The sequence below is a fragment of the Amblyomma maculatum genome, chromosome 1 (assembly GCF_055883805.1).
Source record: "Amblyomma maculatum isolate TAMU_Amacu chromosome 1, ASM5588380v1, whole genome shotgun sequence".
Classification (NCBI taxonomy): domain Eukaryota; kingdom Metazoa; phylum Arthropoda; class Arachnida; order Ixodida; family Ixodidae; genus Amblyomma; species Amblyomma maculatum.
In genome coordinates this window covers 117,597,957-117,719,852 of record NC_139344.1, presented here as the reverse complement: position 1 = coordinate 117,719,852, position 121,896 = coordinate 117,597,957, and the positions used below count along the sequence as shown (strand labels likewise).

Below are 121,896 nucleotides of genomic sequence, written 5' to 3'. Positions count from 1 at the left end.
CCGCAACTTACTGGAGACAAGTGTTTCCTGGAGTGATGCTCGAAGGTTTCAAAGCCACACAGGCGAAATCCCGCTTAGAATGCGGGTTGTAAATCTTCCACTCAAAACAAGACCGTTGTAAAGAAGTATGAATTTACACCGGCATGACTTAGATATTTGGCTAATAAATAAGAATTCTGTGTAAAAGTAGAAGTCGTAGTAAGAGCAGAAAGCATGCATCGGATCTTGAACGGGTTCGCAAACGCGGCCGATTAACCATGCGGCGAGCAGACGACACCCTATGACACGCAGTGAGTGGACGTGTAAGTACGTGTAAGTAAAACCCCTTGATACTTTGAAAGTTACGCCAACGATTGAACTTTGCCGCCGCCGCGCTACCTCCTCGCCTCCCCCTCGCCCCTTGCGCGCCCCTTCGCTGAAGGCCGGCTCTCCGCCCGATTTCCTGAGCGACGATTGGTCTTCCTGCTGTTGCCCTTGGAAACCGACGCGCGTCCGGCGTTTTCCTTGTGTTTTCTTTTTCCTTCGCGCCATTTTTCTCCTAGTCTCGGCGAGCGAATATTGCGCGCTGTGCTTTTATTGCAGCGTGCAAGCTCTATGCCGTGCTGTTGCGCGTACAACTGCAGCAAGCGGCCTGAAGATGGTTATGCGGTATTCATGATATCTCAAGGCAAGCGTGACGGCTTGCGCACGAGTCAATGGATTCACAAGATTAGTCGAAAGACGTTTATTCTTAGAAAGAACAGAGTTGTCTGCGACGTCGGGTGCCTTTCTCACTCCCCGTAAAACGAGTCACCTGACGCTGCGTTTTTTATTCCTGCTTGTTCCTCAATATTTTTGCGGCGGCAGCACGTTCATTGTATAAAAATAAGGTTGTCCTCTGCAGCTTGCTTAATACTCTGCGAGGCTCCAAGGCTCCATCATTTAACACGCTTCAACTTCTGTACAGTCAGAAACAGATTGCTATAATCTGCTTTTTGCAGTCAGAGATAACTGGAAAATTACAGTCTCTCGATTGCATTTGTCGCGATTATGCCAGGATCCCTCGCCTCCTTCACTAAAAATCAAAATTCGGGCTTGTAGAGGAGGTAACTTTTCCAGCTTGTAGTGTGCGTCGGTTACTCGAGAGCAATTAATGCTGGCCCTGAAAAACTCTTTGGCAAGTAAACCCGAGGTATTGCGGGTAATCTGCACTAGTTAGGTCGTACGGCATTTTTTTTTTCAATGCTTGAGTGTGTTGCCATGCTTCGACGCACGCGTGGGTTAAAAAATCTGCGTTCGTTTTATCAGGGATACGGCCAATGTGCAGGAGGTGTTCATATGATCACACACGCTTCACTTTGACCATGACTACTAGGCGTTGGCAGATTACCTTCGCTTTGAAAGCTGGAGCTCTAAAACCGCGATTCCGCGTATTCATTTATTGCGAAAACAGTTATCCCATCGATGTCAAATCAGCCGGAATCATTGCATCAATTTTCTGTATTTACGAAACTTAAACAATCAATAATGATTATAGTTATGATGTAAAAATAGGGGAACATTTTGCGAGCAAGAATCCTTAACACTGTAACATATTACTCATTTCAATTGTATGCAAGATTTTTTTTTCACCTAGCCTTAGTGATTAACTTATCGCTCTATGTTCTAGCTACATTTCACTGAAGACCAGTTTGAGCCGCCAATATTACACGAACTCGAAAAAAAACCAGGCCAAACGCAGTTCCATCAATTTTCTATCACCGACCTGTCCTGAAGTAAAGGAAGCCTCCTCGACAGAGACATGAACCTCGCTCTGATAGTAGTCAGTTATTTCTGTGGCTTGCTCTTTTTCCATCCTCCATTTATGAGAAAATAAGAAAGTATAAGAATTAAAAATCAATGTATAGTTGTCTCGTCAGATATTATGAGATAATAGAGATATGACTGACAACGTAAGTCAATGAAAATTGAAGTATATCAATGGGTCATGGGGCGGCATCAGATTAAATAGTGATGGTTATGAATAGTGATAGGTAATGATGGTGACTGTTACGGATAATAATAGTAAATGATAGTAATAGGCCTGGATAGTGAGGTGATAGTGTTCGTTGCGGATAGTGACAGTTACGATAGGTCACTGGCATTAGTAGATATAGTGATAGATAGGATAGCGATAGTTAATGAATTGGCAGTTATATGCTTTCTCATTTCCGCACGTTGAAGACCTATGTGCACCTTGTAATTTTTTTTTGATCGTTGCGTTCAATGAAATCAAGCTCTTTTACATAGCGCATGAGACCACAGCATGCTTGCCCCAGAACTTCAGTGTGTCGGCAAAAGGGCCTACCACTTCTCCCAGTGTACCCTGCTGTCTTTTAACCACACGCGAAGTCAGTGAGGGGCCGCGTACTCATAAAATTATTTAATTCCTCCATCAGCATCATATCAAGGCTGCCGTGGCAAACCTGTTCCTTGCCTCGAAGCAGCAAGGAACAGCTCAAAATTTGGTTTTATACAAAATTAACTAATTTTGTATAAAACCCCATCGATGTCAAAGGGCCTACCACTTCTCCCAGTGTACCCTGCTGTCTTTTAACCACACGCGAAGTCAGTGAGGGGCCGCGTACTCATAAAATTATTTAATTCCTCCATCAGCTTCATATCAAGACTGCCGTGGCAAACCTGTTCCTTGCCTCGAAGCAGCAAGGAACAGCTCAAAATTTGGTTTTATACAAAATTAACTAATTAACGCAGATTATCGCGGAGTGCCATTACACTTGGCCTGAGCTTTTCAACGGTATACGGTTCGATGTTGCAGCTAAAATTTAGATTTTAATTGCAATTTACTAAATATCAATTAATTTGGCTCAGTAATTGATCGAAATACATGTACAATTAACCAATAATCCAATCTCATGGTTGATCACGTGACATATACTATGCTTAGAGAGATAGCTTGACAGCTTCCACCGATCACCGAAGAGGTACCGTGGTATAAAGGAGCTGCTGAAGGTAGGTCAGACGCTACCTTAGCGAACGCTCCCTTTCCGAGGCCGAAAGGCCGGCTAAAGGTGTAGTTTAAAGGGACGGCTGGTTTCTGAAACGCGATAAGGAGCCGTAAAGGTGAGAGCCTCAAAAGGGAAGGCAAAGGTTGGTTCGTGAATACGGGGGTAAGTCCTGCTTTGACCTTCTCTGATCTTGAAGTTCAAAGCACCAGCCTGGATTGTTTTCCGAAGTTTTACCGCGGTGACAGATTTCACGCTCTAAAAAAACAAACACAAAGTCAGAGGCAGTACTAGATTAAGTGCACAAAGTAAAACCTTATCATGAGACTTAAAAAGTGTCTGTAGCACAGAACTCGCCTGAAAGCTTTGTTTATCAGTATTCCCCATTCAAACAGTTCTAAGAAGAAACCAATCAATTCATGAACTTTCGGCATTCTCAATGCTTTTCTCGCAATTTTTCAAAAATTTTGTGCACTCCTGAAGCGCTGACCTGGCCCAAAAGCTCGCGCTTCCCTCACTGTTGCCGCCGGTCGGCGGGCGTCAAGGAGAAAAAGCGTGTCGTGCGCAGCGCTCGCCGCCGCCGCGCGAGGAGAATCGAGGAGGAAAGCGCGGCGCGGAGGAGAGTGTCGCTACTTTCAAATTATCAAGGGATTTTACGTGTAAGCGGGCGTCAGCGCCCCCTGGATCTCTCTCTCTAGAGCATCGCGGAAGGGCATAAGAGCCGGCAGCGCGGTCCACTTCCCCTATTCTGTATCCATGTTAAAGTGCTCTAGAATATTCTAGAGCACTTTATCCATGCCCGCAAAAGGCGGATTGCGGCCAGTGTTGCCAATTTAACTACTTCGTCGCTAGATTTAGCCACTTTCGGACTCAACTAGCTACCAAGAAAGTTAGTTTAGCCACGAGTAGCTGTTTTAACTCCTTTCTTCAAAATCTAGCTACAAATCTAGCTATTTTGGTGAAATTTAGCTTAAATCTGGCTACATTTCAGAAAATTACTATTCTGGCGTGAAACATCTTCCCACAGACGCTACACATGATGAAACTGACGTCAGGCACATAGTGCCATCTGGTAGTTTTTAAACAAGACGCAAATTAGACAAAGATACCTTGTGAGAAAGAAGGAAACACTTAAAAGAAGAGAGGAGGAGGATGCAATACAATGCGCCATCTAGTGGGTGTTGGTATGCCTCCGCCATGGAGGAGTACGTTTTTCCTTCCTCCATGGCCTTCGCCCACGGCCTTCGCCGCCTCTGCCTCCCTGGAGCTTCTTCCATGGCTGCCTCAGCGGGAAAAAGAAAAAAATAGTCACAAAGTGAAGCGAGGCGATGCGGCTGATGTGGCTGCGCAACTTCTGACGGGTGTCGCCTATCGCGCAGCTTGGGTGGCTTGGGGGCTCTGATGAGCATCGAAGTCGTGCGGTACACTATTGTGCATGTGTGTACACATTCCTATTACTTAAACTCTTAACGTTCCCTGCGAGGCGACCATAAGGCGCCTGAAATCGACTGTCTGATTCGACTCTCTTTGCGGATCTCTCGCGGTCAGCGCCGAGCGGATGAAAGAGGCCGAGAGGCCCACCGGTCTGAGTTACGCCGAGTCGCGAACAGAAGATTAAACCTTTCATAACTCTTCATTCATAGGCTTCCGTATACGCGCAAAAAGTACAATAAAAGTTCATTCTTTACATGTTTAAAGAGCAGTGATGCATTCACAGATTGTTCTTCTACCATGGCTAATCTTTTCTTAGCGTGCAATTAACGCTTGGCGAAAACTTCGTCTGCCTAAATTATCGGAATCGAAACCTGAGCACATTTATCATTCGTTATTCGTTAGTTAGCACTTGTCATGCGCAGCCATAGAGTTTCTTACTCTTACCTAGAGGGAAAGCTGTGCTGCCGTCTATGGGCGTTTACACGGAGTTTCCAGACGGCCAGTTCAGCCACCATGGGCGCTCAAAGCATCATGGGCCGGTGAGCTACCGAGTGCAGAACTACAACTTTTGGCCAAAACTAATGAAAAGATAAACGTTGTTCTACCGTAAATAATGTCCTAAGATTGAATATTGTGACTATAAATTACAAAAAGAGAGAGAAACAGAATGCCAGTGTGAGATTTATCCAATATAAGCGATGGCCCTTTCTCCTATTGGCTTAGTTTTGAGCAGCACAAATACCAATATTTCGCACTTAATAGGCAAACTTTGAAATAAAAAAATGGTATGAAAATATTTTTCGTTGTACCATCACTTAAGAAAGTTTTTAGTGGCATTTCGGGAAACAGAAACCATTTAGTGGCGACGTGTGCTTTTGCGCCTTCGCTACTATGGCTTTCGCAGTCTATGTACGCGCCTTCAAATGATGATGATGACGAAAAAGAAACATCGCAGTAACGCCACTCCACGTACCCGAGAAAAACCGACTGTCCCGCAACAAGTAGCACACCGGCCCATGATTCTTAGCGCGCCCATGGTGGCTGAAGTGCAGCGCCCTCAGCTTTCCCTCTAGTTAGTGTAAGGAACTCTATGTGCGCAGCCGCCTGCCGGAAACCATGTCTTGATAGCTGCTTTTATTTTTACAATAATAGAGCTGTCAAATGCATTATATATCCAAAATATAGAATAAAATTTTTAGGAAAAAATCTAGCAACTTTTAGCTCCTTGCTAAATTTTTTAGCTACTTTTCCGCTTTTACGTTGCCATCTAGCTACTTTTGCTCACCGACATTTGGCAACAATGATTGCGCCTCGTGACAGAGCAATATTTCTAGGGACCCTAACAGAGCACAGAGCGTGCAAAGACTGCAGCGTCGGCGGACGTCAGCTCGTCCAGGTGCTCGTCCAGGAAGTAAGTGCGGTTTCTTGATGAGCAGCGTTTTTACTGGCCCTTTCCTTTCAGCTTTTAGGTAGATCGGGAGTGAGCTTCCGCAGGATATTATTCGGAAGGCTGGCTCCTCAGCCTGCTTAGTGCAACCGATTTGGTGCAAGGGCAGTTGGTAGAAGACTGTAATGGCGGTTGATTAGTTAGCAAATGCTAGTTGACCGAAAATAATTTACGCACTACTTTACGCCGTTGTGAGCGCGGAATCCCGATGTGTCGGAGGCGTGTTTTCGTTGATGATATGGCGGGTACGGGTCATCTGACTGCACAAACTCCGCGGGTCGACTCCTTACTAGCGGAGTCAACAGTATAGCTAGCAGCTGTTGAGGTATAGACCTGCCTGCGGCATGCTTACACATTTTAGTCGAACGACACTGCAGAGGAAAAAAGGCCTCGTGTCTCGTCCTATAAAACTTAAGGCTAAACCACTGGTCTGCTTCAAACCAATATGCCGTCTCATTTCTCTGCTGCAAAAATTGTTGGAGCTTCGGCCTCTAGCACCACAATCTGCGCTTGTTTTCTGCAATTAGAAGATCTGGTACCGAATATCGAAGAATACGGGCCCGTGCCTCGTTGGAGCGCGTGCCTTCTGAGCGCCTAAAAATTCCACGTATCTGGCTTCTGATTCACAGGCGCTCTTGTATCGGGTCTTGAATATTTGGGGGCTGGGCTTTAAAAAAATCCTATGCAAAATCTACAACCCCATTCGAGCTGAAATTACGTTCACAAAGTAGCAAAATATGGTCTAAGTTATCTGATAAGTGATTGAACATCGGTACTTGCCTAGATTTTCCGGAATCGACGGGATATTGCTCTCGGCGGCGTGCACAAATTTCGCAGAAGCGAGTCGAGAAGCTGCGGTGACATGGTGCGCCATCTGTCGAGCGGCGAGGTAACCGCCATCTCCGGCAAGGCCATTGGTGCCGTTGGCGCGCTTGCTTCGAAGGTGCAGATCGTCTGCTCGTTTAAAGTAATACCACAAGGAAGAGTCACCGCTTCTCTTACTAAAAACAGTAGTGGAAATGCTACATCAGCAGCATTAGAAACAAAAATAAATATTAACTCGTCGCTTGCTCTTCCGCTACGATTCCGGTGCCGTCTGCTTTTGACTGTTGGTCTGTTCTGACGACTCTTGCTCTGTTCTGATCCCGAGGAAAGATCGAAATTTTTTGTGTGTTCGCCCTATAATGCATTGTGTGCTGCAGTGATATGCGTTCATTTTCAGCGATAGAAAAGGCGGCAGCTGTGTCATGGCTTGTTGAATCCGGGTCAGTTCACTGCGTACGCACGAAATTCAAGGTAAAATTTCGCCGTCGTCCTCCTTGTGAAAGGTCACTGCTAAGATGGAAGAAAATGTTCGAAGAAAGAGGCTGTCTTAAAAAGAAAGAAAGAAGGGATAAAGGGGGAACACATCGCAGTATTGCTGATGCCCTTGAGGGTGCATTTTCGTCGGACCCTCAGATGTCCTGTACGCGCGCTGCGCTGTTGTTCGGAATGAGCCCGTCAACGGTAAGTCGCGCGATGAAACGCAAGGGCTTCTATCCGTACAAGATGCAAACTGTACAAGCGCTTTCAGAAGACGACAGAGACCGTCGGCTTCAATTCTGCCACTCGGAACAACGAAGGATAACTCAAGACCGGGGACATCTGAACTTTTTATTATTCACTGATGAATCCATTTTTCACCTGGATGGAAAAATCAACAAGCAGAACACTCGGTTTTGGGCAAAAGACAATCCTCGTTTTTATTCCACAAACGACAAGACCCCACATATCATGGTTTGGTGTGGATTGTGGCGCGAGGGGCTCGTTGGGCCTTTTTATTTTGAGGACAACGTGACTGCCGAATCATATTTGGAAATGCTGCAGCAGAAGATTCTGCCAGAGTTGGAAGCAACACATATGCAGAAAGAAATCTGCATATTTCAGCAGGACGGAGCTCCTGCTCATTACGCCAGAAGTGTCCGCAACTGGCTGGATGCAACATTTCCAAACATGTGGATGGGTCGAGGCTCGTCCAACATGCCATGGCCGCCCCGTTCACCTGACCTAACTCCATGCGATTTTTTTTTATGGGGCTATCTAAAAAGCCGCGTGTACCGCCGAGGCCGACTTCACAGTTGTTCAGAGCTGAAGCAGCAAATTGAGGCTGCTTGTGCAGACATCACGGAGCGCATGAGGGCATCTGTCTTCAAAGAATATGAAGAAAGATTGCAAAGATGTATTGACGCCGCCGGAGGACATTTTGATGTATAAATCACAGCAAGCACTTCGACGTGAACGCCTGAGTACTGTTCGATGTAAGTGCGTGTTACAGTCTCGGGTGTTTTCACTACGATCTCTTTCATATCCCATGAGCAGCTTGCGGACGTTGAACCACAGAAAATGATCAGCCAGATTGGACCAGATATTGACGGCACCGGAATCGTAGCGGAAGAGCAAGCGACGAGTTAATATTTATTTTTGTTTCTAATGCTGCTGATGTAGCATTTCCACTACTGTTTTTAGTAAGAGAAGCGGTGACTCTTCCTTGTGGTATTACTTTAAACGAGCAGACGATCTGCACCTTCGAAGCAAGCGCGCCAACGGCACCAATGGCCTTGCCGGAGATGGCGGTTACCTCGCCGCTCGACAGATGGCGCACCATGTCACCGCAGCTTCTCGACTCGCTTCTGCGAAATTTGTGCACGCCGCCGAGAGCAATATTCCGTCGATTCCGGAAAATCTAGGCAAGTACCGATGTTCAATCACTTATCAGATAACTTAGACCATATTTTGCTACTTTGTGAACGTAATTTCAGCTCGAATGGGGTTGTAGATTTTGCATAGGATTTTTTTAAAACCCAGCCCCCAAATATTCAAAACCCGATAGATGCGCGTCAGAATATCGGTCAGCACGAGCCCATGCCCCTGTGTTGCGCGTGCCTTCTGCGCGGCGCGCCCCAGTGTTCCACGTGCCTTGCTCTCGATTCATAGGCGTTCGCGTGTAGATGCGGGTCAGCTTTTTGTTGCGGAAGCAACACTATGCTAGTCGTCAAGCCATTTCGCGGAGTCGCGGGTGAGCCAAGCTGTGGATGCTCGAGTGATGTCACAGCCTCCTCGGAGCCACCGGCTACTCCGCTGCGCGGGTGAATCAGAGGCTGGTGCGCATGCACCAGGAGGGAGTGACATCACATGGTGCACAGCAGGCGCTCTGGGCCGTCGCCCGCTCTTCCGTGGCACGGTGACTCATTGATGCCGCCGCCGCGTTCACTGCAGATATTGCTTGCGCAGTTCTACTCTAGACGGGCATTGGTCAAACCGCAGCCAATTTTAAGGCGAAAGACTTTAATACCTCAAACTGTAGCCAGCAAATGTGTGCGCGTTTCGGGTGCATGCCTTATATAGGCTTATGCCAATCACCATTGAATTCGATAATAGCAATCGGATGATGTCAAGACATGATTTAAGACATTTTCAAGATAATTTCATGATAATTTACGACTAATAATAAAATAGTTCAACATATGCCCATAGGAACCCATGAATTTGGAGGTCATCGTAACTATCATTAACCATCACTTATAGTAAGGGGTGTTTAACTATAACACTAACCAGACATTAACTAGTACTCAGAAAGTGCAAGCCATGGTTAGCTATCACTAACCGATAGTAATGGTTAGATGTTGACGTCATGACCAGATGTAACGTAATCATGACATAACATCTCGTCATGTCTAATAACCGTAAGTGATAATGACATCACATCCAGTCATGAATTCATGACTAGACCTCGCCGGGCGTTTGATCCAGGCATCCGTGTGGTGCCTTTTATTTGCCGCTTCCTCGAACTCGGACCACAGAGCATATATAGAAATAGACGCAGTGCAGTATAAGCATCAGCGTTTGGAACTGATCGACAGCAAAGAAAAGTGCAGTATCTGTGACAATTCTAGTCAATCACAAACGGTCTCGCAGCTAAGCAGCGTGGTAGGGAAGGCTTCCACCTTGAAGCACCCGCTCCGCTTGTGTGCGGTCGCACCGAGATGGCCGTTCCAGAGGGGCTATAGTAGCGCTCACCCGCATCTGTTGTTCTCTGAAAGGTTGCCTCAGACTTTTCGCCCCACAAGTGCTGACCCCAGGGCGACCACTAGGTGACATCTCCGGCTACTCCTCCTCACGATAGGTCTCGAGGGAAGTGCGCTCTTTCTTGAGACCGGCCATGTCCTCCTTTACTCCTCCTCGATCATGCCAGGGAAACATGGCCGCCAGCGATGTGAAGTGACAAGCGATGCTTAGATGGTGGTTGTTCCTTTGCCGCAAAAACCAATACTGAATACTTAGCGCGCATGGCTAATAGTAGTGTTCCTATCGACTGTGAACATTTTCCCCTCAAGCCTAGAAGCATGTGTGTTGATCTAAAGAGAGTGATCTTCCAACCTACGAAATGTACGTGGCACCGGTGTCACGATGTGTTTGTGATTATTGCTTGTTTTTAATACCCGCGAGGATCTTCACGGTCGACGGCCAGTAACAGTAGTTCACGGTGATATTCGTGCGCACGAATCGGCTCCACAGTGCATCGAAAAGTGTCTGTGTATGTGTTGAGAAAGTGTTTACGATTCGAGTGACTGCCTCCTATCTAGAGAACTGTCCATGCTTGCAAAGTTTGTCACACTGTTTTCTTAATGCTAAAATGAACTTGGTGACAGCTATTCGGGCACCCGTTCCGCTGGTCGCAGTGACCGTGACAGAAACGAGCCCGGGACGTTGTTTCCGTGACTTGTCAATCACCCGTGTTGATCGCGGTTCGTGTGTGTTGTGCTTGAAAAATGCCGTGCGTGCGCACAGCCACAGTGCGGCGAGCCCTTCAAAAACGACATTGTACGCAAAACGATGTTAGCTGCACTGCTGTCGAGCTACTTGCCACTACTCTGTGGTTTGCGCTTTGTGCATATATGGGTGCTCGACGGTACTGTATAAACAGTGAAAATATCTGTACTTTTACGGCAGGTGTCGCTTCGAGAATACTTTCCTGTTTATTTATTTTTATTTCCTGCTGGCTATGTGCTCCTATGTATGCAATAAGTATCTGTGGGATGAATCGGTCGACTGAACACAACTTCTGTATGTGATAAGCTAAACACTTCACCACATGAGGTTTTTAAGAAATATATATGTATATTCATTTGACGCACTGCCAACAAAAAAGAAGTAGTACAGTATAGCGGGAGGTTAGGCTCATGAAAAAAGGCTCACCATAAGCAATGGTGCCTCATCATATGGACACTTTGGTCTATCTAAGCCATGTTGAGCATAAAAACATCTGGTTAAAAAGAAAGAAAAAAATTTAGGAAATTCTTGTGATTAAAATCTGCTTTCTTGTTTTATAACTTGGATGAGTTAAGTTCATTGGACAACTTATTTCAAATAATGTGATGTAGACTTTATACTGACATGATGCTGTTTTGACAACACAGGAAGAAGTGTGTATGTGCACTTGTAATGCACACTTTAGTTGCCCACCTCATATACATTGGCCTCAGAGTGCTGCTTATTCTCGTCATAATCCCAAAAGCATGCACCCCCTTCCATTGTAAAGCAGCTGATAAAGGACTACAGGACTATTTGAGCATTGCATATGACACAGACGTTATTTATACCGACTCTACCTATGTACTTAGTCTCAGTGCATTACCACCTATATAACGAATGCACTACACTGGCAATCAAGAATGGCACTTCATTAATTATTGAGCACAATGCATGTTGTGCAGTAGATTTTTAGAGATAAAATTACAACTGGCATAGCTCTTGAATCTATGTAAAAGCAGTGACAAATGCAGCATGCACTCTTCACGTCCCTGAAGAGGCATATTCAACAGAATTCTGAATAGTAACATTGATGAAGCCAATTTTTTAGGCCTCTTTTTAGAGCGCAAGCAGATGCGGGAAGCAAAGGATCTGCCATTGTAGATAAAAAGGTTGCAGAATTTCTGCTAGTTTGTTCAAGAGATCATTGTTGCATGTTGTATGTTTTTTCAATGTGCAATGTGACCTAAGTGGAGATCTGTTTTCCTTGCATAGCAACCTTAAATCTACACCTCAAGTAACTATGACCTGGCAAAGCATGACATGGTCCATATCATGCAGGACATGTTAATATAATGTGTGCCAAGTAATCAATTCTTTGCATATCACGGTCAGCTTCAGGGTTTGGTTCTAGGGAGCAAAAGGGCTTCCCTTTAACCAAAAAAAAGAATACAAACGATTTCTTGCTTACTTTGTATTTATCAAACTATACCGTGCACTTATTGTTGAACAATAAATGACAAAGTAAATGTTTAACGCATGCTTTGCATACAACAGTTCTGTGAGCAATATTCATGTATAATCATTTTTATATTCAGCTTACAATATATGCCCTGTATACATGGACTCGACAGTCGGGTAGAGTAAGCCTGTCGAGTAAAAAAACAGTTGTTTGGTTCATTCAAATCCATATCACCTTCGGCATATGGAAATAAGAGCACCAAAAGCAAGAACGAATTACGGGTTTGAAACGATTAGATATCAAATGACTGCCCTTTTAAATGAAAACAGAAATATCCATGACCTCTTGTACCAATGTAAAAGTAAAAAAATTTACAAGAGAAAAGTGATTGCACTGCTGACTGCATGACGTTTTGGTACATCCTGTGATATACTTTGTAATCATATCAGTGAACATGATTCTTTTCCTTTCTTTCCCTTCATAACATCCTGTATTTCATCATTGCTTCTTTTCAAGAAATCTTAATTTACTGTAACATGCTCTGTAGAGCTTTTCGTTCTTGTATGTTCATCGTAGATCGCTGTGCCAGCAGTCGTGGCGTGTGATGGTTTCATGTTGTTGTTTTTTTTTCTTATTTATTCAGAACACCTTAGGTTCAGGTATTGTTATTTTTGAAATGGATTTTGTTTCATGTGCTTGTGGAAACTGATGTCATGATGACCGCTACACATATTGTATTTGCTTGTTTTGTATACGTGTGTCAAATGCAATTTGCTTCCCCCAGGGAGGAAGGCCCATGTCAGGCATCATGCCTTTTGGCCTCCTTCCTGAAGTGTAAAAAATGAAATGCACTTCAAATAAATAAATGTATCAAATGTATGTGCAGTCGGGTCGAGTAAAATAGGCACGTAGCGGGTCGCGTTAACTCGCTTGCAAAAGGTAGGTTAACTCACTTGACCCACTTGTCTAAAAGCATGAAGACGCTGTCGAGTCGGGGAGTCGAGTTAAGGCGAACTTTGGAACCAAAAAGCCACCGGAGCGGCAAGGAGCATCAGCAAAGTTGAATGCTTTTTAGCCCTCATCAACGATTAAAAATAATAGAAGCTCTCGATAGTAAAAGGCAACAAAAGCAAATACGAGTAAATAACTTGCACAATAACTTCAAATCTCGATGCTATGCACTACTGTTATATTTACTCGCTAAAAAGTGAGTTCATGTAGACACCAAGCGTGTCGAGTAATGGTGACCTCGCTTACTCGACCCAGTGCTGTCCAGTCCATGTATACATGGCTATATAGCTTTAATAATAGGGTTCTGCTTCCAAGGTCTTTATATCTTGATTTGAAAAATGACCACAGGAATATTTTACTTGCTAGAAGGCTTCTGAGAGGGGAGAAGAGGGGGGCAGCACATCAGCTTCCACCATATCAGTTAAGACCACAGCTGCGTCTCGATCGTTTTACTTGAAGGTGGCCACAAGAGGAAAGGTTACCCATCTTTATTTCGGGAAACCATGCATACTAAGTATCCCGGGTAAATTTAATCAAACATTAAATTAGGTAGAGTGGTCTAGGCTAGTGAAACCAACCAAGAACTATTTTGAGTTGATTGCCCTAGTCTCCCGTGGTTTTCTATTTGCCTTGGTTTTTCTGCGGTTAGTAAAAACTAATTAATGACTTCTTTATTTATTGGCCCCAGGAGCAAAGCATCAGTTCTGAAGTTGTAGGTAGTGTTGAAAAACAGCTACCCGCATTGTTTGCATCAAGATATGATTTCCATATCTTTATTCACTGGCTTCCAAATCAAGCTACCATATGACTATAGCTGCTCTCACATCTCTCACATCATGCAAAGCCACACCATGGAGAGCACTTCTGACAAAAGCAGATTTTGGGATCTGAGCCACATTTCGGGACATTGAATGGAATTGCTGTCATGCAGATGCTTTCTTTATTGTGCGTGTTACCAGTTAAGATCATGAAAAAAATATTCTGCAAAATAGAAATCAAATTGGTGTAAACATTTCTGTCAGCTGTTTTGGAAGACGGTTTACTGCTTCCTTATTGATAGTAATTGTTCTTGAAGCCACTATATAGTCTTAATCATAAGGCTCTACAATAAAACACCACTCTAGGCCAGGCAACTCTCAACAGTCCACAGCTGGATTAATTCACTGGGCTAGGGCACATCGACTTTTTGAAAGCTTGTGTTCCCGGTAAGTGCCTTTGGCCTATTGTTGGAGACGAAGTCGGGCTTGCGAGCAGTCCTCTTCACTGAGGGGAATTGTAGTCGAAGTCTTCACGTTGACCCACTGTAGAGCTTGGGCTATGCGTGCTGCTACCGAGCCGCGTCGCATCGAGACGAGGCTTAGCGCGGCGGCGGCGGCGTGGCAGCTCGAACAAACATAATATTGATAAACTTAGACCTACCTGGGCGAACTAAGCGTTAACAATGCCTCTGGATATTAGAATCCGATGGGTCCAACATCGATGGTGTCCATATTATTACACTAGAGATTTCAGCAGAAATCCACAGGGCAGGTGCATCATGCACCCATGCGCAGGTGGCCAAGAATGACTAAAATGACAACTAATGTCTTGTAATTACCACTGTACTTAACGAGAAATTGTAACGACTACAATTGATTTGTAATGAGTAGTAATGACTACAACGGAGAACTCATCACTTGTAATGACCAATAAGTCCAACGACGACGTGTAACTGCTACAATTGTTTAGAAATGGCAAAGTACGCTTGGTCACTAAATGAGCGCACTTTCGACAGGACACAGGGAATAACACAACAGTTTGCACTTCACTAACAACTGAAGAGAATTTATTGCATGCTTTCAATAAATAGGAATAAGGCCCTGAAAACGAAGCCATAAAACCGTGCTCTTGTCACTCCTTATCGTCGTTGTTGGTCCAGATAGCTGATTTCCTTTTTTGATAGCATAAAATGATGGGTTGCTTACACAAGCAACCCATCAACACAACTGCCTGTGTTCTGTAGAATTGCGCTCTTTTTTAGCGATCATGTACCAACTGGCTCGGCTAAACTCCTTGATATGCTTAGCAATAAGTTTGAAGGCTCCGCCTTCTAGAATACGGGTCCGCGAGCGATGGTCTCGCCCGACGAGTGAAAAACCTAGTCTTTCCTAAAAACACCGGTTTATTCCGGATCAACAGAAAAGTGTAAAATAAAAAAAGAAACGGCATTGGTCAAAGCTGTGCTGAAAACGTGCCGTTGAAGTGCGCGACAATGGACTATGCAGAATAAAACGGAACATGGGTCAGGGCTTCACCGCGGCAATACAAAACACACTGCGGTACGGATAGGGCGAGTAATAGGGCCAAAGCGTTTACGACGCTACAAAAGCATTGCTTCTCGCATGGCAGCACTCAAGCTAATACTCCTTAAGCATTCTTGTAGGCACCGCTTCCGTCTTCGTCTGGCAGGACCCCGCTCCGTCGTCCGTATACATCCTGCCGGCCTGGGACGCAGCCTCGCCACCCTTTGCTGGCCGGCCGCCCGGCGAAAAAGCCCCGAGCCATGCTTCCAACGCACTTATCTACCCTCGGTCTCGCGCCAATAGCATGCCGATAACATGCCGCCCCCGCTCCAGGCAACTCGCTCATGCATACTCGCGCTGCCCGGTAGGACACCAACACAAACAGAAAAAAGCGCCCGCAGTTTGAAACACTAAAAGGGGCTGTGGGGCCCCACAAGTTGTAATGACAAAAATGACTGCTAATGACTTGTAATGACAAATGTGTATAACGACAACTTGTAATGACTATAATTCAGTAGAAGTAACGACGTTGTAATAACAAAGTGACTGCTATTGACTTGTAATGAGTAAATGACGACTTGTAACGACTACAATTCATTAGAAATGACTAAAATGCGAAGTAAAGAGTAGTAATGACAAAAAGAATAATGGTGACTTCTTACCCTAATCCGCCTGCCTAACTTTCTGCCGCCTCCTGCTATGCTTTTCTTCTCTTGAAATCCAGTTTGTTAACCTAAGCGACCATCGGTTATCCTCTCTCCGGTTCCTCTTTTCGGTTTTCCTATCTTGTGCTTCGCCTCCACCGAAACACGGCTGCCAAAAACGGAATCAAACCTTGGTCTCTCGGCTTACTAGTCGAGTGCCCAACTGTGGCGCCACTGAGGCGATGACTTGTGATGAGATATGTCTAAGCAGGAATTGTAGACATAATTATGCGAAATCTTAGTGCAGGAAGGTAGCTATTCAAATGCACGACAACGGAGGCCTGACATATGAAAGCTGGCAGAAGACATGCTGGTCAGTGATTGGTCGGTGGACCTTGCGACGTTGCGAGACCTCTTGACAAAGCCTACCTGTCAGGCGCTGCCAAGACGGTGAGAGCGAAATCGCGCCCGGAATGGTTGAATCCCGTGTCAGACAAGTGGTATAGTCGCAGATACAATATTTGATGATTATGATAATAGTATAGTCACCGATAGCGGTGATGATTAAGGTGATGGCGATGTATTAACGACAGAGGTAGTTTAGAGGTCGCTAGAGGACTTTCCACCTCGGGTCTGGACGACAGCGCCCTCTATGTGTTCATTGGATCTGATTGTATTGACATGTGATTAAACATTAATTTTCCGTCACTCGTGCCAGTGGGTCGTCTCTGTCGCTCCTCACCGTCACCTCACAAGGCCTAAACGTCACTTCACATGGTGTCAGAAGTGGGATCGGTGTAACGGCGTCGTGGAGCTGCGTAGCTCCAGCCACTAGCGGCAACTTGCACAATGAACAGCAAGGGAGACTCCGACAGTACGGACGAGGTATCTACAGAATCGAATGACCAGGCTTCGTAGCGCGGCGTTGCTCTGCGCCAGCCTGAGGTCTTCGACTTCTCAGACACGGAATTGTGGCCCTCTTGCCTAGCCCAGTATGAAAACTACGCCTTCGCTTCTGGCATTTCAGCGGTGCCTGAAGAAGATACACCTGCTGCTTTACTGGATGGGTCACGAGGCGCGGTGCCTTTTGCATTCATTCTCTTCGGACACATCCTATTCTGATATCGTAGGTTGCTTTGAGGACCACTTTGTACACCCAGCGAGCGAAGTTTACGAGTGTACCAAGTTTCATCGTTGTGTGCAGCAGCCAGGAGAGAGCGTCGACACATTTTATGCTGAGCTCATGCATCTTGTCAAGCGCTCGAAATATGGCACGTACGCGGTCGAGGATCACCTTGTCAGAGATCGCTTGGTTGTAGGCCTGGCAAACACACACCTCTCGGACCAGCTTGCTCGCAACTCGAAGCTTTCGCACAAAGAAGCATGGGTGCAAGTACGGCAAGTGGAAGACGCGGACAAGGAACGCACTTCCATAAGCCAGACATCGGCAGGTGTGAACTTGGATGCTGCCAAGCTCGGTGTCGGATGCAAGCAGCGTGGAACCAAGTCTAGCGTTACACCCATGTTTGCAGCTGCTAAAGAATGAGGCTGGGTAACTTGCAGCCCTACGGGCTAAACTGATACGTGTTCTTTCAGCGGCTGCACTGCTCATCCTCGCGTTGAATGCCCAGCCTGCTAGTACCGCGGCAATTTCTCAGCAAAGAGGGGCACTTTGCGGAGGTTTGTCGATTGCGCAAAAAAGGAAGCTAAATTGGAACCATTGCGTCTGAGTGCAGTCGCCAATACAAGGGCATAACCAGCCGAACCACTTGTCAACTCTACCAGCTCGTCCTTGGGAAGAGATAAGAGCTGACCTGTTTCACGGTAAATTCACTATATATAGTCACTGTGGACTATTATCAGTTTCCTGTGGTTCAGCTAACCATATCTGCAGTGAAGTCTGTCTTCGCCCGGTCCGGCATTCCTCTCGGTGTAAGGACGGATAATGGACCTCAGTTTGAAGTTCGCTCAGTTTGTCCGCGATTGCTGTTTCGAGCACAAAACGAGCAGCCGTAGGTACCCATAGTCCAGTGGTAAGTGGAGCACGCTCTGCGGACTGTGTAGGAGCTTCTTGAGAAGACACAAGACCCATTTCTCGTGCTGCTGAGTTACAGGGATACAGGGATATAGGCAATGGGAGAGCCGGCTCACCAGCTGCGAGCTAGAGGCCCAAAGGGCACTCATAGCACATGCAAGCGAGGTGGCCCGACTCAGTGGAGCCCTGAACTAGGGGCCCACCCGCGGCCAAAACGGACACAGGCTTCACGACCGCCTCTCCTCTACCGCTACTACTTCTTAAAGAACCAATAAAGTTTTCATTCATTCATTCATTCAACAGCGTCTGCTCGCCGAAAGAGCTCATGTTCTGGAAGGCCTTCGACCTCACCGAGAAGATGGAAATAGCGCTGCCCCGCAGCAAGAGCATAAGGTTGAAAGCAGAAAACCTAAAAGCGCACAACACAAGCCAGAGGAAAGAGGCGCAAAGGGAGAACCACATACTGCGCGCAAAGCGCGATTCTACAGATGCCATGGCTCGCACTACCCGGGTGAGTGCAGGTTTGGCAGTGCTGCATGCAATTTTTGCGAGAAAATCGGACAGATCGAAAAAGTTTGCATTGCAAAGAAAAAACAATGCAAAACTGCTACACATCATCTCGATCTTAAGCCTGCATGCCACAGTATACAAGCATGGTACATTCGCCAAAGAGGCCAGCAAGGGACCTGAATACTGTCAAGAGCCTACAAGCATGTCCAAAATTCATGCTACTGCTGCGCGTCAACGGCAAGATGTTGGAGTCCGAGGTTGATTCTGGCGCAGCATTTTCGCTAATCAGTAAGGACACCTACGCGCAGAACTGCCCTACAATACCTTTACTTCTGGTGCAATCAGACTTAAACCTTCACACCTGGTTAAGAGAGTATTTGAGCCTCGTTGGCGCTACTGAAAATTCTGCCTAAGTCAAAGGACGACGTCCTTTCACTGCATGTCATGTTAGGCAGCGGGCGCATTCTTCTAGGCCGCAACTGAAGAGGCACTGGCTACTCTCAGAGGTGTAAAAATGTTTGTTCGGACCGCATGATCTATTTCAACCCCAACAGTAGCTCGTAGTAACTGAAAACACTGCAAAAGTACTGACCAAAAGTACTGAACACCATGAATGGACTGTTACGCATTCAAGACTTCCATTCAGAACTTCAGCAGCACAGCCAATATTCCAGCGAATAATGGAGACAACTCTCGCCGGAATTCTGCACAGCAGCGTATACTTTGATGACATAATTATCTGTGGAAACATCGCAACAGCATAATGAACTAAACCATGTGCTGTCAAGATTGGTGGACAGCATCAGTCTGCACCTTCAGAAAGAGAAATGTCAGTTTGGCGTCTGCTGTCTGGAGTTGCTAGGACACCGCCTTGATGTACAAGGGGTGCACACAACTGGAGCGAAGTTTAAGGCCATCATGGATGCTCCAGGGCCAAAAACGAAAGTTGAGCCCCAAGCATTCTTAGGGTTGCTTGATTTTTACAACCACTCCTCAAGGACAGAGCTATAGTGGCCTTACTACTGTAAAGGCTTTTGCACAAAGAAACAATGAACACACAGGAAGGAGCACCAAAACACATTTGAAAAGCTAAAGAAGCTCATTCGAGACTCCACTGTGCTTGCCCATTACGACGAACGAATGCCGCTTCTCCTATTGTGCGACGCTTCGCTTTACGGAGTCAGCATTGTGTTGTCATAGCCTGATGAGAGCGGAAGAGAAGCGCCCATTGCATTTGCATCCCGAACGCTCGGCAAGGCAGAAAGAAATTATGCACAATGGGATCGAGAAGGACTTGCGGGAATATTCGCTGTTGATCCTTTCCATAAATATATAACTGCAAAACGTGTGATGGCCATTACAGATTACCAGCAATTGGCATTCTAGAATCGAAGAAGCTGCTTCCACAAGTTCTATCACCTCACATGGTGAGATGGTGCCTGAAGCTGTGCGCTTATGACTACGACTTTGTTTACAAACAAGACAGGCGTAACCAACTGAAATGAAGGACCAGGGAAAAGAAATGTTTTCTTTGGTCCTTCGTTGTAGTTGCGTTGTTTCGATTGTTAAATAAGAATGAAATATTTTTAAAATGCCACTCTGCAATTGTTACTTTTGATGAACTGCAATTGACATCGGAAATAAGCTACATTTCAAATGAAGGAATTGTAATGGCAATCGGTGACTTTTTTCTAACGTGTACAGTTGATTACCGCTGCCAGCAAATGAAAGAACTGAACTGAGCCTGCAGCCGTAGCTTACAATCGAGAAATGGGATAATTAGGGCATAGTAGAGAGTTGCGCGCAATCACCTTGTCGTGATGCTACAATACTAATACGAACTGAGTGCTATGACGGTCTGAAGCGCTGTAACTACCCCACTGACAGCGGACATCTGAACAGCGTTGGGACGAAGGTCGTGAGAGGTAAAAGAGTGTTCTCTGCCATGTTCACACCTCCGAGGCAGAGATTCAATCCTTTCTGCTCTAGAGCCGAACGCAAAGCTGTACCTGTAGTCACCACAGAGTGTGTGTCTTCAACTGAGCTTCACATGGGAAGGAAATAAGGTAATCAGAGCGAGATTACGCCAGGTATTTGACTCTCACAAATGAGAATATCCTTCGCGAATTAGCCTCCATGCCTAAAGCAGCAAGAATTCGGGTACAAAACCGTACACAATCACTTTTTCGAGGGCACTAATTCTCTAGGTATTGTTTTAGAGCATACACTTCAGTTGTCTTCCCACATCACTTACCTGAAAGTGAAGTGCGCATTGGTATTCGAGTGCTGATTAAATAGCTTCCTCATTTTCCTCAGCACACATTCCTACTTCTGTACTTTGTTTTTCACTCTTAGTCACATCAATTATAAATTGTTGCTCGAGGTAGCACTTACCAATTCACATATCATCTGTACAACATATCCAGAATATTAGGGGACACTTAACTCTGCTTTTAGGGGCATGGCGCAAGAGTGTAGGCCATCAGTTCACATATAAACCCCTGAAGAGAAGATTACGGACATGGTGGAACGGCTAAAGCTGTGTGTACTTCGGACGCAGCAGAGTAGAACCGTGTACTAGCCGCAGGCCACTGTGTCAGCACGACAGATGGGCGCCGGAGACAAACGATAACGATAGAGGTGGCGTGGCACTGAGTGTTCTTTGTGTTCCTTAAAATATGGCCCCCGCTTGAAGGAGTCACCATCCTGGCAACTCAAGAGGAAGAGATGACAAGAGGGTTGCAATATGGCTTGAGGCGACAAACATGAACAGCCTCACTGCCACGACGACGGTGGTTGGAAAAGGGGTTACTGGCTCGACGATGTAGTTTACCGGGGACGTGTGTTCCAAGACGTGGTAAAGCCCATGGTACTCTGTTTCAAATTTGCTGGTGGCAGAAACCCATAGCCAAACAAACCTATTGGCTGAGTACGTCGGAGCAGGCGGATCGCAATCGTACTGATCTTTGCAATAGCCTTGCGTGTCGGAGGTAAGCATGCGAGCTATAGCTGACTGCATTCCTCGGCCTTCTGAGCAATATCTGGCAAAGCACTGTAGTCAGAGGCATCTAAATGGTATGGCAAAATTGTGTCAAGGATACAAGATGGCGCAGGGTCGTATAAGAGGAAGAAGGGCGAAAACACATTGTTGCTTGGTTAGCAGTTGTATGCGAACGTTGGAGCGGCAAATGTAACATACATAGCTTGTCCCGAAGTGCACGGTTGAACCGCTCCATGAGACCGTTCGTTTGCGGATAGTACGCGGTTGCAGCTGGATGAATGAATATACAAGCTGATGGGAGCTCTTGGACAACTTCGGACAGAAAACACGACCTCTGTCAGTAGCTCTCGGGGGTCGCTGTGTCGGAGAACGAAGCGACGGAGAATGAAATGACTGTACCCCATCGGCTGTCGCCGCTGGAAGTGTGCTGATCTCCGCTTAACGGGTCTGTTGATCTACGGCGGCGGTTCTCATCAGTTACTAGCGGCATTGCATAATCATAAATATCAATTCCCACGCGATTAAAATGATGAGCTGGACACGGCAGAGGGTCAGCCTGGTGGCAAGAGGAAGTGTTTCGTTGGTGATAGGCAGTACAAGAGCGAATCTAGCAGCGCACAGAATTGTACATGCCTCTCTAGTAATATATCAAACGAATCCGATCGCAGGTTTTCAGGACGCAGGCATGAGAGCTTTGCGAGCCAGTATGATGACGGGCACAAATCTTGGAGCGGGGGGGGGGGGGGGGGGGCGTGGAACGACAGGCATTTTCTGCAGTCTGAGTTGTAGTTCCGAAGGTGCAACAGTTCGTCCCGGGTGGTGAAATGAAAGGCATGTCGACGGAGTGCCTTAGTATGTGTAGCCGCTGTAGTAGTGCCAAGTAAAACTAGCAGAGGAGAAATGCAAGAATCCCGTCGTTGCTCAGAAGGAATATCCTCGATAAGGGCTGTAAAGGAAGCCTCAAGCGGAAATGACGGTGCAGGCGAGCACACAGAGGACAGAGAAAGAGCACTGGCGTCAGTTCTTGCGGCTAGAGCTGTACACTACATGGATGTTGTATTCCTGAAGCCTGAAAGCCCAGTGGCCGACTCGGTCAGATGGATCCTTGAGAGACGCGAGCCAACAGAGCGTGGTTATCTGTAATTACCTCGAAGGAGTGCCCGTGAAGTAAGGGTGGAACTTCGTGATAGCTCACACTATTGTTGAGCACTCCTCTTCTGTAAATGAGTAATTGGACTCCGTTTTTGTAAGAGTACGGCTGGCATAGGCGAAAGCACATTCGGAATAACCAGGCTTGTGCTGGGCGAGGACCACTCTGAGGCCGACACCGCTGGCATTGATACGGAGTTCGGTATGGGCAGTGTGGTAATGACGACGAACGATTCTCTGTGACGTCAAAACATGGCGCAGCTTTGTAAATTCATTGTCTTACGCTGGCGTCCAAGAGGAGAGGTTAGTGATGCCTTTTGTGAGTTGAGTAAGAGGGGGCTGTGATGAGTTTAAAGTTGCGGACCAAACAACAGCAGTTTGAGCCTGCGAAGCTTCGCAGTTGCTTCAGACAGGTCGGTTTCGGGAAGTCGGCAGCGGCGCACAGCTTGTTAAGATCAGGTAGAACTCTATCTTTGCACAGCATTGTGAGTGCCAAGTATTGCAAGCAGGCGGGTGCCGAAGTTGCACTTCTTGAGGTTTAGCTGAAAACCGGTGCGGGTGAGGCAGACATGGTGAAGGCGAGTCAGGTGGACGGGGAAACCATTTGAGAAGACGATATCATAGATAGCGCCAACAGATTTTTCATTTGAGGTCGTGCAGTACGGTGTCCATCATTCTTTCGAATGTGGCAGTGGTATATACCGAGTCCGAATGATATAACATGAATTCTTACAGTGTGTACTAGGTAACAAAGGCGGTCTTCGCACGATCAGCCACATCCAAGGATACGTGCAAATACCAGGAGCACAAATCCAGGAAGAAAAAATTTTACGCCTAGCAAGCAGTCTAAAGTATCGTCGATTTGGGGAGGGGGTACACCTCTCGCCGGGTAATTTTGTTAAAGCAACTATAGTCAACACCAAAGCGCATTGACCTCTCCTTCTAAGGCCGCAAGAAACTTCCATGGACTACAGGATTCTTGAATGACATCGTATTGCAGCATGCTGTCTACTCGTTCAGCGATGACGCGGCGCTCCTAGGGGATACATGATACGGCCTCTGGTGGAGAGGTGGGTGAGTGCCAGTATTGATGGGATGAGAAACGGTCGTCGTCAGGCCCAAGAAAGATTGCGGGGGTAGGAACGAGGAGTGGAATTGGTGTAAAATGTTGAGATGTTGCTCGTGGCTGTGCGGCTCTTGAGCATTGTCTCTAGAGAATGGTGAAAAGGTTCCGCTGCAGTGGATTGGAAGCAACCCGAGTTAGAGTCCAAGCATCAACTTGGCAAGCAGAGATTGAGACATCATTCGTCATTCAAGTCTAACAGCAGGTTCATGAGCTCCCCCCATGCAGTCAAAGCACTCCCCTTGAACCAACGTAGCTGGAGACGTGCGAAGATCAGCCACCAGAAATGTGCTAATGCCGTTATGCATGTCAAGAACGGCAAACAGCAAGCGGAACTTCCAAGGAAAAATAAGAGTACTGTAGCGTCAGTGGAAGGAGAGGCAGAGAGGGAAACAACAAACAGTGTTAAAAATGGGTGAGATGTGTTATGATCGACGAGGGGTTTGGGGGCACAATTAGGACATAGCTCGTTGTGCGGGGCATCGAACAGTGCATAACTAGGTCCTGAGAGCTGTACTTGAGGACCAGCGCAGTCAATCACAACATGATGCTGGGACAGGAAATTTTAGCCGAGAATGACGCCATGAGAACTCGTGGGAAAGAGGACGAATTCGACGAGGATCAAGGTGCCAGCAATGACAGCCCGAGCAGTGGAGATAGTTCTCGGCTGTATATTTTGAGCAGATGCGGTACGAAACGATAGTCCGCGAAAGGCGTGCTCACCTTTTGGAGGGAGCAGCAGAGATTGGCCTATGACAGGCGACACGAATGTCGACGAGCAAAAGAGTATAAACACCTTCAACAGTGGCGGCAATAAGATTCGCGGGAGCAAGACAAAGACTGAATTTTCGTCCCGTACGCAGCTCGTGCCTCGAGAACTGCGGCGGTTAATTTTCCAGCTCGGCAGCAGTTCATCGGCGCATGGGTGAAATGGAGCGGCGGCATGGTGAAGGCGAGCGGCGATGGAGGAAGTCCGGACGATCAGAGAACACTGGTGACGAACTTGGTGGGACTGGGAATCGGGGAGCCGAATAAGGTGGCACAGGACGCACAGCAATGGCCATAGATATGCGGCTCCGGCAATAGCGACCAATGTGTCCAGGGATGCCGCATGCATAGCAAATAGGGCTGTTGTCTTACGCGCGCCATGGAGATGTGATCTGCGGCAGAGGATGATCTAAACCTTTTGGTTCCGAACATATGAAAGCGAACCATAAGCATATGTAAGTGCAGGAGCTGAACGTGAAGCGACTTAAGCATATGTGCGACGAAGTACGTTCACTGATGCCGGCACGAATACTGAAGTGTAACGCATCGGCGTAGCAAGAAAAGGGGACGGGATTGTAAAGGCAGTAAACGGCAATGAAGCTGCGACCGGAGATGGTAGAGGACCATAATTAGGGAGGGCATCTGAAACATGTCGCAGAACTGCATGGCAAACTCCAGAGCAAAGCCAGGTGGTGACTAGGTTACAGGCGGTAGCATAGACAGCTGTTCAGCGACGTCTTCACAGATAAAAGCCCTGATTTCTTCTGAGAGGCTAGACGGGGGGGGGTCTCGCTCTGTGGCACGTCCAGCTAGCAAAGCATCAAGCGGGTGGCGAACCAAAACACTCTTCTTGCGCAGCTCATTTAAGCTTTGGTATAGTTTGTAAACTGACTTGACCGTACTGGAACCCTTGGCCAGGAGTATGTTGAAGACGCCGTCATCGATGCCCTTAAGGACATGGCGTATTTTATCGGTCTCTGTCATGGTAGGGTATTTAATACGGCGACACAAGCGAACAACGCCCTCAATATAACTCGTGAACGTTTCACCGGCCATCTGGGCTCGATACTGAAGATGCTGCTCCGCGTGAGTTTGCGAACGGTGGGTGGCCGAAGACTTCAGAAAATGTTGCCTTGAAGGTAAGGAAAGTAGTGTTGTTGGACTCGTGGTTCCTAAACTACAAATTGGCTACGCTGTTAAGTACAAAAATTTGCCGACGATTACGTTACTTCCTAATGCGAAATTTGAGCGCAGCTCATCAGCTGTGTCACCTTTTCGGTAAACTGAGGCAAATATTTCGTACAAGACATGTATGTACAAATACAGACAACTTTAATTTTTCACACATATTCCTCCGAGAAGCACTCCATTAACAGTTCTTGACTGCCATAAAGAAAGCTTCGTGGTCAGAGAAATGAAGAGCTATTACGTTATCGGGAGGTTGTGGGAGGCAGCGCGTGGGCCCAGAGGAACATTGCGCGGCGAAGTGGTAACAGTGACTAACTGATGCCGCTGACGTTTCGGCTTCGGATGTATGCACCGTGATCTGCTGATAGCAAGCCAGCGCTTCGGCAACCGGTGAACACCGTCGCCGCCATGCATGAAGAGGGGAGGGGTACACGCAGCGGCGATGCGTGGCAGCCGAAGCACGCGCAACAATTGGAGAACACGCGCGGTCGCTGCCACGGAGGACGAAGGAAGGTGGGGAGGGAGTGCGAGTGGCCCCGGCTGCGGAGCTGGTTACGAGGGACAACGGCGACGATGACTGTGATGACGAAGCGAAACTTAGGAACGGGCGCCAAAGAGCGGCGCTCTAAAATAACGTTGAGCTTCTAATCATCCCAGTTGTTATGACGGCTCAGTCGTTCATAAGGGACAACCAATCGTCGACATCGTCGTCGCTGCTACTGCTGAAGGTATGGGTGTCCCGTTGACGCAGGGTGCCGGTACAGATGACTGGCGGAGCTGGGTGCAGTTTTGTCGGCTGTTTCATTGGGCTGGGTAGCATTGGGCTGCAAAGTCCCAGTGTGAGGACGGTACTTGGGACCTCGGACGCACCTCAACCAAGTGAAAATAGGATTTATGGACTTAGGCAGCTAACGCTGCCAGTATTGTGGACGCAGCAGGGTAGAACAACCAGCTTCAGGCCACAGCTTCAGCGCGAGAGGCGCCGGAGACAAGTTACTACGATTGAGACACTGCAACACTGTTCTTCGTCTTATTTACACCCCACTCTAACCAAGCCGCATGAACGTGCCTGTGTGGCTTAAGGTGGTAAGGACGGCGACTGTGGGTCGAGCAGGGAAGCAGTCGCCTCAGGCCACGCCGGCCGGAGCCAGGAGCCGTCGAGCTGAAAGCTGTGGAGGACGGCGACAGCGAGACGAGACTTGGAGCAGGAGCACAGACAAGTCGAATAGGCGTGCGGTATTGTTTGACTGGTCGAATAGCTTGGCAAGCTAATGGTCGGGAACGAAAGGGCCTGTTCCAGTAACTCTGCGGCTGCGCGGGTATTCTCCCCTCTCTGGGTAGGTGGGCGTGAGACCAAAGCGACTGTTTCCGCCCATGTTTCTCCCTCTCCGTGCCAATGGCGTGCGTCGGCTTTGACCCAGACTTGGGTCACCGGCATATGCGGAGCGATTGTTGTGCCGCTGTCTTGACCGCTGCGAATATGTTCTCCCCACCCACAAGTCCGAACACATTCGTTGGGCGTGTCATCAGGAGTGAGAGAGTGTGCAAGTGCGCGATATTGAAGTGATCGGGACATTCCCCTGACTACGAACCCGCCCTCCAGCTAGGGAGCCTAGGTCCGGGCATTGGTGTTCTTGATAAGTCATTCTTGATTCTTCGCCTATCTAAAAAAGGGTCCCGGTAGTTTGAAAAACAGGAACCTTACCCTTGAGAATGCGCGAAAAAAATCTGAACTTGACACGCGTGCTTTGAACGACGCATGGGCCCGTTTGTTTGCATGTGTGTCATCGTGTTTGCATGTGTGTTTGTTGACATAAAAACATTGTATGCGTGTCGTTTACTGCACTTTCTGTAGTTTAGCTTATTTCCATTTTCAAAGGAAGCTTATACTTTCATTAATTTTCATTTATTCGCAATTAATGTTGAACACTGTCATAATTTCGATATGGTCTTTTGACGGTGCGAGAAGAAAGAAAATATCAAGAACGAGGAAGTAAAGCCGCGGTATTTGGAGTCGCTCACCTGAAATAGAGGAAACCCAGCAACGAGTGAACGTAACAAACTGCTTTAAACTCTGCCCATCGGCTGATGTAAATTTATCATGCCCCATTATAATCCTCGGAAAAACAGTTTGTTCGCAATAAACTAATATGTGCTTGAAAATTGAAGTGAGTCACTTTCAGTCTTGCATGGCGACGGCAGGAGAGAATGGACGCGAGCTGGGCGGCGCCACCGCCGCGTCATGAAAAATAGGCGGGAGTGAACCACACCAGTCTGCACATCCAATCACCTAGCCACCATACTGAAAGCATTCAAAAATGATTCCGACGCGTCTGCGCCGGTTTAGCATCTTCCTCGCTGTTGCGCTCCGCTCATTTGCCCGTAATTTGAGATGCTTTGTGACGCCGTCCAACCAGAGTTGGGATTTCACCGGTGCCGTGTAATGATTTGCCGTAAGCCATCTCTCCCTCTTTCTTTCACCCTCTCTGGTGTCGTGTTGTGCACACCATGGTTGACAGTGAAGCTGCAATGACGTCATGTGAAGAAGCTTTATAACGCTATTGCGTTAAATTCAGGCCATCCGCATTGCCACTAACAGGTATTCTGACTTCATCGGTGGCGCAGTGCTTAGGCCCATTTCGATGGTGGCGGAAAGCCAGGCGCCCATGTGCTGTGCGATGTCTGTGCACGTTTAAATACCCTGGGTGGACGAAATTTCTGGTGCCCTCCACAACGGCATCTCTCAAGGTCCGATTCATTTAGGGACGTTCAACCCATAAACTATAAACTAAATATACGTATTTGTCCCCAATGTTCTTTCATTACTTAAAAAAATGTCTAATATTACCTGTTGATTACAGCTATCCCAATACACATTACTTGTTATACGCATCAAACAGCTCGACAACCTGAATTCTTACTACTTCATGTGACCAAGTTATTGACACTAACTGCACTTGCTTAGGTAGCCAGAATAGTCTGCTTCCGAAAGTTTACATGAATTATAGCAAAACTAAATCATTATTTGCAGCCATTTCATTTTGGATTTCGATATCGCCCTCTTTAAAATAATTGCATTCGACACTGACCTGAATGATTTTCTAGTTGACCGAGATTGTTGGTAAGTTATTATATTTTTGTGTGTTTGTTTTAGCTTTGTTTGAAGACCATGTGTGGTCTGGTATCTAATACTTGTGTAATTTTTTTGTAAATTCTTGTAATATTCTAACTGCTTTTAACTTCAGGCTTTATATGTAACATTCAACCAAGTTTCCATTCGCAGCCCGTGAATTTGGGACCCTTGTCTGTATACTATCAACCTGTATTTGTTTCTCTGTAACAATGTGCGATTTCATGTTATTTTGGTTTGGTTTGTGGGGTTTAACATTTCAAATTGACTCAGGCTTTGAGAGACGCCGTAGTGGAGGGCTTCGGAAATTTCTATCACCTGGGGTTCTTTAACATCAATTGACATCGCACTGCACGCGGGCGCCTAGCTTCTCGCCTCCATTGAAAAGCGCTTAGGCACAGTAGCCTAGCACCCAAACCACTGCACCACCACGGCGGGGTGTTTCGCGTTATTTCGCTTCAAAAGTTGTAGTAGAGGAGGCTACATTAGCGGGCAGCGGTTTCAGTTTCAGGCGCAGTGCATTGACACTGCCGCGTCATTTGTGCAAGACAAAGCGCTTCGCTGTGCACAGCGCTTCTCTTTATCACCAGTGGGTGGCAGCACACATGGGCACTAATAAACGAGAATTTTGAACCGGGAATCTTCAGTGGTTGCGTGTGAGGTAATAGGTATTATTTTCATTTATACAGATACCTCCTGCACCTCAAGGGAATTATTGCAAGGGTGGGGGGACAATTGGAAGAGAACACGTCTTAATGAATATGTGAAAAAAGCCTGAAACAGGTAAGCACAGTTGGTAAAAGCAAGAAAAAGCAACATAGGTAATACCAACAAATCATCTCGACGGCAAACGGTCGTCAGGGTGCCGCGGTGCAAAATTCATAACCCAGTAAATATAATGGGTACACTAACACGAAGCGCAATTCCACCCAAAAGAAATGAGGTAAACGGTATATGCATCTACGGCACACTGTATGATTATAAAGACAAACTCTGAACACCTTTTCATTCACCAATGCTCTTGGGAAGCCTATTTCAGTGCTCGGAAGCATAAAAAAAAAAAAAAATTTACTGTAGACATCAACTCGACAGTGTATTTCATGAACTTTCAGCTCATGATCACATCGTTTAGAGATGAAGTGGGGAGGGAAAAGGTACAACTTTTTTTTCGTTCCTTTGAGACCAGAGCAAATTCGGAAAAAAGTTCTAGTTTTGCAGGTAATCGGTGGTGTGCTAGTGTTTTCCACCCAAAGTCCTGTTCAAATATTTTAATACTGCTACAGAAGTTATAATTATCATGACGACCCGTGACGAGGAGAAATAAACATACTTTATTTTGTTCGCGGGGGGCCCTCAGTCCAGGGTCGCGTTGGCCGAGGAGACAGTTACTTTGTGACGGGGAGGCATTGCTGGCGCTCTGGGCAGGGGCCTGCAGAGTAGCTTTCCGATCCTCCACGCAGGGGTTGGGGAGTAGAGGAAGAGCAACTTCACGCCCATATGTGGTGGGAGTTATCCGCTTCCCGCAATGAGGGTAGTCAATGGAGTAAATTGAAGGGTACGAAAGTTTAAGGAGATATGGTAGGTGGCAAGCTGCTGCCTTTTGGGTAGACAGGGTGAGAAGGGGCGGTAGTGTAGGCAGAAATAGCACTTCTGTATATGTAAATACAGTATTCCTGTTCTTGTCCTGGCATTTCTTTTGTACATAGTGGAAGAATGCTCAATAAAGATTGTATTTATTGTTGCATTATCTTTTGGAAGAACGCCGGCACAAGCGCGGGAAAATTTTAAAGGAATGAAGTAAACGACGTCCATTATCCACACCATCACATCCCCCATTTTTGAGCCAATGAGAAGGTCGATGAACATAAAAAATCTCGGCACATTTTTTTTTGTACGCCTGTATCACTCATCAGCCACTTCGCACTTCATAATGTTTTACCAGTTTGATAGATGCTCGATAGAACCGTATAAAACACCCGGACGCCCTCAACCTCGTTAGCTGTTCATTAATCACTTTTCCAGCAGTGTGCGAGCATCATTTCTCGAGAACTGATCTCACCATGTTTTACAATTTTCGATTGTGGAGAAGAATGATTCATCTGTGGCTTAAAGCTCCTGGGGGCAAAATGTCAACAAACATGATCGGGAAGGAAACTGCAATTGAGATTTGAGATTGAGGAAATGTCAGTTGAGCTATTTCTTGAGAAAAGTTTTAAAACATGAACGACGCGGTGATTGAAGTTGTCCGCTTGAATAAAAACCAGAAAATCACCAGCATGTCCAAATATACGAAAATGGTCACTGAGCTTTGAGTTGATACATTGTTTAACTCTGCACAGAAAATATCACAAACAGTGGTAGCAACCTTGGATCCGATTTAAACGCCTGAGCTTTGTACATAAAATGCAGTGAACCGTTAAAAAAAAAAGTTCACATCAGGCAAAATGATAATAGTCCAAAAAGTGTTCAACAGACCTACCCTTTCACGGTTAATCCCCAAGTTGTTCGCATACTTCAACGATACAGCGCTTCACACTTTCGAACCAGGCATTACGAGGAAGAGAACCGAAGACATCACCGTGTCGACGTTGAAATCGAGACATCGGCATAGATTTTCATTCTTTATAAACTGCAATACTTCGTCCAGATTCAGCGCAAGAAATCGATCCATCAAATATTCAACAAAGAAAGATGCCGCTGAAGGTACTGGACACGGCGAACTGCCAGGTATCTCGCTCAGGAACAGTGGGGCATGTCAGGTTTGTGTTGCTTCCACACAAAGTCCTTTCGACTTAATAGCAATGGACAGCAGAAGCAGATCCAAAACCTTTATGAGGTCGACAGCACATCGCAGTGAAGAACGCTTGTGTTGTGTCGCCTTTCCTTTTGTCTTTTTCTTTTGTGCTCGCTAACAACGAATCTGTACAACTACCCCAACTTGCGATGTTAAATCACTGCAAGCACGTAACCCCCACTGTCACTCATACGCTGGTCAGGATAGGGCGTCAATGTAAAGTTCACAGAAGGGGATTCTTTTCAAAGTATCCATAAACTTGTAAAATATCATGAAGTGCTAAGCGGCTGATGATAGCGCAGGCTAAAAAGAAAATGTGCTGCGATTCTTTATGTTCATCGGCCTCTCATGGGCTCAAGAAAAAAGGATGACATGATGGCATGGATTAGTGGACGTCGTTTACTTTATTCCTAACAAATTTTCCCGCGCATGTGCCGGCGTTCTTAAGAGCTGATGCAACAACAATACAATACAATATTTAATCAGCATTCGACCGCGATGTATAATTAAATGCCAGGATAAGAACAAAAAGGCTGCATTTACAAAGGCGGGAAATGCGTGGAGTTTAACACGCCGAAGCGGCACGTGGGCTTTGAGGGACGCTGCAGCGGAAGACTGCATGAGAGTTAACTTGGATCACACGGAGCTCTTTAAAACACGCTGATCCTTGCACAGCGCAGGGTGATTATGTTTTCTTTATTTTTTTTTAAATCAAAGTATTGATCCCGCCGAACGGCCAAGCCACTGAGACACCGCGGTGGTTTCCACCGCCTTTAAATTAGCCGGTGCCCCGATCAGCAGATGATTTCATGCAGTTGTGTTTGTAATTTGCTTTGTGAACGGTCAATTCCCTCTCATTTGTGTTGTGTCAACTTTCGACCGGAATCTAATAAGCGAGGTCGGCGCGAAGCATGTCTGAACTCAACTTTCAAGCGAAGTTAATGAAAAATGAAAACTGATTCTTTCACTTGCAGCCCCTGCGATAAGGAACCACTTCGGATGGTCTTTTAACGCAACGTGAAGACAGTTACATGCCAACATGGATCAAGATAGCGATTCCTCACCGGTCACACCCTGCATGGTAGGTAGGGGTGTGTGGGGCTTACCACCCCGATTCGACTCAAGCAATGACGTGCCCCATAGTGAGGGGATCGAAATAATTTCGACCTCCTGAGGAGCTCTGACATGCACTAACATCGAACAGCACACGAGTGTATTTTGTGTTTTGCTTTTATCAAAACGCGGCCATAATTTATGGACGCAGAATATATTTACGGTCACTTTCTTTACAATTAATTTCAAAACATTGCTCCTTACACCCGCTTCAACTGGGCAACTGCAGAGCTTTGATCCACATCAAAAGAAAGATTTAAATTCAAAAGTTGAACCGTTTATAGAAAGCATAGGCTTGACATGTAGGGTGCAATTTAGCTATAGTCATCCACATTCCAATACGTATACGTTCAACTGAGGGTGGGTTGAGGCATTGGTTTGTAAGGAAGTTGATTGCTATATTTTGGGACTGTTTAGAAAGCATTCTTTAGCTTTAATATAAGGGCGTTTGCGACTTCAAAAATGCTTTTTGGTTGGCTTTACTGGTGACGCTGTCCGTGAAAGCGAAAGCTTAATGATGAACAAATATATATCCTTAGGTTTGGCAACCTCTTGGTTGAGAGTTTGTTTAGCCTTCGCAAGACATATTAAAAACATATAAAAACATAAAAAAGTAGCTTCAGCTTGTTTAGCTTCAATATAAGCGCGTTTGCGACTTCAAAATTGCTTTTTAGTTGGCTTTACTGGTGACGCCATCTGTGAAAGTGAAAGCGTAGTGGTGAATAAATCTATATCCTTAGGTTCGGCAACCTCTTGGTAGAGAATTTGTTTAGCCTTCACAAAACATATTAAAAACATATGAAAACATATAAAAAACCGTAGGCAAATGAAAAATCACTGTGGTTTCAAACAATAACTCTTACATGAATAGCCTAAGTCAAAAGAACTTCTTTGAAAATTAAAACATTTATGCCTGGAAGTTTTATAGCAACAATGGAGGATACAAAAAAAGATTATAAACATATTTTTCTTTAATGCGTACAAGTAGTTTCTCAGTTCCTACTTGGATGAAAAAAAAAATGCATGGCTCAGCGTTCTGTACATTTGAGAGAAAATGTAGATAAGTGAAAAATAAATTGCATGTTAAATTTCTAATCTGGGTTTTTACAAAATCGTTTACAAATGTTAGAGCCCCTGGTTTTACTACTGTAGTACTACCACTATCAGCAACTATTTTAAATCCATTCTAATAGTCTCATCACACTTTACGTTCACTAGCTTTCATCATCATCATCATCAGCCTGACTATACCCACTGCAGGGCGGAGGCCTCTCCCATATTTTTCCACTTAACCCGGTTCTGTGGTAGCTGCATCCAATTGACCCCTGTGAACTTCCTAATTTCATCCGCCCACATAACTTTCTGCCGCCCCCTGCTACGCTTTCCTTCGCTTGGAATCCAGTTTGTTACCCTAAGCGACCATCGGTTATCCTCTCTTGGCACTACATGTCCTGCCCATGTCCATTTCTTCTTAATTTTCACTAGAATGTCGGTAACTTGAGTTACTTCCCTGACCCACTGTGCACGCTTCCTATCTCTTAATGTTACCCCTACCATCTTTCGTTCCATAGCCCTCTGAGTTGTCCTCAACTTAAGTAGAGGTTAGTCTCCACGTTCCAGCCCCATAGGTGAGTACAGGTAAGATACAACTGTTGTATACTTTCCTCTTGAGCGATATCAGTAAGCTGCTAGTCACAATCTGCGAGTGCTTACCAGATGCGCTCTATCCCAATCTTATTCTTGTTATTTCCTTTTCATGGTCTGGATCTGCGGTTGCTACCTGTCCTAAGTAGACATATTCGCCTACTACTTCCAGTACTTCGCTACCTAATATAAACTGGTGTTCCTTCCCGAGGCTGTTGAACATTACCTTAGTCTTCTGCATATTGATTTTCAAGCCTACCTTTCTACTTTTCCTGTCTAGGTCATCAGCCATTATTTGCAGTTCATCCCCTGAGTTGCTTAGCAAGACAACGACATCAGCAAATCGCAGATTACTGAGGTATTGTCCATCTACCCTTATCCCTAACTGCTCCCATTCCAAGTCTCTGAATACTTCCTCTAAGCAAGCTGTGAATAGTACTGGGGAGATTGTCTCCTTGCCTAACACCTTTCTTTATGAGAATTTTGCGACTTTCTTTATGCAGAACTGTGGTTGCTGTGCAGCCACTATATATATATCTTCCAGCATTTTCACGTACGGCTCTTCTACCCCCTGATTTCGCAATGCCTGCATCACCGCCGAGGTTTCAACTGAGTCAAATGCTTTTTCGTAATCAATGAATGCTATGTATAAGGGCTGGTTATATTCCGAGCATTTTTCTATCACCTGAATGATGGTATGGATATGATCGATAGTAGAGTACCGTTTCCGAAACCCTGCTTGATCCTTTGCTTGATTGAAGTCTAAGGTTGTCCTGATTCTATTAGCGGATTACCTTAGTAAATACCTTATACGTAACAGACAGTAAGCCGAATGGTCTGTAATTTTTAAGGTCCTTAGATTCCCTTTTCTTATGAATGAGGATAATGTTTGCATTCTTCCATGGTTCCGGTTCCGTCGATGACACCAGGCACTGCGTATACAGGGTGGCCAGTTTTTCTAGCACGATATCTCCCCTGTCCTTCAACAAATCTGTAGTTATCTGATCCTCTCCAGCTGATTTCCACCTTTTCATAGCTTCTAACGCTTTCTTGACCTCGTCCTTCGTCACTAGTGGAACGTCTAGCTGTTTTTTCCTACCGCCAATCTCATTACAGTCCTGACTACTTTTTGCTACTGTAGAGATCTGCATAGAACTTCTCGACTACTTCGGCTTTCTTGTTCATATTCGTGATGATGTTGCCCGCCTTGTCCCTTATCGTATACATCTGGTTTTTGCCTATGCCCAATTTCGTCTTTACCGCTTTAAGGCTTGCCCCGTTCCTTACAGCATTCTCAATTTTCTCCATGTTATACTTCCTTATATCAGCCACTTTGCGCTTATTGATTCTTTGATATCTCGGCCACTTTGATCTGGTCTGTTGGACTGGAAGCTTTCATACTCTGGCGTTTCTTAATCAAATCTTTCGTCTCCTTAGACAGCTTACCGGTATTCTCTCTAACTATCCTACCGCCTACTTCTACCGCGCACTCAGTAATGATATCTCTGAAATTATTGTTCCTTGCTTCTAGGGTAATGTCGCAATCCTCGGTTAGAGCTGAATACCTATTCTGTAGCGATATCCTGAATTCTTCGGCCCTCCCCCTCACCGCTAATTCGTTGATGGGTTTCTTTCTTACTAATCTGTTGCATTTCTTCTTTAGATTTAGGCTAATTCGGGACCTCATCATCCTGTGGTCACTACATCGCACTTTCCCGATGCTTTAGAACGTGTTAAAGATCTGAAGCTGGCACCTTCGCTTGAAGTCTGTAGTGCCTGAAAATTAGCATTAGCATTGACAACTTACCGTGTGTATACACCACCGGACGGCAGTCCTGTTGTTTGAGCGCCAGTCGGCGGTACGTGAAGCAGGCACGTAGTTAAGACATTTTCTAGGGATGGGCTCCGCTGCATCAACAAAAAGCTCAAACCAGAAAGCTAGCGCTTCTCCTTGCCCTCCGCCTCCTCTCTGGCCACGTGCCGATTGGCAAAAATAACCAAGCGGCATGGTTTGCTTCTTAGTGGTGTAGCAAAGCACATATCCCACTCCATATGTTTGAAGTCATTCTCGGACTTAAGAGATGGCAAAGCGCACGATTACTGCATGCCTGCCGCCGCTGCGCGATAGTGGTGCCGCAGTTCTCCCTTTTCTGTTACTTTACCCTTCCATAGGATGACTCGATGTCTGCCCGCCACTAAGGATATAAAATTTGCGAAAAACTTGAAAGCCGAAAAAACAACAAAAAACAAAAAGAAAAGTTTTTTTTTCGAAAATACCAAAATACTTTAAAAAAAATATCATCAAATTATATTAATCAGCTGCACTGAAGCCGCATTCTTTTTTCCGAGCATTTTGATGCTTATCCATAAGTTGCGGCATTTTTACAGCAATGTAAAAGACAGATGCACTCATGATTCTATAGAAGGGTGCTGCCATATTTGTTGCACCTTCCACTGTCGCATGTGAGAAAAAGTGGTTAAAGTTTGGCTGTGTGCTCCCCAAAACCAGGAATAGGCTCAAGAGTGCAAAAGCTGGTGTTCATTTCTTTTCTAACTTACAGAATAAAGTCTCTATTTTGATCAGCAGCGCCGTAAATTCCATCAGCGGCGATTTGAAATATTTCGAGTGAACAAAGTTCTGGCCTTGTTTCCGGGCTTCTTTTTCCCAAGTGCCTTTTATTTTTTCGGCTGATATTTTTTTCAGTTGTGATTAATATTCTCTAGTGAGATGCTATGTGCAGTTCAATCCAGCCTGATTTCCGGACTACAGTCTGCACCCGGGGATTTGTCCACAGGGGCAAAATGTGGCTCAAAATTAATTTTTCTTAGATAGTCCGAATCCGCTTATAGACTACCGCGAAGAATTTTAATTGGAAACAGGCTTTGATTTAGATTGTAAGCAAGCATTGTATTGTCAAAAAAGAAAACCAAGCATTTTATTATATTGACTGCAGTCGTAAACCCGTCAAAAATCACTTTCCTCGAGGCTGAACGCTAACGAGAAGGCTGTCTTTCACAAGTCATCGCAACGCTCAGACCACGGCAGGTCTGGCGTTAAATCTACATTTCTGAGTCCCCTTTTTTATTATTTATTCTTATACATTAAACCATGTGAGTTGAGTTTCCCCTTCAGGAGGCCAGGTGAGGAAACACTTGATGATATTGATGTTCTTGCTAGCTTGAAGATTCAGACTCGCAACTGTCACGTTCCTTGATGGCAAGATAGAAAGATTACTATTTATTTACATATAAATAAAACAAGACGACACAAGCAAGGAGAAAACTATTTTCATGACTGACCCGTTGATCGGACGAAATCAGCCCTGGCTCAACCCAGAGCGCTCACTTTTAAGCCATCTGTCTCTACCCTTGGCTGCGACAGCAACGAATAAGAAATAAGGCAAACTTTCTCACCAATCAAAGACTGGGGAGAGGATATTAACTAAACAAACACTTGGGAAAGGAGAGGTCCCAACCAAACATACGAACGGCATGGACGTCACCACATTCCGAACCTCTGCTTACCCTTGTTTTATTTCGCACATGTGCATGCGGGACCAATGTATGCCACGTGAACAACAGCTGAAGTTCTTTATATATATATATATATAAAAATCAGAAAGCTGTCAGTGAGGGCTCAAATGCTACGTGGAAATTCCAACTTGACCAAGCCCTTCTCTTGAGCACCTGCAGCTCAGTGACCATTGCGTATCATCGCGCACCGGTCAGCCACCGCACACCTGCTACCCCACAAAGGTTGTATGCACATGCGCTGAGGGAAAGATGCTCACGTAGCAATACGAGAATACATACAGAAGAAAACGTCCGCTGGTCCACGATAGGACATTCAGCACTGAACACTGCACAAAGGGAATGAGCGCTCTGCGGCGGCGAGTGCCGTCGGCAACAATATAGCTGCCATAGCGCCTCCATCGTTCGTCCGCGGTTTCACCAAATTTGGAGTTGCCGTGACCGAGGACAGGTGCACATCTCACAGTATCTACCTCGGTTCGTATGCTGTGAACAGGCAACCGAATGGCTCGAAAGTTTATTTGAACTTCACAATGTGCATGTGCCCTCAAATACAAGCATTGATAAGTAGCCACTCCGTGGTACCGCGACGGTATTCTCTTGAATATAGAGATTGGTTTCATATCACAGCTTGTTTCGCTGTTTTATTTAGCATGGTAACATGCCGTAGGCATCCACTCGGGGAACGTTCCCTTCTTTTCTGCACAGCAGTTAGTAGGCTTCTCCAGCTGTGACAAACCAAACAATATGAACAAAAAAAAAATAATGTGTAGTCCGCGCATATAGAAAGTCAGCATGACGAAAAAGTTCATGTCTTAGTCTTGTATAATCTAAGGAATATATTCTGGAATTATGGTATGCCTCAAATTTTCTTTTTCTTTTTTGGGAGTCCCTCATACGGGAAGAAAGCCTGCCTCGTTTGTGTGTTCTCGTTTTCCTGGCCCCTCTATTTTTTTAGTGTAATAAAGTTCAAATGCGCATTTTACGTTCCAATGAGTTCTCTCTGAGTATTCTCATTTTTCCTTGCATCAAACATGCGACCACAGGCCGCATTTCTATGTGTTCCCTTTTTGTTTTTGTCCGTGCTTTGCTTTTGCCTTTTTTTTTTTCGTATGAATTTCAACGTGCACTTCAATGTTTACACATTTCTCTCTAAATCAACCATGAGGAAATAAGTATTTGATCTATTGAAGGATTTTAAAACCCTGTTCTAGTCCTTTGATGTCAATACTTTTTATATTTTGTGAAATCTTCGTAGTTTGACTTGTTTCTGAGCTTATAGCTTCAGCGTTTCAGAGCACAGCTTGTGACAAAAATGTTACAGCCTTTTCGCGTGTTCTTTTTTTAGTTTGTTCGAGTAAAAAGAAAACGTGACCTATAAATTGTGCTCATTTTTCTAGTTTCTTTGTCAGCTTAAAGTTCATTGAATTTTTCATTAAACCAGTGAGATAAGAATTATTGGCTTTTTTTTTGCGTTCGCTTCTTTCTAAATTGTTCTTATCTAACGTTAAGGCTTGGTTTGGTTTATGGGGTTTAACGTTCCAAAGCGACTGAGGGAATGAGAAACGCCATAGGAGAGGGTTCTGGAAATTTCGACCACCTGCATTTCTTTAACATGCACTGATATCGCATAGCACAGCCTAGCTTTTCACCTCTAAAGAGCTGCCGCCACGGCCGGTATTCGATCCCGCAACTTTGGGCATAGCAGTCGCGCGCAGTAACCATTGCATCACCACGACGGGTGTTCATATTCATTTCTTTTTTTCTTCCATTTCATTTTGTATGCACTAAAATTTTGTTATGTCATTCCTTAAAGGGGTTGGACATCAAATTATGAGGCTGTAAAAGCATGTTACGGGCTTCGTCTGTAAGTATAGACCTCCTTCATGTTTGCAAACAAACAAGATGATCGAGGTGGCGCTGCTATCGTCAGCGATCCCACGGTAGGCAAAAAGCACGACCGTAACTGCTTTGAGTCGAGTGATTTGTAGGCGCCTTCTTGGCAGACGAAATGATCATGTGCTAATATTCGTGAGCCTCAGCGGTGAGGACAGAAGCGATACATTGAAAAGCTCTACCTACACGGCGTGCAGCGTACGAACCCGCATGCCGTACCGATGGAGATTCGGTTCAAGGCGCACAAGAGAAGCGTTGCTGCCAGCCAAGAAAAATGAGCGACGTTGGCATCTATTTGCTGTTTTCTCCGAGAAAATTAAGCGCGGAACGCATAGAGAATTACAAAGCTTCGGATGCTTACAACTGCTTTGAGTCGAGTAAGCTGACTGTGATTTTTTTCGCTCATATATAGCGTCGAAAACCGCGTACGATGTAGTCCGCTCAAAGCATCATTGCGTTATCGGATGATTCTTCACACCGAGCGGCAAATGAGTGTTCTTGGTAAGCACGAAGCACCTCGCTAGCGTCGAGCGGCTGTATGGGTAAGGTGATTTAGGTCAGCATGGCAACAGTAGCCTTAACACTGCACGGACTTGCGTATCATTTCGTTATTCATTGAAATCACAACGCTGCACATCTATTATATCTGCTCTGTTCGTGGGCAGCTGTCGTCGTTAATGGTAGCAATTTTATCACGGTTAGTCACGCTGTTAGCTTGCATTACAATTACGAGCTGCAGCGGCCAATGTGGTTACGTGGGTTCCGGTCAAAACGTCCCAGGAAAAAGTGGTCCCGGAATAAATGGCCTCTGATAAAATGTCCCCAAATAGATGCAATTAAACGTTCTACAAAGTCGAGCTTTCGCCTTGGCCGGTGCTTGATTTATCAGCGATAAATTTCGCTCATTGTAATCAACTTTTACTGTTTTTATCTGCCATCTGTGTTTATGGTTTTAGCTTGAACGGTATCTATATTTTGAACCCCGCCGTTTGTTTTTTTGTTTTGTTTTGTTTGGCACGTCCTGTAGTTCTTTTACAAAAGGCCTATACTGAGTTTCCTCGAGTCTAGTCGCAGTATTGTAGGCTACAGTGCTTCTTTCTACCCGTCCGCTTGAAATTTGCAAAACATGGTACCGATGGTGTGCGTTCGCAAAAAAAAAAGAAAAGAAAACCATTATGGCACCGAAATTTGTGCGGTGGAGGACAAGCACGTCTCTCGAATGTGTAATATTAGCCGGGTGATTAGGCCTATATTAAAGAGCGATATTTCCCAGCTTGGAAACTGGAAACTATGCACCGCATAATACTTGCTGGATATTATATAGTGGTGGGGCTTTTTTTTTTTTTTCGATATGCTTTCATGCTAAGTCTTCTCCAGTTTCTGTAAACGCGTAAAGCACCCAGAGGACCCAGTACCCAAACAATGGTTACATCTATTCTAAAAAAAAAAAAAAAAAAGGCGTCATAAGATGTTTAATTTTTTGCGAAGTGAGTTCCGGGCAGATTTCAGTCAATTTCTTCGGTGACATTTTTTCCTAGGGGCCGCTTCCTGGGGGGACCTTTCTGGACGGTTTTTTTTCGGGGCAATAAAGTCCAGGGGCCTTTGTTTCGTGGCTGTATCTTCTGGGGACCTCTTTTCAGGGGCCGTTTTTACCTTCACCCGTGGTTCCGTAGTTAGGGTGGCCCAGTTCGGTCTCGCCACTGTGGCCGCGGTAATGTAGGATAAACCCCACAACTCTCATTCACAATAAGCCGCTGTGAATACAAATAAAAGCGCTCGGCATAAATAAAAAAAATGCAGCTCCGATCCAAATCACTAGCTGTTAACGTGAAGTGAGAGTCTTCATCTGGAAGTAATTAAAATAATTTGACATGAACGTGGTGAAGGTTAGCCATGCAACATATATATCACAGATCGAGGAGTGCAACACAGATCTTTCGAGTAGCAGCTCACTGCGCATACATACAATTACCAAAGTGAAAAAACGGGCTTGAGGAACAGTTCACATAGGCAAACATCTATGCATGCTCCAACAAAGAAACAGGCCTACGCAATACAACATATACGACTGCCTCGTCTATGTGTGTTACCAGCGCACCCGCGTCCGCACACCAAGATCCCATCACGCGTCGTAAAAAGGCCAAACTCGAGTGATTCGCGACCTTTGATCCGGTAGACCGCTCTGGCGTAAAGGTGAATAAGCTCCAGCTTAGCCGTAACAAAGTGTTTGCCGCATATTCGATGAGCAGGCGTCGGTATTCAGCCTTGGCGCTTCACCGCGGCGGCCCACAACTGTTTACGGCGACCATTGTCGGCAAGAAGCCTTTGCAAGCTTACTAAACTTCCTCTTGTGTGCCTTTCAGCACATGTCATAGTGAAGCGATTAGTCGGCATGGTGCTCTGCATTTCCTGGCAGCAGCAAGCCATCGCACGCACAATCACGGGAGGCAAGGCGACTGAAGCGTTGTTTGTTTTGTTTTGCCTACCACTCGAAAGTCACTAGCAACGACAGCGCCACCGCATTTTCGTGACGTAGCCAGAGTGAAGGAGGTCTATAGGTCATACAGCGAAGTACTGGAGAGAACAAACCCTTGAAGTGTATATATTCAGCTCCTACGAGTAGTGGTCTTTCTCTCTATCGAGGCGCAGTCTAGTACCACAATCAGTGACCTACTAGTGGTGCCACAGTGCAACAGCATGACGTACTATCAACAGCGAAGCGATGCATTACATCGGTCAGCCGCTGCATCGGCGGTTTGTGGGCTGATCAGCAGATGTCGCCGATGTCACTGCTGATGTACTGGCCTCCGCGCCCGAGCGAAATACTTTCACCGATGAGAATATGACTTAACTAACTTCTCTTACTACATTATTTGGAATGCAACCCTATGAAAATATTGTGCGAGGCTCTGCGTGGTTATCTGTGCGTGGCTATCGACCCGCACAGCACGAGGATGTGCGATGCAAGGATGTGCGACGCAAGTGTGTTCGATGCGAGGGTGTTCGATGCGAGGGTGTTCGATGCGAGGGTGTGCGATGCGAGGGTGTGCGATGCGAGGACGTGCGATGCGAGGACGTGCGACGTACTCACGGCGCGAAGGCGTGCACACTGTGAGGACTTCTGTACCCGTGTATATGTGCGGCAAAATTTGTGCATAGCTATCAACATTCAGAGTGCATGGATGTGGGCACTCAGTGCAAGGAATGAGTGCACTCTGAAGGTGCAAGACATTAGTCTATCTCAGACGAGAGACATTCGGCATGGGAATGCTACCATGCTATGGTGATACTCTGCATGGTTGCAAGGCTCCTACATCACGCCTCATTTGTGTTGCGCATAATACTAATATGCCAGCTTTAGGCCTTGTGCAAGACCTCAATCACTGTCTGCTACAGTTATGACACAAAATGTTTTGCAGAAATGATGCTCTCTATGGGATGAGTCTGAAGTGCAAAGAATGCAAGCTTCCAAAAGATACATGTTGTCACCTGGATTGGCTTTATTGGCTGATACACCGTGGTCAAAAACATCTGCTTTTGGTTCAGAGCTTGGATACAGGTTTCCTTCTTCAGCTGCTCTTGGCCTGTTGGATTCGAGCTTGGATACAGGTTTTCACTGTGCAACGTCTGCAAAATGCAAAAAAAAAGGCAGGACTTTATTCCAAAATCCGAAAATTCAGCTATGTCTTTACAAAACATTCTGAGAAAGGGGTTATGTAGGTGCTCTATTATTGATAATTCAAAAAGTTTCGATTCTGAACTACAGAAATCTGAGGAACTGACACAAGAATGCAGGCTGTTCAGCATTAGTCCATCACAAAATATAATACCTTAGTTGAACAGATATTTCAAGGGACTTTGAACCATATCTTATCAATCGAAGACATTTGAGCACTGCTTCATGGAAAGCTACAATAACTAAAGTGAACAGAGCAGTGCAAAACTGGAGATTTAAATGGCCTTTGAGAAATAGAAGTGTGCATTCTAGGATATGGCTTAGCACACAGAGCTAAGGAATAAAACCAAACCTGAAATGAGATTGTGCAATCCTCATATGATCATAGAAGAAAAACAAAACTGCACACAGAACAGTGCGGAAAGTATATCATCATTGCAACTTGTACAAAAACAGTTGATAACACATCTCCAAAAGTGCATGAGTATTACTTGAGCCCAGCAGTGAATTATCGATTGCAACAGCGGGGGTACAAGAGCTTACAGTGAGATGATGGAATCTTTCAATTGTGAGCGAGAATGCCATGTAGAAGTGGCACAACTCCCCCCAAGTTTACTAAAGGCTTGGTTTGGATTCATGACAGGCCCTCAGCCTTCCTTCCAATAAGGTCTTGAGAAATAACCTAACCACCCGAGGCAGTGGAAACAGTGTATAGGGATCAGGTTAACTGATATTCACAAACATGCCTTGACTAACACCTTTACTCCAAACGGTCCTCAAGGCCCCTTTTTTTTTTAATGAAGCTCCACTTGAATTGCTCCTCGAGTGCATGAGGAAACGGAGAATCTATAAGTGGCAATGACACTACTACAGGGACAACTAGACTTCCACTTGCAAACATGGGGCACCGCAGCTTTCACACACTGTGCAGACTTCGTTCTACTTCATACCAAGCCTTTCATGAAAGTGGATACAATAAGGATTCACAGACCCACTCTCTGAAGCATTGGCTCTGAGAACCTCAATCTGACTCGGAAAATACTGAAACATCGTTTCAAGTACGACCAAGACAAGCCTCCCAAGTTCCTGCGGCGTACATTGAGCATGGATAACTATCGTCACTTGCAGATTTCAAAGCTGTAGTTGACCATCGCATTACGCTACTGAGGTGTAGGCACGTTTCAAGTCATCACCAGATACCTTAGCAACATTTCAGAGCATGCCGAGTGCCAAGTTGCAGAAAGCATTTGATGGCTAACAGCAAATGAAGCATGTGCAGTGGTTTCTGTGAACCACTGTGGACAGTGGTGCAATTGTGGGGAATGTCATATTGTAAATAGGAAGACAGCGAGGTACCAGAGGTGCAGTTGTGCCATGGAACACCTGTGCTGCACACATCAATAACTTTCTGATTGCCTCAGATATACCTGTATGTCTAGATGCAGTGCTGAAGGGAGGGGGGGGGTCAATTCTGTATTTTTAGCAGTGGAGAGATATTTGCAGTTGGTGAAAGGCATGGCTTTTCAAGTGCGCTTACAATTATAGCTCCAAGCTTGCTTGGAAACAGCAGTGGCATTTGCTTCTGGAAAGCGCTTGGGTGCATGCGCTATAACATGCTTATTTGCACACCTCACATGTGCTCAACGCTCGCCGCTGAGCACTCGGAGGGTAAATTTGCAACTAGGTCACTAGAGTTCATAGCAGTTCGAGCAGTTCTCAATGCTTAAATCCTGTTCTACATAAGCAATATGTCACTGGCAGTGAATGTTGGTAGACGTGAATTGTTTTCAGCCATTTTTCACAGCTGCCTTGTTCATGCAGTCTGCGAAACATGTTTTACTAGGCTGTGACTTTTTTTTTTAACTTCCAAAAGACTCAGGCTATGAGAAATGCTGCAATGGAGGACTTCAGAAATTTCAACCACCTGGAGTTCTTTAACGTGCATTGATGTCGCACCGCACCCTGGCGCCTTACTTTTAGTCTCCATCGAAAAGTAGCCGCCACAGCCTACTAGCCTGTGACTCTTGAGGCAGCTTGTGGATGCTGTTCACAAGGACCTGACATTAGAAAATGAGCATGTTACACGTAGTGGCATGCACTTTCCGGGCCAAATTTTGGCCTTATGGCCCATTCGGTTGGGGGGACGACAGCAGAGGTGCCGAGCAGCACAGAGAAGTGCAGGAGCACGCTGAGCGAGGGTGTAATTGTCCTCCCACGGGAATGCTCTCTGCGTGTCGAGAGCAGTGTGCCACGACCATTGTGACCGCACTTCCCTCCCCAGCATTCTCCGCCTGCCTGCAGTAACAGCAGTTGCAACCCCAGGAGAAGCAAACACTCTGTGTAGAACTGTTTGCTTTGCATGCCTTTGCTCTCACAGCGCGGCGATCTGCCTCCTTTGGCCCTTTCGACACCAGCTGTGACTCAAACCTGAGCAATGCTTTGCAGCCACCATTTAGAGCGTCACTGACTCGAGAAAAAAAAAAAAGATGGTGTGGATATAACGCTTTATGTCATGCGACTTCCTCTACACTCGCTTTAGACGAGGGAGCAGCCGGGGGTGCATTCAGGTGCTCTCAGCGAAGGAAAAGACCTCCTCCTCTACCATTGGAAGCCAGTGATTCTACTCCTGCTCTACCACTGGAGGGCACCCGCTTGTCTGAGTGCTTTCGAAGTGGTCTCGAGGGCGCCTGCTCTCCCACTCGAATTCGCCATTAGTCTTGTCCCCGTATGCCACTTGTGCTGCCTGGAGGGGAGAAATATTTCTAAAGGGTATGTCGGAGGAAATGCTGAAAAGCATTCAAGAATCTGAACTGAACCTTAAGTAGAGAAAAGACTGTTTTCATCACTTTATGGAGCTGAAGTAGTGTCGAGTGGAGACATGTTTTTGAATTCGGCCACAAGGGTAAAATTTGAATTAACCATTCCACACACAAAACACTCATGTCCTAATGTCAAGTCCTCTGAACATTCAGAAGCAAACTCTATATTCACAGGCTAACAGAACATGTTTCCCAGGCTGCATGAAAAGGCAGCTGTGAAAAACAGCTGAAAACGCTTAATGTCAGGCAAAATGTCGCTGCCACTGTGATACTGTTCCTGTAGAACATGATATATGCATTGAAAATGCTGTGAAATTTAGTGACCAAATTTGTTTATTAAAGTTTAGTTTGAAGTTGCTGCTACACTTTATCTTTGACCTTGCAGGGCTCAGGGTCGAGGGAAGAAAATATGCGTGCTTCTTCGTTACATATACACCCAAACCAACAAATTCAACTCGCTGATTTCAGTTTCCAAACAAAGCTGGGAGCCACAATGGTCACTGCACTTGAAAAGCCATGCCTTCTGCCTACCGTGAATCTCTCCACAGAACAAGTGAACCAACCGCTTTGACAGCACCGTGTGTCCGAAGATGTACATAGTACCCTGATGTGACAAGCAAGCCATTGATGCCTGTAGCACAGATGTTGACATTGTTCACAAGGCTCAATCGCACTACTAGTGGCCCCAGCTTGCTTTATACGTACTTGCTAAGACCAAAAAAGAGAAGACTGCAAAAATGGGGGGGGAGGCTGCATTTGTGTACAAAAGGGGGAGGGGGCTGCTACTTCCAGGCAGTGTCTGATGCGTCCTAATCTAAACATCCTAAGCATGCAGCAGCAAGCATGCAATGCATGTCTAAAGGTGTGCGTCTGTCGAGATATCTGCAGGCCGCCACCGAGCGTTCTCACTACGTCTATATAGCCAACGCAAAACTGATCTGCATGCCCACCACCAGTTTTCTCTCAGCACCATCGGAGCGCTGTTTAAGTTTTTTAATACAAAACCATAACTAGCCCTTTTACACATAATTTCGTCCGTGACCGTTGTTGGCTGCGTTGGTTGCGAAAGAAGAGCAACCATGCCATTGTTGAGCATAGAGCAGCTTGGTAACATAAGGCACGCAGCTGAGCTCAATAAGAAGGATCAGATAACATGACATTTGGGCAAAGCCTTTAACCTCAAGTACACTGAGTGGCTGCCCTGAGCTGAGATCGAAAGCGAAGCCAGCAAAGCATCTATATCTACTGTGGCTGCATTAGCTGTGCACCGCTGCCTACAAGAAACTCAGTACACCAACTGTTTTCGCAGCCAGCGACACCTACTCTTGCTCGGCTAAAGTCTGCTTTGATTGATTTCCTGCTTAGCCAATGATGCCGATGGTGCTAGTGTGGCCTCTGATGGAGATGCTCGAAATTATAATGCGGCTGCCGATTCCTTGGTGCCGGTTCCGCAAAAGCCATTCTTTGCAGGCAGAAGCCCCTTATCGGAAGATTTAGGGCAGTGATCGTGCAATCAGAAAGTTTGGTCAAAAATCTGAAGTCTTCTAGAAAATCGGAAGGGTTGGCTGCAGGTATGTACGCAACATGCCTTTCCCACAAGTGTGTCCGTGTCTGTGGAAGCCACCAAGCAGAGCAAACTTGCTATTAGTCCTCAAATGTGTACCGTAGCTCAGCACTAAGTATGTTCTGAAACATTGCTCATATACAGTGACAACTTAAAATGTGCAGCACTACAGAAGTATGTGATGATCATTACAGCACTGGAGTTAGTGATAGACCATGATTATGCATACTTGGTGTCAGAAGCTGGGATGTCAGGAGAGATGCCAAAGCCATACCCAGAAAAAATAATGTGCCAGAAGTTCTAAGTTAACCAGGTTTGACCTGGGCTGTCACTCAGCCAATGCTTCAGAGAACAGATCTATGCATAATCTCTGTATCCACTTTAGTAAAAAGCTTGCAAACCCGCAGAACAAAGCCCACAAAAAGAGCAAATGATAGGATGTCAAGTGTTTACAAGTTGAGTGCCAGTCTATGAGCCCTCAAGGTCACATAACCGCCAATAAATGAAAAGCAGGCATTCAGGGCTGCGTGGAGTTGAAGCGAATGTACTCTTATAAAGTGAAGATTTCCTGTCACTATACTCAATCTCACAAGCTGTCTGCTGCACCTGGCCCATTCGAGATCATATAGATTATAGTAGGTAATTGTGCCCTTAAGTGCCTCTCACCCCTTGAATTGGTCAGGGTGAAAGTAGGAGCACAATGACCTACTTGGACCCTTTGCAAAACTCAATGCGTCACCTATCTTATATAGCAAAATCCTTGTGGGAGAATATTTTTGCACGTCCTGGGTGCACAGTCACGTGACACGTGGGTGACGTAGCCTATATGTCACATACACATATCTCCTAGATTTTGTTTTTACGGAGGCATGCTGCTCAGTCAAAAGACGCGATGCGTGGGAATGTAGTGCACACCGATTCTCTGCGTTCGCAATTTTTTGTTTTCGTTCTGTTCCGATAGTATGGTGGGGCGGCTGGTATGCAATGCGATGCGGCGATTCTGGAGTCGTGAGTCTGCTTTTTCGCAGCATGCCACAGGGATGGTGCGTTTGCTTTCTTCAGTCTAAAAAAAATGTGCAAGAGTACTTGCCGTGTGCGGGGCTGCATATGTATTGAGTACCAGAGTGCGAGTTATTTGCACACACGCATACCCATACACATGCAGTTTTGTAGTGGCATAAAAAAAAAGTAATTCTGTCAAGACAGCATCTTCTAAAGGGCGCGTAAACTTTGACGTTTGGATTAAGCAATGGAATTATACAAGATGTTTCACATAAGGTTTGCCATATGGGGTTTAATGCCCCAAAACGGCTCAGGCTTGTATCACATGAGGGGCTTAACTCAAGGTACAAAACCGGCCCATGTGCAGGCAAACCTTCGGTGCTACAAAAAAAAGCAAGCGTGCATACTGCTCTGCGCTTTGCCGAGGAAGCTCCAAGCCGTCACTCACTTGAAACCGTGCTGCCTGTGTTTGCCAGGCTACCCCCCCCCCCCCCCCCGATTCTTTCATTTTTTCTGCACTGCTAAGTAAAAAAGCCAGCGTGCATACTGCTCTGTGTTTTGCCAAGGCAACTCCAACCCATCACTCTCTCGAAACTGTGCCTGTTGGACAGCTGCCCCCCCCGATTGTTTCATTCTTTCTGCAATGCTAAGTGAAAAAAAAGCAAGCATGCATACAGCTCTGTGTGTGTGTCCCCCCCGATTGTTTCATTCTTTCTGCAATGCTAAGTGAAAAAAAAGCAAGCATGCATACAGCTCTGTGCGCAGCTCCAAGCCATCACTCACTTGAAACTGTGCCCATTGGACAGCCTACCCCCCTGATTCTTTCATCCTTTCCGCACTGCTAAGCGAAAAAAATAAAAGCAAGCATGCATACTGCTCTGTGCTTTGCCGAGGCAGCTCCAAGCCATCACTCACTCGAAACCATGCCCGTTGGCCAGCCTGCCCCCCACCCCTCGATTCTTTTATCCTGTCCGCACTGCTAAGTGAAAATAAAAAGCAAGCGTGCATACTGATCTGTGCTTTGCCGAGGCAGCTCCAAGCCATCACTCACTTGAAACTGTCCTGCCTGCATTGGCCAGTCTGCCCTCCCCCCGATTCGTTCATTTTTTCCGCGCTGCTAAGTAAAAAAAGAAAAGCAAGCATGCACACTGCTCTATGCTTTGCCGAGGCAGCTGCAAGCCATCACTCACTCGAAACCGTGCCCATTGGCCAGCCTGCCCTCTCCCCGATTCGTTCATTTTTTCCACACTGCTAAGTAAAAAAAAGAAAAGCAAGCATGCACACTGCTCTGTGCTTTGCCGAGGCAGCTCCAAGCCATCACTACTTGAAACCGTGCCGCATGCATTGGCCTGCCTGCCCTCCCCCCCCTCCCTTCGATTCTTTCAGCATTCCGCACCACTGCTAAATAAAAAAATAGAGAAAGCATGCATGCTGCTGTGTGCTTAGCTCGCAGGACAGCTAGACTCCCCTCCCACTACCTCCACTCCCCCTTCCCACCCGCAACTCGTTTTAAAGGACGGCCAACTTCCCAGCACCCTTTCGTCCTTCCTGCGCAGACCAGGCAGCCTTTTTCTCACTCCCTCCCAGTAAAATGAAAAAACAAACCATGCAGGACATGCAGGAGTGACATAGTCACGTCACTTTTGTTTCAACGAGGTTTGGGTTGCTTTGGCCTGAGCAGCAGTATAGGGAGCGCTCAAGATTTGATTGCTTCTGTGCGCAGCGTGTTAGAGCACAGGGCTCTATCGGCCACCTTTGTACCTTAAGTTAAACCCGTTGTGTGAAACGATAGTGCCGGAAAATTGTTGGTTCATAAGCTAAGCCACATCTTTTATGAATTTACAGCTTAATTTCAAATACCAACGTTTATGTGCTCTTAGAAGATGCTCTCAGTCTGACAGTTATTTCTTTTCTGCCACTGCAAAACAGCATATGTGTGGCATGCGTGTGTGCAAGTAACTCATACACCAGCCTTGCATGTTTTCATTACAATGAGAAAAACAAATGCGCAATCCCGGCAGTGCACTGTGAAGAAGCAGACTGTTGACTCCGTGTCCTTGCATTGCTCGAATACCAGCAACCCCACTAAACCACCGGAAGAAAAAGAATGAAACTAAGCAAAAGATTGCAAATACACCGAATCGGCGCTCACTCTACATCCCCCTGCATCATGCCTTTTGACTGAGCAGTGCTTCTCTCTCAAGGAAAAAAAAAAGAATAGACTCTACAAGATATGTGTACGTAACATATAGGCTATGTCACTGATGTATCACGTGATTGTGCACTGAAGACATGCGAAAATATCCTCTTAATTCCCTTTGGGGCAGAAGTTGAGTGCACTGCTGAATGTTTCTGTATCAAACCTCATGTTATGCACGAATCTGACGAGAAGCATGCCTTCACTATAGAAAACCAGAAGGGGCGGAAGTGGAGGGGGGGTTATGAATTTTGTTACTGAGTGGAGCAGGTAATGGATGTGGTCATTGTCACAAGAAATGTCTCCTGGCAGCCGCCTATTTCTGCCCCCAAAACAGGTTTGGCCGCCACAGGAAAGGGGTTTGCGCTGAGCAGAGAAGCAGTGCAGAAATATTCTGCCAGAAATACCCCATACTTCATTCATGGTTTATGATTACCTATGGCATAGGATTATCAATAACACTTCCCTCTTTTCTCTTTTCACGGTACATACAAAATGTATTCGCACTCAGTTTAGCTACCAAAAAAGTGCAGGGGGCCCTTTTAGAGAGGAAATTTGTCGGAGCTGATTTATAAGAAAGCAGCCATCAACAGGTCTAGTTGAAGACAGGAAGACCAGAAAAATAACCCTCCAGAAAGGTCTTCAAGGAGTTTCAATTTGAGAAAAATTTATTCACAGCAGTTTTGCATAAATGTTGTGTGAAATTTAGGAAAACGAAGACAGACATGCTGAAAAAAAGAAAAATTAAATAGGGTCATGAGAGGTGGCAACTGCGAAAAAGTGGGCCACCTGTAACCCTGGTCTGGATGCATGCCAGGCTGTCACTTTGGGTTTATATTATATAGGCTCATGCTCTCTTTGATTGTTCCCTCTGAAGTGCACATTTAGTTTTCTTGTAGGCTCACTTTTAGAGAAAAACCATGCAATTTTTTTAGAATTTTAAGAAATAATTTCAGGAGTTCCAAAGCTCCTTGAAATTGTTCCTGAAAACCAAGGGTACTCAATGATATCAAAGGCCTGTGTGAACCGCGCTCCATGATCATCATATTGAAGGGAACGGCTTACCAGCACAGCCTCTGGGGCCTGTGCCCAATAAAGTATGGATGCATCATGTAGAACTTATGAAATCGGCTTGTAATGACATCTGTTTCAAAACTTCTGGCTTTTCCTATCTTAAAGTAAGCTCGCATTTTCAGTAAGTAGCACTTTAGTGGATAGAGTGCAGTAATTTGTAGTAAAAGCCAGCTTCAGCTTGTCCGCAATGTCCTTTTAATACCCTAAAGCTGAACATGAGCTATGAGAGACATCATGAAGGAGGGCTCTTGGGTTAATTTCCAGAGCCCTCTTCCACAAAAGTTCTTCAAGCTATGCGCTGGCACCAAATGTGGGCAAATTTGCATTTTGCCTCTATCAACAGGCCACAGGCATTCCACTTCGCATTCTCAAACTCAACGGCCAAATGTCATAGCCAGTAAGCAACGGCAGCAAGCAAAAAAAAAACACTGAAGAAACCTAAATGTCAAAATAAACATGAGGGGTCATAAATGCAGTAGTGGGTTAGGCAAACAAAAAACTACACATGCTGAAAGATGTCTTCAGTGCTTACATCAATGTCCTGCTTCTTGCCCACCACAACACAGCGCAATTCCAGCAAAGGGTATAGAGCTTGAAGAAACCATTGCTTATGAAGCCACATGGAGCTTGCTGTAAGGTAAAAAATACCATGACCCAACAAATTAGTGAAAACGTAATGTAGTGCAATACGTACAGTACTCACGGATTGAAATAGGACATTCGGAGCGCGTGGCCGTCGCTGAATGCAAGGCAGTGTGGTAAACAGGCCGGCTTATTGGCGACCGGAAGGAGCAGTTCTGCTTCTTAGATGTTCTCCCCCTCGAGCTATACCACAATACAGCACCTTGGTTCCATGAGCATCCCCGGGCGGCGCTGCATGCAGCGACGGCCACGCGCTCCGAGTGTCCTATTTCAATCCGTGAGTACTGTACATGCAGAGGCTTTGTGAGCAAGAAATAAAGGCAGAGTAGGAACACCACAATACTGTTTTTTTTTCTTGAAATGATGCACGACATGCTGGTGCAGGTCACTGCATGAAATTTACCTCTGCCTGTTAAATAATCCTAAATTATTTTTTTTATTCAAAATTTCGCTTTGGGATTCAATTAGTTGAAGGGCGATTGCCTACAATGCCAGAGAAGAAACATGTTGACATCACCCGAGACATACCAACAGTGAAATAAAATAACTCCTTTCACTCCATCTCGTCGCCAGCCTGGCAGAAAAGCAAGTCAGGCATCACAGTGCCCCTAGTTACAAATAAAAAAGCATTTACTTGACTTTAACTACAAGTGCATTTTAACAGCCTATCCATAATCCACCAGTTCCCACTAGGTTCGAGATCAGACAAGCCCTCCTTTTCTTTATGCTTTACATCGAGCGAGCACTTTAATTGGTACTGCAGGGCCTAATACATGCCTGCAACTACAATACTACTTTTCTAAGAGATGTGGAACTTAATTAAAATTCATTTTATGACCGAAGTAGCAAAGATTGTATTTTATCTTGAAAGAAGCAGCAAGAAAAAACAAGGGTATGAAAGGAGACAATACGGGCACTTACAACTGTTTTTTGAAGCACACATGAAATATATAAAGAAGCCAAGCAACAATGCAAACCACTCAATCACTGATAAGCAAAAAGCAAGACATGAATCACTAAAATTTAAGAACAGTTCCCTATCTAGATAACCCAACTCACTGCATGGTAACACGATGGATGGCTCACTAACACATTCATTACCTAGTTGTAAAATGTGTCTAGCTTCAATGATTTCCCAGCTGATTTGCAATGGATGACAGCCAGAATGTGTGCAGCAGAAACTGAAAGCAACCAGTGCATTCTTTACAATGCACAGCCAAGTTGACCTCTACCTATATCTACTCAAATGGAACTGTTCGGAAGTTTTAATGATTCATGTTTTGCTGTCTGCTTAAAGGGGATTGAGTGGTTTGCAGTGTTGCTTGGCATTATATATTTCTTGTTTTCATCAATAAACTTTAGTTGCGAGTTAGCATCTGCTTGCTTCTTTTCACATCCTTGTTTTTTCGTGCTGCTACTTTCAAGATGACACCTTACCAACTCACCTATAAATTGCCATCCTTATGATTGTATTTTAGTCAGTGGAAGTTTACTTCATGTGACACTAATCAACACACACGACCACGTTTCATGAATCTTAAAGCCAATCAATGAGAGCATCATCGTAAAGCATGAAAGTTTGCTAGAAATGCAGCTCTCCATGCCAACACAGCTTGCACAGACATGATAATCTGCGGTAAACAAAACACTGGGCTGCTGCAAGGGTGGTACAGAGCAAGCAGAGGGTGCTCTGAATTGAAGAGGGTGCATTGAATCTTGCTGTACATGGGGACAATGTTTTGGGGCTATGCAGCTGAGTCTAGGTACGAAAGGAAAGGAGAATAGTTTCTGTCCCCTTGCCATGAAGGGTGGTTTGCTCACTATTTGGGCTAGGAGTGTACAGGGTTGAAGTGAAGGGAGGATGTTGGAGAGTTAATGCAAGGTCACTAGGGCTGAAGTAACCCACTCTACATGGCAAGGGGAAAGAGGTATGTTGCCTCCTCCTTCCTGCCTAACTTCAGCTGCATAGCCACAGTTATCCCAGAGTATAGTGATGTGCTACCGTGATCAAGACTTGTAGAATTGAAAACTGAAAATAACACAGGGGTATGGCATGATTAAAATATCTATGGCATCCAAGTGAATAGCGCACTGTTCTCCAGGGTTGCTGACGGCGTATTTACTTATTTTATATTTAAAAAAACTAGTTAGTGAACCATAAATATAATACTTCTGCTATTATGAGGATTCCACAGCTATGTAAACTGCATGAAGAAAGTGAAACTATCAATAGCTTGCACTGACAACTCACCAGGCACCCACTAGTGAATTAAAAGTGGAGCAAAAATTTGTCTAATCTGCGTTCACCACATTCATCATGAACGTATTGCAGACACTAAGCATAGTTCACTATCATAGCACTTCTGATATGATATCCAAGCCATTTATAAAGCTGCCTAGCTTGTCACATGAACATTTCAGCAGATGACTTCTCAAGGGTCATATGACTGACCAAATTCTCATAAAAAAAAACGTTTATGACCAAATCAGCACTTTTCTCAAAGTTCACTGCATGGGAGTGAGTTCGTCAACTGCTAGTGTTTCAGAAAAAGGGGTCATCAAACTGTAAGTAACCTGAGTTGAGTTGCAAACAACACAATTTCGGAGAGTGGTGAGGGGCAGAATGTGTCATTACGAAGGTCAGCTACTAACGCTAACAGTAGGCAGCCTTGATTTGATGATAAGGTTCAACATGCCAAAGAAACTTAGACAATGAAGGTCAGCAATAGTAGGTAGCCCTGGATAATTTTGACTATCTACACTTTAATGTGCACTGACACTGTACAGCACATGGGGACTTAGCGTTCTGCTACCACCGAAATGTAACCACCCCGGCTCGGGCCGAGCCCGCGTCACCCAGCTCATTAGTCAAATTCCCTAAATACTGAAGCCACCACAGTAGGGTGTAGGCAGCCTTAAAGAGGGTTACATTTGCAAGCATGTTTTGTACAAGCCAAGCTTATATAAGCTGGGTATGGCCAAGCTGCGGCTAATGAGTGCACGAAGCTCCCGGTGCCGAGCAATTCTCCACCGGATTAAAAAAAAAATCCGCGTGTCGATGGAATTCCATAAATAGGTTTGGGCGCGACCTGATGCCAGTGAACATCTCCGGCAATGCACTCCCTCACCAGAACAGGAGTTGGCCACCCTGGTGTAGTAATTGGCCGCAACCTCCTATGATAAGCTCCATAAAACCCCGGCCCTCAGTCACCAGCGGCTGCGGAACAACTGACCACGGCGGCGGTCAGACCTGTGACGCAGCAGGGGGGGCTAAGAATACCTGGCTCTGCTGGACAGGCCGCCATTGGAAACTGACCCTGGCAACGTTTAACGCTAGAACCCTAGCTAGTGAAGCTAGTTTAGCAGTGCTGTTAGAGGGGATATCATAGGGCTTAGTGAGGCTAGGAGGCCGAATGAGGCATATACTGTACTGAAGGAGGGTCATGTACTGTGTTATCAAGGTTTACCAGAGAGGCGACAACTAGGAGTAGGTTTCCTTGTCAATAAGTATATAGTGGGTAATATATATGAATTCTATAGTATTAATGAGAGGGTGGTAGGCATCGTTATTCGGCTTAATAACCGATATAAACTTAAGGTTGTACAGGCCTATGCACCTACATGTAGTTATGATGACCAGGCAGTTGAAAGCTTCTACAAAGATGTAGAATCGGCAATGCGAAGAGTAACGATGCAGTACGCTGTGCTAATGGGCGACTTCAATGCCAAGGTAGGGAAAAACAGTCAGGAGACCAGGCAGTAGGTGACTATGGCATTGGTTCTAGGAATAGCAGGGGGGATTTACTAGTTGAGTTTGGAGAGCACAGTAACTTATGAATCATGAATACCTTCTTCAGCAAACGAAAGAACCGGAAATGGACATGGAAAAGTGCTAACGGGGAGACTAAAAACGAAATTGACTTCATAATGTGTTCAACCCCTGCCATTATGCAAGATGTAAAGGTAATCAGGAAAGTGCGATGCAGTGACCACAGGATGGTGAGGTCCCGATTTAGCCTAAATCTGAAGGAGGAACGCAACAAATTAGTAAGAAAGAAACCCATCAACGAATTAGCGGTTAGGGGGAGGGCAGAAGAGTTCAGGATCTCACTACAGAATAGATATTCAGCTCTAAACGAGGATGGCAACATTACCCCAGAAGCAATGAGCAGTAATTTCAGAGCTATCATTACTGAATGTGCGGTAGAAGTAGGCGGTAGGATAGCTAGAGAGGATACCGGTAAGCTGTCTAAGGAGCCGAAAGATTTGATTAAGAAACTCCAGATAAGCGCAAGGTGGCAGATATAAGAAAGTATAACATGGACAAAATTGAGCATGCTGTAAAGAACGGGGAAAGCCTTAAAGCGGGATAGAAGAAATTGGGCATAGGCAAAAACCAGATGTATGCGATAAGGGACAAGGAGGGCAACATCATCACGAATATGGACAAGATAGTCAAAGTAGCTGAGGAGTTCTATACAGGTCTCTACAGTAGCCAAAGTAGTCAGGACCGTAAAGAGATTAGCGGTAGGAAAAAACAGTCGGACGTTCCACCAGTTACGAAAGACGAGGTCAAGAAAGCATTAGAAACTATGAAAAGGGGGAAATCAGCTGGAGCGGATCAGGTAACTATAGATTTGCTGAAAGAAGGGGGTGGGGGATATCATGTTAGAAAAGCTGGCCACCCTGTATACGCAGTGCCTGGTGTCATCGACGGTACCGGAACCATGGAAGAATGCAAACATTATCCTCATTCATAAGGAAGGGGACTCCAAGCACCTTAAAAATTACAGACCAATCAGCTTACTGTCTGTTATGTATAAGGTATTTACTAAGGTAATCGCTAATAGAATCAGGACAACCTTAGACTGCAATCAAGCAAAGGATCAAGCAGGTTTTCGAAAATGGTATTCTACTATCGACCATATCCATACCATCGATCAGGTGATAGAAAAATACTCGGAATATAACCAGCCCTCATACATAGCATTCATTGATTACGAAAAAGCATTTGACTCAGTTGAAACCTCGGTGGTGATGCAGGCATTGCGAAATCGGGGGGTAGACGAGCCGTACGTGAAAGTGCTGGAAGATATATATAGTGGCTGCACAGCAACCATTGTTCTGCATAAAGAAAGTAAGAAAATTCCCATAAAGAAGGGTGTTAGGCAAGGAGACACAATCTCCCCAGTACTATTCACAGCTTGCTTAGAGGAAGTATTCAGAGACTTGGAATGGGAGCAGATAGGGATCAGGGTAGATGGAGAATACCTCAGTAATCTGCGATTTGCTGATGACATTGCCTTGCTAAGCAACTCGGGAGATGAACTGCAAATAATGATTGGTGACCTAGACAGGAGAAGTAGAAAGGTAGGCTTGAAAATCAATGTGCAGAAGACTAAGGTAATGTTCAACAGCCTCGGAAAGGAACAGCAGTTTACATTAGGTAGCGAAATACTGGAAGTAGTAGGCGAATATGTCTACTTAGGACAGGTAGTAACCGCAGATCTGGACCATGAAAAGTAAATAAGAATAAGATTGAGATGGAGCGCATTTGGCAAGCACTCACAGATTATGACTAGCAGCTTACCGGTATCGCTAAAGAGGAAAGTGCTCACCTATGGGGCCGAAACGTGGAGGCTAACCAAGAGAGTTCTACTTAAGTTGAGGTCAACCCAGAGGTCTATGGAATGAAAAATGGTAGGGGTAATATTAAGAGATGGGAAGCGTGTAGAGTGAGTCAGATTAATAACTCAGGTTACCGACATTCTAGTGGAAATTAAGAAGAAGAAATGGGCATGGGCAGGACATGTAGTGCGAAGAGAGGATAACCGATGGTCACTTAGGGTAACAAACTGGATTCCAAGGGAAGGAAAGTGTAGCAGGGGTGGCAGAAAGTTAGGTGGGCGGATGAGGTTAAGAAGTTCGCAGGGGTCAAGTGGATGCAGCTAGCACAGAACCGGGCTAAGTGGAGAAATATGGGAGAGGCCTTCGCTCTGCAGTTGGTATAGTCAGGCTGATGAAGATGATGATAAAAGTCTGCGATTCTGCAGGAACCTCTGATCTCACACCAAGAATTCAGTGCCCATAGCAGGCACAACACGCATCTAGAGGTGCCAGGTAATTAATGTAACTCGTAAGAAATGTTATGCTATCTCTTATTTACCTACTAAGAGAGCAAACAGTATTTCTGTCATCGAACCTTTTTTTAAACACTATTTCACGGCAATGGCAAAAGGCATTTAGAGTCAACTGGAGGTCTAACATAGTACAGTGGCGAAGAACGAGCCCCTGAGCCTGCCATATGCCAAGGCGTAAATGCGCTTCACTGCAATGTACGAGTGAACAAGCAGAAGGCTGAAAGCTTGAACAATCTGTTTCCAGTAAACAGTGACGTTTGGGTGGTTAGGTTGGAATACCAAGCAAGCATTCTGCCCATAGCTTCATCTACTATATTTCCTCTCAAAGGTATAACCAGCAAACAATGTCTGCAACTTAAGCCAGGAGTACAATCACAGCATGTTCTGAAGACTTCAATCATCACATTGACTTTTTAATCATGCCAGTCACCTCAACATCAAATCAAAGCAATGTATGTGGGAGCTTATGGAACCCTCGCACATACAAAACACACCGAGAAGTGCAATCAGTCTAAAGGCAGCCTATCATAAGCATATTGTTCATGGCCTTCACAGTGCCACCAAGTTTGCTCCCTGACCACCCTATGAACATGCAGTGTTTGCACCCCAACTCGGGTTAGACAAAATGTGACTTCTCTTTAAACGAAATAGGAGCAGTGCACCAAGAAAGGCAAAAGTTCATCCCTAGCTCCCATTATGTCAACTGAAGAATGTGCAGATTCGGACCAGAAATATGTATTTCTGAAAATATGTATTCTGTATAGAAATATGAGTGATATCTAGGAAGATAGTGGTACCAGTGCAGTAAGCAGTCTGCCCCTTGTGCATCATGAAGGGCCAATGCTCTCAAACTTCCAAACCTTTTATCATGCCAAAACATGCTCACCTGATCAATTATGAATTGTGAAAGGCTACGCACTCTAAAGTGGGAACACTTCCATGCAAAAAAGTGAAAAGAAGCCAAATGCAGAATGTGATGTGACTGTTCAAACAATGTCTGAAGTGCATGTGGCAACCAAGCAATTCATAAATGTGGTAGCCATTCTTAATCTAGATCCAGACACAACACTAATTCCATGTCAACATCTACAGTTGCTTCTACAAAACTTGCATAAATTTAAACAAAAACAAAACTTCTTGTCTTGCATGCTGATGTTCTAGAAATCAGAATTCGAGCCCAAGGAAAGCTCTTTGCTGCCAGACATTCAACAGTGCTGTACAGTCTTTAGATAACTCCAGATTTTACGACTTTACTGCAGGCAACAAATCTCCATCCTCGCCTTGGTTAATAAAGCATGCATTTTCTTGTGCTTCCTTTTGGTGTGTGTTTTTTAAGCTTATTTAAGAATACGATGGACAGCTAGGTGACTTCTGGTTTCCATTTTCGTATGACGAATGTGTCCAGGCAAAACAAGAATGTTTATATTGACTCTTGCACCAGGTGTTCAAAATATTTGTGTGTTAAAACACGATTGGCAGTACGCGGAAGCCATTCTCATGCTTAGGCTATATGTAAAGGTGGGCACTGTTGAGAACTGTCAATTAGATAATCACATGGTGATGACATTTTCTTGGGCAGGAAAGGAACAGGCAGGCCTCTCACGGAAATGAACGCTGTATTGGGCTAACTCGCAGCAACTAGGATCTAAAAAAATCTGCGGTAATGACAGCAGGACATTTTTCTTCCATCAGATACGTGCGAAAGCGCTACTACATGCTTTGATGGTACGAAAAGTGTACGCCATATTAACAAGCGGCAGTCGTACTCTGAAATTTAAGCCAGATACCTCAAAACGGAAAGAGCTTAAGTACAATAACAGAGAACAGCAAGCACAATGGAATTATGAAAATGCTGAAATCACTAGTATATATGCAAACTTTATATGCTAACATGTACTGAACTTCCTCCAGGTTGGAGGTACGTAACAAATGTTAGGTGGAGAGGAGTTTAGTATGGCAAAGCTAACATAGCAAGTCTGCTGCCTCAGACCAGCGCTGTCGAAATTTCCCTTCACTCTGCCTATAGTGTGTCGGAGAGGTACTGCCACAATAGAAGAGACAGTCAGTTGCTTTGGATATGTAGCCCAGGCAGGTTGCCAACGGGTTTCGCAAGTCGATGCAGTATTCATTGCGCAGAGAAAACAAGTGACAACTATCTATCCGCGCAAATTTTCCGTGTAGTGTTCTGGACCCTGGGCCACCGTGGGCTGAACAGCTTTCACACTAGCTGCCACATGACTAAAGCGACAGTGGATTCAAGGAATGGATGCCGCATGGCTTCCGCGATGCCGCAGCATTGGCGTGCTTCATTAGGCCCTATATGCCACATGGCGAGGCGTTCTCGCATGGGCAATACATGCCATCGCCGGTGTCACTTGAAAGTGCGAAGCTCTGACGGCAGACTGCTCACCGGCCGCTTGTTGCCAAACCATATCCTGTAGGAGCACTCGAGCTGACGATGCTCTGGCACGTGATTACCTCTCCAGGGTTAACTCTTCTTGCGGGAAGAGGTAACCCTGGAAAACTTGCTGTGTAACATTAAAAGCTGGGGCTGATGAATACGAGAAGCAGAAGCAGGGAAGCCCTGAAATCAGGTAGCCGTGGTCTATTCTGTCAAATGCCTTCTATTGACCTAACGAGAGAAAAGTGCAGTCATCTGCCTTGTTCTCATAAGATAACACAGCTTGTGTGAACGGGAGTGACGCGAAGGTGGAACGACATGGCACTAAAATAAATGATTACGGCTGAGGGTAGGGCAGGAAGGAGCCCATGCGTCCGATCAGAAGGGACGTAACCAACTTATAATCAGTGTTTAGTAGCGTAGTGGAGCGCCATCCTTCAGGCTCTGTAACATCTTATTATGGTGTTAGCACTAGCACGATCCCGCCTGGCTGCTGGCTATTTACCATCTTTGATAATACATTAATTTCTCTAGGAATGTCTTGTGCTATTAGCAGAAGAGGTCGATCTTCCTTCTCACAGGGTCGGTGCCCCTGTGAGTCTGGTGCCTGCTGGAGCCTGGTGTCTTCCGTAGCCTGCTGTCTTCCGGATCTGGGTGCCTGCTGCAGTCTGCTGTCTGCTGGAGACTGGTGACATATCATTGCTAGCCTTCAAGCACCTTGTAATGAGGCCTTTCCTCGCCATGAACGGCCTAACTTATTCGTGCTACCCTTGCAACAAGGTGTTAAACGGTCCAGTTCCATACATGAGCCACGTTAAGAGCAAGAAACACTATCTGAGGGTCTCCGGCGCGGAAGAACCTTTCAATGTCTCCTTGAAAGATTTGGGCGCTTACAACGAGTTTGGCTTCCGGACCGCATGCAGCGCTGTTTCGCAAGTCGCAACCATGCTCATTCTGTGAGCTGTGTGACGTTGGCCTCAACTCACGGACCTCCGAGGACATCCACAACAAGGCGGCAGTATCTGCCTCATCAACGGGCCTTGAAACTGAAGGCGCATTGTCCAACTGCACTATGCACTGGAATTCACACGGGAATCCGCCCTCATCCACGTCCCCAAGACGCATTACAAAGCGCTGAGTCTACCTCTTTGCCGGAGTGGGACCGGTCGATGAAGCGGTCTGGGGTGAGGTCTTCACCTCCAGTATTGGAAAACATCGTACCAGAATTTACAGCGAGAGGTCTATGGTACAAGACCGCTGATGGGACCTCCTATGGTAATAGATTTCGATATGACAAATAAAGAATAATATTATTGTAAGAAAATTTATGAAGCAACACTGAAAATAAATAACGAAATACATAGTGCATTGCCGACAGATTTAGATACAAAAACACTAACGAATTCCACGACACAAAAGATAAAGAAATCACAAATTAAGAAAAAAATGTTTTAATTTCAACTTGAACAAAGAAAGTGTATTAGTTTGCTTAATGTAGAAATTCAAAGAATTCCAAAATGATATGGACGAAAACTTAAGGCCTTGTTTCCCATAGTTAGTACTGACCCTAGGTAGTAGAAAATTATTCCATAAAGCGAACCGTGTAATGCTGTTGTTTTTGATCATGCCGGGAGGAAAAATGCTAAACGGGAGCTGATGGTGAGGAATCTTATAGAATACCGATATTATAAAGATAAAGAGCTGAGAGTGTTTTAACATTTAAATGCATGAACAAAATGTGCGACGATGACATTCGGGAGGAGGAGGTTATGATGCGTATGGCTTGCTTTTGCAGTTTCAATAATGGCCAAAGATGAACATGATAGTCGTTACCCCAGGATGAAATGCCGTAGTTTAAGTGGCTGTGGACGAAAGCATAGTAAAGTGATAGTAACATGTGGATTGGGAAAAAGGACCGGGTTTTGATTAGTGCGCGTAACCCAAATGAAATTTTCTAGAAAGTTTCCGCTATATAATAATGAAATTTTAGGTGAGGGTCAATAACACCTAGAAAGGAAATTCGGTCTTGAGACTCGATGGCAGTGGAATTGAAGTATTCGCCGTGCGATCGATCTAGAGGTGGTGCCACCGTCACTCCGGTAGTATGGATCAGCAGCCGGCGGCGCTCGCAGAAACGCATGCTGCGTAGGTCTGCTTCAGTTTACGGCGGGTTGGTTGGCGATTAAAATGCGTCTTCTGTGGTATTTCTGCAATATTGCAGAAAAAAATCCATAGATTTTGCCAATGCAGCAGAAGAAATGCGGATTTTAGGAAAACGAGGCACGCAACCACCAGTATTTTAGATTTACTTTCCGTTTTCTTGCGCTGTACCGCGCTCGCGCGCCTCATAATTGGGCCTGCCTAATGACCGCTTTGTTTTTCTTATCAACTTTTAAGCAGTGTGCGTGGAGTGCGACAGGCGAATTTAGTGTCAAGCCCACGCAGATCAATGCTCGTGCTCTGACCTGCAGTACTTTAGAATGGATCGAGAAAGCCTGGTTAATTATATCATGCTTGAGTTGAGCCTTAAGGAGGGTAAACTGACAGCGTACTGCATCGCGAGTCGCTTTAGACTGAGTGCACATGAACTCTGGCCCAGACAACTACGCACAAGTAGTTCCCAAAAGTGAGATCCCGCCGACACTATACAGGAAACCTCGCCGGAAAGTTGATCACGTGTACAGCGCTGAGCGGATTGAATTTGCCGAGATGCTTTTTGCGGCCACTGTCATAGAATGTGATAGTGTATTAATGCATGTGCCACTAACTGTAAATGATTTCCTGAAACCGAGGAAAGTATAAGGGATTTCTGATGTGTGTGATGTTAATATATACAGTAAATTAGTAGTGTAGTTATTTTGTTTTGCAATGCGAATAAATTTCACCGTGTGAGAGAACTTTTACACACTTGACAGCCCCCCGCTGGGGTGGTGGTTATGGCGCTCGACTACTCTTCCCAAGGATGCAGGATCGAATCCAGGCCTCGGCGGCCGCTTTTCTATGGAGGTGAAAAGCAAGGCGCCCGTATGCTGTGCGATGTCAGTGCACGTTAAAGAACCCCAGATGGTAGAAATTTTCGGAGTCCTCCACTGCGGCGTCTCTCATAGCCTGAGTTGCTTTGGGATGTTAAACCCCACAAACCAAACCACACTTGACAGAATTTACAATAATCAGCGATTAATTTTCAGTAACGTTAAAGTGCAAGCTACGAATTACACGCTGCGAAGACATCGTTATAAACTGCGCATGGGCACTGTCATGTTCTGGGAAGCAATTTTAAAGGCTGAAAATTTCTTTATCACTAATTATTTAGCAGTGACTAAATCTTATGCGAAGTAAAATATTAGGGTTGCTCCCAAAACAGATGCCGGATATAAAACTATTCCCAAAGAAATGGAGGTCATCTTATCATGCAACTATATAAATGCATTTATTCCCGAACTAAACACTGATATTAAATTCCGCATGAAGCTGTTTTATTCCCCTTGTTCGAAATGATGAGTTTTGTCGGAAGACAGCACTTGGACGAAAAGGGATTATAATGATTATAATAGGCTACCAGTAAAGTACATTGATCTAGGTGTATTATGTAATATTTAGGGTAACAATTAGGTGCAGGAAATATGTTTCCTAAACATTCGAGCATTTCTCTAAAGCAAAATCTGCTCACTAAAACTGTTACGGATGCACAGAAGCCTTCGACAACAAAAAAGAAAAGAAATGCATATTGGCCCGGGTTTAACGCATGAAAGCGGCATCGGCTATGATGGATGATTGCAGAGGCTGGTTATGGTGTCTTTTTTTTTTTTCATTCTTAACACCACATTTACCACGTGGGATTGTTTATTGTGCAGTCAAATCCCACGGCAGGGGAACACCTTTCGAAACGGTTGTGATTGAATCCCCCGTTCTCAAAATCAGCAGTCGAGCGCCCTTACCATTGAGACACTGTGACAGAGGTTTAAAAGTGAAAAAAAAAAAGTACTCACACAACTCTATTGTGCATACAGACAGCATAATAGGCAGAGTGTTCTGTTCAAACTGCATTCTGCTATATGAAGCAGTCTGCGGTGGCGTATGTGTTAGTAGCTGCGGTATTCCAAACAGAAACAGGAATATGTGATTTCTGAGCATTTGCATTAACTTTTATTGATGGCATCGACCTGTTTTGCTTTGACACGGCGGTAACAACAGTACCACTTCGTTTGAGACATTGCATGTCAAAGGATCTCAAGCGCAGAAGACCGCGATGGATGATGTCCTTATCCAAGCATGACATGCTCGATACAGACAAGTATATTTTTTTTTAATGAAGCGTGGGGTTATAAACTGTTCATATTTATTTTGCAAGCGGCATATAGGTAAGCAAAAGCTCGCAGCAAAACAAACACTCCTGTACACGCCGCATGCGCGCGCGTAAATCACTGCGAGCTGGCACGCGACGCGAAAACGCATCCACACTGAGTAGGTTTCGCCGCTGAGCCGCAAGGTGGGGACTCTGCTCGATCTCGAGGCCAATAGCAATGGCGAGACGGGCAATTGCTTCTGAGGGGGATGAAAAACCTGAAAGCAAGTCTTAGTAACGTTCACAGTAAGGTGGTTAATATGGCACCAATGCTCAAGAGAATTGTCATTTTGAAGGTTAGATATGAGCTGGTAAATGTCATGGTGTGATGTTATCATAGTAGTCATCTGCGTATAATATACTATTACAATGCCTAAAACAGGATGGTAAATCGTTAATGTAGAGTAGAAGGGCCTAGAATAGAACCCTGTGGAACCCCAATGTTAGTGAGAGCTTTATTAGATGCATGGTTATTAATACAGACTATGTGCTCTCGGTCATGAAGAAAGCTCTTCAAAAGCATTAGTGGAGGTCCTGATATGCCGTATGACAAGTTTCTGAAACAATATGGAGTGATCGATGGAATCAAATGCTTTGCTGAAATCAATGAAAACTGCGCTTGGAAACTTTCCTTTATCGATAGCAAGCCTGATATAATCTATGAGAGAAGCTATAACAGTATCTGTAGATAGTCCGCGTCGAAAACCGTGTTGAGTATCAGTCAACATGTTGTATTTTTCAATATATTCTGACAGCCTTATTTCAAACAATTTTTCTAAAATTTTGTCAAAAAACGGAAGAATGGCAATTGGTCGGTAACTATTTCGCATAGTTTGATCGCATTTTCTGAACACTAGTATTATTTTCGCTATCTTGAGCTGCCGCGGATAACAGACACTTAAAGAATCAAGACTGAAGATGTGGCTGAGAACAGGTGCGAGCATAGATCGGATAATGTTCACGTGTTTTCCATGAAGGTTGTCAATACCAGGACCGGTCATATTTAAGTTATTAATTACGGATAACATGGGCCAGAAAGAGTGCTTTCCGAGTTTTCCGGGCCAGAAAGACTGTGTAGTGGTCGTGCGCATTACTTCTTGGGGCCCATTGCAAACTCAAACCATCATTCATGTTTACAAGGCGTGTCAGATAGCTTACAATGGCGTCAAAAAATGTGCACTAAAACTCAGAAAACAGTCTTTCTGGCCCGTGTTCCAAATACCGGTGCTTGTTTCGCAACACAGCGGAATTTCGTTGCCCGTTGCTGGGACGCACATTACCTTTACCACATCACCAGTCGGATAAGGTCATGTTCCCCAGAACTTTGCAGTCACTCTCTCCAAACCTTCATGCTCGAAAAGGCTATGAGTGACGATCGCCTTGGAGTATCAACGAAACAGCCATTCAATACCTGCCGCCTCCGTGGACGTTGCCCCGTCTTAAATACACTTCTTGGTGCGAGCACGTTGGACATTTCTGTGCCGAAAGTTGCGCACTACGTTGTCGTTCGTATCATGAGCTAGCAGACTGGTCAGCCGCGATGCCGCAGGTTTCCGACCCCCTTTCGAGAATACGAAAGTTGCGGGCGCGAAGGCGTTCCAGATACTTGCGCATCGCGTAAGACAGGTGGTATACGTTGGCAAAGATTCGCATTGCGATGCAGTACGTTGTTAAATGCAGCAGCGTTGCGCTCCCCTTCTTAACAGCCCACACCTAAATGTTGTTCCACCCGAGTTGAAACAGTCCCACACCTCCGGAGTGAAGTCTGCAACAGTCTGGACTGAGTTAGCAAATTCGTCACGGACATCTCAGACGCTGACGAGAGTGTGAAGGAGGGTGACATCCATTCTCAAGGCCCCATAGGACTTCGAACATCCGACGTGCTCGACAACGACACCACAAAACGTCGCTGATGTGACATACACCGAGTCGTCACCTCGCAAGGCACCACAGTTTCAACAAATGCAAGCCAGACACACACGCTAAATGCGACTCTCGTTCCGGCCTCGTGTCCTAGTGGCCCCGAAAGCTTCGCCATGCAGAAAACACGTCGGATAGTCGTAGCTTTCGTACATGTTTGCCCTAATCTTGTGTTTTAACCGGGCGCGCCCTGCTTTGATCCACGAAGGTCGCGTGTTGCAATGGAGATGGATCGATAGGCTCCAGAACTTCCGACGCGACCGAACGAACACAATCGTTGAAGCCCGTACGCGTAACGGGAGCATATTGTCACAGAAGCCAGTTAAACTGGTTCAACAGGTTTACTTAGGACTAAGTAAAAACACCGGCAAGATCAGGCACGGAACCGACTGGCGGGCGAGCACCGAGAGCGAAGAAGACGAGCGCGTGCCAGTCTCCCGAGCTCGCCACATGGCGGCGCCAGTACGATAACACTGCGGCAATATATATTCACGAATCGGACCTTCCGCCCGTCAAGAAAAATGCAAGAGCGGGGGCACGGCCATCAACACCAAAGGTGCAATGCGCACGCACCCGACACCCTGTCGTAAGGATATATCTCCAACGCCACAACAGTGTAAACAAAAACGTCAGCATTAAGGAAGAGTGGAAATCGCATTCTTGTAGAAATAAAATATTGGCGACAAAGCGAAAATTGTGCCATCAGGAAATAAAAAGGAAAACCAACAAAACAAAATGCAGTGTAACAAATGATCAAGAAGGAGCAAAACGAACTCATGGAATCGTCCTGCTGGCAAAGTCCACGGCTGACACCTGAGTCAGGCAGGCTCTTTGAAAGGAAATTGAGCCACCCGCTGGCTTTCAAGGTGTGGGCTTCGGAGGGCTCCAAGGTGAGTGCAGCTTTGAGGGCTGCAGCAAGGTTCGTGCTCTGCAGGCGACTGGATATAAGTAGTCCCGCACGCAGCCATCACGCATACTGCAGAGCGCGCAAGGTCCATCATTCACTTCATGCGTTAACAAAGCTAACAAGCTAAAATCATAACAAAAGCAAGCGGCGAGCCTCGAGAGCCATTCAGGGAGCGGCCGTTCTGCGGTCAGGTACAGGAAAAATGCAGAAGGGTGGTCGCTGAGGCAGGCGACGCTGTAAGAGCCATCGCAGCTACTTGCCATCAGCTGAGACGTCGCTTAATGCGCCGTCGTGGACATTCATCACTCGCTTCTTGGGGTCGTGGTTAATTGGGAATGGTGAGATAGTTTAGCTTCCAGGGGCAGAAATTTTGCGCCCGAGCCGGGCCCAGACTCGATGCTGCAGACCCGAACCCAGAACGGCCCGGCGCTCTGATTTAAGGTCTGGGTCAGGCTCGACCCGTCATTCTGTAATAGCAGGTGAAGACATGAAAAAGAAGGACATAATTGCAAAGTGAAAACTTTAGATCTTGAAATGTCGAGTTCTCATGCTTGAAATGACAGGTATGCTGAATACATGAGGCAAAGCACATACGTATAATTAAGGTATTGTGCAAAAACAACTATACATTAAATTGCATTGGCGGCGCTCCTGCAGGGATAATGAACCCAGTAGCATGTAGCGCTGAAGTTTCTTTCAGTGCTACAACTTGTGGAGTGCCCTAGCTCTGAACTTAAACAAATGGCTGGTTTTGTGGCAATATACTCGTTGAGCTCGCCTAGCTCACTGTGTGCCTTTCACTTAAACCTCAGCGCCAGTGGTACCAAAACGGAGATGAAACTAGTAGCCCACCAGCGGTTTCTCTGCTCGGTCACGGACACCTACCAAAAATTCTTTTGCGGCGAGGCAGTAGGAAGGAAAAGATGGTCGACGCCGGAAAAGAACTCTGAAGCTATCTGGTGGGGAGGACACGGGAAAATAGTTTACATTTAAGACGCTTATCACACTATGACCATATTCGCGCTTTCGCAAAAGTTGCATGTGTTCCGATTAAGGTGTCTGGCCCGGCCCGCCCGAGACTAATACATGTATACCTTAATCCGGGCCTGCCCCAAGCCCTAGGTATAGGGATTGCGAGCGGCCCGAGCCGGGCCGGGTATGGGTTTTCAGGCCGGCTCGGGCCCATAGCCAGTCTAACATGGTGTCCTTGTAAGCCGAGAATTGGCTTTCTTTAGGGAAACACGCCTTTCCTGTGCGACCCAGCAACACCCCCCCCCCCCCCCCCTCCTGGTGCCCGCACCGCACCAGGATGTCCCGTCTCAGCCAGGTGAACGACTGTGCGGCCGGTCAAGGGAGCCGCCCGCAGTGTAGACTCGATCAATCGGTTCACTCGTTTCCAAAGCAAGGATTCTACCCCGAGAATGATTCGAACAGCGGCGATTCGGGGACGACTTGCTGTGCAGAGCTATGTTTCAGCGGAGTTATATGGCTGTCGCAGTCTCTCCCAGCTTGAGCTGTGACTGAAATGTTGCAGCCTACTCTTCCAATTGCGTGATGTGTATGGGTATACTAAGTGTCTGCTGGATCGCTTTCGCCGCCTGTAAACGGCACTACTCTTTACACCTCGTTTTCTTTGGATGCATGTCCTGCTGTCGTGTTAGTCTGCCAGCATCGACAGTAGATGCCATGTTATCGCTTACGCTCTAGTTCTCATGGGCACCATGATGACGTTCATCGGCATGATAGTGCTGACGATCCTTCAACGGGCGCTTGCCATGGCAGTGTAGATTTATAAAGTTTTCCTGACAACATCCAGATGCGAAACGTGTGGTATGAGAGTCAATTGCCGGCCATTAAGGAGCACAGAATGACGCGTGTGTCCTTCGGGACGACTGCAAGCTCCTTTTTTTTTTGGTGCAAGATTACTGCTCAGTTCACTACACGTTGAAGCCTTTCTACAAAGTACAGCTGCTCTCCTTTCCACTTGATTTTACATCGATGATTTCGTCACTGGTGCTTAGAGTTCCAAAGCAGACTTTGAGGTATACGAAGAGGCAAACAGTATCCTCAGTGCTGCTTGCATGATGCCACAAAAGTGGGCTATGAATGATCCCACACATCGATAAATGTACATCATCAGATTCACCTTCTACGTTCATGAAGGGGCTGGGCCTCTTCTGCAACACTGCTTCTGACAGGCTTCATCTAATTGCCGGCGCAGTGCTACAACTGCTAACTCGCAAAGAAAAGAAGTGTTACGGTTCGCAGACTTCAATACGCCTTTTCGATCCGTCGGGGTGATTATCCCCATTCTGTGTCAATATAAAGCGTGTCGTGATGATTAGTGAGCGTGACCAGGGAGCAATTTTTTCGGCTAAATTGGTTCCGTATTTCGAGCAGAACTGTTCGAATAACAGCACGGATATCACGCTACATCACTACCTGTCATTCACCGATCACTCATACCGGTTCCCTTGATGCTCAACATCTGCGAGGGGCCGAGATTGTCTGGTGCAACCAAGTTCGGGATGATGTTCTTGCCATGGTGTTCTTTATCCAGTTAATGAAGGGAAAACATCTTCATCCTTCCTCGAAGATACGAGATCTTCACCCTTTCATCGATGATGCCGTTGTGCTCAGGATCAGGAGCCAGCTTCAGAATGCTGCATCGACGTCCACCGAAGCAACGCCTGTGCTGCTTCTTGGTGAAGACCCATCAACACGTCTTGTGGTTCATACACATCGAAATGTTCATGGCAGTGTGGGCGACAGTTATCGAGCTGTGAGGAAGGAGCAGGAAGACACGAGCTCGTCAATGTGTAAAATGTTTCCTGGCAAAATATGGGTGATGTGCGCGTTTTCGACAGACAGCATGCTGCTCCGACAGCAATTTTTCCATGCGAAAGTTTGCTGAACACTCCATCTTCCGAAATCATAGGTGTTGATTCTCCTGGTGGGTCAAAAGACCATCTAAAAAGAACATGTAAAAGACTACTGTACTAGTGATAGTATAATGTGCAACTTTATCGCAGAGAGAGCTGCCTTGTGGGGAGGGAAAAGGTTTAGTATCGTAAAGATGTGCCAGCAGAAAACGTTTCGAAAATAATCTTTTAATACACAGCAGCTGAGAATATTACTATCTGAAACTGAACTTGTTTTAATCCTAATGAGCCAGGGGTCCGTCGCATTTCTTGTTGGGATATCATCACTTGTCTGCGCCAGAAAGTAGTGACGAATCGCAACAAACATGTTCTAAATCTGTCACTGTGGACAGTGCGCGAAAGCTGTTTGGTGGACTGGTCTTATCATGTAATGTATATTGTGTAAGGTTAGTATAGTGTGCTCGTGACAAATTCGTTTGCAGCAGGGATGGGATGAAGTTAGGCCTGTTTAACAACCTCGGGGCCCGGAGTGTATTTGATTTGTGCCTGAGACTTGAAAAAGACTAAGAGGAGGAAGCGTAAGAAGAGCATGAGGCTCGAGCAAGAGTGAGCGCCATGTTGGGACCTCGGTAAAGATTGGATAGCATCCAGCTGGTGTACCTTCTACAGAGTACACGTTGACCTAGTCTGAAGGCTGTGTCTCGACTCGAGAACACGCAAAGTTAACTGTGACCAGCATGTTCTCGGATGCAGCTGCTACAACAGCATATCACCTTGGCACCACGCTGTCAAATGTCGCATGCTGGTCCAGCACTTGTACCCTCCCTGCAGACGTTTGGGCTGTGACCGAACATAGAGCAGAGGATGAACCAAACACGCCTGCACGCAGAACCAATGTGGCCCTCATACTCGCAACCCGAGTAGATCCGTTTCATGCTCCGGTATTTAAGCGTTATGTGAGGTCTCATGACACAGGAAACGTGTGGTGAACGCTACAATCCAACTTCTCTAGCTATGGGAACTTCTGGACATGCCTTTTCCATTTGAATACCGGCTCAGTTATTACTCGAACTTTTCTACAGGGACTGCGCGCAGCGGCGGGAGAGTCGTCCCCAATGTACTGGGGCAACCAGAAAACAGTCATGAAAGCCACTGGCGCAGCCATTTCCACCAACGGTACTTCGTTTTCTGCGATGAGCACACTGCCAGCTGCAACAGTTTCATCTTGGGCCATCAAACTGACCGCTGCAGTGACCTTCGTTCCAGCGATGTGCTGCTTATTCCAGCCGTTGGAACCGACGACTGTTTCGATGGTGTCGGCAAAGTTGTCCGCCGGAGTGGGTTCCAGCACACTGAATTGCGCACTCGGAATTTGTAGGGTGAGTGAGTGACCGGCGCTTTTTGGTGGACTGTCAAGGATCCTTGACACACGATAGCAGGCATGGCATAGCGGCACCTGCAGGGGACAACGACGGGAGTCCTGCGGGTGCAGCTGAGCGCCTGAGGCCCTTTACAAGTTTCAGGGCTGCTCCGCATGGCACCAGCATATTGAGGAGAAGCCTCAGCATCGAATATGCCCGAGCACGCCAGCCAGACATCACGGCGTCTCAACCTCCTCGCTGGCAGCGTAGAGGAGAACTATCCTCTCCCCTTCGATCCACGACGGGACCCTAGCGTGCTTGCTCTGAGTCCGGCCGCCGCCAACTGCTGCGTCTGGATTGGACAGTTCAAATGCCAACGGTGTCCTGGTCTACAAAAGAAGGCTCTCGAGCGATTGTCTAGAGAGACCGTCGTGAGCGCCCATATTGTGTAGTGCTCTTCGGTCGAAGGGGACGTGGCGGATTTTTTCTGGTCTGCTCTGTCGATGACAGTCGCGTGTAGCCAATAGTTTTCGGCTCCCGTGCCGATGTTCTTTCTGTACCATGCCTGTAAATAATGTATAAAGTCACCTTTCGTTCAGCTTGTCTCGTGGGCTGCCAGCTTTGATACACAGATTAGAATCGTGGCCGTGGATTTCTCGTTCCGGTTTGGTCGGACGTATCAGCAGCAGATGGTCTAGCGACACGTGGCGGATTTTTTCTGGTCTGCTCTGTCGATGACAGTCGCGTGTAGCCAATAGTTTTCAGCTCCCGTGCCGATGTTCTTTCTGTACCATGCCTGTAAATAATGTATAAAGTCACCTTTCGTTCAGCTTGTCTCGTGGGCTGCCAGCTTTGATACACGGATTAGAATCGGGTTTGGTCGGACGTCTCAGCAGCAGATGGTCTAGCGACACTTGCTCTCATTGGAGTCAGCGATATGATCGTGAAGCGACTCGACCCCCCCTCATATCTAGCAATGGGCAGCGGTAACTCCGGAGAAGTACGAGGGGCAATAGCAACAGTAGCAAGCTTGCTCGCTGCTTCAGGAACAACAATTACCGGTGCTTTCGGCAGCGCTAAATTTGAAATCTGAGGGAACATTAAGATAAACCTTCAAAGACAATAATTCGGAACAATCTGGAAGCAGACTCATGTGGCAGTGAACCTAAGATTATATATATATATATATATATATATATATATATATATATATATATATATATATATATATATATATATATATATATATATATATATATATATATATATTGGGGCTCCGTACATTACAAACAATTAGCCGGGGTTTAGCTTGTTAAACCTGGAGCTATGCGAGATCTATCTGCATGGCTACGCTTGGCATGGCCTTCACGCACGCACACTAACACACACGACCCGACACGACACACACGACAGGCTCACACGCGACACGCACACACACACGACGTACACGCACACACACTTTTCGCAGGCGCGTAATTCCGTCTTCTCAACGGTAGGGTCCCGCAACTTCTTTCTGGTCACTGGTTGCCTCTGAGCGGGTTAAATGGCGATTGTTACTGAAAGGTGTGTCTGAACGCAACCTAAAGGTAACATACACTCACTAAAGGCAGGAAATGATTACGTTGAAAATTATTAAATTGTGTAAGTGTTAATTGTCATTGTGTGGTCTCGCTGCTGTGTTCGCGGCAGGTTTTGTGGCTATTAAGAATTAAAAACATCACATGATGCAAACTAAAGGGGAGCACCCTCCAGAAAGATATTAGTAGCATATTTTAATGTTGCAATTTAAAAAACAAATTTGGAAAAAAATTTAGAAATGCAGGATTCGAACATACATCTTATTTGCTAAGTGCTCAGGTAAGTAATGTTAATCCAATGCGCCACTGAGGCATTTTTTTTCTGAAATGGTATTTATTATACAGAAAGGGTTATACACAGACTTTAAAATTCCCTCAGCCATTGCTGAGATGCACTACAGAAGACACAACTTTTTAAAAGGCAGGCAAAAATAAGCACCGTGTCACCAGCGGAAACCAATCAGGTTTAAAGTCATTTTCATCATAAGTGTCCTTCAGTTGCAGCATCATTCTGCTAAAATGGAGTCTAGGTGGAACAACAGGTTCAGCGTTGTGATCCGACATGCATGTCTTCCACAAGCTATGAAGTCCAATAAGGAAAAACATGTCATATGGTTCGTAATCAGATTGTGTAACACAAGATACCGCACACTGTACGAATTTAGAAGTCTTTCTTTAGAATTCTTTGCAGCACATCCCAAAAAAGAATTGCGTCTTTGCAATTAATGAAACAGTGCTCAATTGTTTCAGGCACTTCACACAGACTGCAGTTTACAGAAGATACAAAAATATTTTTGGTATGGAGCCATGTGTTTACAGGTAGAGCTTCGGTATGTAATTTAAAGAAAAATGTTTTCGTGCCAGGAGAAACCTGCCTTTTGCGGGTGCAACGAGTACGGCAGACTTTAAATGAGCCTTATTCATTTTTACAATATTTCCGCAATCTGTTGCCAGGTGACGCTGCTCAGAGGACCCTACTGTTGAGAGAATGGAATCACGCTTCGCAGGCTTGTTCTCACTTTTTTTTTATTGTGGCCATACACATTTATACGAATTTTGGCATATACGCTGGCATATTAGCCATATTCTGTGCAGGCAAGAAAGTGTTAGGCAATAAATACGCTCAAAACATTTTCAGGGTGAGTGGGAGCATTGTCGATTGGCATAAATGTTTGAAGTTTTGGCATGAAGAATGGGGAATCCCCTACGGAAATGCCATATCTGGACTTATGAAAAAATCCAGAACAGGTATATCAGAAATTGGGCAGATATGGTTTATTAGGACAGATCTCGGCCAGAGAAGGCGTATCTGTCCAATTCCTGATTTTGAGTACCAGATAAGGCATATCTGGTTGTATATGCCTGATCTGCCCAATTCCTGGTTTCGAGCACCAGATAAGGCATATCTGTCTGGTCAGATATGCCTTATCTACCCAATTCCTGATTTAAAGATCTAGCCCGCATGGCATGTAGGTTTTGGACTATAGATCTATATATCTGCATATCAACATAACACTCTATTACAACACAGACAAAACAATTTCAGTATTCTAGCTAAACGTCCCGCACGCTCAATCAAGTCTGCGAAGGAAAACCTGAATTTCCGCTTTTATTTCAAACCTTACAGGAAAACATCTGAAACCACAGGTTTTCTTTTTTCTCTGCCTATATGGAATCGCTCAAAGACGGGCCTGAAATACGTGGGTATACCGAGGGTCAAAGACATGCTCATCCGTTAATAAGTGTTGCTTCTACTCATTAAACTAATGAGGTATCTGAACAGAATAATTAATGGACCTACCTGTCTACACGAGAAGCTGAGGTGAAAGACATTACCCTTATAAATTAGATATTACATTTTTATTCTACTCTTTTACACGCAGAGCTTTAACCAGTAAATGCTTTTAATTTGAGCTGGTTGACTTGCGAAGCTAAATAAAATAGAGAATGGCTATTAATCGGACCATAGACTATTGAAATCGAATTTAAAGATTTGTCGATACCCGGAAAAGGTACCGCTAAACCGGAGGGCGATAAACCACGCACTGCTGGGACTGCTGATAATACCTAAACCGTAGCAAAGTACATATAGGCTGTCGGGAAGTACTGGTGTTGCCTTAAAGGCCCACTGTCCACCCTCCGGTCGAAAATATTTTCCCCGGTGAGACTTCGCCCCCAGAACGCAAGGGCGCAAAATCTTTTTGAAAAGAGTAGCTAATACCGCAGTTACAGCCACCCAATCACCCGATTCTGTCGTGTTTCTCTCCTTCCGTTCCCTCGCAAAGGTTTTTCACTCTCCTACCCGGTCGTCTAGCCTCCGCAAGACAAATTCCCCTTCCTCCTCCGCGTTTGGCGGGAAGTGGGGCGTGGCACTCCACCTGCGCGAAAAGAAAACGGGCGAGGGAGCGCGCGCCTCTGGATTCAGTCGGACCACGGCGAGGCAAAAGCGCGCAGCGACCGGTAGACACCCATCCTTCACCCTCAGACAGCGAGACGGACCAGAGAGAGAGCGAGAACAACTTTTATTTAAAATGCCTGCAGAATCGGTTAGGCTCCCTCCAAGCAGGGAGGACAAGCTTTTACCGTGACGCGGCCACTACGTCAGTCTCGTGTGTTGTGCTCCTTGAGGTCTTGTTACGTCCCTCGCTACTTCCGCGGGTTCGAGAGGGCCGCCGCCCCCTTCTTTGGGGTGCTGCCCCCCCTCTCCTCGGTTTCGCTCGGTCGCTGCCTCTCTAGAGCTGCCGAGACCTGCTGGACGGCCTTGAGTTGTGTCTCTTGATCACAGCTCCTCGTTGCAGCCTCTGGCTGCGGCGGGATCGTCGTCTTCTCGCTGGCTTCGCGCGGATTTACGCTACAGTCCCAAAGGATGTGAGCCGCGGTGGCTCTCTCCTTCGCGCACAGTCTACACATGTCGCTCGCCTGCACACTCGGACACATGTGCTTAGCTAGCACCGGGGTGAGCAGGGACCCCGTCTGTAACTGTGTATAACACTGCCTCCTTCCGGGTAAGCCCCGGGTGAGGTGGCGGCATAGTCTGTCTGTTCAGTCTGTACCATTTCACTATTTCGTTGAAGGTGGTCATCTTGTCCTTGGCACTGCGCCGCGACCAAGACTCCGAGTCGGCCGTGCTTGCAGCCGCGCGGTTGGTTAGTCCTCGCGCGGCCGAGTTGGCCGTCTCGTTGTGGTTCACGTTTCCGCGTTCCGACACGTCACTGCCCATGTGGGCCAGAAACCACTTGATCACCACAGGACTTTTGCGTCCGATGTCTTCGGCCTTGCGCAGTATGCGCGCGGCCTCACTACATGCCCTATCCTTGGCGTAGTTCTTCACTGCCGTTCTAGAGTCACACAACACTGTAGTGCATCCGGGGTCGGAAACGGCCAAGGCGATGGCCACCTCCTCCGCCCGGTGCGCTTCTCGAGTCCGGACGCTGACCGCGGTCTTCGTTGCACCCGTCGATGCCCCGACAACCACCGCCGCGTATGCGTTGGTGTTCCCTCGATACTCCGCCGCGTCCACGTAGGCGGCGCCTTCTTCTCTGGCGTGGAGGTCTACGAGAGCCCTGGCCCTCGCCAACCTCCGCTCCCTGTTGTGCTCGGGGTTCACGTTCTTCGGGATCGGGAAGACCCTGAGCTTTCTGTTGATGCTATCTGGTATAGGTACGTCTTTCTGCTGCTTGCCTTCCCTCGGTTCGAGGCCAAGGTCCCGCAGTATCTGTCTTCCGGTTCTCGTTTCAGAGAGACGCTCGAGTTGCGCCGTTCTCTGTGCTTCGGCTATTTCGTCCAGCGTGTTGTGGACTCCCAGCGCCATGAATTTTTCGGTGCTCGTGCCCCCGAGGAGACCGAGTGCCGCCTTATACGCCTTGCGTATGGTGGCGTCTATCTTGTTACGTTCACTCGGCCTCCAGTTGTGGAAGGCGGCCACGTACGTTATGTGGCTAACTGCGAAGGATTGAACGAGCCTAGTCAGGCTCTCCTCCTTCATCCCCGCTTTTCTGTTGGACACCCTCTTGATGAGTCTCATTGCCGCAGCCGCTTTGCCCGCGAGCTTGTTGACCGTTTCACCGTTGGCTCGGTTTCGCTGGATGAGCAGCCCGAGTACTCGAATCTTCTCGACCTCCGGGATTACTTGTCCTCCCGCCGTCTTGACCGTGATCTTGGGACGCTCGTACTTGACTTCCATATTCTTTCTTTTCCTGCCCGATCCTTTCGGGGGAATCACCAGCAGTTCTGACTTGGCCGGAGAGCAAACGAGTCCAGACCCATCCAGCTGCTCCTCGATGGCGTTGACCGCTTCTTGCAGCGTTGTCTCGATGTGTCCGTCGCTTCCTCCCGGTACCCATAGCGTAACGTCGTCGGCGTAGATGGTGTGCCGGACTCCCGCTACTCTTTCCAACCGGGTGGCCACCCCGATCATCACGAGGTTGAAGAGTAGCGGGGAGATTACCGACCCCTGCGGAGTTCCGATGCTGCCCAGCTTCTTCTCTTCGAGCTGCAGGTCTCCCGCAGAGATTTCGGTGGTCCGTTCCGTCAGGAAGTCTTTGATGTACTGGTATGTCCTCCTGCCCATGTTTAGCCTGGATACTTGGGCCAGGATAGCCGAGTGCCTCACTTTATCACAGGCGCTCTGCAAGTCCAGCCCGAGTACGGCTCTGTTGTCCTTGGTGCCCGTCGTATCGTCGATGATCTCGTTCTTCAGTAAGATCATGGCGTCTTGCGTCCCGAGTTTGTTCCGAAACCCGATGATGGAATTTGGGTAAAACTCCGATTCTTCCAGGTAAAGCTGCCACCTGTTCATGAGAACGTGCTCGAGGACCTTTCCCACGCACGAAGTGAGCGAGATCGGCCTGAGGTTCTCTATGTTGGGCGGCCTGCCAGGCTTGGGGATGAGGATCGTCTTGGCTGCTTTCCATTGCTTGGGTAGCCTTCCTTCTTGCCAGCATTTGTTGTAGAAGTTCGTGAGCGTTTCGATGGCCGCTTCGTTGAGGTTCTTGAGCGCTCTGTTGGTCACTCGATCGGGACCCGCGGCAGACCTTCCATTGAGATCATCATCATCATCAGCCTGATTATACCCACTGCAGGGCGAAGGCCTCTCCCATATTTCTCCACTTAACCCGGTTCTGTCCTAGCTGCATCCACTTGACCCCTGCGAACTTCTTGATCTCATCCGCCCACCTAACTTTCTGCCGCCCTCTGCTACGCTTTCCTTCCCTTGGAATCAGTTTGTTACCCTCAGCGACCATCGGTTATCCTCTCTTCGCACTACATGTCCTGCCCATGTCCATTTCTTCTTAATTTCCACTAGAATGTCGGTAACTTAAGTTATTTCTCTGACCCACTCTGCACGCTTTCTATCTCTTAATGTTACCCCTACCATTTTTCGTTCCATAGCCCTCTGGGTTGTCCTTAACTTAAGTAGAACTCTCTTGGTTAGCCTCCACGTTTCAGCCCCATAGGTGAGTACAGGCAAGATGCAACTGTTGTATACTTTCCTTTTGAGCGATACCGGTAAGCTGCTAGTCATAATCTGCGAGTGCTTGCCAAATGCGCTCCATCCCAATCTTATTCTTCTTGTTATTTCCTTTTCATGGTCAGGATCTGCGGTTACTACCTGTCCTAAGTAGACATATTCGCCTACTACTTCCAGTATTTCGCTACCTAATGTAAACTGCTGTTCCTTCCCGAGGCTGTTGAACATTACCTTAGTCTTCTGCATATTGATTTTCAAGCCTACCTTTCTACTTTTACTGTCTAGGTCATCAATCATTATTTGCAGTTCATCCCCCGAGTTGCTTAGCAAGGCAATGTCATCAGCAAACCGCAGATTACTGAGGTATTCTCCATCTACCCTTATCCCTAACTGCTCCCATTCCAAGTCTCTGAATACTTCCTCTAAACAAGCTGTGAATAGTACTGGGGAGATTGTGTCTCCTTGCCTAACACCTCTCTTTATGGGAATTTTGTTACTTTCTTTATGCAGAACTATGGTTGCTGTGCAGCCACTATATATATCTTCCAGCACTTTCACGTACGGCTCGTCTACCTCTTGATTTCGCAATGCCTGCATCACCGCCGAGGTTTCAACTGAGTCAAATGCTTTTTCGTAATCAATGAATGCTATGTATAAGGGCTGGTTATATTCCGAGCATTTTTCTATCACCTGATTGATGGTATGGATATGATCGATAGTAGAGAACCGTTTCCGAAACCCTGCTTGATCCTTCGCTTGATTGCAGTCTAAGGTTGTCCTGATTCTATTAGCGATTACCTTAGTAAATACCTTATACGTAACAGACAGTAAGCTGATTGGTCCGTAATTTTTAAGGTCTTTAGAGTCCCCTTTCTTGTGAATGAGGATAATGTTTGCATTCTTCCATGGTTCCGGTACCGTCGATGACACCAGGCACTGCGTATACAGGGTGGCTAGTTTTTCTAGTACGATATCCCCCCCCCCGTCCTTTAGCAAATCTGTAGTTATCTGATCCTCCCCAGCTGATTTCCCCCTTTTCATAGTTTCTAGTGCTTTCTTGACCTCGTCCTTTGTCACTGGTGGAACGTCTGTTTTTCCCTGCCGCCAATCTCATTACGGTCCTGACTACTTTGGCTACTGTAGAGATCTGTATAGAACTCCTCGGCTACTTTGACTATCTTGTCCATATTAGTGATGACGTTGCCCGCCTTGTCCCTTAGCGCATACATCTGGTTTTTGCCTATGCCCAATTTCTTCTTTACCGCTTTAAGGCTTCCCCCGTTCTTTACAGCATGCTCAATTTTCTCCATGTTATACTTCCTTATATCGGCCACCTTGCGCTTATTGATTAGCTTTGATATCTCGGCCAATTCGATCTGGTCTGTTGGATTGGAAGCTTTCATACTCTGGCGTTTCTTAATCAAATCTTTCGTCTCCTTAGACAGCTTACCGGTATCCTCTCTAACTATCCTACCGCCTACTTCTACCGCGCACTAAGTAATGATATCTCTGAAATTATTGTTCCTTGCCTCTAGGGTAATGTCGTCATCCTCAGTTAGAGCTGAAAACCTATTCTGTACCGAGATCCTGAACTCTTCTGCCCTCCCCCTCACCGCTAATTCGTTGATGGGTTTCTTTCTTACTAATCTGTTGCGTTCCTTCTTCAGATTTAGCCTAATTCGGGACCTCACCATCCTGTGGTCACTGCATCGCACTTTCCCGATTACCTCTACATCCTGCACAATGGCGGGGGTTGAACACATTATGAAGTCGATTTCATTTTTAGTCTCTCCGTTAGGACTTTTCCATGTCCATTTCCGGTTCTTCCGTTTGTTGAAGAAGGTATTCATGATTCGTAAGTTATTGCGCTCTGCAAACTCAACCAGTAACTCCCCCCTACTATTCCTAGAACCAATGCCATAGTCACCTACTGCCTCGTCTCCTGCCTGTTTTTTCCCTACCTTGGCATTGAAGTCGCCCATTAGTACAGTATACTGCGTCTTTACTTTTCGCATTGCCGATTCTACATCTTCATAGAAGCTTTCAACTGCCTGGTCATCATAACTACATGTGGGTGCATAGGCCTGTACAACCTTCAGTTTATACCTCTTATTAAGCCTAATTACGATGCCTGCCACCCTCTCATTAATACTATAGAATTCATCTATATTACCTGCTATATACTTATTGACCAGGAAACCTACTCCAAGTTGTCGCCTCTCTGGTAAACCTCGATAACACAGTACATGCCCATCCTTCAGTATATGCCTCATTCGGCCTCCTAACCTCACTAAGCCCTATGACATCCCATTTCATGCCCTCTAGTTCCTCTAACAGCACTGCTAAACTAGCTTCACTAGCTAGGGTTCTAGCATTAAACGTTGCCAGGGTCAGTTTCCAATGGCGGCCTGTCCAGCGGAGCCAGGCTTTCTTAGCACCCCCTGCTGCGTCACAGGTCTGACCGCCGCCGTGGTCAGTTGTTCCGCAGCCGCTGGTGACTGAGGGCCGGGGTTTTATGGAGCTTATCATAGGAGGTTGTGGCCAATTACTGCACCAGGGTGGCCAACTCCTGTTCTGGTGAGGGAGTGCGTTGCCGGAGGTGTTCACCGAAATCAGGTCGCACCCCAAACCTGTGTATACAATTCCATCGACACGCGGATTTTTCTTTTTTTTTTTGTCCGGTGGAGAATTGCGCGGCACCGGGATTTGAACCCCGGTCCTCTTGCATGCGAGGCGGATGTTCTTCCGCTACGCCACCGCTGCACCCATCCTGATTGAGATCCTACAGGGCAACTCTGACTTCCCAGGTCTGGATGTCGCGATCTAGCGTCTCGTTCTCTTTGCCTTGGTAATCCGGGTGTCTTTCTGTGGGGGTGGTCGGCAGGTACTTGGCGTCCAAGCGCCGCTTGACCTCGTCTTCCCCGTGTTCGCAGATTGCCTTGTGTAGGATCCTGGCCAGGTTGTTGTGTTGGTGGTCCTTGGTCTTGGTTTCGTCGAAGAGGTGCCGCAGCATGTTCCACGTTTTGCCCTTGTGCATCTGTCCGTCGGCTTCGTTGCAGGCCTCGTTCCACTGTTGGGTGCATAGCACCCTGCAGTGGACCTCGATCTGCCTGTTGAGCTCGGCGATCTTCTTCCTTAGACCGGTTGGTTCGTCGCTTCTGCCACCTCGCCTTTATGGACTGCTTGGCTTCTATCAGGTGGGCCAGCCGACTGTCCATCTTGTCTATCCGTTCGTCCGTCTCTAGCTCTTTGGTGGCTCCTTCCGTCGTCTCAACGACGTTGGCCGCCCATTGCTCGATGTCCGTAATGTCCACTTGCACCGCGGATAGCGCCTTTCGAAAGGCGTCCCAGTCCGTAATGCGATGCTTCATTATGCCGTGTTGCCTTGGCCTTCGAGCGGTACGACGACCTCCACGATGTAGTGATCCGCGATCCGCCACCGTGGTTTTCTACCGCGCGTGGGCGGGGCGGTCAAGCTGATTGGTCCCGACGCGGCAGGTCTGTGTGCCGACATCCAGTATGTGGCGCCATCTGTCGGCGTCAAGGGGGTCTGGGCATGCGCAGTGGAACGCGCGGTGGCGGATCCCAGTAGCGGATCGCGGATCACGGTAAGCTAAAACTCTATTACTGTGGCTCGACTAGCCAGCGCAGGAAACGGGGAAGCTGGCTTCCCGAAGGAGAGCATGAGATAGCTTTGATATGTATTTTTCTTGCTTTGCGGCGCGCGTGTCACTAGCATTTTGCACAGACTATCTCCGGTACCTAATCGAAACAGGGCTCCTTTGCCTAAAAGGTCCTTCCCTGGACAGTGGCCCTTTAAGCAGAGACTGCAGTGCAAAATGAGCCAATGCACCTAACTCGTGGTTGCTTTTGAAATTAAGAGAGAAAACAAAGAAAAAAATATGTCCGATGGCATTTGTCATGACAGCGACAGCTTTGCCCCTAAACCAAATCAAGCATGAAGCTACTTAGGTAGTGCAAATAATTATAATAATAATAATAAACAACAAAGGACCCTATCCACCCACTGAAATTTGTCAAAATTGCTGGAGCGAAAGACAAATTAGCAACAGAATGTATGGAAAAATATCACATACTGGCAATTACCATCAAATATAATGATTGGAAAATTAATTTTTTATCAAAATAATAAAGTGAACATCCTGAGGCTGGCAAGTGCTAGTTCCCGACAAGAAGTCTCACACTCACGGTTTTGGTGAACGGGCATGAAGATGAGGCAACACGATGAGGGTGCGATCCGCCTGCAATTTCTACACAATGGTGAAGATTTGGCCGGGACCACCCAGGGCAGAAGTCCCGAAAAGCTCAATCGACCACCAGGTTCGCTGCCAAGGCTGGGGAGGCAGCTTCCACCTGCAGTGGGACACAGTAATTTCCTCTTTGCCGACAGTCAGACCGAAGCTCTTAAAAGTTTGCTGTCGCATTCTTGTTACATGCACACAGCTAATAGCGAACAGGCGCTGGCACACACACACCAGCATACACAACATGCAGCATGCCCGCCAGCAGCACCGAACTCCGATGTCTGCCACCGAAAAGAAACGAGACAGCAAGTGCTATAGGCGCATGGAGTTTAAAGGGGGAGGAGAAAGAAGCAAACACAAAATGGAGAGCTCGCGGCCTGCGCGGTAGAGCATGGCAGCTAGGAGGAGAGATGAAATTCGAGTCCATGCAGGGACCGCCGCTGTCTGAGAGGGAGAGGGGAACGCGGGAGAGGAGGAGTCACTGTCTAGCCAGTGCGGCCCTCGACGCAGCAACCGCCAGATGTCTCTGAGGATGAGTCACCGTCTAGACAGTGCGGAGGGGGCTGTATACTGCCATCATTTCTTGATATTTTGAATCGCTCAATTTAACCGACCATGCTTTTGTGCACCGGACTGCCGCCGCATTTTAAATGAAAATGCAAGTTAGTAGGCAGAAAGAGAGGCATGTAGCCATAACACAGCGCCCTCCTGGATTAAGGTACACATGGTATAATAATTATAGTGCAGCGAAATCTGCAGAGTATTTGAAATATTAGGAGTGGTAGCTATTTTCTAAATTGGATACAATTAACACTAAGCATGCAGGCCATGCTGAGTGTAGAAAAATTGAGCTCGACCACATGATGCCAATAGTGGATATTTGCAGAAGGTAGACGAAGGCCATATATTGCTAATATACAGTTACTATGGCGCCTACCTAATTAAGGCCCCGATGAGGCTATATAAAGTACTGTTGATGCCAGGCATATTGTCCTGGTCTGTCTATATAAGGTTATGACGACGCCATATATGCCCTTTATCAAGCCACATAAGGTCGCGAGGATACCATATATGCCCCGTTCAGATATGGATTATATGTTGCATGATATGGCCAAATCTGAGCCTATAAGGGCAACATTTTGCACATATATGACCTTATCTGGCCTGATTTTCGACTTGATTTGCCCAGATAAGGTCTTATTTGCTGCCTTATATATTTGTATCTGGCAGCATATGTTCAGTATCTGGAGAAGATATGGAATTTCCGTAAGGGATATCTTGGTTATCGACTCCAACAAAGTATCGCGGGGCCCCACTTGAGAATTGCAGGGACAGTGACCCATGCTGGCGACGGCAGACAGTGCAATCACAGAATAAGGTTGACTGCAAAATGAGGGACAAAACCTAATATCACTGCTCTCCTCTTCCCACAATATCACTCCTCTTCCGCTTCCTCTCCCCCTCATCCACCTGCAGAATACCTTCTTAAAGGTTTCTGGGCGCAGGCAGCAAATATGTGGTCCTGTTGGGTGTGAAGTCTTTCTTTGCAAGAAAGAACCCCATTGTGCGACACTAAAGACGTCCGCGGACTCTTCAACATTGCAGGAAAGAGTTGCGTGTTACAGTCAATAAACTAGACGTTGCAGCTCACGAGTGCTGCTGTTGTGCAAAATTGTCTGCGTTTACAGCTTTCAACAAGATGTCGGCGTTGCCTTCACTCGTCGGCGCATCGACTGGGGCTCTTGAGTAGGAATGTGACCCTGAAGACCACAGTGATGTCAAATTCCTGAAGGCGCAGTCTCCATCATGAAAGGTGACCGAAGGGATTTTTAAGGTTGGCGAGCCAACAGGGCGGCTATTTGTGACTATTACCGTGACGGTCGACCGCATAGGTGCGAAGGAACTTCGATGTGTACCAGGCCTATCACCTTGATCCTTGTACTTGCGAGAACGCAAGGATCGCTGCCTTCTTTTTTGTGTCGTGTCCCAGAGAGTGGTTGTTTGTCCTAGAAACATGTGGAAACGGTGTTTGACATTGTTTAAGTAGCCTACTCCTAATTCTTTCCGGAGACGTAGAAACTAACATTTGTTACAGTGCTTGAGACTGCGCAAAGGATTGAATCGAGCCAAGATGGAATTAGAAGTGATTTGTGGGAACTGGAGGCAGTGGCAAGCAATAGTAGACATTGAACTGAGGCAAGTGTTTGATAGGCTTCGCACCATTGAAGTTGACGTTGCAGACTTAAGGAACAATCCCTCTATGTCGTCAGCTGATTCTCCTGGTGCTGCTTCCAGCGCAATATTAAATTAGCTTCGAACAACTGAATCGCGCTGTAATGATAGGAAAAGCCGTCTTCGACGCAATAGACTGCTCTTTTTTGGCATTGAAGAGATGTTTCTGAGACGTGGTCAAGTGCTGAAAAAAAAAAGGTCATTGAGCTGTGCATGGATAAATCAGACATAACTGTTAATCTATCACAGAATGAACGGGCATACATCATTGGAAAACTATACAGCAAAAAGCACGGCAGTCCCCAGAAAAAAAATTGATGCCTTATCATAATAACAGCACATTCCCAGATCTCTATATCTTTCACTATCGTACGCAGCATCCTTCCAAAACGCATCAAACTTTTTTTATCTGGGCAGCAATGATTGGAACGTTTTGGTATTAACAGAAACGCGGTTTCGTGAAGAGGTTGACCATGAAGTCCTGCCTCATCTGCGTAACTTCACATTTCATAATTATAGGAGCAACGAAAGAGGAGGTTGGGTGCGGATCACAGAATGTAAGATGGAATCTATAGACAGATTCCTCCCGCACCACTAATGTATTGCGGGTAGAGAAAGATATCCCAATCGTAGATATAAACGAAAAGGTGTAACCGGGCAAAGTGTTTCGTAAGGAAGATATAAATAAATGGGATATGCTACGGTGGTGACCCACAGCCGGGGAGGCTCCCCTGACACGGCCGCTCGATGGAAGCGCACTAGGTGCGGCCTGCTACGTCGCCCAAAACCGGCGGGAGCATAGCCTCCGAGATCACCTCCGCGCGCACGTTTCTCTCCGGCCATTCCAATCGGCCGGAGAGAGCCTAAGTAGGAAAAGGGGCTGGCAGCGTCTTTCGCCGCACCGCGGCGCTCGCCACCTATGCATCAAGTGTTCCGCCGCAGCTTGGCGCAAACTATAAAACACGAGTTTCCTCAGCTTGCGCTCGTACCACAGTCGAGCTGCCAGCCTTAAAATGCCAAGTGCAAGACGGCAGCCAACCATTTCGCTATCGTTAAAGTACTAATAATATAAGGCCCATATGCGCAAAGTTAGGCAGCGACTACCCGAAGCTGCATGCCTGCCCGAAGCATGCATGCGTGCTCTGGCGCTCTCTGCTGCGGTTCCGCGTCTTTTTTTTTTTTGTTTTTTGTCGCCGTACATTTGCGAGTTCATTAACTCGCTGAATATAATATTTACGAGTGCGGCGACTTACATAAACATCCGTCGCACGAATGAAATTGTCTAAATGGTTCCGCCACAGCCACATGATTATTGCTTACTTAGATGCACCTCATGATAGTTATTTTTTTTTCTCGCACGGTTTTAAAGTAGCCTTGGAAGATCGTAAGCACGCAAGTTCGATGGAGTCCATACGGAAAACAATTTACATAGGTTTCTATAATAATATGCCTTATGGCAAGCTTGCGTAATAAAAAAAAAGTTCGATAAAGGTGAAGGTTAATCGCGGCACGTTCAGGCACCTCTGCCGTCATATGAGTATATACGAGGTTTTCGAAAGTGATCCCGTTAAAAACGGATCAGCTTATAAGATCGAAAGTGAGGAGAAGCTACTGCCTCGTTTTTAAACTACGCGGCCCGCCATAGCATAAATGTGCTCAATTATCGCGCGAGTTTTAGCTTATTTTTTGTTTTCACTTGTTTGCATATTCTACAGACTGGATGCAGTGCTTTTATTTTAAATTTTTACTCTTATGCTTATACACGCAGAGGGCCAAGCCGAGCAAATGGGTTAGTTCAAACGAATTATGATTAGACTATAGAATGGCACTATCATACACGTCTGCCACACTAGTTAGGAATTTTTCATTAACTTTCAATGATATGCGAAACTTATCAGAACATTTTTGGCGCTAAACATCCGCCGATTGTAATGATACTAGCCACTTTCTGAACAGAATTACGAGGTAAACACTGTGAGCAATTTAAAAAAGACATGTTTCTTTATTTACAAAACTCATGAGGTGGACAAAGAGAAAAACAATATGGGCAAGCACAATCAAGAAGTACACACAAACATTTCGTTATTTACAAAGTTCAATCACCACATGATCACTACTTACGTAGTTTTCTATTCGCAAAGATAAAACTCGCCAGACTAAACACGCAGCTCCTATCTTGCTCAATAGTTCTTTTTTTCCGGTAAGCTGCTTGATCAAATACTATTTTTCCTGCGTTGATAAGCTGTGGCCTATAAGCAACTTTTCTATGATTATCTTCGTTGTTTCAGAGGCGTGGTTTTTTCTTGCTGCACAAAGCTAGAATAGAGCACCTCTCGAAGTAAGCAACATAAGCTAGCGACATGTATGGTACACATGGAATGTAGCGATGTATGCTCCACTGGAATTTGTTATATTTGCAAGCAAGCGTAGAAGCCTTAGGATTAAAAATGGGGAGGAAAACGATTGTCTCATCAGTTCACCGAATTGCAACAAGACCTTGCAGCTGAGGAACATGCATGCCTTTGACCACTCGATCATACGCTCGTAACGTTGATTGACTGCCGGCTTCACGATTCACCGTTAGGCACTTAAAGACTACCCCCTACATGTGGTAGTCTTGACGAGTAACTGTTTCACAAGCAAAGAAAACTATCTACACGAGCACACTGCGTAAATTCCAAGTAGAACGGAACACATTATGTGAACGCAGCAAGAACATCAACACTCCGCTTCGGTAGTAAACACAACACTTAAATTGTGAAACATTTCGGACACGCCTTGCGGTCAGTCTTTGCTGGAAAACCAGCTAAAAATGAAAGGCTACGTGACACGCTCGTAACAAATGTTTCGCGAATGTACACGCGCAAAAAACGAGAGAACCGCCAGCGGAGATACGCCGCGAGCGGGCTGGACGATGCATCGATGGATGGATGGATGGATGGATGGATGGATGGATGGATGGATGGATGGAATATAGGAGCGTCCCCTTTGAAACGGAGTGGTAGCAGTAGCTATCATGCTCATTGTTCTCCCTATATCTTAATTATTGATTTAGAATGATTAACTAAACCATCATTCTATTTATTAAATTTTGTCCCTACATTACTAACATTATGTCACTTCTCTGCTTTTAAGCCACCAATCTTCCAATCGTTTTTTGCTAGTTTCCACCGCCGGTTTATTCACCCGGCCACTGTTATCTCTAAACCCCAAAGCTTCAGGAACAGTGATTGCGCCTGCACCAACTTCCGGATGGATACCATTACATTCGAGTATAATATGGTCAATTGTTTCACTGGAGTTTCCACATACAGCACATGCGTCATCTCCATTGTTAAATTTCTTTTTGTAGCTGCGTGTTCTAAGGCACCCTGATCTAGCTTCAAAAAGTAGGGCACTGCCTCTTGAGTTATCAAAGAAATCTTCCTTCCTGATCTTCATTTTCCACTCTGATACAAAACAATGGCAAGAATACCGCAACCATCACTAAGCTGACGGTGATGGTTAATCAAACAATCCGCCTTATTCGCCGCATAGCCAATCGCCATCGTGGCATGCGCGAGCATAACCTCAGACGCCTGGTACAGGCATTTGTCCTGAGCCGTGTTGTGTACTCGCTCCCCTACCTTTTCCTCACGCGGGTGGAGGAAGACAAGGTTAACGCCCTTATCCGACAGGCGTACAAGGCCGCCCTCAACTTACCCCGCTACACTTCCAATGAACGCCTTCTTCACATGGGCATCCATAACTCCCTGAGCTCACGGAAGCCCATCGCTCAGCCCAGTTGGAGCGATTATCATCTACCCTCACTGGCCGGAACATCCTTGCTCGCATCCATCTCTCACCTCCCGGTCACTGCTCTACACAACATACACTTCCCCCTGCGATACACCGCGTTCTGAAGGTTCATCCCCTGCCAAAAAATATGCACCCAGAGCACCATGTCACTCGCCGCAAGGTACGCGCAGAAGCTCTTCGCAAGCACTATGGCTTCCAGCCAGAGACCGTTTACGTAGACGCTGCCTCATACCCCTCCCGCCCAGCGTTCGCCCACAGCGCTGTTTCCAACTCTTTGCAACTGGTCGCGGCCGGTACAACTTTTGCCTCCACTTCCCTGGAGGTGGAGGAGGCGGCGGTTGCCCTCGCCATAGCTACCACCCGAGCCACAACCATCTTTAGCGATTCTAAATCCGCCGTACGGAACTTCGCCCGCGGTCGGATCTCTACCCCAGCCTTCCGGTTCCTCGCCTCCCTCTCCCCACCCGAACACCCTATTCAACTAATATGGGTGCGCGCTCACACGGGTCACCCAGGCAACGAAGCAGCTCACTCTTTTGCTCGAGGATACGTCAGCCGAGCAGGGACTGCCACTGCCTGGGGAGATGCTCGCGAGCGCATGGTATCCTATCACGAAATCTCTCTCCATTACCGTGATCAACGAACCATCTACCCTCCTCATAAATCTATGACTAACCTACTACAGGTGACGTGCCGCCAGCTTCAGTCCCGTACATTCCCATCCCCTGCTTTCTTATCTTTGACCCATCCAGGACTGTTCTTGCTGCAGTGCACCCTGTGTGGGGCGCCTAAAGCTGATTTTGAGCATATTATGATCAAATGCTCGGAATTCCACCCTCCAGCCACTTGGCAACTCTCCGACCTCGAGCGATGGGAGGCTGCGGTGTCCAGCTCTGACCCGGCCGTTCAAAAGCGGCTGACGGACTGGGCTTTGGGTGTCGCTTGGAAGCACCAGCTTCCGGCCACAACACGCAGCCAAGAGCCGACCCGTCATTAGCATGTAATCCCTTAAGGCTCCCAAATATAAAGTTTTTCACCACCACCACCACTTTCGGTATAATTCCACACTCTGTTTCCTTTTCATCGAATTTATTCGATTTTTACCTTCTGTGTTTTTCACCTGTTGCTTAATGCTCTTTATTTCTCCGTCCTTGTTACTAGCATACTTACTAGTTAGTTTCCTAGTTCTTTTCCTCCATTGTGAGTCAACGCTTTTTAGGTACAGGTATTTAAATATTTTAGCTGCCTATCTGTTACTGTCCAATTTCCTCAGGCGTTCCTCATATAATATTTTACTCTGAGCTTCCCGCACTTCGAAAGATGCCCAGCCCATATCTCCCTGTACCGCCTCATTTGTAGTTTCGCCGTGGGCACCTAGTGCTAATCGTCCAACGGTTCTCTGATTTGTTTCTAATGTCGACTGTACCTCTGATTTTAGGCACAAAACCGCATTTCCGAAAGTAAGTCCGGGCACCATAATTCCTTTCCAAATACCCCTCAAAACCTCATACCTATTGTATCCCCACAATGCCTTATGCTTCATTATCCCGGCATTCCTTCGCCCTTTGGCCTTAAGTGATCGCTCATGCTTTCCAATGTATGCCGATCCTTCGTTTACCCATACCCCCAGATATTTATATTCTGCTACTCTAGATATTTCAAGGCCTTGTATTTTAAGACCCTGATCAGTTGAGCCGTTGAAAATCATCAGACCCGACTTAACTGCGCTGAAACTGAAGCCTAGAGCGTCCCCTTCGTCTCCGCAATACTTAAGGTGGCGGTTCTACGGTCGCCATCTTGGAAGTAGTTCAGATTCTGCCACCAGGCTACGCCACTAATCCATGACTGAAGAATTGAGTGCCTAGCCACACAGCCCTCTCGACTTGAGCTGCCTGAACGCTTTTCTTGTGTTGCTGCGTGGACTTTCAAAGGTTTTTGCGGCTCCACAGCAGTGTCCGCGCAGAGAAGGGGAGGGATTTTGTCCCCGTCCTGCGCAGCATGGGCTGCCCCATTGAACTCCCCTCTTCACCCCACCGCACCACTACTTCGAACGAACAATACGCGCCCCGACAATTGGACAAGAGCCTTCCCTCTCTTGCCTATACTTCGTCTCACAAGATGTTTGCAGCACAGCGAAAGGCAGATGCACCCCAGCCGGTCCAACCAGGATCACGCGTACAATAGGCAATTGTGCTTCTAAGCGCCTCTCGCCCCCCCCCCCCCCCCAAATTGGCGGGGGTGACAGTAGGAGCACAATTCTCTATTATAGTGCGCACAGGCAAGAGGCACTTAGGAGCACAATTGAAAGGGCTCCTCTGCCTTTCGCAGTGCTGCAGATATCTTGTGAGACGAAGTATAGTTTCCGCTGTAGAGCCACGAAACAGATTGCTCCTACCCGCCGAGCGTGAGGGGGTTGAACTGGACTGCAGTATGCTAGCTTGACTGAACACAAATAAAACAGGGTTTCAACATGATTGCACAGTGCAATCTTAGTACGAGTGAAAAGGAAAAGCGACTGGCATTATTTCTGCACACTTCGTCAATGAACCTTAGTTGAAGCGCTAGCAAAAAAGACCAATAGGGTGCGTTATTGGTTTTATAAGAATCGGTATTGGTTCTGTAGGTATTCTATGTGTTTTATCTGCATTTCTATGAGACTTATTCAGAAACTCATAAATCTTATAGACTGGTACATATTTGTCCTATAGGCAATAGTATTGGTTTCATAGGTTTATCGGTGGGTTGTATAAGAAAAGTATCAGACCAGTGCAGAAGCCCATACATCTTATAGGCTGATACATGCTTGTCTTGTAGACTACTACATATTGGTTCATGTGTCTGATACATCAGTATGCCTTTGTTTATGGGTCTTGCATGCAGGATCAGTACGTTGGAGATTTTAGGTCTTTGTCATTGTTTCCTTTTCCATCTCGGACACATCCCCAAAACTCACGCATTCATCCCGTTTATTGAGTGTTGCCGTAACGTACAATATTAGCCACAATAACAATTGAGAACGCTGCGCGCGGTCTCAACAAACTACGTACGGTTGGAGCCGCAAGACGCGCGACGCTGTTGCTACTGGATCACTGAATGGAGATGGGAAAGCACGCGGATATAGCACGGTTCTGTCGGGGCCCAGTTCAGTCACAATCACCTACATGTGCAGAGCAGGACGGTGAAATGGATTGAGAGGCGCGCGTCCAAGCAACTGCAACGCTGCAACCGCCGCCGAAGCGAGAGGAGTCGACATCGAGCACGCGACGAGTACGGCTCGAGCTGCCGACGCGGTAGCGCGATGCCGGCGGCGCTTCGCAGCGGAGAGGTAGGTTTCCTCTCTCTCACTCCCACTCCCGCGCAAGCGTTCCGTGCTGGCCTCTCTCATCCTCCTTTCCACCTCTCCTCTGGGCGCGCATGCGCAGCTCCGTAGAGGCATTGGCGCTGGCGCGATCGCTGATCGGGCGGCAGTTCGGTCGGCGCCCTGTGTTTATAAGTTTTCGCCGATTTTCGGGGTGCTTCTCGAGGATATCAACGTTCCAGCGCACGTTCAGCTTTTGATCAGGTGCGTGTGCATCACTTGCAACTTCGGGCTGACGTTTATACTTTGTCAGTGTATGATGTGGCTTTGCGTTGCAGAATGCCGTTGCCTGCACGCCAACAAAGGAATTTGAATCGCGCGGTGTGATATAACGCAGCGTCGAGTTTTAAAGTTGTCGGCACGATTTCTTGAAAGTATTGATGAAACTTTTTAGCGTTAATCTGTTTTCGAATATCGTGCGCACTGTGTTTAAGTGGCAGAACCTGTGGTGAGGCGCAAGGCGGAATGTTGGTTCAGCAGCTACCTCGGCGTTCAGTAATGGCGGCGCCTCTCCTAACTGCCTCCGCATGAATACGCGCGAAATCGCGGTTGCCGGTATATGTGTGGACCGATTTTTTGAAGTCATGGTGGTGTCGCGTTCTTGAAATCGCTTATTTTTCAAGCTGTAACGCAATTTTTTTTTCTTTCAGGTGCCTTAGCATTCGAGAGACTACATCATCGGGCCGAAATCCGCAATCTTGGAATCGAGGGCTACCTGGATGCAGTCAATGTTTGGATTATGTGCCAGTATGCGTTGCCGCTGTCATTGTGGATTAAAATGTGTATACATGCACCTGCTGCGTAACTCATCCCTAGAAAATGGAACATAGCTGCCCTCTCCTTTCAGGTGTCCGGAGAGGTAAAACACCCGCAGCTACTCGATGAGACCAATATTCCATAGGGCCTACAAAACCAATAGGAAGCCTACTGGTTTTGTAGGTCTATCAGATTATTGACAGCTATGGGTGTACTAGCATTACAGACCTATCAGTTTATCAGATGCCATAGGACCAATAAAACCATAGCCTATACGACCAGTAAACAATTGACCTATAAAACCAATACTCCAGTAGACCTGTAAAACCAATCGGCTAGGATACCCATAAGACCAATACTCTGGCAGACCTATAAAACCAATATCAATAATCTGATAGGCTATTAGTTTTCTATCGGATTTTTTTGCTAGGGAGTTGGCGCCTGTCTTGTGTTCTTTTGATCCTCGTCTTTTGGGCTGTGCAATCGAGTGATCATTAGCGAGCTTTAGAATACGGCGACCCTATCCGTAAGTGGGATAGAGTAATAGCGGAGCGTGCGCACTATAATAGAGAATTGTGCTCCTACTGTCACCCGCGCTATTGCCCTGTCCCCCTAAGCGGTAGGGGTATCATTCTCACACGCTTCTATGTCACTTTTGCTAACATGATCGGATACCTTTCAGAGTACAGGAAGTCGAGTTGCTTCAAAACAAGGTTCAAATATAAAGTCAACAAATTGGGCGTTGAGACGGCGGGTGAGTGGACGCCTGGGTGACACGGTATCTACCTTACTCGAGATAAGGACCCCATTCTTTTGGAAACGCTCTGCCTGCCGACGGGCTTTTAGAGCGTTATCTCTGTAGCTCACTTGCGCGAGTGGCGCGTTTTTCTAAGAATCGTAAACAGTGCCATCACCATAGCAACATCGCCGTCTTCACTGTGCCCGGGAAAACTAGACCGAACGCTCCACGCCCCCGGCCACAGCGGCAAAGCGCGGTAGCGGGCGATGCTAGGCAGGTATAGCATTATAGCAAAATGAACGCCGAACCAGCTTCCCTGCCGAATGCATCAATGGTTTACCGTAGACGCCGCAATGCTTCGGACAAGCCGCGGTATATCCCCCTTCACGAAGCGGAATTAGCTGGGAAGAGGACGGGACATCATGCACGTATAAAATAAATAAAATAAGCGCAAATAAAAGCATCAAACGGGAAACCAATTCAGTGTTTTCTCTCATATATATATATATATATATATATATATATATATATATATAATATAGGGCCACTGATCAAGTCAAAGTATTTGAAGAAGATATAAACGAATGCTTTTTGTCTGGTTTCTCCATTGTGAACAACGAAGCTGTAGGACTGTCGAAACGATAGTACGTTTTCATGAAACTTTGACTTGGTCAGTGAGCCTGTATATTTTTTTATGCCACCACCTGATCAGACTGCATTTCGTCGAACTCTTGATTACAGTGGTTTCTCTCATTTGAGCTAAGCTCGACATTCGGTTCAGCAGCGTTGAGCCTCATCATTTCTTTTTTTTTTTTTAATTTTTAGTGAGGGGAATGACGGAAATGCAGTGGCAAAACCCGATTCAACATCACATTTTTGTATTGGAGAAGCTTCACATGGCTGTTTCCTACTTGCCCATTAACCGAAAACATCCCCGGCAGCTACTGCGGCACCTTTACTATCATCACCGGAACGCAACATTCGGGAAAAAAAAAAAAACATGACTGAAACGCTGGTGATTATCTTCGGCTGCCCACTATATCATTTTTTCTCCTTTTCTTTGGAGCCTGCACTGCTTGCGCTATATAGGAACTTCAGTGGGAAGGTTGAAGACGCATGCTTGTGCATGTTCAGGTTTTCAAGTTGTACTTGGCAGACTGTCGAAACATTTTATCTGTACCAGTAAAGTGGTAGAGGGTACAAGTATTCGTGCAATTTCTCCTAGGGAGACGCTCTTTGAAATTATATTAATTTATGCAGTGTTATAGTTCCGTGCCCTACTATTCATTTTATCGTAGAAAGGGGAAGATATTTTTTCTTCTTGCCACTGAAAAAAAAAAGTCTAAATTCCACATCCTCACAATACATGCTAACACCGCGAACATCTGAAGAAAGCTTTGTGGTGGAGCTATGACGAGGAATAACCAGCTCCAACAGCGTTCGGGTTCGAACCGTTTTTTTGTTTTTCGCTGCTTTCACTGAGACGCTTAGTGCCAAATTCTTCTTTGTCCAGCGCTGTGCCGTTGTTTGTGATAAAAGCGCGGCGCGAGGGGCGCTCAAGACTACAAAACAAAACCAGAAAAAAAAATTTCAATGTCTCCGCCACGATTATATCTTGCTGAGTAAGTAGAGTAAGTAAGTAGCGCGAGAGCCTTAGCTGGCAACGTTTCGGCACACAAACAGTATGACACACTTAATTCGAGGCGATAAATAAATCTCAAAGCAAGCAAGTGTACATTTGTCAAGGGACCATTTTCAAGTAGCGCTACTGCGCATGCGCGAAGCACCTGAGTGCGCGAAGCACCTGCACCTCAGTTCGACCCGACCACTCGGCCCGACTCGCCAGTGTTTACCTCTCTCGCCCGATGGAAAGGAAAGGGCAGAGGGAAAACGTTGTAGAAGCACAATACCCTCTCGTAAATACCCCTCGATTCAGGGTGTTTGTGGCGCCATCCTCGTAATTTTTCTGAACTGCGACATTTTAGTGCACATAAAATTTCATAGAAGGCGCTACCTACTACGTTTATCACACGTGGCTCTTTTATTCCTCTATTATTTGCTTTTTGTACACTTTGTAGTTGATAATTGTTACCGGTTGAATAAAGGAACGAAAGCCCGAACCTTTAAGTTATATTCGCCAGAAACAAACAAGCCATGGAGCATTTCAATCATGCTTAAAATATTTCATGAAGAGCTCGCGTGCTCCAAGTGAACCACGAAAAAATTAGCTGAAATCATCCTGCCAGTGCACATTCCTCGAGAGTTGTAGAACAAAACCGATGCTTATCCTCTGACAGCGAGGTGTAAAGCTTTTCCACGCGAAATTTCAGCACAGATAAAAGGTTATTACTTGAACAGTTTAGCATTTAATTTTAGCCATTTTACAAAAAACGCAAAGTTTGATCACAAATAACTTTTACACTAAATGAAGCAGACAGATGATATTTTCAGGAAAAATCGAACTATGTACGACCTCCAACTGCACAAAAAATCGCTGCAGCAGAATGCGTATCTTGAAAGTTATTGTATGTATAATTACCTGTTTTATACACTTTTCACAGGCGCGTGGCTAATAAACTATGCAATACACAGTAACAAAAATGCTTAACTTTGTTCATTAACATCTAATCTCAAAACACCTCGAACGGTGTTTTCCTAGGTGCAAAATATTTTGCACAATTTTGCTTTTCCCGAGACAAGTAGAGCTGAAAAGCCGTTTCTTACCTTTGTGTTTTCCTTTACAGCTTAAACATCGTTGCAGCTATTTATAAACCAAATGCACCATTAGAAAGGAGAGGAAATAAACTTTACAAATATATTAAAGTCACATTTATAAACTAAACTAGTGAGGCGCAGTAGGCGTATGAATATCGCCAAAATGTCGTCTCTTCACCGCTGGAGTGGGACCGCCACCTTAACTAGAGTTTGCAATTCTTCCAGACTCTCAGCTAGCAGCACAATATCGTCTGCATACATCAAACCGGGGAGGCGCTGCTCTACCGCCTTTCCACCTAATCTATATGACATGTTATAACCTAGGTTACTGTCTTGTATCCTCCGTTCCAGGTTTATCATATAAAGCATGAACAGCACCGGTGATAGAGGACAGCCTTGTCTTAATCCTTTGCATACTTTGACATCCTCCGTACTTCTTATCCCTTCCCACGTAGTTTCTACTTTGTTATCCCGGTATATTTCCTGTAGGAACTCTATTATCTCATAACCGATACCTTCTTCTTTTAATATGTTCCACAGGAGTTCCCTGCTTACGTTGTCGTACGCCCCGTTTATGTCCAGGAAGGCCAAATACAAAGGTCTATTTTCCACTCTAGATATTTCGATGCATTGGATAAGCACGAACAGGCTATCATCTAAGCGCCTACCATTTCTAAAGCCGTTCTGGAGTTCTCCGAGTATCTTGTTACTTTCAACCCATTTGCACCTTTAATTTCACTGCCTGCATGGCTAACCTGTACATAACAGATGTTATGGTAATCGGCCTGTAGGATTTTATGTGCGTCCTGTCTCCTTTCCCTTTATAAATCAAATTCATTTTACTCTGCCGCCAGCTGTCCGGAATTCGCTTATTCGTTATGACTGTTTCCAGAGCTTTTAACAATGTTTCCTTACTTTTTGGACCGAGTTCAATAATCAGCTTGATCGGAATTCCATCTATTCCTGTAGATGTGTTTTTAGGAATATTTTTTTTCTGCCTTCTTCCAGTTTAGATTGGTCAGTTCTCAGCTGCTTTCTATTCTACTACCTTGTGTTGCTTCCTGATTTGCGGAGATTACCCTATCGTCGCTCTTAAATGACTCGGCTATAACTGATGTAATGTAGTTCACTGCGTTATCTCCCTTTAAACAATTTCCCTCGTTATCTTGAATCCGATCCTGCTTTCTTTGAATCTTCTTCCTTAGCCAGCTTATATGGCTCCAGAATTTTTTCGCTCCGCCTATAGAGGCACAGTTTATATCAGCCATCCAGCGATCGGTGGACAGTCTTATTTTACTTTGGACGAGGGCCTGCACTTGAAGTTTCTTTTGTCGATATGATTCCCATTTTTGGTCGATTTTCTCCTTAGATACCTGTGCTTTCTTTGCCATTCGGTGTTCCCTTGAAGCAGCCCGTCGTTGTTCAATAGCTTCCCTGATTTCCTTATTCCACCAGCTCCGTGGCTTCCTCTTTCCATTCCAGCGGTTTGCTACTTTAACCTCTTGAATTTTCCTCCTTATGAGTAGTTCTACCTGTTCATAATCCCAGTCTTCCATGGGGTTTTTCTATATTGCTTCCTCTATGTCTGCTGCTATCTGTGCTATTTGATCGTCGTTTAATTTTGTGTTTACTTTTTGTCTAAGTTGCATTTCTCTTTTCATCAAGGGCCCCATCTGCAGACTAATACGTTTATGATCACTTCCCAGACTACACTCCCCTTCGTCTATTTTCATTTTTGTGACCTTGCTATAAATTTCCTGCGACATTAGACAATAGTCAATGGTTGTCTGCCTGTTGCGGAATTCCCACGTGATTTGGCCTTCACATTTTGTTTCTCTATTTACTATAACTAGATCGTGTCGCTCACAGAAATCTAGCATTAGCTTGCCGTTACAATCCGTGTATCCATCCAGATCGTCGATGTGGCCGTTCACGTTCCCCAGTAGAATAATATTGGCCCCGTCTCCAAACTGGCTTATATCGTCACTGAGACATTCAACAAGATCCTTGTTTTCTTGCCTGCATTGGTGTCCTGTTCCTAAATAAACTACCCCATAGCCATGTCCTTATGCCGGCAATTGTTCCTGATACCCAGATATGTTCTTTACAAGATGTTTTAATTCTTTGCCAATTTGTTCCCTGGTGTATCAACACACCTACCCCTCCACCCTTTTTTTTCGTTCTCGTTCTGTTGCACCCTTCCCAGACGTAGCCTTCTATAAACGGCGGATCTTCTAGATCCCTGAGATGAGTTTCGCAAAGAGCGTGCACACCTATTTTGTCATCCTTCAACTGTTGTTCTATCTCTAGCCATTTCGCTCTTTTTCTACCTCCTTGCATGTTTATGTAGCTGATCCTAGTGTTAAATTTATTTTTTGTACTTTTCTTTCTCGACCTACTCTTTGCCATTTTTGGGGGCTCAGCCTCCATTATTACACTTTCTTCTGCTTCACTTCTAACTACCTCTGTGCACGGAGTCCTCGCGGACCCCCTAAAAAAGCTACAGCCCTGCCTGCCAGGCACCAGCCGATCTCTGCTCCCGCCCTTCTGTTAAAATGAATGCCATCTCACTGAAAAGCCCTACGAAAACCTGCTTTACGTACTTCCCTGTTTACCTCAACCACTTCGAAACGCTTCTCCAGGCTTAACTTTCTTATGTCCTGATTAACTGTCACCACGTCCTTTCCCATCTTTCCGTTCAATCCTATAGCACCTCTGGTACTGTGCATACAACTATCTGCGTCTGCTGTATCTCCCTGATTTTGTCAACTCCCTTAGCTAAACTTTCCACCACTCCTGCAGCGTCACCATTTAGGACATCGTTTAGCCCCGCGGCTACTATTACCATACTGCGCTCTGCGGAATTCTTCAACAGCCTATTTTTACTCTCTTTTAGCACTGCCCTCATTGTTCTCCCAGGGAAGGCTTACCAACACTCTCTTATCACCCCTTACACCTTCCAAGATATCTCGCTTGCACCTGTTCATGTTAGAATCTCCGGCGATAAGCACCTGGGCCTTCTCTCTCCCTCTCCGAACTGTTGTCTCCTGCTTTCGGTTATATGTGTCCTTATCTCTGGGATTTTCATTCTTCCTTCCTTTTTTTCCGGCGTCTTAGCTGCTTCTAAATAACTCTGACCGTCGGGTCCGCCTGATCTACTTTGCTTATGCCTTCCATGCCAGTGCTGGCCCCAGCTACGTAGCCCACATTGGAATGTTCGTCCTCGTTGGTTCCAAGGATAAAGTCGGCCCCTTTTTTTTCAATTTGAGTAAGCTGTCCAAGCAGTGTCTGATTTTCCGCTCTTAAGAAACGTACTTGATTTTCTAAATTATCCACGCATAGGCGCGCACTGCCGCCTGGTGGCGCCTGGAGGAACTGACAAACTTACAACACTTGGCTAGGGCGCGCGCCGGTTGGAACGGCCGGAGAGAAACACACGCGCGAGGGTGATCTCGGAGGCCATGGCGGGAGGCGCCTACTTCCCGTCGCCACCGTCGCTGCGCCACCGTTCGGGGACAGCCGCGCGCGGAGAGCTGCGCTTTGAGGGAGGCGTCGGCGTGGTAGAAGCCTGTTATTTTAGGGATATAAGAGCTCCGCTTCACACAATTTGGCAACACGAATTGGTACATACTGTCATGTCTAGTGTGACCATGTCAGCACTTAGCGCTTTCTCGGCAAGGATATATACTGGAGTGTACCCCGAAAAACCTAATGGGACGGTGGTTCAAGGCAACTCGATTGGCGAGCTCGCATTACAGCGATGTTGCATTAGGATCAAGTTGTTTGTCACAAGAAAATGTCACCCGGCTATGAAGAATTCGAAGCTGTTCAGCTGCCATGGTAGCCTAATGCATAACCACTTAATTACCTATGTGGCTGATTCCGTGTGTCATTTTCATACCATTCACTCATTCCTGCCTGCAGCTTTATACACAAATTGATGTCAACCTGTTCTAACCTGCCAGCGCTATCTAATAAAAAAAATGTCCTACTATGAGCAACCTTTGTGAAAATGCGACATGTAACCAACCTTTCTATCTCATTCTGACAAATGTTACGGTGGAAATATGAAGACGTTAATTAGGTTAAATCTAGATGATAACCTGGGATCTTCGACTAAGTATGAATCTTTAAATTTTGTTCACCGGAACGCTATCCATCATGGCTTCCCGCCTTTTGCATGACCGGACAAACTAAGCGCGCTTCATAGAGCCGGTCTGCCTCAAGGTGCTACGTATAAGCGCTGCAAGTTGTATTACTATTTTTATTGGCTGCTCGCAAACCAATACAATTTCGCTGGTTTTCAATTTTCAATGAAAGAACGCGAATCGATTATTCCTGCTGTGAAACTCTTAGCTGCGATCACAAGAATGTTCACGCCTCAGAGCGCAACTGCAGCTGAGATTCAGTGAGCAGCCGAGTGCGCTAATTAAATGGCCACACACAAAAAAAGGAAGAAAAATACCAATCGCAGATGGAAAACCTTTCTTGAGAGGGGTTTATGCCATAGCCATAAACGTCGCTTCACTGTTGAGTTATTTCCAGCACAGCTCACTATCAGTGGGTGCAGCAACTTAACGATATCTTGCATAGCGCCTCAGCATGGGCACGATCATTGTTTTCATAGATTAGCTACAGGTACTGTGTACAGTGAGAAAACAATTATGAAATCAGAAGTTTACATAGCCTGCTACTTCGCCGGACCTCTTCAGACTTCATCATACTGTTAATGAAGGTGCTCGTAAGCTGACAATGCTTTATTACTTCCTTTGCTGGGTAAATCAAGCCTCCTTTGTCCTTGGTTTTCATTAACCTGTAACTGACTCATATTTCCTGCAACAGGCTCTTGCACGACTGACATGTCGCCTCAAAACCATTACCAAATATCACATAAATTAAGCAACAACCTGGTAGTGATAAACAAAACTTGGGGTTCTTAAGCCTCCTTGCAGAGCCTCGTTAGAGTACCCGCACTTTGCTACCTGCTTATTCACCGCATCCCGTAATTGCTGCCTCTGTCGCATGTCATTAGAATGCAGCTCTAAGTCACCGCATTATATGAAATAACACCCTACACATAGCTATATAAAGCCCCTCTTTACCGAAGCCGTACGAACATGCCCTATAGGAGTATAATGTGCCTAACTTGAGATCTAAGGGTCCCAATTTCAATAATTCCCATTTCACCCTTACATCTTATTGACTCTCTCTGGTTTGGAAGCTCCTGCCACATTAAACATGTCATGTGTTCTCATTGCGCCAAAGGTGTCTGGCCATATCATCAACTAATGTGCCTCTTACCAGAGAGCTAGGTATTTTTCCAACTTTCCGCCAACAGAGCGGGCGCCGGATTTTCTATGGAATGTGGCTTTTCAGTTTATTGCATCGGCTCAGTCTCAAGAGTATAAACAAATGTTGTGTGCACAGGCTCCTTTGCTTGCAAGGCCGCTCAAACTAGCGCGGCAAAATGTAGAACAAATTGCATACTTATAATCAGCAGCGGCCATTACATGTCGTCGTTTCACATATTGGTCATTTCGTAGTCATTAGCAGTAATGGTGAGTCATGCTATTATAGTCACTATCACACATCGCTAAGCACTTTTACTCATTTGTAATCGATTGCGGTCATTACATGTCGTAGTTTGATATACTGGTCATTATAAATCATTTTAGTCATTATTAGCCATTATTAATCATTAGCATTAGTCATTACCTCTATCAATGTCTATAACCTTTATTGATTACTTATCACCATCAGTGCAAAGATGCGATGCACAGATTACAGACAGCTTCTGCGCACAGATTTTCGCTCCATTAGCCTAGAACGGCTTTCGCCTTAAAAAACAAAAGCAACCCGTCTCATCGTTAACTTGCTTGCACATGCGCACACAAAAAAGTTTGCGTTTAAACGCACACTAATTACCACGCAGTGGTAATTACCACGCAGACGCGAGGCGAATTCGTCCAGAAAGGAAGCAAACCGCGTGCTCAGAGCCGGCGACCCTGGCGGCGACGTGTTCCCGAAAAGTGGCGCCCTCAGCACAAATAGCGGACGCAACTGAGAACTCCCCAAGGACGCCCTTGCCCATTGACGGCGGCGCGACGCAGCAGGCCTCACCCAGTGCGCTTCCATCGAGCGGCCGTGCCCCTGATCTCCCCTGTGAAGAAGCGGAACGGGATGGAATATGGAGCAGGGAGTTTGGAATTAGGACTGGGTTATGGGTATTTGGATAGGATACAGGGGCAGCGACGTTTTTCCCTGTAGTGATGTTAAGTTCATCTTCGGCAGGTAGACGAAGATGACAAGTCAGGCAATCTTGAAGTTGAACGAAGAGGGATGATATATTTACAGATTATATACACAAAAGACAACTGAATTTACACTGGTGGCCTCACACAGAGCTTGCCACCATCCTAGCAAAAAGGTACATCACAAGCACAAAACATCTCACACAGAGAACCGCTTAGCTCACACAGAGGAAAGCTACGTGCAGAGCACGGAGTCGCCAGCTTGTGCTTGCCTGGACAGAACTGCTCAACCGGGTCTGATGGCCGCTTTTTCATGGCAACGACAAAGACATGAGGGCGGTCGTTTCACATTATCCGCCTCAAAACTACGCAGGTAATCGGACCCGGTGATTAAACCGACCCACCCAAGTGGGATGGCCAATTTTTCGGACCCAGGTCCTCAATTCCTTAAAAATAAAAATCCAGCGTGCTTTCTGCACTCTCTCCACTCGAGGGTTAACAACCTCTCCTCATTGGAGCTCGTTCTCCTTTCTCTATCCCACGGTCTACATGGAAAAATAGAAATGCTCGTCGCCGTCGCTGCTGCCCGAAACGGAAGAGACGCCGCCTGTCCAACCGCTACATTAACTGCTGCATTCCTTCGAAGAAGCGCCGCGGAGGGGGGGGGGGGGGGGGGGGGTTGAGGTGAAGACGCTATTTTGCTAGCCACCGAGGGCCTAAAAGGGATCGTCAAGACGCGCCGATGCTGCCGAGGGGTAGGCCGGCGCCTAGCGTGCAGACAGAGGGGCATTGTTTGACAAATCTTCCTTGAAGTCCCTGAATGGGAAGTGGGCGCCCTTCCGAGTCGCGTTGCAAGAAAGGTGTCGCGAAGCGACTGCATTGGCCCTTAACCCCCACCGTGACGGGAGCTTCAATCGGTCAGCGAGAGAGACAGGCGTCGTCGGCGGCTGGTCCGACGGGTAAGTATCGAAGATGCGTGGGAGCGAACATCTTCGCGAGTTTTCAGAGGGTCCCAGTTTCCCCTAAACAAAAAATAAAGCAGCCGTTTATCGCGGCCACACGTCCCCCCTAAGAGGATGATGAGCTTGGATCCCGCTCATTCCAGCCTAATACAACAAAGGCCGCAACAAACCGCGACGAAAACAAGACATGTATGACACTTCACACATGAATGCGGCACAAAATGAATCTCGCGACACAAAATGAGTCTAACACAGAATGAATCACACACAGTCCCATCGGCGGACCGGGCATTATTCGTGAAAGTCCCGCGCGTGGGCAATCCGCCTTTTGCGGGGGGATGTGGCGCCATCATGCGGGAGCGGGCGAGAAACACATTGGACGGCAGTGTTGCAGACGACGCGAAAGCGCACCATACGAAATGGCCATGCCAACGCAGGTAGATAGCGAAAGCTCCCCCCTTTTTTGGCCTCGGGGCGGAAAGTAGTGACAGTGACTGCATTATATATCATGTTCACGCAGTATGGGGAATGTTACAGCGTTTTCACAATCTACTCATAACGCACGCATATACTATCTTCGTATTGTAAGAGCGTGTAGCGCGGGCCGTCTTTGACGTGACAGAATGAGACGCTCTCAGCGTGCAAGTTTTCGGCAGACAGGAGAGTGCGGAGGCAGTAAGAGATAGCGATCTCAAAGGGCAAAACAGCCAGGGGTGTGTTGATGCTACAGAGCAAGGTGGAATCGTCTCCTGTGACTTGAGAGCGGCGCATATGCGCGGGATGTCTTGAGTTACCGAGCACAATGCGGTAACCGCGGCACCGGCATGGTCCAATGGGCGTCGCTTCCTCCTCGCGTCATCGACAAGCGTGCAGCTATAGAATTTCATCTACGAAGCTCGGCAGAGAGGCACATATACACGCCCCCTGAAAAGGGCATTGTCCCGGCAGGAATGTACAACTGCAGGAAACGCGCGGCATTTTTCTGGAAACGGATGATTCAGTGCTGTAGCCGGTTTCTGCCCTCAGGAGCCAGAACGGATGTGGTCGCAGTGGTGAAAAGGTTCTCGGTGCACAGAGAATGGTCATCCTATTGTGAAAGGATCCACAACCTTTCTGCCTCCGCCGCGATTGCTGCGGAATCAACAACTTGGTGACACATGTGCATCTCCTACATATCGGATGCGCATCTCGGTCGGGAACCAACGTTGTTCTATGTCCAGAGCGATGCACTCTGCAAGTGAACGAGCATGAACCCTTCAGGAGACCCATTTGGGCCGGACGGTTTCCTTGCCGTTGCAAACGATTGGACGAAGACTACGATTATCAAGCTCCCTAACGAAGTGCATCTGATTGCGTACACCGAAGGAACAAAATCCGAATGCTTTGGCGTGCACGAAGGCGAGCCTTCACCTTAAAAAAACATACTGTGCGTTGTGCAAGAGTGTCAAGTGTGTCATATGCTCCGAGCGGCAAAAACACAAATACTACAGGTATGTATGCATCTAAAGAAAATATGCATGGTGAAAAGTACCTACTGGAGTTTGCACCCAGCCTGTAGCGCACCAGTGATAGCTGCAATGAGGATTTCTTCGGTGCGTGCTTGTTTTAGTTGCGCCGGGGCCTGATGGGGATATATTTTGTTGTTTCTTTTCTTCATGTGCGAAAGGGCTAGATAGCTTAGAAGTCACAGGCGGCTGTGTGAGCTAGGCCATAATATTTAGCATGTTTTATCGTGACTGCCACCTGACTAACAAAAAAAATACGTTTTAATGCACTGCCGTTCGCGAGCCTCATGACCAGCTCAACTACTCGGCTCGCGAACGGCGGTGCATCACAACAAACGCCCAATTTTTTTTCTTTTAAGTCAGGCGGCAGTCGCGATAAAACACGCTAAATATTACGGTCTAGAGCACACAGCCACCTGTGATATCTGCGCTACCCGGCCCCTTCGCACATAAAGAAAATGAACGACAAAATACATCACCATCAGGCTCCGTCGCACATAAAGTAAACACGCGCCAAACAAATGCTCATTGCGGCTACGACTGGTGGGTTACAGGCTTGGTGCAAACTCCAGTAGATACTTTTCATTAGGCGCATTTCCTTTAGATGCATATATACCTACGAAATGTTTTTCGCACAGTCGAGAGTACGCAGTTGGTTGCTAAGGTCGGCCATTCACATCTTGACGCTTGGTGGCCCTAATTCAAGCTTCACGTCGTTGTTGGCCGCGGCTCGCCGAAGCAAACCTGAAAAATCGCATCTTGCATCTTGGCACGCTTAGAGAGTGGCAACCGTACGCGGCAGATGTGGTTGACATTGCTTTACCAAGCCTATGACGGTCACCGTGCCGCCCGGTGCCGCCAGTCCCCGTGCACTGGCGGCGCCGAGAAACGCCGTCGACGCCATCCAATGTGTTTCCATCGGTCGCCGCTACGACTTTGCACATGCGCAGAAAACTCGCGCAAAAGTTGGATTCCGCGTCGGTTCCGCCGCCGCGGGAGGCGTAGATGAGAACAGGCCACTCTTTTCCGGCGAAGCGAATACGCTTCGCTCGCCGAAAATTTGGTGTAGTGTGGCTACTTTGTTGATGATAAAGCCGCGGTTCGGTGTTCGAGCGTCCACTATATACCACGCAGTCGAATTTCAGCATTGCCTACATGAATCAACCACCGGTTTGCCGGCATGTGGTGGTGGGGGGGGGGGGGGGGGGATGACTTGAGCGGCTATCCTACAATTTATTTAAGTGTCTGCTAGCTGCGTTTGCCTGATGCTGCCGTCATGCTGACATCCAGATGAAAGAGAAAATGAACAATTAATACTCATGGAATAGTGGCCTTAAATTATGTCCCATAATGACATCAGCGAAAGTGGCTTTTATCAACAATTATATAGCTCATTGGTCGTCGCAAGATCTGCTTACTAAGAGAAATCGCTGCTTTTCTTATGACCCTCATCCTTTTTATTCTCGGCAGCAATACCTTACGAGATGCGTGTATTAAAAAAAACGTATGTAGCGCTTTTCAGTTAATAATACGTTGGCAACCAATATATTAGAGATCGCTGTCTTCAAGTGGGGCATGTTCTTTCATAGTTTTATATACCTCAGGTGACGGCATCGAAATAGATTTTCTTTCTCAAGCGACACCTCATAATTATTTGCCGCATGGAATATCATACGCTTGTTGCCCAAAGGCTGCCGTTGTTGCCCTGGCATTCAGTTTTTCCTGTGCCTTCTTTATAAACACAGTGTTAAAAAGGCTGCCAAGGCGAAACACTTTCAGTTGGGGCTTGAAATTCAGAGGCTGCTCCTCTTCGCTTAACTGAAAGTGTTGCAATTAGAACAACGTAGAGCGACACACGCACCTACCACTGCTGTCAATCTTCTATCTTCTGTTATTCATCTCCTTTCGGTTGTTATTTTCTCGTTAATTCAAACAACAGAGTAAAGAAAAAGAGAGCTGCTAGCCGCGGAACCTCTTAGCAGATTAACTGCGGCCGGAGGCATTGAAACGATCAGAGAAAGGAGGGAAAGAAAGAGGCCAAAAGAAGAACAGGATGAGGGTATGTAAAAAGCGTATAAAATAAAAAAAGAATGTAAAGATAGGGCATCGCTCGCATTAGTTAACCAACTTAGACGCTTTTAGGTTATCCAAGTGTCACGAAATCGGTGTACATTTTCATCAAGGCGGTACGGCGCGAGGCCCGCGCGGCGTCGCGTGGAAAGCATGGAGAGAAAAACCTCCCTCCCGGAGCGGGAGAGCGCGTAGCTTTGTACGCGTTACCGTCACCCTCTTTCCCATTGTCCGGGGAGGACGGTGGTTCATCGGTCTGGAATACGCCAGAAAATTCCAGAATATTCTATGGGACCTAGCCAATGACGACGCACGGCTCGACGGGAGGAAGAGAGAGCGCTCTAACCAGCGAAGCTAAGTGTGTTTGCGCGCTAGCTTTGACGCGTGCTAACAGACAGACGCGGCGCGCTCTATTTAAAGAGACCGCGCCGCTTGTTGAGTCGGTCAGTCAGTCAGTCAGTCAGTCAGTGTTTGCGACGTGTTCGCCTGTGCTTCGGCTGGACTCCCAGGGATCACCCGCTGCCGGCAAGCCCACGGACCTGCAAGGGAGCGGCGCTCGTCTCGTATGGCGGCCACATCGTGACTCTTGAGGCGTCGGACTGCAACAGTGCCCGGTGAACAATTTGGTGTTTGTTTATGTAACTCTCTCGTGTTTGATCTGTTGTAAAGCCTCTATGTTATTGAATCATTCTGTAGTTGCATGCTTAGCGTTTGTATTCTGTGAACATCTCTTCTGTGCAATTTTAGTGTTTGTGTATTCCTCTGTATCGTTTCTTGCTGTGTATAAAATTTGTTTCGTTTGTTACTTCTGACTCCGAACCTTACTCTGGCTTGAACCGGCGACCGCTGGGCACCAAACGGCCACACCCTTCTGTCACTACAAGGTAGTTGAATTCCGGCTGAGCTTGCCACGCAGGTCGAGGGCATCTCCTTTGCGACCGGAACAGCTACCCCCCCCCCCCTCACTCTAAGGGTGTCTGGGAGTGTGCGCACCGGTAAGGGCGCATCGTTAATAATACCCCCTAATTATTAACGGGTGACACCAAGACAGTGTGTGCAAAAAACTGCGCAACACGTGCGCTTGCTCCGTAGAATGCCTTGGCGCCCCCGTTGCTATCACCGCGTCCCCTCATACCATAGAGGAGGAGCGGCGCAGAGGGCTCCGGTTCGAGGCTATTTTCTTATTCGCCTCGAAAACGGTCTATAGGCTAGTCAGGTACAAGATAGACACGGGTGACGCACGGCCTTAGAAGTGCAATCCTAGACCAATTCACTTGACTAAGGGGAAGGCACTAGATACCGCCTTAACGCCCATTCACACTTGCGAGTCGCTAAGGGCGTGAGATTATGCAAGATGTCGAGGTAATCGGGAAAGTGCGATGCAGTGACCACAGGATGATGAGGTCCCGAATTAGCCTAAATCTGAAGAAGGAACGGAACAGATTAGTAAGAAAGAAACCCATCAACGAATTAGCGGTGAGGGGGAGGGCAGAAGAGTTCAGGATCTCGCTACAGAATAGGTTTTCAGCTCTAACTGAGGATGGCGACATTACCCTAGAGGCAAGGAACAATAATTTCAGAGATATCATTACTGAGTGCGCGGTAGAAGTAGGCGGTAGGATAGTTAGAGAGGATACCGGTAAGCTGTCTAAGGAGACGAAAGATTTGATTAAGAAACGCCAGAGTATGAAAGCTTCCAATCCAACAGACCAGATCGAATTGGCCGAGATATCAAAGCTAATCAATAAGCGCAAGGTGGCCGATATTAGGAAGTATAACACGGAAAAAATTGAGCATGCTGTAAAGAACGGGGGAAGCCTTAAAGCGGTAAAGAAGAAATTGGGCATAGGCAAAAACCAGATGTATGCGATAAGGGACAAGGCGGGCAACGTCATCACTAATATGGAAAAGATAGTCAAAGTAGCCGAGGAGTTCTATACAGATCTCTACAGTAGCCAAAGTAGTCAGGACCGTAATGAGATTGGCGATAGGGAAAAACAGTCAGACGTTCCACCAGTGACGAAGGACGAGGTCAAGAAAGCATTAGAAACTATGAAAAGGGGGAAATCAGCTGGAGAGGATCAGGTAACTACAGATTTGCTGAAGGACGGGGGGGGGGGGATATCGTGCTAGAAAACCTGGCCACCCTGTATACGCAGTGCCTGGTGTCATCGACGGTACCGGAACCATGGAAGAATGGAAACATTATCCTCATTCACAAGAAAGGGGACTCTAAGGACCTTAAAAATTACAGACCAATCAGCTTACTGTCTGTTACGTATAAGGTATTTACTAAGGTAATCGCTAATAGAATCAGGACAACCTTAGACTGCAATCAAGCAAAGGATCAAGCAGGGTTTCGGAAACGGTACTCTACTATCGATCATATCCATACCATCAATCAGGTGATAGAAAAATGCTCGGAATATAACCAGCCCTTATACATAGCATTCATTGATTACGAAAAAGCATTTGACTCAGTTGAAACCTCGGCGGTGATGCAGGCATTGCGAAATCAGGGGGTAGACGAGCCATACGTGAAAGTGCTGGAAGATATATATACCGGCTGCACAGCAACCATAGTTCTGCATAAAGAAAGTAACAAAATTCCCATAAAGAAAGGTGTTAGGCAAGGAGGCACAATCTCCCCAGTACTATTCACAGCTTGTTTAGAGGAAGTATTCAGAGACTTGGAATGGGAGCAGTTAGGGATAAGGGTAGATGGAGAATACCTGAGTAATCTGCGATTTGCTGATGGCATTGCCTTGCTAAGCAACTCCGGGGATGAACTGCAAATAATGATTGATGACCTAGACAGGAAAAGTAGAAAGGTAGGCTTGAAAATCAGTATGCAGAAGACTAAGGTAATGTTCAACAGCCTCGGGAAGGAACAGCAGTTTACATTAGGTAGCGAAATACTGGAAGTAGTAGGCGAATATGTCTACTTAGGACAGGTAGTAACCGCAGATCCGGACCACGAAAAGGAAATAACAAGAAGAATACGATTGGGATGGAGCGCATTTGGCAAGCACTCGGAGATTATGACTAGCAGCTTACCGGTATCACTCAAGAGGAAAGTATACAACAGTTGCATCCTGCCTGTACTCACCTATGGGGCTGAAACTTGGAGGCTAACCAAGAGAGTTCTACTTAAGTTGAGGACAACCCAGAGGGCTATGGAACGAAAAATGGTAGGGGTAACATTAAGAGATAGAAAGCGTGCAGAGTGGGTCAGAGAAATAACTCAAGTTACCGACATTCTAGTAGAAATTAAGAAGAAGAAATGGACATGGGCAGGACATGTAGTGCGAAGAGAGGATAACCGATGGTCGCTGAGGGTAACAAACTGGATTCCAAGGGAAGGAAAGCGTAGCAGGGGGCGGCAGAAAGTTAGGTGGGCGGATGAGATTAAGAAGTTCGCAGGGGTCAAGTGGATGCAGCTAGCACAGAACCGGGTTAAGTGGAGAAATATGGGAGAGGCCTTCGCCCTGCAGTGGGCATAATCGGGCTGATGATGATGATGATGATGAAGGGCGTGAGACAGGCTGTCGTATGCGACCTGGGAGCCGCGAAGCTTCGCTGATATGTTCACTCTTGCAAATGCGAACCACGGGTCGCTTTCCCGAATTGGTCTCGTTCAGAACGAGTCTCATCTATCTGGACAGTTGACCGCATAGAGCAAAGCTAACTTCCGTTCAATTCAGCTGATCCGCTGATTGGTTATCGGCTGGAGACCAGGAGTCGCAAAGCTGGAAAATTGAGCAGTGCTCGTAGGGCCTGCGACTGAAAATTTTCGACCATTTGCTGCATTCACTTTTCGACCAAAACAGTCGCACAACCTCCGAGATTCGAAAGCGTGAACAGACCTTTAGACGAGCTTATCGGCACTGGCGTTTTTGATAGGTCTAGAAGCCCTATGGGCTTCCCGGTAGTCTTCTTTCCAAAGACGATACGCACTGGCTTTTGGTTGACTTGCGCAGACCGCAGACAAAACAAAGTTATGACAAAGGGCGCGTACATTCTACCAACACCTAGGGGAGCGAAGTGCTTTACTACGCTTGATGCTAGCCGCGGATAGTTTCACGTGGATGAGTGTGACAGGGAAAAAATCGCTTTTACTTGTCGCGAACGTATTTCCCACTTGAAAAGAATGTCTTTTGGTTTGGTAGGAGCACCGCTACCTATCAGCGTCTATGGCCATGTTTTTGGGGGTGCTAAATGACATACATAGATGACATCGTAGTGTACTGAAAAACGTTGGAGGAGCACCCGTGCTACTTGAGGGGCATCCGAGAGAGGCTGAGGTCTGACGAAATCACTTTGCCAAAGAGGCATAGATCACGGCGACCCGAATAACACAATTAGGATTCATGATCCACTATGGCCGCATTCTGCCGTGTGATGATAAGCTCGAGGCCTTGCTTCCGTTACCGTGAGATACAGCCAGTCAGACGCTTTTGAGGATGGCGAACTTTTAACGCCAGTTTATCCCGAACGGCGCAAGGCTGCAGCGTTTTTGACAAAACGTTTGAAGGGTGAGTGTTGGAGTTTGGGTCCCGAGAAAGAGGTGGCACCGCGAGACCTTACCAAGGTTCTCGCGGACACAGCTGAATTGCAGCTACACGACCTAAAGAAGGAGTTTGTGATTCATTCAGACGCAAGCGATCTGGTCTTAGGAGCAGCTTTGCTCCAGGGGCACGAGGGCTTTCTTTGTCCGGTAGCCTTCGCAAGCCGGCAGAGAGAAACTACTCATTGACAGAGGAGGAATGCCTTGCGATACTTTTTTCTCTGAGGAAGTTTGACTACTACGTCGGCGGGGTGGAATGTGTGATCCATACGGATTACATGCCGCTCACTTGCCTGAGGTGACTCATTGAGCCGGGCAGCCGAATAGCGCATTAGGTCCCGTTACTGCTGCGGTAAGACTTCGTCATGCGCCATAGAAAAGGGGAAAGCAACGCTGTGGCCGATACGTTCTCACGAGCGCCAGTTCAGAGAAAGGAAGGTCACATGACCGACTGCCTGACAGCAAGTGCAGAGTGAGGCACAGACTCCAGCCCATGTAAGGAACGCAGACCAACCCTAGATCCCGGGCACAGCGTGAGCCACGCGGTCTAAGCGAGTTCCGAGTGAATAGTGTTCAGCAGAAAGGCGCTTCTCGAAACTCAGCTGTCCAAAGGTGTTCGCCGGGGGCCGGGCGGCCCAGCCGCCGTGCACGTGGAAGCAGGTGGTATTGCTACCGGTGCGGTGCGCTTATAAACACCTCGTAGTGCTGTGAGCGCTGTGGATTCTTCTCAGCTGAATCCCGACAGCGTTTTCAAGAGATATATTCCCTTCAAGAATGACACAAGCGAGTCATTCAAAGTGGTCAAGCCGGGAACGTTAAGAGCGGCACTGTTGCGCTACTTTCGCGACTCGTGCATCGCTGGGTATGCTAACGGTCCCAAGCTTTACAGTGAGTTGCGTCGCTTTGCTACCTGACCTGGCATGAAAAGGGACATAATAAGTTACGCCCGCTCATTCCATGTGTGCCAGAGCGTGAAGTCCCAAGGCGTACGACTGCTTCGCCTCGTGAAGCCGATTAACAGCCAGACTCCCTGGTAAATCGTGGCGTGTGGCATCATGGGACCATATTTTCTGACTCCGAACAGGGACACGTTTTTGCTGGTGGTCAAGGATCCCTCAGCAAATGGGCAGATATTCTCCCCCTTAGAAAGTTGACGGTACGAGTGATCATTGAGAAGCTGATGGATGCATTCACGAGGTTCAGGTTCCCAGAGCAACTGATTACGGAAAATGCGTCCTATTTCCTTGCGAAGGTGTTCGTAGATTTATGCGATGCATTTGGCATTGAGCACAAGGAAACGACCACCTAGCATGCTTAGTCGAACCCCACGAAATGGGTCAACCGCAACATCAAACCCATGCTTGTCGCGCTTTCTGAGAGGCACAAATATTAGGACTCCAGTCTGCGGCCTTTCGACCTTTTAACCAATAGACTGGGTACGCACCCTTTTCTACCAATCTGGGTAGAAAGCTACTGCATCCAATGGACCAGGTTTTAACAGGCAGCAGGAATACGCCAGCCGCCTCATCAGCACAAGCTGAATACGTGATGCAACTGCGCGCTAAGACGACGGAGGATTTAAGCAAAGGCTCGCCGCAACCTGCGCGCTTCTCGGGCGCAGCAGAAAGCGCAGTACGACCGATCGCATCGGGAGGTTGACTACGAAGTGGAGTACATGGTGTTGGAACGTATGATTTATGTTTATCTTGTACTAAAAATACATTGTAGATCTTCCAGAAAAAGAGAAAGGGCAGTGGAGGTACACTACAAAAACAAGACGGTGGTAGTTCATTACGACGGATAATATTTCGTAGTTGTCATAGCAAATTAGGGCGGCAATAACATCACCTTGATAAATACATTTTACCACTAATTATAAGCCGCCGCTACAGCATGTGCGACGATATAGGTCAAATGCGTTATAATCAGGTAGAGTAAAACGTTGCTTGTCTGTACACCATGTTTCGGTGAATAGTAACACATCAAAAAGACAACCGACTTCATTAAGGAGCACTTCCAGGGGTACATGCTTGTTTCTTCTTCACTGCCCGTTTGTGGGCTGATGGCCTACGCTATAGCTTTATAGGCGGAGGTAAAGTGTTTCCCATAATTGTTGTATATCAAATTATCAATATATTTTATTAATTCGCGATCCTCTTTCACTTCGATACCGTGATTGACTTTCTGCACTGAGACTAAACTTAAAACCTCCTAAGAGCACCTCATTAAGCAAACATGCCCCTAACCTACACCGGCAGCAGCTAGCATCGCTGCAGGCATAAGCGGACTTGGACAGAGTGCTGGAGCTGTGCTCGGTGAAATGCAACGCAAGTACTTCAGTGACAACGCATTAAAGAAGCGCCATTCTAACGCAGGCGTATAATTGTATGAGGGACACAAGCGACGTGTGCTTAATACAGTATGCCTTAGCTAATGGTTCTCTTTGTTCTACAGAACCCTACCCCAGCGATGTATACTGCCTGCAGGATGGTATTAAATGGCCGCAAAATCAAGACGCGAAGACGCGATGGCTTTTTTATTTCGCTCAACCAGACACAAGGCCGGGTTTCAATTATACATTAGGGGCCGCCATACCAAAAAAGAAATGTTCCGCAGGTCAGGGGCACGCATAGCAAGCACAAGCATTTTTCTGACTCAGCGCCAAGCGAAGCGTAATCCAGCGTAACGTTCACGATATAGTCACTCGTGCAGGCGTCGTTTCAATCTTAGTCGCACTTTCGAGATAGAGGCAGACGCTAAGGCGCCACTCACGGTGTCAATTTCAGCAGAGGCCGCAGTAAAACCACACAGCCTGCCGAGCTTAATTCTGCGGCACTATTCGAGAACTTTAGGCCTACATCTACGCAGCGTTCGCCTCGCTCGGCGCAACACGATCATTTGCGCCATTTGCTTTTCAGTGCATCACCCGTCGAGACCAAAACGTGCTGCTTCGTATGGGAAACAGCTAAAATATAGACGAGACCAGAAGCACCCACTTCCCTCTGGCGCTTGTTGACAAGAGTATTTCGACCTCGCTTCCTCTGAGTTGCCATAAATCGTTTTCATACATCTTTAAAATCGTGAATGCAGAGCTCCGTTAGAGCTCCGGTAGCTGGAGTGGCTTTGGTGCTCACGAGAATTCATGCTCTGTGTTAAACGGTGCTCATACCCGATGATACTGTGTTTAAAAGCAAATGGCTGCCATTATCGCTATCATTTCGTGTAATTCGTGTTTAATATGTAGTTGTCCTCTGGTCGTTCGCCGGGGCGGGAGCTAGTGACCATCAATTGCAAAACCGCGAACGCCAATTTGTCTGTACAGTTAACGGCTGAATATGGGGCCGGCCTCATCACAATGGAAGCACAGCATGCGATTGGCTGAAGTCCCACAGCCGTTGCACTTTCGGGGCTTTATCGGTCACTTGTAGGAGCTCGGAGGCAAAGAGGCGCGGCGTTCAGGAACAGGTTGAAAAGGGCTGGGCGTCTCTTATTGAGGAGGCGATCTACGCAACACGGCGGCGCAGCTCATGGCTTGTCATTCTTGCGTAGTAGCTGGCAAGATCGGGGAGAGAAGTGCCTGCTACACGTAATCACTGAAGATGTCCTTGAGCATCGCAACATAGGGCTATTGGGACGACATAAAAAGGCGCAACTCTTCCCGACTGACCTCGCATATAAGGTCTCGTAAGGTATACCCGCCTTTATAGACTGTTACCATTCGCCACCGTCATGGGCGACATTCGACGCGGCATCGAACGCCAGTGCATCAGAAGCAGTGAGCATTTCGGCCATTTCCGCGCCGTGTAATCGGCGGCCCAATTCTTCCTCGCGCGAGCGGGCTCCGACGTGTTAGAAATACGCGTGCCGTAATGCGTTTGCGAGCGTGCGTTGTTGTTGTTGTTGTGGCTGTAGGAAGAAGGAAAAGAAAATGCACGGGCCTGCTACTGGCTCTGTAGCTGAGCCACCTCCGCTGCCTCGTGCAGATAGAAGATATTATAGAGAAGAAAGAAAAGGAAGATGGTAAGAAAGACGCGCGCCGCAACAACAGCCGTCGTCCACCACCAGCGGTGGCGTGTGCAATGACGGCCTACAACAGATAAAAATTCGGTGCCAGGCTAGCCTCCTGCCGCAAGCGGCGGTGACCCACCTGTACCAGCATGCAGACTCTGGCCAAGCCCTACTCTCGAGGGAGAGAGTGGCGCCCTCGCCCGTCAACAGGAGATTGAAGAGTTTTGGTCGTGCCACCGCGCCACCGCGAATGAGTCAACAGAGCTTGCTCTGACATGAATTCTTCTCCCTTTCCCTATGAACCGACCAGCGTATAAAAAGCAACGGCTGATTCCGCTACGAGAGAGAATTCAGAGCTTCAGATACTTCGCAGAGGTGACGCCAGACACCTGCTTTGTGAGCGTGTCAGTTTTTTCCCTCCGAGCCTGCTAATCTGCCCATTCCTACGTGATGCTGTATTAAATATTGTTTTGTTAGTCGACGCCTCGTCTTTGCCGGGACCGCTGATGCCCTCCGCCGAGCCACAGTGCCGCAGGCCAACGCTACCGATGGGGTCGCCAGCGACATCTAGCAACTGATGATCAGCGGTGGGGCGACAAAGCCGTGGCCATCGTCGGTGAGATGAGCCAGGCCTGACCGTGGTGCAACAACTGGAGGCAGCTCGGAATGTCCCAGGCGTTACCCGTGCAACAATCAACTCAACGGCAAGCCGGGAGCGGTGCAACGAGCCCTGTGTGATGACAGGTTGCCTGCAGCAGAACGACTGCGCTGAATTGGCTGCGAGGTTTGGTGAGTGCGGGACTTTCTTCTACTGAACGTTTCCAGGCTTTTGTTAGTGTAGAAACAGAGCTGGTAATTATGTTGTCGCTGCTGCTGGGTTAATTTGCAGCAAGACAATAGTTTGCAGTAGAGAAGACAGCACTCGGAACAGCCATGGATTTCAAATCGTTGCGCAAACCGAAATAGCTGCAGCTTGCGAAGGAGTTGGGTCTGAATTTGTCAAACGAACTCAGAAAACCAGAAATGCTAAAGGCTATTCTTGCGTTGGAAGCTGAAGATGACGAGCGTCCGGAATGCCTTGAGATTATTGAGGAACGGCAACTTCAAGAGAAAGAGGAACGTGGACGTAAGGAACAGCTAGAGAGAGAGAAGCCAGACCGTCAACTCGCTTTGGAAATGAAACGTCTCGAATTAGGGACGCAACGCGCTCGTATTTCAAGTCGGGCTCACGGTAGCAGGAAAAGGGAAATCGTTCAGAATGAGTGACCTGGTGCGGCCGTTTAAGCTCGAAGAGGACATTGGTTCTTTCCTGGTTAACTTCGAGCGAAAGTGCGAGAAGCAATTGTTTGTCGGGATACGTGGCCACAGCGCTTGCTCATTTTGTAACCCGTACAGACGGTAGACGTAATCGCTCGTTTGAAAAAAGGGGAAGCAGAGGATTACGCCAAAGTGAAATCGGGTCTGCTAAAAAAGTACAGGCTTTCAGCAGAAGCGTTCCGTCGGAAGTTTTGGGCGTGTGAGAAAAGCAAAAGTGAGTCGTATACAGAGTTTGCCTGCAAGCTTATGTCAAACATGTATGAGTGGCTCAAAGAAAAAAAAGTGTATGGTGACCACGATAAGGTTCTGCAGTGTTTCGGGCTGGAACAGTTTTACAGTCGGTTAACCGAGAACGTGCGGTACTGGGTCATGGATAGGCCAAACGTTAGTACGGTGGATAGAGCCACCGAGCTAGCTGAAGAGTTCGTGACGCGTCGGGCTGGTGGAGCTAAGGATGGTCAAAAGGGGGAATTCGGCTCGGAGTTTGAGAGGCCGAAGTTCACGCCCTTTAAAGCCAAGGAGAATAAATGTGGTGGGGATGCGAGTGAAAGCAGTCCGGCCGAACATAAAGGTGGTAGCCGAAGCCGAACGCAAAAAAAGGTTGGAGAAGAACGGCTGATTGGGCGAGTTGGTGAACCGTGATGGACAGTAATATAAGTGCGCACTTATATCACTGCCCGTCAAGAGGTTCGAGGCAAGGCAACGCGCGTCTATTACATGTGCCAGAAGTCGGGTCACGTTTCTGCGCAGTGTCCAGAAACAAAAACAAAGGTCGTGTTTTTGTCACTGTGCAGCACTTACGAGAACATGGAGCTTCTCGAACCGTACACTCGAGACCTGGTCGTGAACGGGAAAGAGTGTCGAGTGCTTCGTGATTCTGCGGCTACCATGAATGTGGTTCACCCCTCTTACATAGAACCAGAGATGTTCGCGGGAGAGCGCGCGTGAATCAAACAAGCCATGGAAGCTCCCAGCGTGTGTGTGCCCATAGCCAAGCTGCTTATTGAGGGGCCTTTGGTGCATTTGAGACAGAAGCTGCGGTGTTATCTGAGCTTCCCCCTCAGTACCCGTACCTCTTCTCAAACAAGTCCGATCACCTCCAGCGCGAAATGAGGCTTGTGTTTGGAGAGGGTAGCGTACTGGCCTTAACCAGATCTAGGGCTCGGGAGCTTGCTGCAAAGGCGGTAGTTCCGGAGATGTTGTCAAGCAATGAGAAAGGGTCGGAGGCACAGCACGCTGAGATTGAGACCACGTACGCTGTAGACACAGGTGAGCCTGAAAAGTAAAAAATACCATAAAGTGAACTACAGCTTGGTGAAGCGGCCGAGCAACGCGACCGCAGCAGCGAGCCGACTGAACCTCGAACAGAAGAAAGAGTATTGGGTTACCTTGGTCGAGCCGCTTGCAGCAGAGACGGTTAGCGTCGGCTCCAACGGCGAAAAATCCGCAGTGACGCCGCAGGATGTATTGCAACCGGGTAAACCAGAAATTGTCAGGAAATTTTCATGCACCGGGAAAAATCAGGGAATTGTCAGGGAAACCATCAAACATTTCGCCAAGCCAAGGAAAACGGCACGATATATTCTGCAATGCATTTTCATTTCAAGCTAGCGCATAGCGAAAATGGTATTCATTCTGATTTTGTTTTTCTTGTGCTGAGCGCTCGGCCCCCACCGCGGCCGCGCCGCAAGGCGAGGCGCAATATATTACTTTAACGCCAGCGCGTTGGTAAGCTGCCGCAATAAAATAACCAATTTGCACGTGTGGGTACTCAATCGGAAGGGCTGCGTGAAAGTAGTACGCGATAAAAAACAGGAATAATCGTGCCAGCGGCGGCCAGTGCGAAAGCGGTGGGCGAGCTCAGCTACAGCTGAAGTCCGTTCGTTGACCGCTCACGTCTTCGCTATCTCGCCGCAGGTTCCGCGCTTCGCGTGCGCGATAACATTCATGTCCAGAATCACGAACTCGGTACCGGCATCACATTCCGCGCTAACACCGAGGTGAAACTCGCGTTAAATCGCGGACTTTCCCGGCAGAACTGACTTCTGCCGCAGTGTAGTAGGCAGTGGCGTCAACTCTGTGTACCGGGATCCGGGATGCAATTCGCGCTGTATTTTGAACCCCCGGTGTCGTCATCGGGCAGCGTGGTTAATGTTTCCTGCACTCCCTCTCAGGACCTGCACTCCCTCTGCAGGTACCGACAGCACCCTTGTGGCCGGGGTCTTCTGGTTTTTGTTCCGCGCTCGTTTCTTACGGCTTCCAAATGCTCGTTGCGTGCACGGTTACAATCTACTGGTTTCCAGCATATCGATCGCAAGGGAAAACTTTGCACAAAGCAGTGCATCGAGAAAAACGAGCGCAAACGCAGACGCGCATGAAGCGGTGGCCATGGAGGCGAACGCAAAACAGGGAAAAAAAAATGACGCACAGTCCACGTCAGCCAATGGGAGACGCGGAACGGCGCGCTAGAAAATCGTGCCGCGTGAAAGCTAATCAGAAAATCTAGACGGCCCTCGGAAAACCGGCGTGCGCAGCCAGTCCGCTTGAGTGAAGCCATTTTGAGAAAGCGAAAATTGCGCACAAAAAAATTAGATTTAAACTAAGCCTAAGATGGCGGCGATCTGCCGGCTGCAACTTTCCTCCATGGGCTGCAACGCCCGTGGCGCGGGCGGGAATTTCGAACAAAATTTCTCTTGTCGTGGGGCATTTCGTTGCTGCCGTGGCGTTTTGAAAGTTTATTTTATCGCATTTCCTGACAGAATTGAGCGTTAATAATTTGAGTGTAGGCGTTTGAAAGGATAAACGTTCCTAAAATGTGCTTTTCTCTAACATTTCTGACCGTTCTAAGATTCGCGACTCTCCTTCACTAGGTCTACGACTGTTATCTTTTTCGTCACTGCAAACCTACAACTAATTTTATTTTCCAGCTTACTGCGCATTTATCAACAATCTGGAAGTTTGCAACTTAGATGCAGTTTGCTTTAATGGCTGTGGGCGCCGCCACCATTATAGACATAGGCACGGCCGGTCTCGAGGGCACTCCCTCGAGACCGGCTGTCTCGCATCAAAACCGCCATTTTCTGATGCATGGGGCCTATATAAAAATGTAGGAAATTTCTCAACTGTTCGTATCAAGGAGCTCTGCTGAGGCTGGTATCAGTGCCCTTTTAATTTTCAGTAAACTTGCGGCGTTGTTACCCGCCATTAACCCTAATAACAGCCTTTCACTATTGTAGAATTAGAGAATATTAGTATATAGCTTTTATTGATGGGAATTACTCGTCTATGCATATTATCATCACCAGCTACATTTTGGAGTCTCCTCACTCGTCAGGGAATTTGACCCGAAATAATCAGGGAAAACCTAGAAAAGTTAGGGATTTTGAAAATAGTGCTTTGCTAGACACCCTGCGCCGTCAATCGAGGTGAACAGTACGCCGCC

At 46.6% G+C, this 121,896-nt stretch overlaps 1 long non-coding RNA gene across 1 annotated transcript; it reads left to right on the top strand.

Moving 5' to 3' along the window:
- Positions 1-5,745: 5,745 nt before the first annotated feature.
- LOC146203689 (uncharacterized) lies at positions 5,746-64,347 on the top strand. Its single transcript, XR_014703900.1, has 3 exons — positions 5,746-5,829; positions 32,725-32,831; positions 62,031-64,347. It is a non-coding gene; the product is annotated as an uncharacterized LOC146203689 (long non-coding RNA).
- Positions 64,348-121,896: the final 57,549 nt, after the last annotated feature.